This window comes from Motacilla alba, chromosome 11, assembly GCF_015832195.1.
Source record: "Motacilla alba alba isolate MOTALB_02 chromosome 11, Motacilla_alba_V1.0_pri, whole genome shotgun sequence".
NCBI lineage: Eukaryota > Metazoa > Chordata > Aves > Passeriformes > Motacillidae > Motacilla > Motacilla alba.
The window spans coordinates 8866571-8988466 of record NC_052026.1 but is presented as its reverse complement, the minus strand read 5'-3'; the positions used below and the strand labels follow the sequence as shown (position 1 = coordinate 8988466).

General features: G+C 40.8%; 1 protein-coding gene across 2 annotated transcripts; it reads right to left on the bottom strand.

Moving 5' to 3' along the window:
• Window positions 1–398: 398 nt before the first annotated feature.
• On the bottom strand, window positions 399–108604 carry NKD1 (NKD inhibitor of WNT signaling pathway 1). 2 transcript variants are annotated; one of them, XM_038148064.1, is made up of 10 exons: window positions 108044–108602; window positions 107871–107903; window positions 107430–107587; window positions 39318–39375; window positions 20904–21010; window positions 18305–18400; window positions 10827–10974; window positions 9716–9800; window positions 5873–6003; window positions 399–5138 (listed from the first exon to the last, which is right to left on the bottom strand). In XM_038148064.1, the coding sequence occupies exons 1-10, from the start codon at window positions 108066–108068 to the stop codon at window positions 4564–4566; spliced, it is 1416 nt and encodes a 471-aa protein (XP_038003992.1). In that variant the 5' UTR covers window positions 108069–108602; the 3' UTR covers window positions 399–4563. The 2 variants fall into 2 exon arrangements, with proteins under 2 accessions (XP_038003992.1, XP_038003993.1); XM_038148065.1 differs by lacking the exon at window positions 18305–18400 and having other exon boundaries at window positions 108044–108604.
• Between the last annotated feature and the right edge of the window lie 13292 nt (window positions 108605–121896).

Below are 121896 nucleotides of genomic sequence, written 5' to 3'. Positions count from 1 at the left end.
TTCCAAACATGAACATTCTTGCCTGTACTCCAGGCAAAATTATGGTGAATGTTTTTGCAAATTTTCTAGCATGATGAATTTTTCTCAAGTATAATCTAGGCCCAAAGGGGCCCAACTTTCCTGTTAATTGAAATACAAATGAAATCTGTCATTCAGTAATTGAGGTACACGATGACATATGGAGAACAGTATGCATTCATCAGAGCTCTGTGTTTATGTGGCAACTTGTGGACTGCTGAGCACACACAGTGCTCTTCCCTCTAGAAAAAAATCACCTCTGTCAGAATCCATCTTGTTCCACTCACTAACTCCTGCCAGAGGCCAGAGGACACACTCACACACACACAAACATTTTTTAAATATATATATATATATTTATATATATATATATATATACACACACACACACACCTACCTTTAAAGCACTTCTCCAGCTAAACACTGCTGTTCTATGCTCACGATAACCAGAGTAGAAAGACCATTAAGAGAGGTCATGTATTTGGTGATATATTTGGGGCTGGTCTGCCAATATGCCAGGAGAATCTGTACCTCATCATCCAAGGGCAGAACTGGGTCCCCATTTCTACCAATGACTATAAATGATATGTGGCTGTTTCAAAGACTTTTGGAAGTGCCTTGAGGGCCTCCAATGACACCAGCGTAAAGAGTATTTGCTGCTAATCTTAATTAATTTACCAGCTTGATCTCTTACAGCAAAACTTCATTTACGATTAGCAAACCCACCAGCAGTAAGATGCAGAACAAATAAATACTGGAGTTACTGGCTGCACATTATGTAGATTTCAAACCCACCTTCCTGGAATGAAATTATAGGCACCCTGCAGCCAGTGGGAACCTGGCAGCCTTGCCAGAGATTTCACTGGGACAGAGATTTTAGTTCACAGCTTTAGCTTAGGTGAATTTGTATTGTGGTCATGAAGTTGTGAGAAGATCTTGGCAACCCTTCTTTTCCAAACACTGCCCTCCCCAAAACTGCAGCTGGTAGAGAGGAGCAAAATTTTTCAATTTAATTTTTTCAGCAAATAGTGCAAACTTCAGGATTGACTTCATTTTGCTGAACTGCCTTATGTAAAAACAGAAGAAGGAAGTGAAAAGTCTGGAGTTTTCATCTGAAATTACTTAATGCCACTCCATTTTGCTTTTCAATATTAACAATATACTCAACTCTGGTATGTTTTTCTTTGGAAGTAAATGTTTTGATCAATCAGAAACTAAACTCTTTCAAATTTTGATTCAACTATGGTTTTGAACAACCTAAACCAATATTTTTATTTTTTTTTAAGGAAAAGTTTTCAGAATTAATAGCGAGATGAAATATCAGTTACTCAACACAGGTCCAACAGCAGGGGACAAGAAATTTAACTTTGAAACTTGATATTTTAAATGTTAGACCAAAGCATACCCAGCCCATACATAATTTCCTGATCCTGTTCCCAAAAATGTTAATGCAAGCTCTTTCATCAGTGGGATCTGCAAGCACTGACAGCAATTGCAACAGGCCCCTGAAATCCACAACAAGAAGAAAGAAATATACTTTCTGAACTAGTAAAACTTTAATTAACAGGGGGTTCTCTTGGCACAGTTTTTGCTGTTAAATAAATAAAGCATTTAGTCAAAACCATCTATATTTACTATACAAAATACTGAAAAGCAAACATATTTAAAAGGTACAGAAATTTAAGGTTTTGTGAAAAGAAACTGTGCTACATGTTATTCACACTTATAATGCACATAACACAATTGCAACACAGTATTTAGATACTGTATATTCATACATGGCTGGTGTAAGGTTTTCATAAGGGGATGCCATGTTATTAAAATGCATTTGTGTTTCACAGACTCTGAGCAAGGCAGAATTTGTCTTTTGAATGTCCAAATATAATAAACCAAACCAAACCAATGCCAGGCAGTAACAAATGGTCAGTCGTGTTCCACGTCAGAGTCCACCTGGCACAGCCAGCACTGCACATCTCTCAGTCAGATGGGATTTTGGGAGTGGTGCTGTTTTCTTTTCCAGCAAAGTATCTTTAGGTGAAGGAGCAGTTTTTTACCCCTTTGCTGCCCTTTTGTAGAAAACCCCACAATTCTGAAAGCACTCGAGTTTTCCAGAATGTTTTCTGGTTTTCAGTAATAATCTGCATTTTAAAAAGTTGACTAAGAACAATTTCCACCTCTCAGTCTTTGTGGCATATGCTCTACTGAAAAGAGAACAGCTTTAATTACTTCTTCACAACAAATAGCATGGCATCCCTTCTTAGATGGAATGTACACTGTGTGTGTTTGCATGCGGTATAATGTAAGTCACTTGAATACATCAGACTTTTTAAACACTATAATATAAATAAGCTTATTCCTTCTACTAGACATATAAATGCCTTTTTTTTTTTCTTTTTGCAGTCCATACTTATATATACATTGAAAAAGAATGATACACAAGCAGCAAAAAAGGCTTAGACTAGAACAACTCAGTGGTAACTAACCAAATTCGTGGCCTTTTCATATTCTCAACACAGAAAATTCTGCATATAAATATTTTTGGACTTTAGGAATTTTAAAATAAACAGAACAGTATAGTTGTCACACAGATCAAACACATTTTTAAAACATTTTGTTAGATTTTACAGAACACGCTGTTGACAGCTAAAAAAAGTAAAATAAAATAAACCAGATTTTTTTCAAGGGGACAATAAGTCTAAACATCTGCTGATCCAGGGAGACAAGAGACGGACCTAATTACCATGAAGCAGTGATTCTATTCCAATTCCATGAGAAGGCAAGGCTTCCCACTGTTCTTTACAAGGTGATGCCTCTGTGTTCTTAGAAAGGACAACAACCCCCTAAACCTGGTCAGCAGTAAGGTAAGACCCCATTTTGGACTGATCAAAACTCTAGTCAGAAAACAAAAAATACTCCAATCATAAAGGGCTTATAACAATGTCGGATAGTTACATTTCACAATATATACTATTGACAAAATACCACAACATTAAAAATAATTAAAACCAAAAGCAAATACATTTATAGAACAATTATGTCTTTATGTAGGAGTTCTCTATTTTAATGTTCCAAAAGAAATGTAGGTGTTTTCCAGTCACTTTCTACCTGCAAAATGGTGATCTGTACAAAACCCAACTGAATCTATTTTAAATTTGGGCTCCACAGAAAGCAAAACGTCAATGCGCTGACCCTTTTTTTAAAATTTTTTTCCACTTTTCCAATTTTCTTTTGACCTTCAAATTTCTCAGCAACCATTAAGGTCTTGTAAGTGTGGTCTGATTCTCCTTCATGGAATGGAAGCCCTTTGATATGGAAAAAGTAGAAGAACCCAGGAAGATTGTGAATGATACTTTTATACACGTCTCTAAAATGGGAGAAGCACAAATTGATAGGTGCTTGAGAAATTCAAACTGGAGGCACCAAGAAAATGCCATGGCATATGTTTCTAAAAAGTCACTGTTGTGGAAAAAACAAATATAATGTTAATATTCAAACCACAGATTTCTAAAACACAACAAAATGTACCTGAGAGTGTGCATATTTATATATATATATTTATATTTATATTTTATATATATTTGCCAACATTTAAAGTGAGAAAGTATATTTTCCTCAATTCTTTCTCAAAACAAAGAACTGTGGATTTAAACAAAACAAACCCCCCCAATCCACCCCTCTCCTTCTCAAAGCCCCATGAATGATACTTATGGCCCAAGCACTAAAGTCTAGTGCTGCTTTGGAAAACCCCATTTCACATCCTTCTCTTTTCAAATAGTACCCCAAACAGAGTGGAGAATAAGCAAGAGAAAAACCAAAAATAAAAGAAGTATATTTAAATATTACCCAGTATACAACAGACTGTACTTGTGTCAATGAAGAATCTCCAAGAAAATAAAGTGTAAGTCATACAAATGTAGCCCTCTTGACAAGTTTAGCTAATATTTCCTCGTAATTAAGATGATTTGAAAGGATGTGAACACAAACAGGCTACACGAACACAGTATATTAAAATTCCCCCCTGTAGCACATTACAATCAATAAAAAGAAAATAAAATCTGAATAATACTAGAGGTAGCAGCTGTTTGTATTTTCCATTATCTGAGTATCTCTGGAGTCCAACCCTTCGAACATTGCTCCCCTGATGAAAGGCTTGTGTGCGATCAGCCGACGTACAGCAGAGTGGAAAGCTAGATGTCTGCAAGAGTGTTTGAAGTATCTTTCCCAGTACAGTGGAAGTAGTACTTGTACAGAAGTGCGTTGACGACCTGTATTAAATCACAGCTCAAAAAGCAATGGCTGTTTGCTGTTTTACAAGCCACTTTAAAAAAAAAAAAAAATCCACAAGGTGTTTGAGTAAGCTATGCGGTTCCACAACATATAAATAGGGTGAGTTTCAAGAGTTCCATATAACCTCTAAAATATATGCTAGCTGAATATTAATGGAGTAATGATAATATTAATCATAGTAATGCCTTAGTTCTGGTATCACAAGAACGCATTTCCTTCATTTGGGATGATTCTTGGAGGATGTTGGTGGGATCTCTTCTATGTCTGGTAGAAGTGGTGGTAGTGGTGGTGGTGCTCGTGGTGGTGGTGGTGCTCATGTCTTTGTATCATCTGTCCCACTTGGCCTTCATATAAAATGACTGTGGGCAGGTCTCTCACGTGTTCCTTTTCCACAACTGTCCCTGGAGACTGGAAGGTTTTGCACATTTGGTGATTCTCCTTTGCCCTCTGCTTATGTTTCTTGTGGATCTGTTGGGATTGCAAGGGAAGGTACGGGAGGTTCTGGCCCACCCGTGCACTTGGGGAAGCCATGGGCAAGGGCACCCCTTGAAAAGGTTTATTTCTAACTGCTCTTCCAGGATGCACGGGGGCAACATTTTTGCCCTGGGCTTTGGGAGACCTCACAAAGTGCTTGTTGGAGTCCTGATTCCGGAGCCTCTGCTGGATTTCTGCAATCTTGGCATATGAGCTTTCAGCCAGATTGATGTGGTTTGGATCCACCACTTGAGATTTCCTATGGTGAGCATGGAAGGTCTCAGGCTCATGAGAACGAGATCTAGTTTGATTCACAATTCTGCCTGGTGGGTCATGTTTTTGAGCTGCTGGAGGAGATCCTAGGAAATAACAAGCTGAGTTAGTCATCTAGTATTTCAAAGTTCTAATTAGTAGCATGCAGTTGGCAGGGATAGCATTATCGGCAGAACAAATTTTTCCTAAGGAAGTGAATGCAATTATAGCTGTCTAGTTTAATTACATTTAATAATTCAGGCCAGTAAATAATACACAAATATGAATACCTATCTAGAGACGACTGAACACACACTGTGTTTGTGTGTGTGTGTATAAAACTCTTTATGTTACCAACTCTTGGTCATCAAATTAACTGTGAGGGGAATAGTAAAATCCTGGCAGAGGGCAGGGAAATGAAGGAAATCCAAATCTTTGATGTGGGGACTAGAGCCAAAATTCCAGGTACAAACACACATTCTCCTATTTTTGGGTCAGTAGTGAGTATAAAATATGTGCTGGTCTCATCTTGGGAACAAGCTCCAACATCCAAAAGTCAATCCTTACCTCACCCGTAGACTAAACTTAATAATTTAGATGTAAAGATTGTTCTCCTAGGCTCAGCTCCAAGTTTAGCTACACAAACAAGTACATCAAAGCAGCCTTGCAGCACATTAGCCACTCTGTTGTGATACCACCTGCACCAGTAATTATCCTGCAGTATTCACAGTCCTATTCCTGAGTCACTACAGACAAATCACACAGCTTCACAATTCACTGTCCCTGACACGGAACATGCAACTGAAGAAACAAAAGATTATGGAGTTACAACATAAATTACCTGGCCCAAACTTTGATGTGTAGTTTTCTATTCCTGCAAGATCCAAATAGTGGTTTCTCCTTTCAATGTTCTCATCAACACAATGGCGATAGCACCCACTTTGCTCTGGATTGTTCTCACTCTGGTGGTATCTGTCAGCAGGAAGCAAAACTACAGTTCAGCAGAACCTCTTTAAAGTTCTTATCACCATCTGCAAACCAACAACTAATGGACCCTTTGAAGTGACAGGAGCTGCTCACAAAGAAACAACAAACGCTTGAAATTGTGGATGACCAGACTTGCTATGATGATAGGCCTAAACTGACTGTTCCTTTCCCTCATATAAATCAACCCTGGTGTTGCAAAGCAAAGGAGGCTTTCCAATTGCATCACATGTGCAAAAGCAAATAAAACCACTCCTAGCATTTATTACTTTCGGTCTTAGGGCCAAATCTTTCAAACGATTCTCTAATTAGGACACGCCAAAGAAAATCTGCTGTTTGATTCATGACCATTCCCACTGCTGTGAGGAAGTGCTGGGGTAATTCAGATCAGCATCCATGTGCTCCTGCTTCAGAAAGACAGGCAACAGCACAGGTGTAGTAACTAGAGAGAGCCTGGGAAGAGAAGGTGTTGGTGGGACTCTCAGAGGTAACTGCTGCTTTCCAAAATATAATTAATAAGGTCAGATCAGACACTGGCTTTAGAACCTCAACTCCTTTTCCTGCTCAGCTTTGCAATTTTATTTATAGCAGAACTATTTCCTGAGAATGAATATCTGAAATACCATTCATTTATGAGGCAGAAAAAAATCAGGCAGAAGTTTACAGTATTGTAGCCGATAATGCCAAACAATTTTATTCAGCAATTTAAATGGGAAATCTGCAAATATGAACAATATTTTCAATATAACAAACAGTATAAGCAGAAAACTCTTGATTAAGTTGCTGCTTGTCATTCAGACAATTCAGTCTCCAAGACCGGGAGATTGGCTTTGCTATTTCTCTGTGCAAGTGCACTGATGTCAGCCTAACACCAGAATTTGGCCTTGTACCCTACACCAGCTGCTAAATATGGGCTCTGTACTGTATGGTGCCCAGTACTCTGCTTTTAGTCTATTAGCACATTTCTAAGTTTCCAGAGGCTGCTGATCCCCCTGAGCTTTGGCACAAATGGCTTTCCTGGGCTAGCTCGTACTGTTCAGGGACATTACAGAACTGAGGCCCCTCGTGTCTCTGTCAGACACAGGTCTGCAGTGGCTTTTATCAAAGTCACAAGACTTGACCTAACTGGAAGATCATTTTTGCTCTACTTTGATAGAGGTAGAGTCTCCTGAATGGAGGAGAGTCTGCCTGGAAAGCAGGTAAGGTTTAAAGATTCTAGTCAGCTTTGAAAAGTGACATGGGCTACTCTCAAAAAATAATAAAAAAAGGAATGTCCAGATATTCTCTACATTTTGGACCCCTAACCAACTCAATTCCTTTCCTGTATCAGACACAACTTTACAGGTTGTTACACTTCAGCAAGTCAACATAGAAGATCTCTGGGGCTAGAACTTGCCTAACTGCAGTTGCCAGGCATGAATCACCTACAGAAACTACTGAGACTTGAACACATGTGCTGAAGACAATTCACAGTTAACCCAGAAAAAAACATCATTGAGTTTGATCCAACACAATTAAGCAACATTGCATACAGCACTGCTCTTGGAAATGAAGCTAACAGGGAACCTGTTATTTTGTTACTGTAATAAATTAAATCTCTCATCAAGACAGAGAAAAAAAATTATGTCAGTACTGCCACAGCCCTACATGCTAATAACTTTCTTGCGTGCAAGATGATGTTCAACCATATTCATGCAAATATACACAGCAAAGCAATTATACACTGATGAGGGATGTGCCCCACTGGCAAAGGGAACTCCAAGTACTTCTGAGAACTGAAGTGTCTGGCATCCAGGCCCTCAATGCTGTCCTGCAAACACATGGGAGGACTTGGGCAGACACCAACCATGCATCGAGGACTGTGCAAAAACACAGCGTTGTTACTGGGCTTGGGCCTGGTATGGTTCTGGTTTTAATAAAAAATGGCATCTGCTGGAGTGTTTGTGGAGTGTATGGAAGTCCTTTCTAGAATTCCCACACTGATGTGTCATCCTGATGGCACGAAGCACACAACAACATAGGAAAGGGGAATAGAGCACAGGGCAGAAAATGCAGGGACATCCCCTGAGAGCCTCACTCACTGAGAACACAGAGTTTAAGTCAGGCAAGGAGAACCAGGCTATCTAGCCATGAATCTAGCTACTTATCTTGATACTCATATTAGCCCTACAGGTGTAAACTCCTGCCTGGAGCTTTCAGCAAATGAAAAATCCAACCCGTCTATCTCCCAACCTTCAGGATAAAAATATTTATATCCATTTTATCTTGAATATTAATCACATCTTGCCTGGAATTCCTAAGTGACTGAACATGTGAAATGTGTGCATTTCTCACAAGTTCTCATTGCTGCTTTCAAAGGGGAAGCAACTGCATTAATATTGTGAGATTCTGATCTGAGCCTCAGCAGCTTTCTTGAGGGTTGTCAGCTTGGCCAGATTGCACAAACATCCCTGAAACACACACGGTGTGAACAGCACACTCTTCATCCTGTCTGCATCAAGTGGGATGCAACAAAAACTGGCAGCTGCTGACCATTGTCTGATGCAGATCTACTCAGCTCAAGACACAGATTTGTTCTGTGACGAAGCCTCTCACCAAAGGAATGAGGACAAACATTTTGTCCCAACATTTGATGCTTCCATGACTGTGGATTTAATTGGAAATGCCTGCTGTTCATAAAAACCCTAAATTTGCAGAGCCAGGACTTCAAGGTGGATAAGAAGGGGACTTCAAACTGAAAGGGGATTTTTGCACTAGATTATCAAACAAAACCATCTATCGAATTCACACAGGGCAAAACTTTGCTAATGGGCAGAGGGAATCTGCACAGCACATCTAGGCCAGCAAGTAAAACCACAGAGTATTCTTCAGTTCATAGAAGATTCTGTGCAGAGTTGCTGACACAAGATTAATAGTAATTTTATTCTTCTTTTAATCTGAAATTTGATTGTACGGGGATTTGCTGACTGGGATAACTCACTAGCATTTTTTCTCCATCCAAAAAAGGGAGGTACTGTTCTCTTGTCAGTTTCAATAAGACTGAATGCTCCTTCTCCTGATAAACTTGCTGTGTATCCAGACAAATATCCCTAAATCTAAGGAAAGCCAAAAGTTTGGGGTTTTTTTAAATTTTTTTAAATTTGCAGCTGAAGAAACAAACATAACTAATGAGTCAATGTCATTACTGTAACATTTCAGCACACACTTCTCTCTGCCTTATGAGCAGTTTCTGTTATGAGGCATAAAATCCTAAAATATATCAAATATACACTAAGATGACCTGTTAGCATTCTGCTTGGGTTAAGAGCTGGTAACCAAGTTAGCCCATGCAAAGCTTGGCACTATTTGAGTTGATGAGTGAAAAAGATGGGCTGGAAGGAGGACAGAGAAAGGCAGGAGATGGCTGCTAAGGTTTTAAAGCTCTGCTATTAACCTCACTGATTTGCAGATGGCATCTAAAAAAAGACAATTTAGATCCTCCAAAGAGCTCATAGAAAAATAAAATTCCAGGATTTTTTTTTCTTAATTGTTTGTTTTAATGTATGTATCCAGCTATGGAATCTGCTCTTAAGTCCACAACGAAAACACCTGTATTTCCTCTATTTTAAAATAATTTTTAAAAATAAAACAAGCAAGCAAGGAATCAATGGTTGAGGTTTCCCCAGAGCACCTGTCAGGAGCCAGGGTTCATTCCCCTTACCTGAGGGAAGCCCTCTGCTTCTTCTCAGAGCTTCTTGCTTCTTCATTAGCTTTGTTTTCAGCTCTGTGCCTGGCACTCTGCAAATCTGCCAGCAGAAAGTACATTATTGTCACATTGCTGTCTTTGCTGATCAGCACAACCAACATTCTACATTGCAAACACCTCTGTTTGTGCCAGTAGATCAGATGTGATGCATCATTTCATGTAATGCTCAGCCCTGCTTTTGCCCAAGGGACAGATTTTATTCAGAGGTAACCTGGACTGCAGGATCTCAGTCAGGGCTAGGTTTACCCTGCCCTCCATGGGGCAGCCCAGGTGGAGCCACACTCACACTGATGGCTCAGTGCTGTCACACAGCTCCCCAGCAGGGAGAATTCGCCTGTGTCTGCTCTGGAGGGAGTGACTGTTTTATTAAAATTGAGGTGACCAGGCTCTTTAGAGATCTTTAGCCTTTAGATCTGATGACTACATTTTCTATAGAAGTATTATTTTAAATACTTTTAAGTATTTCAATTTAGCACCACTCCACCTACTGAAGTAATTATGCTGATACAATTATTATTACAGCGAAGATAAGTTAGATGAGCCATCATGGTACAAACATTTTTATAATGGCAGACTCTACCAGCACAGAAAATGTACAATTTTTATGCACAGATTACTTAAATTTACTTATGCTTATTGTTTATTTTTACCAAGCAGCACTGGTAGCTATGCACTGGCAAGAAACATTTTATACCCCTACACCTCCTCCCACACAAACCAAGTGCTGCCATATCAGCAGAGATAAAGAGATAAAGTGGTGCAAGTCAAGAAGGCCTTAGATCTGCCTTGCAGAGCACAAAGACAATTACACTACATATGGGTTACTGCAGCTTCCAAAAGAAGCAATCCATCAGAAGGGGGAACCCTCATTTGCTAATGAGACTCTGAAAGGAGGGCAGGTAATTTTACAGTAAAGATCATAAAGCAGGCTCATGGGGTTTAAAAGACCCACATAATTATTTGCCTTTAAGTATATATGTATTTGTATTAACAAAATATAGAGATGGATTTTCAAGGGGGACTGGAAGTTCTTGTATTTTTTCAATGGCTGACTGCACATCCTTACCAGCATGATTTAACAAGATACTCTTTTTCTTCTGGCTGCTGTCTGGTGCCACAGTAAGTTTCACTCTCAGAGTTTTGCTGGAACTAGGAGAATGGTTTACTGATGCATCAACTACCTCATAGATGGTATGAAGCAAGCTGGTAATGTCCTGGAGTAGGATTGAAACACAGAGGAACACAGCACTGTGAAAATGGCATGAAACCCACAGCTCCAATGCTTACAACTGTTTTGCATTTGGCACTATTAAATCCTGAGGTATCCTCAGAAATCACTGAATTTAGAAGACTTCAACTTGCACAGAGTGTTACAACCTTCATCAAATAAAATAAAAATTAAAATAAAAATTCAAAAGCTCTACAACTTTTCCTTTGCTCAGGAGTCACGCCTTAACAGCAGCTCAAAAGTTAGTATGCTCTAATGGAGCCCCCCACCACTTTAGAAGTCAGTATACCACACAGTCCTCATTATGGAACCAGCTTTAAAGATGACACAGAAATACTAATTTCTACTCACACAGAATTTAGGGAAATACTGACCTTATGGCCAGGACCAATGATATTACAGGAGATGATTTTCCAGCTCAATAGGAAGAATGAATAACTAAATCCTAGAGGGTCCAGACTTTGTCTTAACATGTAACCTCTCTAACTTTTCTGCACTCAGGAGAATTTCTCCAGACCTGTAAGTTCAAGACAATATTCATAAAAAGAGAGCAGAATTTGCAGTGTCTCGTTTATTCTTCCACTAATATTTTTTGTCTCATTGCTGTGAGTCTGTATAGGCTGTTACTACATGTCAGTAGCTGCTTTCCATGCTCTTGACAATCACTGTCTAGAGCTTGAGTGTTGGACAGAATGCTCTGTGTCAATCTGGTGGACAACTCACAGCTGTGTAACACATCTCCATTCTTGCACTTCCACCCCAATTTGATCTAGCCAGATCTCTAAATGTGGCCAGACAGAGGCACATCCAACAGCCAGCTTGAAGGGCTGAAATTTTATTTCATCTAAGAGGAAAACCCAGGCAAGCACATAAACAGCCAACAAGCCATATCTGTTATACATCCTCCATAAATCATGTTCCAGGAGCATTGTGTTATAATCCCACACTTTGATAAACCTTCTCCTTCAGCAAAACACTTAAGCACAGTATTTACTCTCAACTGGGCTCCATACACTCAGCACGTGGGTGAGTGGGGCTTTTCCCATACATTCCTGGACAAGTGTTGGTTAGCCAACATGTCATCTTTCCACACAAGGCTGCTATCAAGAGATTATTATCAACTCTTCCATTCACAATAATCACCCTTCTTCCTTTTTACAGCTATGCCAGATATTTGTAAAGCCAGATGTTTGTATGTCTAGGCTATTTTAGCTTCAATAACCAAAACAAAAAAAAAAACCAAAAAAATGCCCCACTGTCCTTTTACATTATTTTTTTCAGGGTTGAGGTCTAACTTGCTAACTGGCTGACAATCTGCCTCTTGTGTTCTGTGAGGGTCTTTCTCAAAAAGCTGCTTGACTCAGCAGTTTAAAAACTATTCCCAAAGGCTGTCAGGGAAGGCAGAATGTGGCATTTGTTCACACATACTTGGCAAATCAAAAATACGTGCACATGCATATCACGTCAGGACAAGTTGCACATCTCAGCCAAACAGGCCCAAATTAACCCAAATTAATGTCCAGGCTGTGAAATGACTGCACAGAGAACTCAGCACCCTTGTGGACTTACACACTGCTGCCTCTGTGTTTTGTTATGTGGTTAAGAGGCAGCCCTGAAGTTCCTGCATTCTGGCACTGCAGGAACGTGGTGGCCACACTGGATGCATCCCAAGATCGAGGTTAGGGACAGCCATGAGCAACCACTCAGTGCTTATGCTGATCTTCTAAATACTGACAACAACGTTTTGATTACAGGATTCCTTTACTTGTGGTCCTAATTTGGGGTTAGGAATTTCAGCAAATTGACAGTTCTGATTTGGTCCAACAAGGCTGCTTGGGTCATTCTGTCTCATGTACCACAGTCCTGGCTGAGCAGGTACCAGCTACAAGGCAGCTTGAGCCTCCTGTTGCTTCACAATTACTGCTTCACAACTATAACACGTGAATTTCTGAGGCACTGATCTACTGAGAACGGTCTTTGTCACTGAAATTTGAACTGTGACTAAAATTCCTTTCTCACAGCCCTGTTTTGGCAGCTAATGTGGTAATGGTTTCTTGTCAAATTAGTAGCAATAGACCATTAAGATATATGTTACACACTCTGTATTTTATAGTTACATATATATTTACCCCAAAAGTATTTTCATCTTCCAGTAGCCTGCCAGCAGACTTGTTTCCCTTGAAAGCTGTCCCACTGAACATTATCTGTATTTAAATTCATTAAAAACTGCCTAAATCCATTGAGACAGCTTTACCTTCTACACACCAGCTTGTGCAATTCACCATCCTCAAGAAATTCAGCATCAAAGATCAAGAATAAAACCTAGTTAAATGTTCCTCTTGTCTGATATATAAACTGGTGTGACTCGGAGCCCACCTACAAAGAAATCAAACTTTTATGCACAATGAACTATGGGTTTTATAAATCATGGTATTTTGCAACTGTTTTGCTTTAGACTGCTTGGCCCTTCCCCCACAAAAAGTGTATTTTTAGACTCCTATATTAAAGGGTAAGGAGAAACTAGAATGAACAAAAATATTTCTCTCCTTCATAGCAAATGGATTATATTTAGAGGGGAAGTATTCTGCATGACTCTGAGGGGCTTCTGGTATGCAGAATTTCTGCTGGGATCTCTAGGTTAATCAAGTACAAAAACTGAAACTATGATATTTTTCCACAGAGAGGAAAACAAATGCTCAGTGAGTAGTATCCAAACAGCCAGCACATGTCATAACCAGATTTGTCTTTTGCTTATTGAACACCATGGTTGGTTTTTCCAGAGTGAAAACCCCATCCTTTTTTATCAAGTAGCCAGTGCAACAAAATATATTAACAAGAGAAAATGTAATAGATTGTCTGAAATATTTCTATTTGTTCAGTCCACACACGTGTGCTGCACTCACACATCTATCTGCAAAATACTTTATGGAACTCCAGTAGGAGATTAACAGTAATTAATAACATTCAGAGAAACAAATGGGTCTGAAAAAAGAACCAGAGCATGGAAGTATTCCTCATTCCTTACAGAGCGTATGTGAGACTGAGAAAGCCTCTATTCCACATATTATTTTCTGTTTTCAAGGAATATTAGTAGTACAGGGATGACCTTATTTTTCCCATATTAACATAGACTGTCATCACAAAACTAGTTAGCAAATTAGAGATCTTTGTAGAAGACAAATAGATTTTTTTCCCATTAGAATTAATTTAACAGAATGAGGTATTTGTACCCAAAAAAAACCCGACCAACAAACAACCCCCAAAAAACCCTAAGCTACCAGCCTCCCCTCAGAAAAAAACCCAAAAAACCCAAATAACAAACAGACAAACAAAAAACCAAACCAGAGAACACCCGAAAACCAAAGAGTTTAATAAAACTGAAAGATTCAGTCTTTGAGTCTTTGTAGCTTGCCTGAGAGAGAATTCTTTGACTCCCCTTAAAACCAAAAGAGAAAGTTATATTTTTTCTTAATATTTCTGTCATGAAGCCATCATTTCTAATGACTGAAGTGATGGCCACAGATACAAACAGGCACTGCTGCTCTATCCATTGGTTTCATTGTTCCTTCTATATCCTGAGTTAGTACAAACACAGTGAAAACCAACACATTACAAGATAAGGGTCAGGCTGATAAATGGTTGCCCCAAAAAAGCCAATATCCTTCCCCAAGTCAATGACTTGGTGCTGAGTTCTGAATGCAGACACAACCTCAAACCTTTTTATTCATCAGAGTATAGCAGTAAAAGAATCTAAAAAGGGAAAGAACAAGCCACAAAGGAAACATAAGAGGAAAAATTGGGTATTTAATGTAAGATACAAAGAACAATTTTAGCATTAAAAATGCATGAAGAGAAACATCAATATCAGTTCATTACTTTTCCCTTGGAAAAACATAAATACAAATGTCTCATTTGTACTTTGTTTGTAGTCTGATTTCTACATACAGCAGGATGTTTTTATTGCAACATCAGCTCTGTTTGATCATATACATTTTTGAATCGTTCTTATTTGGAACGCAAAAGGAGCTTCACTTGCTATCTGCTCAGAAGCTGCTCTAGAAGAAATTTCTCTCTTTTTTTTTTGTCCTGACAAGCAACTTTCTTTTGTGCTTATTCCTGTGCAGTCGCTCACCAAAGAAACTCAAATTTACAAGGAAGAACTGGTTAAAAAAAAAAAAAAGCCAGTGTTTATGAAGCATAATTACATTCAGAGAGCTCAATATAAAACCTCATGGATCAAAACACATTAGTTCAATTATCCAAGTTTTAAGTCCGATTACAAATATTCATGTGAAGATAATTACAGCACAGCTGTCAGTTCTAAAAAGGCCTGCTGTACATAATGAATTGTCCTCTTATGGCTTATGGAATGAAGGGAAGTGTTACTAGCCAAGTTTTGTAATATACATATTACAGCAGGAAAAGTTCTCTCTCACTAAACCAAGAAGGACTGAGAACTGGTCATCTTTACGACAGAAAAGCAGAAGTTTAATAACACACAGCAATGTTAATTTACAATTTGCCATCCCAATAATTATGCTTTCATAACGGGTCTATCTCTTCAAGAAGCATGACTAGATGTGAATTTCTAATTATAAGGACTATAGAATAAGCCATACAGATTCTAGGAGGAAATCAAAGCAGCATTAAGTTCTGAAAATATTGTTAGATCCAGGAGAAACTTCACTAAAATGGAATTTGAATGCTCTAGCAGTGATCTGTCATTCTGCAGAACCCAAGGGAAGTTGTATCAACAAAATACACACCTTATTTACAATTTTTATACATTTGAATGAAAAAGCCAATTCAATCCATCAGTAAAATTGCTCCCCACCTATGTGTGTCTTACAAACTTAATTTATCACTGGATTCCTTTGGAAACTCTCTGGACATGAGGTACAATGTTTTAAACACAATGATTTGGAATCAAATGAAATGGATGTGGGTGGGCAAGCCACTTCCTTTCCACTGTCTCACTTTTACAACATGGTGAAAAGCAAGAATAATGCTACTGACTTCTTTTTGCAAAGCACATCCAGGTCTACAGGTAAAAAACTAACTGAAAAAAATCTCTGTTAAATCCAGATATAAATCCAGGAGACATGAAAGGGAAATTTTCCAAGAAGGAGAAAAGGTCCATATTAAGCTTTTCTCACCAGAACACTGGACCTTTGTTAAGAAAAGCTGACTGGTTCTGAATGCATTTTCATCAGCTCACTGAAGGGCACTGGTACAGATCTGCCTCTTCCTCAGACTGCCCATTTTGTACCTGCTCCAGCAATGTACTTCACATACTTTTAACTGAAAACATGTCTCTTATTAATTTTAATTGAAACTATTCAAATGTTTAATGTTCCCCCTCGTTAAGTCGTTTGCTGGAACAGGAGCAGAGCTGCTCAGCAAAGGACAGTATCAGGCACACTATGTCTGCCCATCTCCCAGGGGCCAAGAGAACAAGAAATTCTATGTCATATTAAGAGACTAAAATTCCTCTTTTGTGGCCAGGATTATCTACGAGCTGCTATTGTTGGTCATTCTTGCTCAAAAAATCCCCTCATAAATTGCACCTGGATTCAACAGAAGATAACCAAGAAGATGGCTTATACAAATGGCCCTGGAACAGTTTGCAAAAGAAGTGTGTGACATAAAGGGGAAGATTGGGAATGGTGCATACTACTTGTTTCTATCTTTGGTTATATGTAAAGAGCTGAAAATTATCAACCTAATTTGGTCCCTTGGTTGAAAGAATTTTTTTTGGCACAAGTTCAAGCCTGAATGTAGCAACCTCCAGACCTCAGAGAAGTATAATATTCAATCCCTGCACAGATTTGGTTTCTGTTAAACTGTAGTCTGCTCTTGTAGCAGGGAGAGGTAGAATTTGGCGGTAACATATTCTCAAAGTACAGTCAAATTAAGCCCTTTGGTGTACCACATAATCACAAGTAATTATTGTACACATACTTGAAAGCATATTCTCATTATGTTCAGCACATGGAACCCCCACTGACATTAATGGGAATTCCATGCCTGAATGTAAAAGACACCCATGTGTGTGGGTTTGGGTTTTGTGTGTTTTTCCCCTATTTTTGAGAGTCACAATAATCTTGTAATGAAGACTTAGCCTTGGGTCTTGAAAGACCTGGGTTCAATCTGCCACTATGTTCTTGTGAGACTTCAAGCAAGTTATTTCATTTTTCTAGTCTCTGTTCCACAAACATTAACAAATACAACACTACTTCCTCACCTCCCCTGTCCTTCTTGATCTCTATCTCATCTTCCTATTTGAAACTCTGGACTTAGCCTGCAACTTTTCATCTGCTTGTTCTTGTGCACGAGGGGCACATATTTCACTTGACTATTCAAAGCACTATCAGAGTAGAGACAATAAAAGTAGCCTTGTAATGATGTTCAAATTCATGTTAAAAACCCTGAACAACCACCACCTTTGGCAATGTCAAAAGAAATTAGCTTCAGACTTTTTGGTGTCTAAGGCCACTACACTTTCAGTATTTGCCCTATTGCTTTCAAACAGCTTTTAGTAATTGTCACAGGCACCAGCATCAGATCTAAGAGAGAAAAAAGCCTTTGATTTTCAGTTGATTATCTAAAGGCATGGGAGCCAGTAAACACACATCACAAAAATCAATGACAGCACACGGAATAAATCCCAAGTAAAAGACATTCTTCTAGAAGAAATATTATTCAATTTGGGCAGAAATAGTTCTCAAAAAGGACTATATCCTAATCTATACATCCTCTTATTTGGCTTGAAGACATCCTGATAATAAAAAATACACACAGGTATGCTTTGACAGCCATTCTTTATGGTCCTCCAGAGAACATCATCAGTGTTATTTATACTTGGAGGGAAAAGGCAGAGATCAGCCCAATATTCACAAAAACAATAGAAGAGTATAGTTAGTACTGTTGGAAAGAATGTCAGCAAGCAACTTTGCTATTTGGTTAGCTTAACTCTGAAAAGCAGGAGAGAAGCCAGAACAATATACATTTGCAGGGGTTTATTTTGACAATGTGTTTAGCTGTTCAGTTGTTTCAGATATTTTTCCTCCTAAAATGCCAGTACTACTTTTTGAAGGCTGATCTCAGGTATTAAACAACAACCAGCTTAAAAAACGGTACAGTAGATCTGAAAACAGCAAACTACTGGTGGGATTGTTTCTAGGAGGGAAGGGTCCATGGAAACTGCTGTTTAAGTTGGCAGGACACCTCTACTTCATAGAAAAAATGTTCCTGTTATAAAACACTTCTCTTGTTAGCAAGAGCTGCACATAAAGGGGCAGCTGTACTTTGCTTACCTCACGTGTGACTCTTCCGTTGTTATCAAAGTCATACAGTGTGAAGGTCCATTCTTGCCTGTTATCTTCCTCTACAGACACATCACATTGCAATTCCTAAGAAACATGCAAAGAGCAGCTGATTACCTAAAGCAAAAGGCCTGTTTGCAGAGGAGACTCTCTGTAAGACGCTGCTTGCTTTCTTCCTTCCTCCCTCCCTTGTGGGAGGAAGCTCTCAGGGTATGTCCTGGAGAGGTCTCTGTCCACCACAACAAAGAGGTCCCATCATAATCACACAACACTCCTAACTGTCTGGGCTACACCTCAGGGAATTCACAACTTGCTTTCTACTACACTGTAGAAAACAGGAAAAGGTACAAGAAGACTGTTCCCTGAAGCTCTTGAAACATGGTAAGATTCCCCACTAAAACGAGAGAAGGAACACTACACTTATCTCAGAAAGAGGAAGACAACAGAAGCAGACTGACAGAGCGAGGTGGCAAACCACAGGGCCAGGAGTAAGGATTAAGGCAGTGTGGACACAGATCCCCACCAGAGAGACCTGTCCTCAACACAGATACTTGACAGGCAAAGGTTGTCAGAGTTAGTGCAGTACAACATCACTGAAGCTCCTGAAACAGAGCCTGCCTTGGAACTGGCAAGAACAACCTGGAAGTAGAGCCTGCTCCTTGTTTTAACTATGCTTCTGTTAGTGAGAGTGTGATCTGTGGAAACCTGAAAGAATCAATTTGTTAAAGGGTAAAAAAATCCCCAAACCAAAACCAAGAACAAAGGATGCACTTTGACTGACTCCAGTCACCTGGGTGCAAATTGTTTGCTGTCTCTCAAGGCCTGTGCAATCACAATTATCCAGAGCCACAAAAAGGCAAAACAGAGAAGTTACAGTGCAATTAAAATGAAAGTCACTGTATGCAAGTAAAATAAACAGCCCCAAATAGCTTCAGCATGATAGACCTCAAAACACCTGGTTGATCTTCCGACTTGAAACCAATTCCCTACAGCAGTTATGGGTACCCCGTCCCCTGCCGAGTTCAAAGGCAGCCTCCTCTCAGTTGTAACAAGCCCGGCTGAGAGCTGCCAAGCGCCCCACGCTCCACTGTGGAAACACAGTTTCGTATTACATAAACATTCCTGGCACCTTTAAAAGCCAAATCACTTTCACCTCAGGTTTAGACCCCTTGTCGCAACACTCGCGTTTCTGATTCTTTTATACCTTTGAAGCATTTACCAGTCTCTTAGCTCCCAGCTTACATTGCTGGAAAACTTTCATTTGTAGAACAAGGGGAAAAAATATCAATACTTGGTTTCTTGCCACATATTAATTCTTCCCTGCTCCACACTGCCTAACATAACATCTTTATGTGAGGATGTGCTCTGCTTAGTTAAGAGCCATGGAAACCTTCCGTGCATTAGTCACGGTGCCTAGAACCAAGTGCTAACCTTTATGGCATGCCAAGAACTACTTGGGAACAAGCACAGACTTTGCTGGTACAGTGGAGCTCCAGCTACTCTGGCACCAACCATGTTGACAGGTGTCCTCCAACGTTCAAATGTCAAAGCACTGTTAATTGCAATTTATCATGCCTTTCCTGTCTGCAAATGTCTGCTACTCAAGGTAGAATATAAAATAGGCCTAGAAAAAGAGTTATAGCTGTGGGAAAAATAAAAAAAAAAAAAACTAGGAAAAAAGAAAATTCACCTCCCCAGAAGGCACAACAGCAACACCTGAACTACCCACAGGAAATCTACCCCCCCCTAATCTGCTTTGAAACAATAAAATATAAAATTGTACCAGACTGAGAAGGAAAAGAATGCTCCAGCCATGCTGCAAGGTGCCTGCATGGTCTTTGAAACATCAACTGAGGAAACACAAAGCTCATTACTTAGAGATGCTGACAGCACCAAACGGCTGGAGTGCAGAGATGAATATTTGTGCTGTTTTTTGCTGGTGCCAGAATATCTTCCTCCTCACCAAGACAGACAACTCACTAGCTGGGTGACTGCATGTTTCCATACTCATATTAATGAAAACACTCCCTACAGAAACAAAATCTGCCAACTGCACACAATGTCTGACAGTTATATCATGTTATACAGATGCAAGTCTATAAGGAAATAGCCCATAGGACTCATCACTCTCCTCCTCCTGCCATGTGACCAGATGGATTTCCCATGTAGTAGGTCAGGGTTATTTCACTTTGGAGACCTGGGCACTGAAGATCGATCATTGCAGAAGCTTCACAGGCATCTTTTACATTAGGCAGATTTAACCAAGTGCAATAGTCCATGAAAGTCAATCTAAAGATTTGATAATGTGGTAGCTGGCCTAATAAATAAAGGGTTAAACTGAAAGCTTCTTCTTACCATGCATTTCAGATCCTGCAGAGACATAACCATCATTTGATTCTCTCCAAACCTGGAAATGAGTGTCACTAATCACCTCATATGGAGCACTGACAGGAAGGCACTGCTGCCTCCTGTACCCACTACAAACACTGGGAGTAATAAACATGCATCAGATGACACTATTTGGTCCACAGGTTATTTTTCTACCATAATTATGTCAGTACAGTGAAACTTTAAAATACAAAGGACTTACTTCAAATTTCAGTTGCTTCTTGGAACTTGTGCGTGTGTCACTTTCTTTTTCTGCTTTCTTTTCATCTCCACTGCAAACTCCATCTGTCTTCTCTGGAGGCAAAGCCACTGCGAAAAGCATATTTAAGAAAAAATGCTTATAAGGAAATGTCAAAGCAGTCTCATATTTGCAAATCTGTCTTTATATTTAGGGTGAAATTGATATCAGCACACTTGTATGAGAGGATCATTATACTTGATTTGCTTTTGTGTTCATACACATCTGGGATAATTTCAGCAGACAATCTAGCAACAGCTTTTGGTACACAGCCTCTCCTACAAACATCACTAGAGTCACAGGAAGTTCAAACACAGTATTATGAGAATATAAAATAGCAGAACTGTTACTGCAAATAAGTTGAATAATTTGCAAAATATTGAAAGTTTCTGACATACTGCAAAAACCCATCACATTCACCAGCAGTGAGTGAAGTAATGAAGCTGAAATAAAGTGCTCATTCTGTTCCAGTTTCACTCTTCAAACACACACAAAGCTTAGTACCTTCCAAGAAGGCAACACTACCTGCCAAAAGGTTAAGCTGCATTTTTTCAATGCATGAAATAGCATATTTCACTCAAGTTTCAAGTTAAAACATCCGGCACTTGCATAAATCAATAGCTCTCATAAAGAGCATCAATATTAATATCTATCACAACATATATCAGATATATAACAGAAAGATATATGCTTCTCATGTAGATGAAAAGACAAAGGTCTAGAACTTAATAGCTGTTCCTTTGGCTTCTGCAGGGACGTTCAGCCCTGCACATGATGAAACCCTATATCTGAAGACAACTAATTCTATCTTCATTAGCATTATGAAAATATACACAAACTTTTTAACCCTACCCTCAGACTTTTAGACATGATTTTTTATACATTCACACACCTCTGCCAATGTTATGCCCACATTCCATTACATATAGCAGCAATCCTTCCAACTCCCCAAAACCAACAATGTTGCAAAAACATGGCTCCTAAAGTCAGCACTTTCTTCTCTTGCACTGCAGGATTTACATCTTCCCAAAGCCTTTATCCTAATGCCATCTTAGGAACTGTTTCTTGGGGATACCTTTGGCAGTAGCATCTCATTAAGTGCCAGTTCAATCAAGCCAGATTCCTTACAAAAAAGGTGACTTGATGACCCCCTCCAGTTCAGGATGACCCATTTCAGACTGGGTTTACTGGCTCTCCTGGTGTTCCACTGCTGAGATGCCTCCCAACCATTCTTCCAGGAAAGCAAGTCACTAACATGACTAGAAGTTAGGATACTCCATTAGCCATTTTCCAGGACTTTCTTTCATGTTTAAAATAGAAAAATTAGCTTCAAGAAACCAACCAACAAACAACACCAACAAAAAAACAAAACCAAACCACCAAAACACAAATCAAAATAAAACGCTTACAACTCCCATTACCATAGCTTCATACTCTCAGAAATTCCAGAAGATTTCTGCCCCAACATTCACATTGTCACACTGCACTACATTTGTTTGTTTAAATTTAACATTATTGTATTACTTTTGTTTGTTTGTTTTCAAAACTGGTATGCTATATAAGATGGATGTAAAGTAAAGAAAAGGGAGTAACTTTGAGATGCTGACCTTGGGAATTTCCTGTCTTGTGATACTTACTGGTGGTTTTGAGGTTATACAAACACCAGCTTCCCAATACACACATGTCATTTGCATTATACCAATTCGATGGTGTTTATTGTACACATACTGACATGTTAATATGCTTTGATTTCTACTCCAAGTCATGTTAGGATTCCTTACACCAAACATAAGCTAAGTAGGAAGGTCAGACAAAGGAAGACAAAGCTGCTTCACAGCAGTTTCTTCCCTAAGTCTTTTAAACTGGTGGTATTGGACGAGCAGGGGCTGTTTATTAGGAGCCTTTTGTATAGTGTTTATCACAGGTAAGACAGGTATTAAAATAGATATTATTTCCAATACATAACTTTGAAGTATTATCTGACAAAGTGCTGTTTGCACTTTGCCCTTTGAATACAACTCTACATTCCTAGCAGTTCAAAGCTAAGGTGACAAAAAGACCCCCATACAACAAAAGACAACATTTGTTTGTCTACTTCAGTCCAACTTTGTTGCTAGATTCTAAAATCAACAAGAAATGAAAAAGTAACCTGGGCCCTCATAACAAGGACAGTTACACTGATAGTGGTTCTTCATAACACACCCCTAGATTTTCAGTGCCTTATCTGCACCAGTGACTGGTTCTTCACAAGCACAGTTATAACCTGATAAAAACGTCTGTAAAAGAGGCTTTTGCAATCCCTTCCAGTCTTGCTCTAAGGAATGTGAAATAAATGAAAGCTGGGCTGGTATGACCCCTAGCTTCTTTGGGACAGTGAACAGCCATTTGGAAAAATATGCTCCACTCCTGCTATCACACATTCTTTTAAATGTTTATAAGTGCACGACGGCCAAAAGACTTCTACAGTTGTCTTTTATGTGTTGAGGGTCAGCATCCCTCATGACAATCCCAAACGACAATGGCATGGCAGACTGCACTAGGCATAGCACTGTGAGGCAGATCCTGCAGGAGGTGGCTATTCCCTGCTATAGTGCCCTTTGTTGGGTTTTCTATCAAAACAAAGTGTCTTACAGAGCATTCCTTCCTTCCCACCACCATGCTCCTGCACTGAGCTGAAACCCACTGGCAGTAGCACAGAGCACCAGAGCCCAGCAGGTGCTTCAGAGAGGAACAGCACAGAGTTACCTTCTGCTGAAGGAGCAGCCCTTCCCCTGGTATGGTTAACAGCCTTTCTGGATGTACAGTTTGTGTGTTCAGATAGGAAGAGTTCACTTTAATGTATAATTTATATAACAGGAAAAAATGTGCACTGACAAATTAGTCTTCTCAAAAAACAAGGGTTCAACTATTGGAGAAGGAGGGGATACATCTTGCAGTACACTCCTTGGGAGAGTTTAAATACTGTATGCCAGAAATTATCCTCTTTGAGCTTCGCTGACCTTTGATCTGAGGAACTTATTGGCCTTGCTGCTCCAGGGAATTATCCTTTGAAATCAGTTACTCATTTTGGAGCTCAAATGAAATGGGGAAATCTGGTGATCTCATCCTGATGTCAAGTTTCGTTCAGCAAAGAAAAATGAAATCTAACTGAAGAAACTTTAAAGGGCAATATATAGATACTAAAATGAGATTAATAAGTGATCAAATAATGTGTCTGTGCATATATCCCCATATGTCTTATCCAAACCCAATGAACATTTAAAAATACATACTGTTTTGTCTGAGAAGAGAAGGAGAAGTGTTTGGTATCTTGCTGCTATACTTAGTTTTGACTATTGACATGTGCTCAATTTCATGAGGGATACAAACACATGCAGAGCCTACTTATAAATAAAATGAGAATGTCTGCTTGGGACAGTTAAAACTGGCAGCCTGTAAACAGAGATCCACCAGTGAGCCGCATGCCAAGGTTTCAGATATATTCACAATGTGAACTTCCTTTCAGCTCTGCCAATGATATTAAACCAGACCAGACAAGATAGCTATCTCAAAGGACTGTGGAGAATTAATAGACTTGTGCTTCCAAAGTCTAGGCCATCAGAAATAGGTCTGCATACAATACATCATCTGTGCAAAAATACTTACTTACCTCCTTGCTCAGATAACAAGTCCTGCCTGACAAAAAGAACGTGCTACATAGACAAGTACACATAGAAACATACCCTTGTTGTGGGAATCCACAACTGGAGGGGAAAAAAAGTATATGTATTGCTTCTCATGGGAATAACCATATGCTCTCAAAAACAATGTTCCCTAACAGAATGTTTCATGAATTGAAATATTGCATATGTTTTCTTTATTATGTTCTTTTCTTGTTCATTATTAATGGTCTCGTATTCACTTCTATAACCTTAAGACACTATAAAAATGGGTCTGGACAATATTTGAAATTGGAAAGACAATAAAGGAAAATATTAACTTGGAAAAATTGTGAAATACCATTCTTTCACGAAAAACAAACTGACTGGCTTAAGTGTATTAGCAGATGTTTCTCTCTACAATTGTTAATTACTACCACCCAATTGCTCATAATTGAAGTGGGGGAGGAAAAGAGTAAGAGAATGAGCAGCAGTTTAAAGATACTAAGACTCATCCCAGAAGAATTAAGCCTTTTTTTCAGTGTTGTTTTGGTTTTTCTTTTCTTCATTCCTAAGGAAAGAGGGTAATAACTCAAAATGCTGCTTAGGAATCACCAAAATATCACAGAAATGAGGTAAACCAATTACTGTGCTCTGTGTATTGAATGAAGTTAGAATAGTAAGCTTCAGGGAAAAAAAAATCTTGCTCTTGCCTCTATCCTGCATCTGACAATAAGGGAGAAAATATAAAACACCAAAATATTGCTGCACTCATGTGGAAAAGTGAGCGTTTCAACTTTCACCCTCATTCAGGTGGCATGTCATTCCACGTTTCTCAAAGGCTCATTCCAGCAAGGGACCATGTGCTTTGTCAAATGATCTGCCTTCTCAAATAAGGACAGCTTCACTCTAGTTTTCAACCATGCTTTGCATTTTAGTCAGACAGATCAACAGGATCTCGACGCCAGAACCAAAGGGTGAAACTCAGATGAATGACCAACTCCAAATTTTGCACAGCAGTTAGGAGAACTCAGGCTAAATAGACAAACAACTTCAGAACCTCCTTAGAAGGACAGCCTTTCCAAAAGGTATGTGATTGTTGCATCATCTTAACTCAAAAAGCAGAGCTATGGGAGAAGCTGTGCAATTCCACAGTGGTGAATTATGACTGGACATTACCAGAGATGTCTTAACCCTATCACAATGTCAGGGTCATTACTGAGAGAAACCAGAGTGAAGGTAAAATTGGAGAATTGACAAAAATATCACCTATGAAAGTCAGCACCTGCCACACATGAAACCAAACCTTTGAAGTGTAATATTACTAGCCTTCCTCTCATTTTGGATAGAGTGGATTCCACAGCAATTCCTTAAAACTACTTCCAGAAGCAAAGGGACAGAATTATCTGTACGTGGGGAAAAGAACAACAAACCACACACTACAGCCTGAGACGTGTGGGGGAGTAGGACAAAGCTAAAATTGAAAAATTACCTATTAAGATAAGGAGGGGAAGTCATAAGCACTTCTAGAACAGTCAAACTGAACTTCGGCAGCAGTATTTGACCAGTGGGATTGAGCATCCAAGAGCTGGCCAAGCTCAATTGTGAAATTCCTATGGACATCAACAGGGTCAGGGTTTCCCTTCCAATTTACAGACCTAGCAGATGCAGCAGGACTTAGAGAATATGAGAACCAAAGGGATAGAAAGAGAATTCATTTCATTGTTTTATCTGAGGTCTCTGATGTCTAAGTTATCTGCCAACATTTTTCTCATTGCAAACATAATAAACATTCATTCATAACTGACATTCCTCCCTGACTGCACAACAACCAGAGCAATAACAACCATCTTTGAAAGTCTAAATTGAGGAGAAGTCCTTTAATTAGCAATTACATTCACATTCAGATTTCACTTTTAAGTTCTCCTGGAGGCCATGGATTAGGAAACATCACCCCCATTAAGCACACTTTGTTTTATTCCACTGATTTGATTGAAATATACCCCTGATGGAGATAACTTTGCTTGAGCAAAGGCCCTCTTCTCCAGTGGCAAATGAACACAGGGAGAACGGGATCAGGGCGGAACATTCCTGTTCCACAGCCACCACAACAAGCACATAGAAAAACAGGCTTGTCCTGGGTCAGTGCCAGAAGCATGTATTTAGCTTTCCCTGACTGAAAGCTGAAGCTGATGAATTAGACACACCCTCCAAAACAACAAAGATCAAGCTGCCTTCTCTGAAACTTACTGTAGGGAAATTAATTGTCCATTTTACATCCAGTGCGGCAAGTCAAAACCAATTCAGAGGAAGCAGTACTAGCAGAGCCTCCTACCAATGTGGGAGGGGTATTTCAACCTGAAAATATGGACAGAACCCATGTTCTATTTCATGGTTTCTTGTTGACAGTCAGAACACAAAGACTCAACTGCAAACCATAGGGGAAAAGAAGTCACAGTGCCACAAGACCTACAGCCAGCACCTAAACAGGAGGAGACAGAGCAGAGGGGTAGTGACTCAGACCTTGTGACAGCTTGCAAAAAAAAGAAAAAAAGAAAACCCAACCAAACCAAACCAAACCTCAACAAAAATAGACAACCAAAATATGTTTTAAATATTCAGGCATGGTTCTAACTGACAACAAGACACTACTAGGACAGTGAGGAATGGCTAACTGAGATTCAGTCAGAAATTCAGAGAACAGTTTCTCTCCCGAATAAAATGTAGTCAAACTCACAGGTCTGTGCAACATCACCTCCCTTAAAGGTTCAATTCTTTTTGCCAATCCCAATAAGTTGACATTTCTAAGTAGAAGTATTTCCAAACTTTGATGCAGATTTGCATGTTTCTATCCAGGTTTGGCTTTTTTGGTTTGGTGGTTTTGTTTTGTTTCTTTTGGTTTTTTTTTTTCCCTATTATGCTGGGGAGAGGGGAGTGCATTTTTTTGCTATTTTCTTCCAAAAAGGTTTTGTACTAAAGACGCAGATACAAAAGACAACATGGTTTCTCTCTGCTAGCCAGGGTGTAACTCATACATGCATAAACACTAAACCTAGATTTCCCATACTCTATCTGGAGCGAGTTTGCTAAAAGGAGGAAGTTTGCTGAATTTTGCCAGATTATGATTCCCTTTTCCAATTAGTTCCCCAACTGGCTGTATTTCATCAACAGAAACTGCCAGATTAAATGCCTTACTTGACCATCTTCACCCAAAACACTTTCATGTTCAGTTCTCAAGCTTCAAAATACCTTTTGGATGAAGATCAGACAGCACTAAACAGAATTACTAATTAATTAAGCAAAGTTAAATTTTAAACACTGTTTGTTGTGTTAGCCAAAAGCCTGAACAGAACAGTCCTTTTTTTTTTTCCCTTCCTCACTGGAGATCAAAGAAGATAATTTCTCATTCCCCACCCCTAGTTTAAAAAAAAAAGAAGATGAAAGCAGGGAAGAATCTCCATTAGCTTCGGTCAGAATAGCTCAGGATGATACCTGTAGAAGCAAGATTTTTGTTTGATCAGTGGACATATCAAAACCCACACAAACAGAATGCAATCTGTTGTATCATTTAACATGATAAGTGTTCCTTAAGTGAAAACTGTCAGTGTCATATGGACCATTCACCACTTTCTTACAGTGTTGTATGTCCCAGGGCTCTGAATGGGCCTGTGAAGTGTTGAATTCAGTTACTGAACATGAACAGATGGGGACATCAACTGACCACTTGTGTCTTAAAACAAAAGAAAAAAGACCTCTCTTCTCTAAAGCTGGTCCTACACTGATTTTAGTTAGGAACTGGTAAAAATTTTGCTTTTTAAAAATCCATTCTCAGTGTAAGTTGCAGACATGCACATTCATATAGAATTTTCTATCTTAAATTTCCTTTGCCTTTGTCTCTTTGGATTTTTTCCCCCTGAGATTCACAAGGAAAGGAAAAGAAGAAAAGAACGCAGCCCCTGCATAACCCTTTATTCAAATGAAGACTGAGTAGGTAATGTTATTAATAATGCAGTCTTTGATATTAAGTCGCTCCCATCTAACTTGGTTGTTCAATAAGAAAAATGTGTTTCCATCACCTTTGCTGTGCCAACAGGGCCTCTAAAGGTATCTGAACTGTAATTTTCAATTCATCAGAATTGCTTCCCATGAGGGTGAATGTCACTCTGACCCTCAAAGCACTAACCTGTTATAGAGAGCAATGTTGTCGACCTATGCTGTAACATTATTTTGGCTGTGATGAATCGTTACAGATCTGACAACTCTTTAATAGTTAATATTCAGGAGCAGGTTCAGTGTTCTCATCCTCACAGCCATTCCCATATTACTCTGGGGGGTGTGGGGAGGAGAATGGAGACTGATCCACAAACAAGAGGAAAGCATTATTGTGATTAATATTAGTAGTCCAGCATATACATGTGCACATAAGTCTCTTTTCCTTCTCAGATTTCTGCATGGGTGAGGAATAGTACTGAGATAATACATCACATACTGCTAAACATGCAGAGAAATATATTTTATCAAGGCTTGACCCAACCACCTGAAGTCTGAAGAGTACACAGGATCTCATCAGAGAAACAATTCCCACAGAGCGAAGGAGAGTATCTGCTCACCATTGGTAATTAGTACAGCCTAAGGACCTCAGCCAGAGATGGAAGCCCACATACTGCTAAACACAGAAAAGGACATGGTTTGGAGCATGATTTGGAACACCCTTTCAGGAGGAAGCAGCCCTTCCTGCTGCTCCAGAGAGCCCACATCTTTGCAACTCAAGATTCAGCTTCCCACTTTGAGCTATCCCTCTGGTGGAAGATCCTGTGATACTCTCCTAGACACTGTCACTGCGAATTTGCCTTCAGATGTAGCATCTTGGAATCTGGGCAGCAGTAAGCATGTGCTAGAGGGGCTGGGCAGCTGTCCCTGCAGGGCACAGGAGCCTGGGACAGGGCAGCTCCCAGAGGGTCCTGCAGGAGCACAGGGAACAGATTGGTCTGAATCCCACTCTGCCAACAATGTCCCACCACACCTGGATGGCTCCACTCTCTTCAAAGGCTCCTTGAAACAGCAAAACAAGAGTCTGCAGCACCACACTTCAGCTTTATACCTCCACATCCTTAGGATGGACTGTAACTCCCTCCTAAAAATATCTTTCATGCACAGAGTCCAGGGCTGCCTTGGCTTCCCTTAGCAATTCCCGTGCCAGCACGGAGCCCTGAGTGCAGCCCTGGCTGCCAGGCACAGAAATGCTCTCCACTCCAGAGCCCTCTGAAAATTCCTTGGGTAGCAGCTCTTTTACTTCTGGATATTTCAGTCTACAATTACTATTCCTTTCCTCTCTTTCTGTTACCTTTACAGTTTAAAATCCTTTTTGGTACAAAGTTGAGAACTCTGGATGAGATATTTTATTGGTAAAAGGACCTGGATTGCTGGATCAGATCTATAAAGCAAGAAAAAACTGATTGCTGGTAGTTTTGGGGTTTTGCTTTTTTTTTTTTTTTTTTTTTTTTTTTTGTAGACTGGGGGTTGGGACTTTCCATCTAACAAGAGCAGCTGGACTCCAAGCTCTTTCAAGAGCAGAAATGTTGCTTCAGGTTCATTTCCACAACCCCACAGTGCTGCATTTATTATTTGCTTTTACTCACAAACTAGTTGTGGTTACAAAAAAAAGCTTGTCTTCCAAACAAATGACATTTTATCTCTTTCTCCACAGGAGAATAAGGTTGACTGCTACTTGTGCTTTGAGGTTTGGATATGATTGAGATGAAACATCTGTTAAGAAAAAAGGTGTGGGGGGACTTTTTTCTGCTAAAAATATCATGCCTTTTTTTTTTTCCACCAAACTTGAAACATGTGATGAAATTCAACTTTTAAAATATAACCCTGGAGCTACTTGAAACTATAAAAGTCTCCTCAGTATCTGAGGCAAGTCAGAATTTCCACTGTTCAAGCTGGGCTTTTATGAAGAGCAGACTTTAGAAAAACCTGTAATCTGTCTAGGTAACAAAGGGCACTTGTTCTGCCTGGTGAGGTAAAACTTTGGGTTTCTGTAGCTACTGCAGCAGAAGTAGAGTTGAAACACACAAAAGCACCCTGATACACACTTTGAATTTGGAACAGCAACTGGCAAAGCAACATGCCTGTCATGGAAATTGCCTCCACAGCTCTGCATCTACACACCCCAGTGTCTGCAAGGTTCAGAGTGTTGTGGCTAAACGTACCCAGCTCAAGGCTCAGGCTTCTGTCTAACTTTACATCCATCAGGCAGGCCAAACGTATAAAACTGCTCCTAAACTCAGTCCCAGAAATGCAAGAACCATTCAATCCTGTCATGTGTGCCCACACATGAGACACTCCAAGACATGAAATCCCTACGGGCAGGAGAGAAGGGCTTTAACAGAATCATGCACAAAGCATCCAAACAAAAACCTTCTGCAGAAAGCTACCAAACCCCAGCAGCAAAGGCAGCACACCAAGCCTGGCTCTGCCACAGGTCAGAGAAACACAAGAAAACTTGCAACATCAGGAATATTTGGGAGTTGCAGCAGGACATATTGCCTATTAAATGCTGTGTTCAAGGTTTCTAAAAATGAGTGCAGTGTTTCACGTAAAGGCAAAGGATCTGAAACATATATGTTGTCTTCTGAAATATCAAAGGCCAAAACTTATTTCAATTATAAGGGCAAAAAACTGGAATAATTCTAGGAACACCAGCATGAGAGTGTTATCTAGTCCAAAATCTTTGACTGGAAATATGCACTAGCTTCACATGGATTAAAAAAAAAAAAAATAGAAAAAAAGAAAAGAGAGAGTCACAAGAGAGTCAGAGAAGAATGGCATTTTGAATCACTTTTCAAAAATATGTTTAATAAAACCTCCATGAACTGTGGTCAAAGCTACAAGAAAAATAACTGGTAATAATCGTTGCTGGGAAATTAAAAGTAGAAAAGGACCTTTGTTCAAGTAGAATAAATGAAACCACTGGTATTCATCATGTTTCCAGAGAGATTGTTTTCAAACTCCTGACTTGTTCCCATATTTCATTCTTTGTTCTTGGTGGTGGATGTCCTGAGGCAAAGCTGAAGTACACGATTACACTGCTGCCCATGTACAGTAATGCAGCTTTATCTGAGCCCACAGACAGGGGCTCCTCTCTCACAGGTGCACCCTCTCCCCAGGCACACCGAGCTCAATCCCAGCAGTGCCGAGGCAGGAGGGCAGGACAGCCCCGGGCAGGGCTGGGGAAGGGTTTGCCAGCTGTGCCCACAGCTGGGTGTGCCTCACCCTGCACTCCGTGTGACAGTGACCCAGCCCAGCCCAAACCAGCAGCCAGTGAGCCCACAGCACTGACCCAGCCCTTTCAAGCTGCATGGACCAAGCACAAGCCCCACAGCCCTGGCACCCATGGCCACAGGGTACCTGCCCTGGAGCTTCACCCACTGATGCACTCATGACAGCCTGCTGCCCAACATCCACCACGATGCCTCGCTCACCCCTGGGGTGCCAAAGGCAAACCCAAGAGCCTTCAATGAGATCTCCCTGAGCTACACCCATTTGGCCTTCCATTCTTTTGCTTCCCACATGCACCCTCATGGTCTGGCTCTCACATGCTATGAGAGAAGCAGCTTGAGAGATCTGTAGATGTAGATTTACCAACAGGCGACTTTTTTGCCTCCTAGCAAACTACTTCATGACTACCCCAGAGCTGAGAATAAAAGAATATTCTTATTGTTAATTGATTCTTTTTTAAATGACCACTCAGGAACAGCATTAGCTTCTGCACAAGCAGAAGGAAAAGTTGCCAGTCTTAAGTAGATGGAAAGACCATGGAAACCAATATTATTATAAAAACTATGCACATAATATTATTTTAAAGCTTTCCATATTTAAGATATTCATTAAGGATCAACTCTTTGCTTTTTGTGAGGTGCTTGTTCACTTCCCTATTAACATTTGGCTTTCTTCAGCTATCATAAAGAATATAGACCACTTGTAAGTTTGGAAGGCTTTCTTGAGCCCTGTACTTTGTAATTTTCTCTCAGTCATATTGTGAGGGACAGACATGGTTGCAGAAAATCCAAAGTTTCATTCTCAGCCTTGTTAGGCTGCTCCTGAACCAAATATGCAACTTGCTTGTGTTCAACGCAACAACTTTCCAGCTGTGTAGAATGAACTGAACACAGAGATCAATGTAAAACTATTACTTACAGCAGGTATGATCTTCCCAGCCCAATGCAGAGGATTCTAACCCAGAACACTCTCAAACCATAGACAAAACACATCATCTATCACAGCCTGTTGGGCAGCACCAGTAGGAGCTGGTGGGGTGTCAGCTAAAAAGAGCGACATGCCCCGTGCAGGGAACACGGGGAGGAGAGCACATGCTCTCCACACAGCAGCAGCTCAGTGTGAGGAGGAAAGCTCACCCTCTGAGGTGTCCTAACAGCCCACTTTTCACTGCCTTTCTGTGCTCTGCTTGCCAACATGGGTGGGAGCTGTTAGACACACTGTAAAGGTTCATTTGGAAACACCTGGAGACCACTAACTCATTACACACAGGCCATGGGCAACCGTTGGATGGCAACAGTCTTTCATCACTACTGACCTGGCTGCACTTGAAACAGCAGCTCCAGAAGTAAAACCTTCTGATCCAAAAACCAACCCCCCTCAACTGGAACAGCTAATGTTAAGAAACACTTGTACAATTTTATATTTTTTTAATTTTTTTTTTAAAGTGCCTCATGCCGTAAGATTTTCCTCCCACTCATGGCAAGCAGCCTACCTGCTTCTTATAATTTCCTGGATCTGTGCACAACCACAGGAAAACTTCTGCTAATCCTACCAGTCTCATGTTCTTTGGTGACTTTTATTCTAACTGCCAAACTAAGCAGTTTTCTCTTGGCACTCTCCCCTGCTCCTTCCTCCCCACACCCCCACGTCCTTCGCTGCTCCTTCCAAGCCACAGTAACCAGCTTATCAGCTGCCAGCCTCAGCAGGGACCTGCTGCTTGTCACATACTGCTGGCTGCTGCCAGTGGGTCACCCTGTGGCCAAAGACATTTTTCAGAGTTGTTCCATGTCATATTGAGTAGTAAGAAAGGATACAGCAGAAACCTCTTGGGAGCTGAAAAAAATACAGCCAGTGAGCAAGCGATCAGCAGTCTGAGGTGATCACATAGAACACACTCATGCACAGCAAAACTATGGTAAGTGCACAGGATTAGCAGCAAGTCCTTAAAATGCAGAGTTCCCACATAACATCCCAGAAGGCTGACCACAAGAGCACTTTTAAGGTAGAATTATTAACACTCTATTTGCAACGTCAGGGATAAATAGGTATTCTGTTTAAGAACCTGAGAGAGAAGGGACCATCATTTTCTGCAAAGCACCAAGGCTGCATCAATAGTACCATACAGGTAATAACAGTGGTGCCAACATAAAGAAAATTTGCCTGTGTGCAAGATGCAATCTATGCCTTTTCTGTAAATGAACTGGAATTTCGTGTATATAAAATACAAAAAATTATTTAAGCTTTAGAAAATTAATAACTATTATATCTGAAAGCATTAACTAGGGAGAGGAATGCCATTTGAAATAACTGCCTTTTATTACCTATTCACAGCTCAGCTTAGAACAATACGTTATTTTATTAGAGTTAAGAGATTAACAAAGTATGGTATCTCCCAGCAAGTAGAAAATCAGCTAAAACTAGCTAAAATGCTTGTTACAAGTTTTCATTTGCTGACAAGTTTATAAGAATTTGGGCCCAAGTACCATAACTTACCACCTTTCCTCTGAGCTGACTACCCAATAAGTATTCTTCCAATTTCTAATTTTAAAGAAAACTCCAGGAACTAAAGCCTTCACTGGAACTTTCCTGAGTGGACAGAGAGAAAAGGGAGTAACCTCACACAGCAGCAGCCCCACTGTAGGGTGCACTGGGCAAGGATGCTGCCTCCCCTGCTGCTGCAGCCCCAGCCAAGGGAAGCACGGCCCTGGAAGCCAGCGTGCTCTCATCACTGGGATGTCTGGGATCAGTGTGGAGGGGGAAGCACGTGCAGCTGGGGGGTCCAGGCAGGCTGTCAGAGCTGGGCATAAGATCAACAGCCTTAAACCACCAGTTCATCCATTGTTATTTGTTCCTTGCTTGCTTATCAGGCCTTATTAAAGTCAAAAATAACACAGCTCCTCATGCTGGAGCACTGCTAACCACACCTCAGCTCCCACTTGACCACAGATGCTGGGGAGGAAGATGTGAAGGACAGACTGCACATACTAGCAAAACATTGAAAAACATATAACGGTGTTAAAAATACAATGAATTACTTTTCTGCTTTGCTGAATACCGAATGCTTTAATTGCAGGTTTAAAAATTACATAATGGCTTGTAAATATGTGAAAAGTGCAACAAGTAGCTTTTTTACAGATCTGCTAGATTTTTTTTCCGGCAACAACATGTGCTTTGAACTCTGCTGGAGGCTTTCTAATATTAATGGGCAAGAAGATGACCTGAATAATTTGTCCTTTCTGGTACCAGAACAGGGAACATCTTACATCCTGGGATTTAGACACATCTGTCTTAGGAAACATATATAAAAAACTGGGTTTGTTGATTCAGGCCAAGCTCTGTCACTACTTTCAGCAGGGCTTTGGATATCATGTTCAGATAAGGCACCAGAAAAGCTTGGACCTTCTCCAGTCTTCTGTTGAGAGAATAATAATCAAGACATCACCCTTGGCTGACAAACGAAACAGGGAACAGAGTGCTATCAGTGTAAGAGGCAGCTCTTCTGACAGCTACAGGACAAGATTATCCCAAGAGATGCAAGATTTCTGATTAATAGAAATACTTAGGTCATACTTTTCAAGAGAACAGTGACATGAGAAATCACATTATTGCATAAATAATTGGGACAATAGGTTAGGCATCACGGTGAAGCTCAAGGCTTCACTATGAACTCCAAAAGGCAACTGCATCCCACAGGGCTCCAAAGAGCTTGTACTGGGACAAGAAGAAATCAATCCTTTATACAATCAGTCTGCATCAGAGGACTGCATCAGGACTTCCTTCCTGAGCTGAACTTTCTGAAGTTTTTAAATGCTCAAGTGATAAGATGGAGAAACCCAAGTTCATTTCAGAAAGACACGGAGTGGTCAAGATAAGAAGGTTCTCCTGGTCTACGAGTTCTAGCTGCAAAAATTTCTAAAAGGGTCCAGGGAAAGGAGGTGAAAAAAGTTCTGGAAAACAAGAGCAGGACTCTTGAACAATTCATGAGAAGCTTACTTACGCCTAGGAGAGCTGAGGGAGAATGGGATGTCATTATTGAGCACACAAATAGCAGATGTCTTTCTGAACCACCTGCTTGTCTCCACGGCAGTACAGTGACTTGCCATTTGATCCTGCACTCAATTCCTTCCTGCCATTTTAGCTTCTCCACCGACACAAAATGGAAAATATCTCCTAATGTCTGTGCTAGTTTTTGTGACTTCCAGAGCCATCCCCAGTCATTCAGCTCTGGTAACCCATTATTCTAGCTAGGGACCAGGAAGAGAAAATGGGAGCTCTTTTACCCTATATGTGAAAGGTGATGAAGCATGTCCCTCCTGTGCAGAAAATGGGGGACAAGGAAGTTTTAGCACAAGACATTCCTACACAGCCACAGCAGATTGCACAAGTACTCCAAGTGGAAGGCTCTGAAATGCACTGGGAAATCACCTGGAATGCAAGATGCAAACAAATCCACTGAAGAACCTATATCCCAGCATGCCCAATTGTTGTGTTATTAATGAAAGAGGAAGAAGGAAAACAGAGTAAGAGTAATATGAGACTGAGGTTTCCACTGGTGTCTCTTATCTAAGGAATCAGTCTCTCAACTGACCACATAAGAGAAAATCCAAAAATTTCAATTTAGCGACTTGCCCAGCAGCAGAATCAAAGGCAGGTGGTGGATATAATAGACAATGCTGGTCAAACCGTTTCTTTCTGCACAGCACTCAATAACAGAGTTGCTGCTATTGAGTTCTAACCTCTTGTCATGCAGCAACATTGAGTCAACAATCCGCTCTCATGGCTTAATGCTTTTGATGTTTACTTTGTTCTTTGTATAGTTCAAAAGAAAGCACTAATGCACCAGTCCTCTTACCAAATACAATCTTAATCCCAGAATCCCGAGCCTTTTGCTGTTGGCCAGTTAAGTCTGTTAAGACGAAAGGATTTGATCAAGCTTTACATAACAACACAGAAGTTAAATCCAGCAAAGAGAGTTCTTTTTATCTGTACTGCTCAGACAGCTAAGAGAGGGGAAAAAAAGAAAGGGAACGAAAAAAAAGGTAATGAACTTGGCTATGTAAAACAAAATAAGGAATTCAATTATTTCTCTTATTGCCACTTTGTCTTTTCAGTGAGAGTCTTCTAAAGAACTCAGATTTATTCTCCAGTAAAGTTCCTGAGAGAGAAGGCTCTAATGTTCCCCTAAACCAGAACGGTGGAACTGGCTGTGGTTTTTTTGCAGATCTGAGAAATGTTTCCTTTTCATCCCTACCACGTATTTATGAAGACAGAATACAGTTCACTGATGCACGGTATTTGGTAGAGTATGGTATTTGCCATTGTCCTCTCTGAGCTCAGCCTAACCAACCATTTCCTGGGTTACAGATCCCTGTCTCTGAAGCTGTTGATGATTTTGATGTTATCTCATGACACATGAGCATATATTCATGCAGCACATGTGTTATACCAGCACATATGTAAAGACCATGAAGCAGCAAAATAGAGGCAGAACAACTATTTTAGATGGAAAGATCAATCTATGTTCTGGAATGTTAATTAAATTTTCCCACAGAAAGATTTCTATGCAGAGGCACAACAGTTGCCATCTTGTACCTAAGAATTCAAGCTGTGCCCTATCAAAGATCTCAAATCCTGTTTCAGCTTCACTTTATCCAATACCACGATTCTGTGCTAGTACTAGCACAATTATTAAAGTATGATGCGAGTAAAAAGTTACACAAAAAGGATGCTTTAACACCATGATTGTTGTATTGTCTGATAATTATAAGATTTTTAATATGTGAATGAAATAGGAAGTGGTCAACACTGTCCCCAGCATGGAAAGCACAGCCTGGAGATCTGAGAGCAGAAGGAGCGAGCTTTGACAACGTGCATGCACTGCCTGAGCACAGGGAGGGAACAGTCATCTTCCTCTCAGCTGCAAGGATGCCACAGAACAGCTCTTCCATGGTGACAGCACACAAAGGATCGACCACTGCTGGTATCTAAATCTGGTCTTCACTACCCAGCTACCTCATAACAAGGGACACTCATCAGAAGCAATCATGTGAAACTGCTGAAAGACTGAAATTACAGTCACCTAAAAGGCTTTACATTCTAATAAAAGGAATCTTGCTGCTGACTAGTTCAAAAATATCACATATTGAACATTATGTTTGCTATGCAAGATAATGCTACACAACAAAGAAAAATAATTAGAGGCAAGGAAAGATAGAATGAGACAAAGAAAATGAAATTATTCACCTTGCTGACATTTAATATCCTGTCTGAAGTAGTTTCTCCTGTAATTCTAAAATTAAAATCCTACCCTGTGTCCTACTAAGGGGAGATTGGAAAACTGTGTTGAAGTTAAATACAAAACCACTCAACAAACACTGACTCCATCATGGCAAGTACAGTTTGCGTTTGTGATAAGCAGTAGCCTACAAGCACCAGCCAAAATTCCTATGTTATGGCACATATGAGCCATGCAGTCTTTGTAAACTACAGAGATGAGAGAAACTTATAATCCAAGACTCACAGTGCATTAACACATTGCACAGGTAAGGAACTGGAAGGCAGACATTCTTAACAGAGAATCTTTCATGCTCTGGTTATACAAAAGCTTCTAATACCAGATGATTGGATTATAAACAAATACAAATGATTGGATTATAAAAGTATAGAAATTTCCAGATTAAGCTTGACATAGTTCATAGTTCAAACTGGGCATATTGTTTCCACTAGTGTATAATATAAATCCAGCACACTGCCCATGCAACCTCTTGTTATATTAGAGAGTTTCTGAAGTCTCATTTCCTTGAAAGGAAATTCAATCTCCTGCATTCAGAACCCCCACTTGTCCCTGAAGCTCAAGGTACCTCGGATGTGCCATCTGGCAGAATGCAGCATCCATACTGACAGGCACCAATGTCCTCCCCACCACAACAGCGATTCCATCTCAACTGCCTGATCACAGGGGAAGAGATGAGATGGAAAGAGAAACTGTCTGAGGCAATAATGATTCCATTCATATTCAAGAAAAAAGTGTTGAGTAAGAGTCTCTAGTCCTTATTAGAAATTAACGTGGGAGTTTCTAAGGCTGGTTTGTGTAAGCCAGAAGGGAGTTCAGTGTCCCACACAACCCAGAGCTAACAATTTCACTCATCTGCCACCTCTGCCAGGGACAGTGACATCCATCACTCCTACCAATGTCAGGAGAAGAACCTGGAGAAAATGGTGAGACCCTGAATTAAAACACTTGGTCCCTGTGATTCAGTTGGGTGACTTTTTCCAACACAAGTAGTAGCAGATACAGAAATAATACCCTATTTCCATCTTAACAGTTTTTTCAGGCTAATGACACACCAGTAGATCAAGAACTGCGCTCTAAATATATGCATTCTCACACTTATTTATTCACTAACATATTCCAATACTCCTGTATATTAACCAAAAAATGTTGTTCTTTAAATACCTTCTAGATGAAAGTGTTCATCACCAATAGTGTCTCTGTAGCCTTCCCCAGATAAATCCTGTTTAAAACAAAACAAAACAAATTAACTACAAATATACTACATAGAAAGTTTTGAGCTGTTAACAATATGCATTTATTATTGCCAGAATTAATTTATAACATGAATGAGAACACAGAAACTGTTTTCCAGGAAAGAAGTCAATCACCTTATTAGTGGTAGTCAATGCATTTGCTGCTATTTTACAATGCTCTGGACATACTTCTGGACAAAAATTTGGTGAAGATGAATTGACTATACAGGGGAAACAAAAAAAAGAAGATCATATTTAAGTAATTTTATAATGTAATATTTAGTCTTTCAATGTTCTTTCAATCAAGCAAGATTACAAAACTCCAAATGGAAATGATAAAGGAGAAATAAGCCCTTCACTACCCACAGAGGAATGTCATCACTTGGTTCCACTAACAAACAGAAAACTTCCGTATGCCAGAGGTCACCCAAGAAAAGCAGATAACAGACTCTGACAAGCTGCCTGAGCCTTCAGTTCTGAAATTAATGAAATTCTGTCAACCCCAGTGTGTCTAGCGCAATACAGAAGCAGATGCCATAGATATGCAGACGAACTTATCTCAGACCCAAAAAACGTTTCTCCAGTGGTGCTGAAGTAGTTATAAAGGGCATCAGTGGGATGTGGAGCTAATCCCAGTTACAAACACTCTGAAGAGCATTCTTACTCTCTTACTAACAGACCCTTCCAGCTCCATCACCCTATCCCAGCTAAACCACAAGCAATGGCAGCCATGCCCATGTCCTGACTGCTCTCAGCCATTCCAAAACTTCAGCAGCATCACTGTCACCAGCCTCACACTGCAGCCCAGCTCCCTGGGTTCTCCCCAAACACTCTCTGCCTCCAATAAAGTTATGGTGACAAAGAAGGATATGGGCCTAAAAAACTGGCGTGCTGCACTCACAGCCATTCCAGCTGCATCTGCAAAAACAGACCAGCAGCACAGAGCCAGAATTCTCAGCATCAACCTGTGGGCTGGAAGTTGACATTGGAGAGCTTTTAGAAGATAAGGACAAGGGAGTAACCTGTGAAAATTAATGTCTAGTTGGATTCATTAGCTTTATGGTTAAGGAATTTGATCATGATAAAGGCAGTTCACCTCTTTTTCTTGAAAAAGCTGGCAGAGGTTCTTTACCTTCCACATGCCCAAATGTTATTCTTTGAGATTAGTTATAACAGAGTGACTAAGCCACAAAAGCATATCTTAGGAATTCTTCAGTATCAATTTCTGCAGCAGCATGTTAAAAATTAGATTTCACTAACAATACTGGATACCTAGCCCAGAAACCATGAAAATACTGCCTCTTCACAATCACATCCCCTGAAGTAAAGTTAGACCTTGCACGACAAATGTCTGAGAAATGCTGGCAAACAGGCCTGGAATGCTGGGATACAGCACAGCACAATGCTGCTATAAAAGCTGACATTCTCGATTTATCTCTCCAGGCAGAAAATCACAAAAAAACCCCTACTTTTGTTCCAGTAAAAAAAACACTCTTTTTCTGGGCATGTGCTGATTAATATCAATCATTACCTTAAAAATTATGGAAGGAACAAACAGAGAATGAAAAGAAGACACAAAATGTTGGCATGACACATCATATTGCTGCAAGAAGGCGATTTTTTAGGACCACCTAAAAGTTAGTACACATTTATTTGTTTGATCTAATTTCCCCATCTCACAATTTTCCATGAAGCTGTGAGAGCATACCTCTGCCTGCTCCAATAGATGATATATAGAAATGACTCTGCTCACCCACAATGTTAAGTATTGAATAGTCGTTTCATTTGGGGTTTTCTTGTGTTGGAATTCCCATTCTCCTTGGGAAAAAGCAAACTATTTTCTATATTCCTGATCAGTAAATATGCAATGGGTAGGGACTTGTGCTGTATCTCTGAGAATACTATCAGATGGTAGCTTTCACCTCCTAAAATTTTAGCTAGGCAAGCATTGCATCTGGGTATCAAACATTGCCTGTTAAAATGTCATTAATCTCATGCTCTACAAAACTCACAAGTCATTAATTGCTGTGATTTTTCATATGTCAAAAGACAACATTTAAAAACAAGCATACACTTATTGATGAAAAAGGCACTATCAAGCAACTCAACGGAAAACTGTGGAAGAAGACAGGGAGAGTAAAACAGCAGAGAGAAGCATTAATATTCATTACACTAGCTTCCTTATTTCCTCACTTTTAATCATTACATGGGTCTTAAGCAAATATGTTTTATATTCCAGTCTAGTTTCACTCCTTTTCTAGCTCCTAGTTATTTAAGTTAAAGTAGTAACTTAATGCAAGCAAATTTCCACTAAGTGTTTCTGCCTTAAACCAAATTATTATAAATTAACACATTCTAAAAAGTGTTTTTCATGCTGTTGAACCATAATATTACTGTTAGACAGCACATAAATTGACAATCCATCTTGAAACTGATGAGAGTATTGTTTGAACAGTTAGTGACACGTTCAAGCAGAGTTCCTCAGCTCCCATTCAAAGGTATTCCTCTGTGGAAGATTCTGACATGTATTATCTTTGATAGACAGACATGTATCTGAGAAGGTTGTGGGCAATTCTTAAGATTTTACAGGGAAAAAAATGCAGGAGAAAAGATATATACTCTCTCATTCATCTTATCATCATTAACTTTTCTGTCAAAAAAACTGCAAGAGAGTAACCCAAATATTTTTAGCACCACTGAGATAGATGTTGCAACCTGGATAAACACCAGAATGCACCTGCCTGAGAAAAGGTTTCTGGGCAGGGTATGTGAACTCACACAACAGAGAAGTATAAAAGCTGAGCAAGCATCAGAAAAAACAATTCTGACTGCAGCTCATCCTGCATAATACTCTCCCAGTAAGCCACACAAATTGCCTCAGAGTGGATAAAACAGTGCACCTACTCCCACCAACCCAAATTCGTAACGTGGGCTAGAGTGAAAGAAAAGGCTCAATGGGTAAAACAGAACTCATAGCTCAAGAAGTTCTAGTGGGAAGCAAACACTACAGCCAGGCAGGAATATTTGACACTGGGGACAAGTGTGTTCAAGCACAAAGAGGACACAAGCTCAAGGGGATGAAAAAGCCAGGAACAGCTCTGCATTCAGCCAGGCTCTGCCACAGGGCCCTCAGCACCCACCATGGCAGGAGCAGTGCTCAAACAGCAAAAACATTTGGGTCATAGGCAGCTGTATATCACTGTCCTGACACAATGCTTTGAATCACAGCACTGCCTCTTCAAACTGCAACACTGAGTCATGAAACAACCAAAACCAGATGTACCCTGTGAAATACTACATAAATGAGGTCAGCGAGCACTTGAAAGAATAAAGAAAAGAAACATTTACACTGAAGGATTATTCCAGCGTGCCATGGCTATGGGTTGCTGGACAGGAACCCATCTAGACTAAGTGTTTCTACCTCACCAGGAGTTTCCCAGATAAAGAAGTTGGCTGTTGCTGGCTACCGACACAGCTCACAGTGAATGACTAAGATTCAGGCTCAAACATGTGCTTCACAACCCAGAACAGCTGGCTGCCTGGCCTGGCTAGAAAGGACCTTGTGCCCCACACATCCCACTCTGATAGGTGCTGCTGTACTCAGCTCAGATTTAAGAGTGTGGGGGTGGAAAGAAGAGTTAATTAGTGCAACTCCCTCAGAAATGCTGCTGAGTATATACATATATGAGGAGAAAAACCACCTTTAAAAGCTCCCACACCCCAGGGCTTCTATTCAGTTGGGTACAAGTCCAGCAATCATCACTCACTTCCCACTTTTGCTGTGCAATCAGACATCAGTGAATTCTAACTCAACAGAAATTTTAATTTTTTTTAACCTCAACTTCAGCCCTAACCGCCCTGTGCAGTCTTCTTCCTGATACAAGTCTCTGAAGACAAAGGCCAGGCACTCACTTTGGGGCTTCCAGCTATCGACTTCCTTCTCACAAGCCCTCTGAAAATGCTGCAACCCAAATACTCACCCTTCATTCTGCCCACATCACCTGTGCTGGCTCCCTTTTTCCTTCCACCTTGAGGCTGAGCTCCTTGGCTGCACCTGCCAGGCTCTGCACAGGCGCATTTGTGCTCACATCCCCGGTCCTGCCTCCCAGTCCCTAGTCCTGCCTCCCGGTCCCTACAACCACTGGTTGCTCCAACCATACTCTGCAGTATTACCCCCTCCCTGTCCTGGCCCTGCCTTTCCCTGTCACCCCCATGACACTCAGCACATTTATGGCACACGACAGCCAAAGCTCCTGATAACAACCAGAGTGCGTATTTCAGCAGCCTGGGCCTGACCTAACACGCTGCTCAGTACAGTTCTGCTCCAGTGTTAAGTACAGACAGATACATCCACACATGTATTAGATATTTCAAAGGATAACCTTTGATTTAAGAGGGTTATCATGATAACAAGCACACTTTTAAAGCCTGGGCCCCCTACTCCTTGTATTACATCTCAAGTCAATATTGCATTAATTAACATTTTTCTAAAAGATGTTGCTCTTCTCAAGTAGAAACAAGTTGCTTTACCTCTCTCCCTCTTCAAACACCTCATTAAAATACCTTGATTTTGCCTTAAGATACTGAATTTTCCACATTTTTGGCAGAAAATATGCACATATTTCCTGCTTAATGAAGTTTTTGTCAAGGAATCATGTATACTTTTTTTTTTTTTCACAACACATGCAGAATGACAAATAATCAACCAAAAACCTTTCTATTTTTAACCATCTGACAGAAACATGGGGTTTTCTCTATTCTCATATTGATGCAATAAAATTTTGGAATGAGCGAAGTTGAAGAAATGCATTTCACAACAGGACTGCAAGGGACAAGTTTTGTGGTAATTCTAATGTGTTGTGTAAATTTTAAAAGGTTTTAAAGTCACTGCCAACAAGAATGCTGTGTCACCTATGCACAAACTTCAATTCTTGATGTAGAAAAAACAATCCCAAGAAATAGAGGCTCAAGAGAATGAGGATGTCCTTTGGCCTTTCAGCCAAACCACTGAGGGCCTGCCAGGTGCCAAGTGGCCATTCTGAATGTTTCAGTCTCACTAGCAGGAAGCAAGTTTCCAAAATAAGACTGATTTTCATACAGCAAGTCCTTAGCAGACCGAAAATGTGAAAATCTCATCTATTGTAGACGCTTCAGGAAACCTGTCCAAATCCCAAAGCAGTCATTACTGTTTTACTTTATTTTTAGTCTTGTACAGACTTGAAGAGAAAGAGGAAAAAGACTTCTGAAAAACAGTTGATGGAAGGAACCTTGTTCCCCTTTGGGTATCTGAAATGTCCCATGGACTAGAAACACAGCCATGTGTAACTGTGATCAGCTCAAGCCAGGCTTCAGCACTAGGAAGCCTACTGACACCTCAAATAATGGTGTAGTTTCTTTATTACTACTTTATTATTTATCTATCTTATTTATTTATCTTATGTAAGTGGAAGCAGATACTCAGTTATCCAGAGGTCATCGTTCTTTAAATACAGATTTATAGCCAGGCCTAAAACTTGAAAATGAAATAAATAAGGAAATAAATAAATAAGCTGCTCACAGTCAGACATATGTGGAGAGGATATTGTGCCAGGCCAGCAGCTTCCATGCACAGGTACCCATGCAGTCAAACGTCCATGAAAGTAGGTATTTATGCACACAATTTTGTGCAATCACTACTTACAGGCAGAAGAGAAGAATGTGCTTTGGGCATGCATGCATCTGGCTCTCCTGGCATTTGGAAATGAAGACTTCATCACAATATTCTCTTTCAAAAATGCTTGAAGCTCCTCCTCATAAGCTTTTTCAAATAAACCACACACTCCTGTATTACAGTATTCTATTTAGGACAAGAGCTTCCTTTCCTTCTCTGTTCATAAGTAATCTATAAACCCAGGGCCCTACACAGATAAAAGTGTAAATGCCAAGCCCCATTATAATGAAAATTGAAACCAGGTGAATACATGTAAGAATTAAGCATATGCCATACAGAAAAGCACTACAGAGCAACACATGCTTATGCCTTGTTTTAAGCCTAATATTATTCTTCTACAGCATATTTCCCTTTTTCTTCTGCAATCATGAGGTCTTACTTTTTTGAAGTTTGCCATTCTGGATAATTTATTAATAAAGATAATTCACTAGGATGCAACATTCTGTAGAGAATGCACAAACCAGCTCATACTTGAAGAAGTCAAGGTGTCTAATTTTTACACCCACACTGAAATACACACTTCAACTTCAATAATGTAGATTGTTCAGCAGAAGAAACAAGCTCAACTTCTATAATGTTTTCTTTCTCTGAAATAAGAACCTGTGCTCTGTCATTACCAAAAGGTTTTTCTTCCTCCACCATGCATTGAAGCTTCTCCCAGATAAAAATTTCTTCATCATATAATCACAGCAGGTAGAGTTCTTAAGAAAACAGACTTTTCCTCTAAGATCTGTGATAGATGACCTTGGATGGGTTTAACTGCTGTGGCTTGGGATTGTACTGCCTTTATCTGCTTTGTTGGCCTCTGTGCCTTAAGTTATGGTCCACCTAACAGAGAGAGCAGGACACAATGGGTCTTATACCACAGATACCAAAATTCATCCCTTGGGACATTAGCATAAAGATCTCACTAATCTACCAGCTCCAAAAATAAAATGGTGAAACAAAAATGCCTTCAGTTTGGCTGCCTCTGTTCTCTGGGAGCAGTAACTCCCAGCCATAATAACGTGGCAACACTATTTGAAATCACACATCTGTGTCCACCAATTTGACAGAACTGGCACTCCTGCAGTCTCATCTCACAGAAGTTCCCTGTAGAGCAATTCCAGCTGCTGGTAAAATACTGTGGTGACAAAGACAGGATGGCAAAAAAACCCCAAACAAACCAACCGCCCTTAAACTCCAGTCACAAAGGATCATGGACTATTAGAGGCTTATGAGGCAGAAAACATTCCCAATGCCTTTATATCCCTGTTACAGGCCCTCAAATAGGTACCAGGAGCAGTTCTAGTACGATACACTTTCAAGCATAGCCCATTCAGAGGAACACGAACATGAGCCTGCTGAGGAAGTGAACATGGACAGCTGATGGACACTTGCACAAAAGCCTTCATGGGGGCCACCTGAATGAGAAAGGAAACGTGGTACTTTTTGTTACAGGTTGCTAGCAACATGCAGCTCAACCTCTTTTGCCCAAGACAAACATGTGGACCAGGCTTTCCAACAGGATGAAACACAAATCCTTTCTTCATTTTTCTAACCTATTTCTTTTCACCAGCCTGTGGAAATCAGATAGTGACAGCAATGAAACATGCTCTTGCAAGTATCTTTGTCACCCCCACTGTAGTGTGCAAATGAGCATCCTCTTTCAGAGGTCAGTCACCGCAGCCTGCCCCCAGCAAAGGCTACCTGCCTGCTCATTTAACTCATTTAAATAAGTATATAAAAAAATATATATAGGAAAAAAAAATAAAAATAAAAAAGACCAGAAGTAATAGCTTAAAATACTAGGAACTTTTATCCAATGTATGTTAAGACCTGCAGACACTCAGAAGCTCAATTTAGGGTACACTTTTATTTATTTATTATTCTAGTTTCAAGACAGAACATTACTATTTTTATGATGTTTTAATCCTGGATTTTATGGATATTTATAAACCCTTGCTAGGTGTTTGCAAAGAGACATCTTCCATTAACACTATTATTGGAATTCTGTAACTATTAAGGCTTATAATTTTTAAGGTGATAGGATAAAACACAGTTTTTCAAGGACTTCTGCCAGATAAGAGACCATATAATTGAGAGCAACTGTTAGAACAGACGTACAGAATCAGCAGTTACTTTCCTACTGAAGAGTCCATCTTCAACTAAAAAAGAACATCAGTCTTTGAGATTAAATAGAGCTGAAACAAGAAATGACTGCTTTTTGCTATATTTAAATTCACTTTGAAGCTACTTCAGAAGAATAAATGAACTGACTCTACAGATTCAGCTATTTACCTTACTTCATTCTAACTATCACCTAATCTCCTTGCTGATTGGAAAATCAATTGAACTCAAGACCTCATCTTCACCATAGATTATACTGAGGAATATGTCTAAGGACATGAATGAAAGAAGACAAATCTTCATCCTCCTTCCAGCCTGGAGAAGCTCAATGGCTCCTCTGAATTGCTTATTTTGGGCTTCTTCACCACAGCAGACAGATGGGTGTAGCTATGCAATAAATCTGATTTTCTGTTCAACCTCCTTTCATGATAGATTTGGTTACCAAGAAACTCTTTAAGAGACAGGCTTAAGTGCACTGAGGTGATTGCATCCAGGCATGCACTGGGAAGCAAGCTTGTAGGAAATGGCTACAGAGCTTGAGGACAGAATAACTTGCTGGTTTTAAGATGGGATCCCCAAGTTCAGTGGTCATTACAGCTTTAACGTACTGCATTCTGAGCCTTTCTTGTGAGAATAGCCCGTGTCTTCCTATAAGGCTCAGGTTTTCATACAGCACAAGGGCTTAAAGCTCCCCTAGAATGATAATCAATGCTCCTCTATTATGTTTATAGCTCTAAGGCTTTTCCTGCTAATGGATGACGTGTATTTATGCAGCTGGAGGAAACCTGGATTCAATAACTGCTCCACCACAGACTCACTGTGTGGTGTAGGGTAAATCACTTAAATCTCTCTGTGCCTTCATTTTTCAACCGTAAAGCGGAATTCTTGATGCCCACCTTTGCAAAGAGCTCTGAATCCTCAGGATGAAAACATTCCCTGCTAAATAATATTACCTTGTTAGGAAGCACAGGTGTGTGACCCTGGACACATATGCTAATGTTGAGCCATAAATCTGTCAACAGGAGGTGCTGGCAAAACAGATGGTTCACATTCCTTTTTAAACCACCTCTTTGTCCCAAGAGCCCAGGTATGTCAACTAATCATTTTATAACTGGTTGGGGTTTTAATGGGCCAGAAGTCCCAGCAAAGCACAATGCCATCAACATTAAGGCTAAAAACAGAGCGAACAGGAGGAAAAGACAGACATGGAGGTTTCTTTTCTCCTCTGCAGCCTGGCATGTAGGACAAGCACTGTGAGGCTCTGGAGAAAAAGATAAAATAGAAAGCAGAACCTATCTCCACACATTCCTGTAAGCAGTCCAGCATCTACGACCATGCCTGACTGGTGACTGACGCTGAATACATGAAAACAGACACGTGTTTTTTAATTACAGGCAATAAAAAGCCACAGATGCACACCGTTTAAAAATCTGATTTAGACGAACAATTGCATGCTGATTCACAAAGATGTCAGGGGATTACAAGCAAATAAAAAGTTCCCTTCCAAACATTTTCTTTTTAACTCAAGAGTTGCCTCTATTATTAGAAATTCCAATTCCTATCTCATTTGCTAAAAACTGAGCATATGGCATTTACCTTGAAAATGTTACTGTAGCAACAAGGGCTGGGGCAGGATTTGGGCTGCAGGCTGGGCAAGTAGGTGACAGAGAGTGCTTGGGCTGGTGGGGCAGGGCAAGGCAGCAGGCAGGGCAGGGCAGGACATTAGGCAGAGCAGGGCAGCAGGCAGGGCAGGGCAGAGCAGGCAGAAAGAGAAGGCAGAAAGAGAAGGCAGAAAGAGAAGGCAGAAAGAGAAGGCAGAAAGAGAAGGCAGAAAGAGAAGGCAGAAAGAGAAGGCAGAAAGAGAAGGCAGAAAGAGAAGGCAGTGCCGGCAATAAGAGCAAGCAGGACAGAGCAGACAGGGCAGAGCAGGCAGAAAGAGCACGCAGAAAGAGCAGGCAGGCCAGGCAATAAGAGCAGGCAGGGCAAAGCAGGCAGGGCAGAGCAGGCAGTAATAGCAGGCAGCACAAAGCAGGCAGGGCAGGCAGCTGTGCAGGCCCGTCTGCCACGCACATTCCCATAAATGGAATGGCAGGGCCAGCGGCCCACATCAAAGCATGGAGTTTAGCAGATTTCCCCTTCCCCTCCCCCTGAGTCTTTGAGACGGAGACTTCATACTCCAGAATTTAATATCTTTTTCCTCCCTCCCCCCATCAGCCCCTTTGTCTGTGTCTCTGTTCTCTAAGAGCTAACAGATGTTGATGCCATATAGTTTCAAAGAAAACTTTTGATGCCCACATAACTCATTACAACTAATATATTCCAAGAATGCTTGTAGCTCAGGAAACACTGGGGTGAAAAAACAGAGGAGAGGGGGCAAATGGCTACACTGAGTAAGCCTTGAGAGAAAATAAATAGTTCACTTCAAAGTCATCAGGGAATTCTTTAACAAGCTCTTTCTTCCGCAAAACACAGAACAAATTCAGCTGAGCCTAGAATTCCCAAAGGAAAAAAATAAGCCCAAACCCCATACAAATGGCAAAGCAGGGAAGCATCTGAGAGGTCGCGCGGCTCACCCAGCAACAAAGTACAGCATTCTCAAGGTTCACTATTCCCAAGCAACCTGCACTGTGCCAGGGCACAAAAGCACCGCTGAAAAGCAGAAACTGTCAACAATAACAATACAGAGAGCCCTAGAAAAAACTAACCCCGTCCCTCTGCGCGAAATGAATGCAGATGGCAACGAGATTGCTCAGTTCATGGAGTGCCGTAAATCAGCCTTAAACACACAAGGAGGATGTGTCATGAATGTCACAATTAAAACAAGAAACATCCCCTCATTTAGCAAAAGCAGGTGATTGCATTTTTCAGGGCAGGCAGGTTCTTCGCTGTTTTCTAGGATTACATCTAGGATACAACACTCCATTAATTTTGCTAGCAGGTCTCCTCCTCTCCTCTGCTGCTTCAGCACACAGCTGCATCCTCCCCTCTGTTTGGTGAGAAGCCCCCCAGGAGTCACCAGGGGTTGGTAGGGAGAAGGGTTGAGAAAAGGGGGGAGGGCGAGAATGCGATTACATCAATTTCCACAGCAGGGGGATCAGATTGCATCATTGTACACAACTTGGGGCCCACTCTTTTATCCCTGATGCAGGAAAATTTCCCATTGAAATCAGTGGGAGACTCGTCTGCGCGGGGCCTGCAGAATCACGTGTTCTGTGATCACAGAATTAAAAAGCAGTAGGAAGCCACACCTGGCAGCACCTCTCTCAGTGGTTCTCTGCCCTCCATCGGGATGGATATCAAATCACAACAAACAAAAATATAACACCGATGTTAAATCCCTTCTCCCCTCATACACAAACTCCTAAAAATCCACCACTGCAGTTACTGTACAAAAGTCTGTATAAAGTTCCCTCCACTGTACTGCAGATTTCACACAAAGCAAGTAACAATGGGAAAGAAAATATTTGGGGGGAGGCATACGTTGACATCTCTCATCTAACAACTAGAAAGCAAAGAGTTTTAAAGGTTTTAGACAAGCAGGTGTATTCTACTGCTTGCTTTTCTTCCAGGGGTTTAGTTGGAAGAGGAGAAACAAAGACAGCCCTACTGCAGCAGCAACAACCTATGGTCTCTTTCTGAACTGTTCAAATACAAAAGCACAACATGTGAAACATTATTTTTTCACTGCTGCTCGCTTGCAAGCACCACACTGCATCCACTCACATCTGCATGAAAATTTTCCTTGCAGCAGCTCAACAGTCTCCCCAGTTTAGCTGCTGCTACTCCGGTTCACATCTTCTTTGCAAAATAATTATCCCTTAAACACACTGGCAAACAGCTTAGGAAAACCAGAACTAAAGTCCTTTATCAGATTTGTTAAGGATAAAATGTGGTTCCTCGTAAAATGATTCCTTATTATCTCTCCTGCCTCACTGTTTTGGGGATAGGTCATTTCCTCTAGGGAATCAGAAGGAAGGCATCCTCAAGCCTTGTGGCTTTGTAAGTTAAATACCATATTACTGAGGTCATCCACCACATTTCAGAGCATTAGGAAGCTCCAGCAGGAGAGCAGGGAGCAGAGCTGCTCAGGTGACTCAAATCTAGTCTGTGGCTGAGTTGGGTCAAGGTGGAAAATATCAGGAGAAGACGGGATGGTACAGAAATACCGAACACTACTGAGCCCTAAGGGAATCAGAAGATTTGGAATTCTATGTCATAAATTCAAACCCTTACCAAACTCTCACAATAACGCACCTTTAGGATCTGGGTTCTACCTTTGTTCAAAACTCCCCACCCTCTCTGGACTGAGGGACTGTTGGGCAGTGGGGAGGCTGGGAGCCCCACCAGGAGCACTCTCAGCTGTGGGGCTGCCTGGTGGCAGTGGCCCCATTGCCATCATGCCATGGGTACTCAGCCACCAGGGCAGCACTGGGCCAGGAACTCCCTTTGGACTCCACTGTGTGCATTGCCTGTGTCTTTCACCCCTGTCAAACAGTGTATTTCCAGTGTGGGCTCCTTCTGTCCCACGTGTACCACAACACAGTGAGGAAAAAAATCCCCAAGAATCATGAAATATACAATATAACATAAATGTTATGTTTTCATTTTCCTGGTTGGGCCTGATTTTAGTTTCAGCTCAGTCCTATCATGACTATTTTGTGACAGCAAAATAATTTGGCCTTTAGGATGAAAACATAATAAATAATAATTAGAAGGAAAACACCTCACCCAGACCAAAAACTTAGCATCTGTTACTTTTGGTGGCTATTGGCAGCAAGAGCTGGAGTTTCCCCCAAGTAAGATGAAGCACAACAGGAGCAGCACAGTGACTGATGTTCTGTAATAGAGATTGAACTCCTGTCAGGGGTTCCTCTAAAGCTGGTGATGCTTTGCCTTAGAAATCTGCACCTATAGCAATAGTCCTGACTCCATACCACGGTTCTACTTTACTCAAAACTTCAACCACAGAGCAACCATTACATCCAGCTTATCAGCAAGCCTGGACTCTCTCAGCTGTTTCTATGCATTGAAAATTTGTGTTCAATAGGTTAAGTTAACTTTGGGTAGGTTACCTTTGGGAGGGTCAAAACCCTCCCCCAATTTATAGACAATCCACAGCACAGAATCTGTCAAATGCATCTCCTTCAAATGGTCTCAGTAACAGGAGACTAGCAATATCTAATGTCTCAGAAATTTGTAATTCCTTTCCACTCTCAAGCAGACAAATTAAACAGAAATAAAATTATTTTTCATGAATTCTTCTTTAACTGTCAAAGATACCATCAATAGATTTTCAACTGTGTTGTCCTGAACAGTAAACGTGTGGACAGAAATCATGTAGATGTGCATATCTCCCTTAAACAGAACTTCTGGTGATACACGTGGGAATTGTGCTACAGGTAGGAGGAAAAACACCCTACTTCAGCCAGTCACTATAGAACAGATCCTCATTTTGATGCAGCTCTGACACTCTGGACATGCAAAACCCTAAACTTCGGGCTAATGCTATGGTCTTGTCATCTGAGCTAGGCAGAACGATGCCCAGAGACATCCAAAGACCTTGGAAGGGCATTTGAGGCTTTTTTCACCATTTCAGGGAAAATGTCTGGTTTTCTGATCTGACCTACACTGAAAAGTGTAGGTTTTGTTTGTTGCATTGTAACAGCAGAAAGGGTGAGGAATAAAGATGAATTTTGCCAAATACTAAGTTTTGTCTCAAGAAACAGTGATAAAAAAACATAATGGAGCCTCACAACTATGGACAGTTCTTGTCCTCAAACAAAGGAATTCAATTTGCAGTGACCCAGCCAAGCCTGGGTTGCTGAAGCACCGAGGGAGGTAATATTTACAGGACCTCTTTCAAAGGCTTTTTTTGCCTTGTTCCCCTATCTCCATTAACAAGAATTACTGTACTACTTAGCAGTACTGCATTGCTCAGCCATCAATCCTGTGCAGTACACCTGGCAAGGAGCACAGCTAGCTCCTCACGGTGCTACACAGACACACGAGGCCTCCCCAGCCCAGGGGAACACACTCAAAAGGGTACATAGGGGGTTATTTTTTACCACCTGCAGGTGCTTGCAGCAGAGCAGATCCCACCAAGCTACTTGCAGCAACCAAGACCAGAGAGCACAGGTCTTGGGCAGCAAAACTGTGCCATTCAGCCCAGGGCTCACGAGTGCACAGGTACTTCAAGATCAACCCCCAGTGACAGGGGTGTGACCCCAGGCACAATGTTATGTGTGATTTCAGACACAGTGAGGTTACCTGACAAAAGCTGCCCTTGGCCTCCGACTCTACACAAAATGGGAGAGGCCAAAGCCAGCGCCGTGAGGAGCCAGTCAAGGATATGGGATGTTGTCAAAAGCCATGTTCTGGGCACATCAGCAGGGCTAGCAAATCCTCAGTGAGGGCTAGCAAATCCTCACCATTTCCATGTTCTGAGCACATCAGCAGCGCTAGCAAATCCTCAGTGAGCTCCCCTTGCAAAGCTACAGCCTCCCTTTACACAGGTGGCACAAAACACTTGGACAAAAGTGGAGACTGGGATTACAACAGACATTTTCTCTTCCCATAGAGAGTGGGAGAAAGTTGAAAGAGAAACTCAGGGCACTTCAGTTTCATCACCGATCCACAAAGCCCTCAGCATGTGATTGTGACAGAGACTGGAGTTTAAACAGTCTCATCAGGTTACCATCCCACCCTTCTTTTTTAAACCAATTTAACTCCATCTTTGTGGCAAGGTTTTGTACTCATTTGCTGTAATTTATAACATCTTATTCAAACATAAAGGCCTGTGGAAATCCTTTACAATGTTTTTACAATTTTTAATGTTTTCCATGAGGACCAGACACATTTGGGAGGGGAGGGAGGAAGGAAGGATGACAACTCAATGCAGATTACATGAAGAGCAGCAGGCTTGACTGGCCCCATGCACCTAATAAAGGAACAGCAATGTTTTAAAATTCACATTTACCCAGGAAAGTTTCACCTAGTCTTATGTAAAGACCAGAAAGTCATTAAAGGAAGAAGAAAGTCTCAGCATTTCCAGACAGTCCATTTTGACTTTAGAAAGACTGTTTCAATTCAAGCCTGGTGGTGCTTTTAATATGCTCCAGTAAGAAAGGCACAAAAAGAGGAGAGGTGCAAATAATCATGAAAAGAAAGGAAAACAACAAGGAGACTTTACTACCCCAAGCTACCTTAATTTAAATTTTTAAATATAAATTAGGGGAAATACTCCATCACAGTCATTACTGGCATCTCTGTTGACTGGCATCTCTATTATTTTGTCATATGTCAAATGCTTTTTAATGCTGCTAATTTTTAATAGATTGGATTTAAGGAACGAAATATAATTAACACAAACAAATCTTTCTCACTAGGCACAACTCAGTCAGAAAAATCTGTCAGGCAGCCCAGATTGCATCAACAGCTTCATGAGCTCATGACACACCAGCAGCATAGCACAAACTGTTGTCCAAGCTGTCCTGGCAGGACAGGCAAACCTTGATTTTGATCCCAGTTTTGCCCTAATTTCACATTTCTGTAACTGCAGCAGAACAAAATCAGAGTGGCTGGAAATAAAATTGTGCCTTCACTGGACATTAAAGACCAGCTCATTTTCTAGTCAGTTATGGCATCAATATCGACATCAATGTAAATATTTTAACTTAAATTGAAAAGCAAAATATTAAGAACTCTGGCCTAGAGAAAGATAAAAGGAGCCAATCTCCCCTTTAAATTACCAGGCAAGCCTGGGCTTTGACTCCTTTTTCAATGGGAAGTCAAAACGTCTGACTCCAATCAGTTTGTATAAACCAGCTTTTGTTTTTCCTTTTACCCAAATGACTCCACTCTTAAGGATTTATTGTAACTGGATTGCTTTTCTACCCAGCAGGGAGCTGTAGCACTAGCAAAGCTGTTCCACACAGTAGGTTTTCCGCTGATTGAATTTCTAGACTTTCAGCTCTTCGGAAATGTTTGCTCTTGTACAAGCTGTCAGAGGGAAATTGTGTGCAGTCGATTTTGTCTCAGCTAAAGCCAGGCGGGGTTCCATATGCAGCCAGCCAATGTGAAATTGAAAGAAGGAGGATCAATCAAATTGCAAAGGAAAAAAGGTCTCAGCACAAACAAATAAAATGAAAAAAAAAAAAAGAAAAAGAAGAAAAACCAAAGAAACAAACCATACAACAAAAAAAGGAAGGAAAGCAGATGAGAATGAAAACCATTCCTGCAAATAGGTGCATTAAAAAGAACCAGCAACATCCTTTGTAAAAGGAAAGCTTTTATTTAAAAATCACTAAAATAAGGGCTAGGAGCCATAAGAAGTTGTTCCATTAACCATGCACAAAGCCAACACACTTACATTGCTCCCACTCCAAGCTGCTGTATAATCCCTCATCCCTGGAGCGGCCCACCCTACCAGCAGTGCCCCAGCTGTCAGCAGCACAGGCACAGCACAGACACAGATACTCTGCTGCATGGGCTGCTGGCTCTGTGTAAGCAGGAACACACACTGGGAAGATGCAGGAAGCCATTGGAAAGCACCTCAGCTGCCATGTGTGTCACAGACCATGGAGGGTGGTTTAACCAATAGGGTTTTTCAGGCATCACGTTCTCAGGACCTTACAAAGTCACCTCCACTCCAAGTGGATCATAGCCATGCTCTTGCCACACACAGGGTCTAGCGGTGCCAACTGCTGTCTGCACCTGAGGTTTTGTTCTGTGGAAATACAATAACTGACAGGGCCAGAAGTGCACTCGGGGGCCAACACAACCAAGTAAGTCAGAAGCAACAAGCAGAGATTAAGACATCTGTATTAAAGGTTTCAAAATCTGAGTATAAGCAGCCTGTGGTCTGGTCTGCAATAGCTTATATTTCTAACTCTACTGCAAGGACAAATTTTGGCAAGTTCTAACTGCAAGTTCTAACTGCATTGCAGGGAACAGAAATGCTTTCAGGCATAAGCCAATACTTCCAAATGATATAGTAACCCATGAATGTGACAGCATAGGTGAGCATTGGTCTGGGAGTCTCTGCCCTGCCAGCAGTGGGCAGATAAGCCTCACAATATTTAAGAACACCACAACAGAACCAGGAATGGTTGCATTGACACCAGGCACACCACCTTGCCTCTCTGCTGAGGTTTGTGTTGTGACAACCCTGTGTTAGAAAAGTTGTGTCACCTGTTTTATCATCCAAGAAATATTTACATCTAGTGGGTCACTCTCTTTTGACATACAGTGGAAATCAAAAAGCCATACCACAGGGGTTTGGTTACAAATTACTGAATTGACTATAAAATACTTTGAAGTCCTACTCCCTTGTACTGCTCTGGACTTACCCTCATGTCTAAGTTCAGTAAGTAGCCAGGCATTATCCCTACTGTCTGCAAGGACAGTCATTCTACCTTTTAAATATATAATGGAGAAAAGCACCTTGCAAAAGATCTTTCTTAGAGCATCCCAAGTGTCTGCAACAGTGACTGGTGAAGAGCCTCAGTGACGGTGCAAAAAGAACCTTCAGTTTACTGTGCACTGTCTTTCCTCAGAAGACACTACACAGTGAGAGAGGATGACATCTATCATAAAACAAATAATAATAATGAGGATTTTTGCAACAACTCTTCCCCAGTCAGCTGCCTTCCATTAACAGTGGTTTTCTCTCTCAGTTCCTCCCTTGTTTCACCTGTTAAGTGTAGCTCAGTGATTTTCCTGCTGGGAGTCTGTTCAGACATGCTTTCCCAACTCAGCACACTGACAACCTGACATTTGTGCTCCTAATCAACAGTGCACCTCGACAAAGCCCCGATGATGAAAAGAAATATTCTGGCTCCAAAGTCTTCCAAGGGGCCACGTGCCTGACGAAGGCATTTGCACCACTATTTACACCATATTTAATGAAGCTCATTACTGAAGCAGTTTTCTGCTCATGTTAGTCACTGAAGAGTTTCCTCATTTTTTCTTTACCTCTTGGGAGGCTACAGTTCCTCCTCAACCATAAAGAAAAGTATTGCAAACAGAAAAGAAAGAGGGCAGTGAGCAAGAAATTCCTGATACACAAGAAGGAAGCACAAGGCTGCAAATGACCTGAAACTTTGATCAGTCTGTCCTCCTGATACTATTAAAATTTACTCCAGATGTCCCAGGCACTGCTGCTAACAGTGCCCCAGCCCAGAGCTGTAACCATGCACAATAGCTGAATAAAGTATTGCCTTAAGATAAAATTCACTCATAAATCCCAACAACGGTTATAGAAAGGTTATTGTTCTCCAGTTAGGATACACTGCCATTTTCAACTAAATGCAGATTTGACTCTGACTGACACAGAATTTAAGATTCAATACTGCAAACGCACAACCTTCAGTGTTCTATGGCAAACCAGAACAAGGACTGGTTAATTCTTCCCATACAGTCTGAGGCTGCTCTGACTGCACGACAGACTTTTTATTTCATTATCAATTTCTATCAAGCACAATTTGGTTTGAGGGCACATGGCTGCACAACATGTGACAAATTGTTCTGGAGCTCACAGACATAACTGAAGCAAGGCAGATCAAGAACTGTCCCTAACCAACTTCTTAGTTCCTTAGATCTATCCCACTTCCAGGTCCTAAAAACCAGAAAACAATATCTAAACTGTCTATCAAAGCTAGTGTTCTTCACTACAACCAGCTTTAAGCATTCTACAGACTTTGCTCTATTTACCTGCTTTGTATAACAAGACTGCCTTGGTCTTTTGCTTCTAAAAGAAAAAGTTATGAGAGAGAAAAAGAGAAATGACTGAGCGGAGTAAGAGGGCAACTGGAGACTTTGGAAAAGGAAGAGCAGAGGTTGGACCTCACAGCTCACCTCCATGTTCTCCGAGATGAGATACCAACAATCCATCCACACTAACTCACCTGGGCATTGCACTGGAAAACACAAAATTCCTCAAAATGTCAGAACAGAAGTTTGAGTGTATGAGTCACTCTGATGTGTGCAAACATACAAAATACACTTTGTGGATTTGCAACGTCTCCCATTTAAGTAAATGGAAGCTTTGTCATTGATTTTCATGGAAGGAGACCTTATTTCCAATGCTTTGCATAGGCCAGCTGCAGGTTAATGCCTCAGACCGTATGTCATGCCTTGCAGATCTCACTTTAGAGTACAGCTGTCTTTCATCCCAAACAAACTGCTGTCAATTTGCCTTTATTTGCTTCACTATCACCTTACAGTTACTACTGGAAACTACCAACTGACGGCTTTTGAAGGAGCAAGGCAGTTCCACACAGACTCAGGATAATGACAACAGAAGAAGACAAAGTAAGAAATCTAGAAGTTAAATGTTTTTTTCAAAAAATATTGCTATTTTTAAAAACACAAAAGACATTGAGGATGGAAGAAGTTAAGAGGCCAGGCTTAAAGACACATGAAGACTGGAAAACAGATGCAGAGAAGAAATTAAATGCACCTACTAATGGAAACCTTTGCACAGGCACTAAAGCTTACTCAAATGAATAATTCTTTTGAAACCAACTTGATTCCTTAAAAGAGTAAATTTAAATTTGCTGGATCAGTCATCCAAAATGAATGCTTAAAATAAATGAAAGAGAGATACAAGATATCAGAATACCAGAACTGCATCACACTAATACACTAATGTTAATCATCCCTCATTAGAAACAAACTTCAAAGTGGTACAAGAAGCCTAAGTGGTAATATAGGCAAGATTTAAAAGTGATGATAGAAACAAGGCTAAGGTATAGAATAGCACATGCAGTGAAAAGAGAATAATCAGAAAGACTAAAGGGAAAAGGAAAACCAACAAGGACTACAGCAGGAAGGAAAATGGGATGTATGTACATGAAGAACAAGCCTAGATGTTTTATTCCTGATTTATTCAGGGCCACAACATGCAAACATTTGTCACCTGATGAAAAGACTAAAGCCACTGTGAATTACTGTGAATTTCAACAACCTGGGTCTTACTCTTAAGGATATTCCTAGATTTGGAATTGTAGGGGCAATGAGCATCTGCAGGGTTTGATCATTAGCTCACAGCCATTTCTGAGTTCCAAATTTCTTACAATATGGTTCCAACAGCCACAGCCTTATCCAAGTGAGAATGAACTGCTGGGAGTGTGACAAAATGTGGTGCAATGCAGAGACAGATATCCAGTGGAGACTAATATTTCCAAGAAATTACGAACAAATTCTGCTGCTCATCTGACAGAACTGAGATGGGCTTCAGGCTGACACCAGCAAGCACTGAGAACACTGCCCTAGTGAGAAAAATTTCTGTGGCATGTAAATGGCATTTCCTCAGATCACATATATAGAAAATATAGGTTAGGTATCAACACCTAGTACATACATGGAACTGCTTTAAACAAAAACAAAACCAAAACAAATTAGCAAGAATTTAAAAAAAAAAATTTGAAGAAAATAATTCCACGGATGATGTCTTTCAGTAAAGCTCTTCTACAACCTTATATTATGGAAAGAGGCAGAAGAATTCTCTGTCAAGTTTCTCTGAACAAATTTCTGCCCACGGTGTCACCCTGCTGAGGCAGCGTGGGCAGCTGACTGTGCAGCTCCTCACCCAGCACCAGCTCCCCCAGGCTGCCCTGCACTGCCAGCAGTACCTGAGCACCCACGTCCAAGCAATCCCCAAAGATCCTCAATGAGCTGTTCTTCCATCAGTGTTTCCAGCACAGACCTCACCCCTGAATGTGGTGTATGGGGCAGAAAGCAGTAACTGTCTCCAGAGACATAGCTCAAATCTAATAATCCATAACAGGGATGCTAGAAAACAAAAAAGAACTGAGAAGTGGGAAAAGCTCAGAAAGACAGGCTAGAAAAGCACATATCATAGAAGTAAAGGCCCTGAAAGTCACATCAAGCTGATGGAAAAATAAACTGCTCTGATGTTTACCCCCAGTATTTCCAGGCTCTCCAGGGCCAGAGGAGAAACCCCAGCAGCTTCAGTTGGAGGAGTGTCCCTAAAATTTCACCTGTTGCAGGCTCTGCAAACAAGATACAGAGGGTTTGTAGTGCACAGGAACAGAACTTTACACAATTTTCTTGTCCATTTGAATTGATGGACACTGAAGACTCAAATGCTGCTGAGAAGTCCTTGTGGGAGACTGTTAATATGTGACAAGCTTTTGACTTGGGGAAACCTGAACATAACCTGTCTTAGATCACAAAACACAGTCTGTGGGATAGTTCTGGCACACTAGTTTAAAAATTCTCTGCCCTAGGATGGGCTGAGGTGTTCCACATAGGCTGGCAGTATATGGATTTCACACTGAAATCAAAACTACTAAACCCAGAGCATTTTAGCTCGAGTTCACCTGCTTTTATGGCAAATAACTCTGCATAGCCAGTACTGATCCATTGCAATGTGGCACCAGAATCCCTGTTAACAGCTGAATTTTGTGAATCTCTTACACAACGCCTGCAAAGAAAACTTTGCAGCTGCTGAGCCTGTTATGGGTTGGGTACTCCTTTGCATCCTGACTGAATCCTGAATGTACCCAATAAAGCTCCATTTATTTTAGCTGGGGATATTTCCATAGGCCTGTTTTGACAGGCAGAGCTCCTTCCCCTCTGCTTTAGTGTCTTTTCCATTAAAGAGTAACAAAATTAAAAGTTTAAAAATAAATAAATAAATGGAGCAGGAAACTATCATAGCTTCAAAATCTCACTTTCTGGATAGAATCTGGGACAAGGGACAATACCAACAAATACGATTTACACCAGACTTTAAAGCCCACATGCCATTGATCACATACATACACAAATTCATGCTGTGAATTCTCTTACAAATTTGCTGGAGGTAACACACAAAAGCTTGTTTAGAGACCTCTGGTCTTTTTTTTTTTGGGGGGGGGTTCTTTTTGTGGGGTTTTTGGGTTTTGTTTTTTGTTTTGTTTTGTTTTTGTGTTTATTTTTGTTATGCCCTTGCACACAGAGCCTGAGCTCTCCCCTTGCAGTGTGCATTCTGCTCATCTCATGGAAGCAGGAGGGGAATTTGAGGAGAACAAGTTTCCTAACTGCACACAGAGCATGTCACCACACCAGGACACCCTTCTGTGGCCAGAGCTGCATTTAAGCCTTGGGCTAACAGCCCAGGGCAGGCAGGTCTGTCACTTGGACATGTGAAACTGTACTGCCAGCACACTGCAGCTCCTTTGAACAGTTTGTGTGCAGGGTAACCAGGCTGGCTCCACGCTTCAGCACAGGCAGCTGTCACAGCCCTCCCTGCCTGCTCGACCCAGGCAAGAGTGAAACACAGCCAAGGAAAGAACACAGTTCAAAGGCCTGAGCCTGAGAGCAAATGCTAAAAAAAAAAAAAGGAAAAGGAAAAATAAGAACAAAGAAATCTTAAGCTGGTTTGTCTGTTTTTCAATTTACACAACTGTAAACAAATTCAGAGGTTTATTAGTTTATAATGCTTTTTGTGGTCATGTAATTCAAATGTGAGCTTTGATTTAAGAAATGGAATTTGGCAAGAAAGGAGTTTCAAGGCAGCCTACTCACTTTCCCATTAAGAAGATTAAAAAAGAATTCAAAATATTTAACTTTGGGTAATAAGGTCTATATTTGTGTAGCAACTAATCTTGTGCTCATGCACATCCCAATTTGGTACTGCACTTGCTTAACTTTAAGCAAGTAAGTAATCTCACTGACTTCCCACATGCTTCAGGAAACACTAAGTGCTTTGCTGAAATGGGGCCATGATCAGATTTAAACAGTGTCCTTTAATGAGGATTTGCTCATTAGAAAAAACAAGTATCCAGAAAAGCCACTCAGCCTGTTAAAAGCCAGCCATTCACCTTAACCAGCAACTTTTTATCTAATTTTGCTCTTAAATAAAGCTATCCTACATTCGAGGGTGGAATCCACAGAGAGTTATTTTAAACAAAACATTTCAAGTTCAGCTAAATCTGGGAAAAATCAGAGCCTGGACTCTTAGCTCTATCCAGACTCGCTGTGCCTATATGTAGAAGGCAGCAGCACATAATCCCTTGGTATACCACAGCCACTTAGGCATTCAGCCTTAACTCTGAATGTGCTGCCTTGCTTCTGTAATCCAACAGGCAACATCCGCATTTTCTGGCCAAGTTCTTTTCAGTTATGATTTTTCCCAGATTTCAGTTGTTACTTGCATGCAAAAGGAATTGAATTCAAACCTTAATGCTACAATAGGTTCTAGTTGTATATACCACACACTTTTAACACTAATCCTTCTCAAGAGCAGCAACTGAGAAATAGCCTCACTTGGCCTTGAAAATACAGAATGTTGCCAGGAATAAGGGAAAAATTTACGGAAGAAATACGATGTACTTCCCCATCTCCAACTCAAAGATAAGGCCTTTGTTTTACACTGTGAACACCCATGATTTCATTTAAAAGCAGGTTTAGGTCTTTATCACAATTACTATTATTCTGCTATTGCTTCAGCAGTGCCTTCTTGCAGGTGTTACTGCAAAATATCTTTATTTCACAGAAAGTTACCTGAAGAAGAAATTACATTATCCCACATGCACACATAGCAATGACCATCCATTTAGCTGTTTAGAAAAACATTAGCAAAGCCACAGAAGCTGCAGTTTTTATAGCCAGTACAGATTTAATGTTCCCAGTGGGAAGAGGGGGAAGTTTTTCCTGAGCAGGTACATCTGCACACTCCAGAGAGGCTGCCTGGCCTTACTCCCACAGCACTACTGTGGATGGGCTTGTCTGCAAAAGGAAGCTCTGCTGGATTTAAACAGGAGGCTTAGTTTTAAACAGAGTTCAAGTGCAAAAAAGCTACATGGACATTTATTTCATGTGGTTTATTTTTATTTGGCTTAATTGATTCTGAATCATTTAAAGCCAAATAAAAAAGATAGCCAGAGTCCTTAATGCCCACAATAGAGTCTTCACCATTCAATCCAAATTAAAGCAGCAGTTTATTTAAACTAAAGTTGTTGTGTATGGACAAGGCCAAAGCTAATCAAGTGTTGTCTCATCACAATCTCAGCAAACAGTCTGAGCAGAGATAATGGCAACCTCTGCTTCCTGCCACAGCAGCTAGCAGTGAGGGAGGAAGGGTCTTCAGAGGAAGACCAGTTTGGACTATACAGGGAAGAGGGAGAGGGGCTTCCTGCTAGATGGGGCTGGCAAATCTATTTCTGTGCCAAAGAAACAATCCCTTCAACGTCCCTCCAGTGTGTTGTCGAGCCTGACCTGTGTGAAATTTGAGAATGGATATAAATCAAAGGGAGAAAAAGTAATAAAAAGCTCCCGGCAGACTTGATGACATGTTGATAATGTTCTCGTCCTGGAGTCAGGGTGACACCAGCCCAGAGATGATATATAGAACTAAGCCCACATACCGACGATTTACTGGCCTAACGACAGTTTTCATTGATCAGAGGCCAACAATTACTGGATTCCTTCCCACTGCCTATTTCAGTATCAGGCTCTGGCGTACAATCAAAACACTAGCCCTGCTTCTCCACAGTTCATGTGCCAACTTTGCAGTGGATGCTCAAGCCAAGCAAGAATGATATGCAAATCTGGCAGGTGTTTGGGGCATACCAGTGCTGCTCAAAAACCCAGCCATAAAAAAGGAAACGGCAGACAGGCCAGGGAGTCCCGATCTGCTCCAGAAGGGCTGCAGGCTCTGCACAGTACACAGTAAACAGGTCCCAGAAACTGGAGACATGGCTTTCAGGCAGCAACAGAAAAGCTCAATTATTTTATCTCAGTATAAACAAAGCACATTCTTTATATCCCCTCCAGATTGTCTAAAGGCCTCTCTTGCCACTGCAGCTTATTTCAAAAAGAACAAGAACTTACAAACAAATAGAGCATCCGGTGCTGGTACCAATCACACAACATTCCTTTGTATTTTGTTTTGCTTTGTGTCTTGAAGTAGGGAACCAGTAGAAAGAGATTTCCTTCCCAAGTGTATGGAAAATAGATGTGTCAAACTGAATTAATATCTGCAATAGCACATTCAAATGGCCATGATTAAGCTGCTGGAACGAGATGAATCAAAGCAGGAAAGGTGCTGGCAAAGAAATACTTTTCCAGTATATTACTGTCTCTTACAGACAGGCAAGTGCATGTAATTTGTCTTGGTCTATCAGGATTTACCTATCTGTCCCACAGTTAGCAAAGGGGAATGCTGTGAATTTCCAAAAACTTCCATACACCTTCTTTGGGACCCAAAGAAAAGTTGGGAAAGGCTCCAAAGAAACAACTTCTGCTAAAAGATGTAATTTCCTTACCGTAAAACTCATGAAACACACACATTTAGAAACTGCACAGGAACTCAGACTGATACTACAGTATCTTTGTACAACACTTCATACAACACTTTCTTTAAAAGCATGCCACTAAATACTTTCCATCTCTCTTGATCTTCTATCCTCTTTCTCTTTTCCTTAAATCTGATTTGGCCAAGTTTTTCAACAGAAGCAAAAGGAGCTCAAGAGTTCAGAAAGGGAATTACTGTTTTAGGAACACAGACAATGGAAAAAAATATCTTCTTAAGAACAAACGTCTTTTGAAAAAAGTTACTTTCAGCAATTTCATGAGACATCAGAGTTGACTACTTTTAAGGGAAATACAGGCAAAAAGACAATGTGAGTTTGCGGAAACTCAGAAGATTTGAGGTTTTCTATGTTTCAGTAATACTTGTTTAAAATGAAGCTACCATCAGAAATACTGTCAACATCTCAGGAGAATAACAACCATCACCCAGGTCAACCTGAAATTAGCATAGTTTCAACCATATGTTCTTTTTCTTGTGATATAAAACACTTAAAATATTTAATCCTCTTCTGCAAAAGGGAAAAGGGTGTAACTACAAAGAAAAATTTAAGCTGCTGGGTATTCAGAAGATGTTACCAGCACATACTCTGAAAAGAAAGGGAGTTTTCCTCTATTCAATCTTCCCAAAAGTAAAACTTTCAAGAGAGTTTGGGAGGTTTCAACATTAGTAGACTTTTATAGAGAGAATTAACTTCTGTATGAATGTTTTGCACAAAGGAAGACCCCCTCAAAGTAGATGAGCCTGACAGCCTTTATGTGCTGCCCTCCTCAACAGCGGCCACAAAGCTCTTCCTTGCTGCCTCCATATAACTTCACTTAATATGGCATTTTATCCCCCTTGTCTATTCACTCCTGAAATGTGACAGGCCGGTAACCACAACTATTGGCATTGCAGCCACACCTACACAGGGGGCCCTGGGGAGGAGCTGGAGCCCCTCACTCTGAGCACTGAACTGAGCCTGTGAGTGCTGGCCAGGCTCCTGGCGGTCCCTGTGCAAGGACTCCTTGTCATCCCACAGGAAAAGCTTTTCCCCAGGAGTCAGCACCACCCTGCCTCAACTGCACCAGATTATCACGGGGGGAATACACCAGGCTCTCGAAAGACAAGCCAGAGCAGCACAAGTTCTAAAAATACTTTTTCTTTTTTTTTTTGCCCAATGCAGACAGGTTGTTGGAAAGAGCTTCTCTATCTTTTGCATTCTAAAAGACTAAATAGAGAATGAACAAAATAGAAGCAGAGCTGAGGAACATGGTTTTGTTTTCCTTCTTATGAAAGGGGCAAGAATTTACTTGAAGGTCCCCATGGAATACATACTTATTTCAGCCTCATTTCCATTCAGTTGCAGTACTCATCTGGATCCCAAGGCTCTCCTGCAACTGCTGAAACCAACCACCTTTAGTAGTTCCCTATCTCTATTGCCTTTATTTTTTCATTTCTGGACAGGGATTATTTCAACAGCATATTTCAGTGTGGAATGAGAAGGTGACACTGGTAAACACTTTCTATCAGAAACTGATATTCATTAATTTGAACCCAAAAATTTAAGGAAAGCCCCACCTGAAATGTTGGATCTGCCTGCATCATGCATCTCTTGGGAGGAAATGCAGGACACAGCTCACTGAGACGAGTACCCCCATTGTGTTATGGGTGTTTCAATTAATTCTCAGCGTATTTTAACCATCTACCCAGAGGCCATAGTAAGTTTGTTGAAGAATATTTTCCCCTACCCTTTCATATGACTGTTCTTTCCTTCTCTCACTAGTATTTAGACAGTCTGGTGTTCATCAGCATGCCCTGCTGGTCAGGCAGGCATCTGTTTCAGCTTCAAGTGGTCTGTGGGGAAAATGAAAGCTTTTAGGTTCAAGAGGCCAAATTATCACCTGAAGAGGGTCCCCAGATCAGAACATCTGTACACAGTAAGTAGGTGTGCTTCTAAATATCAGATTTTTGGAGACGAAATAATCTACAAATGCAAAGGTGAAAGACTTGTTCACATCACTTACTTCAAATAGTAACCCTACAATCAAGGTTAAAACTTTCTTTTCAGGTAAAGCTCTTTTTTATGTACGTGTCACCCCTATGCTGTTCACTATACACCAAATGCAATGACAGGGCCAAATGTCATTATATCAACTTATTTTTATATCTGTACAGCGATAATATTATGCTAAATAATCACCCTTCTCTTTCTCAGTTGCTCAAGATGCCATACTCACAGAAGGGCACTGTTTCTGACAGTTTTTCAAGGCCTCCTATGTTGGATTTGTTTGCTGCATTTGATTGATCTTTGATGAATCTGGGTTATGACAGCAAACTATTGTAATGCATTGTGTGTTGAAATCAGGCCAACAATGAGTTTGTTTTACACCTTTCATGACATATGAATGATTTACAATTTTTTTCCTAAGCAGCAGGAGATTGTTTGATGCTGTTCCAAACTGCCCTGGACAGTAACTACTCACACTTCTGAAATGTAGGAATGCTGTAGAAGCTACCAGAAGCTCTGGCATTGCCTACAGACAAAGGCAGGTGTGAGGACATCCTGCTCAGCAGCACTCTGTCCAGAAGTGGAAGGTTATAAGTGTACAGTCAGGCAAAGGAACTTCATATTGATCACAGAGATCAAAACTTCCTCAATAGGACTCTCCCACCCCTTCACTCAGGGCTTCTTGTTGGCTGGTGGAAGGTAAATTTTTTCAGCCTGAATTCAAAGGATGGGTTACCTAGTGAAAACTCCAAAACTTCAGAGTTTGTTCCTACATCTTTATGATAGCTAATCTTTCCCATTTCTGCTCTTGCCCACTGTTTGTATCTCTCATTTCAAATCTCAGCCTTCTGACCACATTAGTTTTTCTTTTTCTGGACAGTTGGAGGTTTGTGTTCACGTACAGGAGTCAATGCACATCAAAACATTCCTAAATGCCAAACCTCACAGACATAAAATAGGTGCCTAAACTGAGAAGCATAAGAAATAAATTTGCAGAATTAAAGTTTAAGTAATTTGCCAGACTAGTTGCTCTAACTTCATCTTCATCATCCCTCCCTTTCAGCTGATACCAATAGTTAGCAATAACACAAGTGAAATGAAAAATAGGTCTCTGTGAAACGGTAGCAAAAATAAAACTAAAATGAAAGAAAGATGAAACATGGTGCACTGTGTAATTAGGATCATTTAATTTTCTATTTCACTAAGTGAAGGTTGCACAGGGCTGATCTCTGCAAGTGGCTGTGAAGTAAAAAAGCAATTTTCAAGTATTTCTGCTCTGTCCAAGTAATAACTGATAAAAGGGATATAAACCCCTTCTTGTTCACAATTTGACAACATCTGACAGAACAAGTTTCTCTACACTGCTATATTGAAAAAATAAAAATCAAAGCAATTCTCCTCGTAACTAAGAGCCCACACCACCAGCCAGCGCAGCTGGGAGATCTGGATCTGCTGCACCCTACCTGCCCAAGTGGAATTTCTTCCCTTTATTAATCTCTCTGGCAAGTGCTGGCGCTGCCACTATATTTAGCCAGCTCATGCAGGACTGGCTCCTGCTGTCTTCAAAAGGCATATCAGGTGCTGATGCCTATTTTTAAACAGGACATCTAAACTTCCCAAGTGTGGCGACCCATGAGTTTGGACATTCTGCTTTTAATCAAGTGAGTTAATTAACTACAGGGCTCTAAAGGAAAAAAAGGCATCAAAGAGGAAGAGCAGGCTACAATAAAGCAACTCAAGATCCGAGTGATAGGAGCTCCTCCTACTTCAAGCACAACTAATCAGGGAAGGAATTCTTTTCCCCTCCCCTTATCTCTGCCACTGAAATACAGGCAAGGCTTCTTCCTTCCTGCAAGAGGCTGACATCATCTTTTGTTCAAGAAAGTCTCTAGCACTGGTATTACTTACTCTCAAATGGAAAGTTATTCAACAGACAGAATTTTGTCCCTAAATACCTTGCCACCGGGAGGATACTAAGATAGTATTGAGATCCATGATTGACAGTAACTACAAACTGCTTTACACACATTGGGAGAACCTTGTAAAACAAGCATGAGAAGTAGCTATGGTATGAGCAGTGATGGCAACATGATAGGTTGGAACAGGATGCAAGGGGGGTTGAATAAACTTTAAGGTATTTTCAAGAGAGATAAAGTATGTCATGCAGAAGTTAAAGAATTTGAGAGAACCAATCACAGAACCCAGGATTACTTATAACCTCACCTACAAAGTGACAGGGTTATTACTTCTTCCTTATGCTAATTATACATATAGTGAAAAAGATATCAAATAGTTTCAACCATTCTGAGAACTAAAAAAAAAAAAAAAAACCACAACAAAAAACCCTAAACAAAAAACCACAAACCAAAACAGCTTATCATTATTATTATTATTTACACAGATAAACTCTAACACAGTGGAGCTGTTGTTTTGAGCTGTGCTGCTGGGGAAAATGCAAGGATTTCTGTCTGTTCAATGTAAAAGGCAGATACAAAGAGATATGGGATAAGTCAGAGTTTAGCACAAAGTTGAGAAGTACTGCAAGTGCTTATCCTCTTCTGTGACACAGAGGCAAACACTGAAAACATAGAGAACATGATGATCAATGGACAAAACCCCCCTATCTGCAGAAGAGATGTACCCGCTGTTGATAGTGGGTGTCATGTTTTGCTTCTGCAGAGATAAGTCCTTGGTCCTCTGTTTTCTCTCCCTCTGACATGTGTACACACAAACACACTCTCCCTTAAACACCACACTTAACAAAGTGCAACAGAGGCCAAGCTTCACAGGCAGAGGTTCCTAAATCTACCCCTTTTCAGATAGATGAGATTAATGTTTTCGTGTCAGCCTGCTGACATTCCAATTTGCTCTCCAGCTTAAAGGCCTTCCTTAAAGCAATGAATAAAGAAAGGACAGTCAGCAGCTTTCCTTTCTCCTTTTTTTCTCATCTCCTCTTCTCGATTCATACATATACATGTCCTCCCCCAGATTTTTACCCCAGCATTTCTTTTGTTAAGTTTTCTCCCTTCTCAGCCATTGGACATGGTTGGGTTTCCTTTTCTCCTGAGAGACAGAGACAGTTTTGGACACAGTGACTTGCAAGACACAGAGTGGACATGAGTCTGCCCATGGAAACCTGATATATCTCCTCTGGTTAAAATAGCACAACTAACTGTAAAATTTCAAAGCAGCTAGACACTGAGCAGCTAATCCTACCTTACTTACCTCCTGCTATGTATTCAAAAATAACAGCGTTCTCCCTGCTCTAAGAAAATTCTCACCCCAGGCCTATAAATACCAGCAGCACCAGAGGAGCAGCCGGAGCGGAGGTCCCGCTCTGCCGCAGGACCACAGACGGCAGATCACACACCCCTGCTCACGTGGCTTCCCAGAAACAGCCCCAGCCTTAAAACTGACCTCACTGCAGTTTCTGCTTCTTTCCACTGATGAAAGGAGACAGCATGGCTGGCTCAGATGTCAACATTTACCTTGTAGACATCTAAAGTTAGCTGAGCTGAACGGAGCTCCAGACATGACAAGGAGCACAGGGCACTGCACAGCGCCTCAGCAGCTGTGACAAGGGGTGCTGGTAAAGACGAAGGGTAACCAGAAATTAAACACAGGTTCTGCATGGAAGCACTATAAAATCTGGACATCTTCCTGTGCCCACTTTATTTAAATAAGATGACAAAACTGTTGTCAAATTAGAAATGGAGACCCTATTTGTAGAAGCTGAAAGTCTTAGAATAAAGAAAACTATGGCAATTTATCTGATTGGATACTGCAGATTTTGACTGCAGCTTCACTGAGTTGAGATTTGAAACTTTTCCAGCTTAGTTGTAAGTCACAAAACTCTTCATAGCTCAAGTCAGTAACAAATCCAGAACACTTTTCTGTATTGTGTCATACGCAGCACATTTGTTTCTCTCATTTGTTGTTACAGACAACATTCATGCCTTCAGTATCCTCTTTCTTTGCTCTGTTTCTCCCACTTATTTTCATTCCTAACCTTTAATGGCAATTTTGAAAGCAAATCACAGCATTATTTCATTACTGCTTGATTCAATATGCTTATTTGCTTAAAAAATGCTCATAACATCCCCATTGCTATAAGGGCTGATTCCCCCAGACAGCTCTTGCTGATATTATTGTATGCTTATTTTGTTTAATTACTAGTCCTCAGATACAAGTCATTGAGTCATTTCAGTCAGCCCCATTTCAGAGCAATCAAGTCAGCTGTTTAAATAATGTGCTTCCACTTCTCATCTTCAAGGTGAATTACTTCATTGGGAAGCAGAGTACTGTTAGCAGCATCTGCTGTGGTTAAATTAAAGGCAAGAGTCAAACTCTCTCACTGTTTCACAAACACTGAGCAAATTTTTGAACTAACTAGATTATTGAAAATTTGTTATATAATTTAGGAAGAAAAAAAGTAATAGAAGCAAAAACAAATAAAATAACTCTCACACCTATCTGGTAAGAGACATGATCAGACACTACATGTTTTCTGCCACATGCTGGGCTTGCAGTAGGATAACAGACTTTAGAGGCTTCCCCACCATTCATCAGGTCCTATAAAAACTAAAACTAAACAGGCTTTCCCATCCATCCCTCAAACTGATCTGAGCAGTCATTTACACCGGTCCCAGGGAAAGGATTAAAAACTGTGAATTTTCAAAGGAGGGTGAACTCACACACATCTGGTAACCTATAGAACTCTTTCAACCCAATTTTCTTCTGGCTGACATCTCTCCTTAATGATACTCATTCATGGATCTGATTTAAAAGAGAACAGTTTCCTCTGACAAATTTGGTCATGGAAGAAGGCTGTAACAGGCAAATCTACACCTCTATTTGGCAGAAGTTCTTCCTAACTGAAATTCATAAAAAACCAATTTTTTAAATCGATTTGTGTGTGCTTTTGAAGTTGAGAGTTTTTCTTTCTTTGTGTCAATCATTCAAGCCGTCAGATGACCTCTTTTAAAAATGAATAAGGAGAGCAACATATATGTCAAAGGCAAATTCTGAAAAACGCCATAGAAAATATTTTTCTTATGTATTTATAAAATGTGGGGCAACTTTGTATACAAGTATCAAATTTAAGGGAAACTGAAGTAGGCACAATCCTGAGCTCTCAGCTCAGGTGTCATTTAGGAGATGGACTCTTGGAAAACTTTGCCCTTTGGATAAATGTGTGGCCTCTTGCACTGGTAGTTGTGATTCTTTCATGTGATATCGAATGGTACATGAGCAGGTTTGGACAGTCAGCCCCAGTTAAACCTCAGGAAAGTGAGAATGGGTTTTTAAGCAAGGGCCAGCTTGTATTTGGCTAGCAGGTTTTTAAAAGCATGTCTGTAAAAGGATACTGCTGCAAAGGAAGTAATCCAGCTTCAACTCCCATTAACCCTTGACAGGTATGACTTAGCTGAAATCTCACACCTTCCCTGGTTTAGCTCTAAGTGCTCAGATATGTACATAGATAATTCTCAAATTCCCAGGGTTTATAGTTCCCAGCTCCATCTAATGAAGAAACATCCTCAGAGTGTTTATTTTTTGAATGCACTAGCAAGCCTCCCTGCTCTCAAGTCTCTGAATGCCCATTTCAGCCAGCTACCAATTCATGTCACACTGTAATGAGCATGAAATTGAACTGTAAACCACACTTGGCCAAATTAGTATTAACAGAGGCAGGGGAAGTAAAACAGGAATAAGGGAAACCCAGTTCACAGCTGTGCAGATCATAACTAAAGTGCCACATGCAAGAACAAGATTACATTTTCTAACAAATTCCATAGAGATTAAGTCATCAAAATAATTCTGGTAGGGAGGATGGTTAATTCCACTAAACAAATCTGATATATACAAAAGGAAGTCTACTTCCTCTACAATGGAACCTATAATAGATTTGAGAATAGCTGTAATGGCTAAAACCAGAGAACTTTATGACCATAGTAATGCAGTTGATTACACAATTAGGCAAACTTCGAAATTATCAGTTGCATTTTGGAAATGTCTAAAAATCCAAGTATTCCCACTCATAAACACAAGTGGAAGATAGATTCTGCCATACGCAGTCTTAGGAGGTGAGGGATATTAAAGTAAACATAGTCCTGGAGAAAAAGATCCAAAGGAAATGAAACTACTTATTTCCAGTCACAGAAGGATTCAATAGAGAATTGAAAATAGTGTGGAAGTCCTTCCATCCCATCTCCTGAATGATGGCCCCGAGGCTGTACATAATTACAGAAGTATAATAAAATGTTCCATGTAATACTTGCTTTGTCATCCTTGAATAGACACAGACACAATGCCAGGCAGTTTTAGCAGTATGCAAAGAAAAGTTAATTTTTGATTCTTTCCCACATCTCTATATTGGATATTTCATACCTCTAAGGAAGAGGGAGAAAAGGCAGACTCAGGTGCAGCTTTGGAGTGCTGCAGCAAAAACCTCTTATGGTATAATTTCGCCCTAGGACACAGAAGAAATTTTGCTGTTTTTCAGAGACGAAGATACGGAGAGAAATAACAGGCATGGAAGAGGAAGAGAAAAGGGAATGTCCAAGACAAGCTGAGGTTAGAGGCTGAGTTGGAAAAAAGAATTAGAAAGTTACAAGAGATGGAAAACAAAAATATTGGTTAAAAGATCTAATATGGCTAAGCAAAAACAAAATATTAGTCCATGCTTTAGGAGAGCTCTTCTCAATACTGGGCTCTCAAGAGAACCTCAGGGAAGCGTCTCTTTGGCACATTGATCAGTGACATGCCAATTACCAGGCTGCTGTAAGAAGCAGCTCTGCACTGAGCAGTCAGGAATGAGGAGGCTCTCAGAAACTGAGCAGGTTGGGAGACCAGGACACACTGCTGGAGACAGTGTCTCACTGCAGTGCAGGGAAGGAACAAGAGCATGAAAAGCCTGGGGAAGCAGGCCCAGCTCCAGTTCATTCTCTCTCCATGGAAGTGGCAGTTCCCCTCAGTCTAGATGGTGTACACTGACCTGTTCTGAGCACAATTATAACCGTTCAAAGAATATCTTCTTTGCCAGACAGTACAGTTCCAATCATCCACACCGCTCAGTTTCATGTCAAATAACACTTAGACACAATTATTATTACTAGTAATAATCTCACCACCAAATTAATGTGAGGTTTTGCCTCAACATGAACATCATACCCCTTAGGATCAACAATTAGAGAAAGTAAAGCATTCAATAACCAGATTTTGCTTTTCCTGTCCATCAGGTGCTAGTCTTTGACAGGACATGAGGAGTGGTTTATTGCCTCCAAGACCTGCATTCTCATCCCAAGGCAACGTCCAATAAATACACCAATACCTCTGTTAGGCAAACATCTTTGTGGGAGAATGAGTGCTGTCCTTGTGCTTGGTCTCACATCAACCAAGTTCTATTCATCCTTAAAACTTGCTTGTCCCCAAAAAAGTATCACATATTATTAACAGCAAAGATGTAAGATCAGACTTACTACACAACAAATTAAACCCACAAGACATTATCTTCTTTTTGATGTTTAACTTGGGGTATGTGAAGAGAAAAAACAATGCAAGGTGAAATAGATAAACCCTACATGCAATATTGTTTCTCACTTTAGATCAAGCAAACATGCAAAACCAGACAATCAGCTCACAGGATGAGAGTTGAGCTCTCTTTCTGCAGTCTCAGAAGCAACAACTCTTCCCTGACACATAATTAATGAAAGGGTTCAAAATTTGGGCAGTAACAGGAGCCTCAAAGAGCTTCAGACTGCTAACTCCCTGTGGGAGTCTGCCAAGCCAGCTGAGGGAGTGGTGTGGTTTCTCCTTGGTAAAAAAGAAAACCAAAATTTGAGTAGAACATGTCACAGTCCTGACAAGTGCTGTCAGAGAAACAACACGAAGAGCTGGAATCTGAAATGCTGCTGGTGCTTGGGCTGAATTCTTGCCTCGGGAAGGCGAGTCCTGGTAGGATTGTGACTCACATGGAGGGAAGTTAACAGGACAGGTCCATGAGGCAGGTGTAAGGGCAAATATCATCACTGGACATGACCAAAGGTTCTCCAAGAGCTGAGCAGTCTGAGTTGCCACTCGTCAGATAAAACAAGGCCATGGCTATGGTTTCCTAGGACAGCAGCTTCTAAAGTTCATTTCCCCCCAGTCCAGGGACTCCAAGTCAAACTCAACGTTCGAGAGAAAGCTCACTTTCATCACACACACAGAAATGCAGGTGAACACCCCAGGACAGGGCAATGGCCTGTCAGCATCCCCCAGGGTAGGATCACCACGCAGAGCTGCTGAGCACCATTTGCTGCCAAGTGTTCACACGTGGCAAACCAACTGTGGTTCTGCTCTTCCCTCTCCACTTCCCATCTGGAAGCCTGCCTCCAGCTCCCTGCACGTGGTGAAGCACTCATGACCAGCAGCTGCAGGCCTAGCAAAGCCACCCAGTCCCTATGCTGCCACCCCAGCAGCTTCTTGCTCTACAAGCAAACAGAAAGATGACAAATGAAAAATGAGAAGTAGAGGGAAAAAGAATGATCTGGGGAAAGGCAGATACAGAGGGAACAAAAATAATAATCAGGAATAAGACATACTGCACAACAGCAAGGAAAGAAAAGTTCAGAAGGCACGGAGTGGGATAAAAACCTTAGAGTACACAAGAGCTGAAAAGGAAGGCAAACAGCAGCAACAAGTATCTTTTGCTACACAGGGCTCTCCATAGAGGAAAAAAGGGGGAAATTTTGTCTCTAATTGGAATTAACTACTTCCCTTCACCTCTACAGCGCATCAGCTTCCAGGTTTGTGTGTCAGTTTTCTCTCTCCCCGTCTGTGTGGGGTGCAGCCACCTGCAGCCCCGGGTGCTGCAGGGACCGGCTGCCAGCCGGTGGGAATGGCCAGGGGCTGGCCCTTGCAGAGGGGTTTTCACCTGGTATCACAGCAGGAACTGTCACAGCCCATTACCCAGACCTCACATACAACAAAACAGTGTATTCATTTCTATTCTAAAGAAATTGCCGTGTTCATTTGGACATGCTTATTAAGGCATAGAAAAAATAAATTTGAGCAACTGCCAAATTTAAAGCCTCATGTTTGATAATTTTTTTTTCCCCCAAGTAGAATAATGGGCCTAATCCATATTGTGAGCAAGTATCCTGTAAAATTTAATTAAAAGCCCAAAGCTGGTAAACAAAGTGATATTATGACAGCAGAAATATAACAGTTTTGTGAAGTTTCAATAAGTCACAGGTGGTTCACAGTCCATGAACCCCTCTGCAGTAACTACCTACTGTACTTTTTTGTATATGTTACACACTGGAGCTTAGTGCCCCTAAATGTTTCCTGGAAGAGGAGATGAAATAATTATCTTGGTATACTTAGCCTTCACTAAACAAAAAAATATTTCCATTTCCACCCTTTGGGATTTCAAACGCCCTGAAGTTTGATGGTTAAAAGTGCTGTACTAAGTACTAAGACAGATCATAAAAAAGGTTCAGGCTTTTCTCCAGGGAAATGTTATGCTGTGATCTCACTGTTTTCCCAGATAAATTTCATTGCATTGTTTCTTTTGCAGCAGTTTTAGACCCATGTGAATGCCATAGCCAATACCAGATGTGCCTCCACGCACTTGCAAGAGAGCTCTGAACAAAGAAAATCCAGGAGAGCTGGAGTTCTGCTTAATGAGAACAGCCCTGGGACAAAGCTTTAATAGTTTAACTAAAATTACATTCAAAACTTAATTAGCAGAAGCTCTGAACTCACAAGCCGTGGCCCATGAGTTCTAATACACTAATTAGCTAAGACACCCTTTAAAGCCAAGTACAGCTAAACCTTCTTGAAGAGCTGTCACGTGAGCCCTTGGATCTGAGGCAACATTTGTGCTGCACATGGGAAGTTCAGCATTGTTCCACAACAGTGCTGCTGCACATTCAGTGACTGCGGGCCCCAATTACTCTGGGTAACAAACAAACTATAAAATGTTCATAGCACACAGCCCTATACACAAGGAAAGATCAAAGCAAACTTCAAACATGGGCTGTGAGCAACCTGGTCTAGTGCAAGGTGTCCTGCCTGTGGTAGAGGGGTTGGAACTGGACTGTGATTAAAGACACTTCAAGCCCAAACCATTCTGTGATGATCCTACAACTTACCTACAGTAATGTCAGCCAAAAAACTTGGACAGCTAGACAAGGATTTTCAAAACTTCAGAAAAAGTACATCTTAAAGAAGGATAAAAACAATAGCAGTAAAGAGTAATTTCAAGCATGCAAAAATCTGACATTTCAGCAATTTTGAACAAATTGTCACTTTTTTGAAAGTAACTTTGGTGACACAGTCTGTCTATTTTGACAGATTATGCTGTCTAGGAAATAAAATTCACCATAGGATCCCAAATCAGTTCTGGGTTATCCCACTCTCTTTAGTGACATTATTTAAGCAAGATTGCTGATTTCAGTAGAAAATTTGGTTAAGTCCAGATTTTGGGATATGAAGAAGGACTGCAGGTATTGCAGAACCTCACAAGGAATAGATACAGTGGTTTTTTTACTGTAAATTTTTCCCTTTGAAACTAACCCTGAAAAAGGCTAAAATACCTTTCTGTTATGTTGTGTTTCACGTAAACATCTATATTTCAGCTGTTACCATTTCCACATCATGGAAGTTTTCAACATGCATTACACAGTGGAGAATGGGAAAGAGAAAATTTAATTTAGGGACATCTAGGCAATTTGTATTTATCAAGGAGACTATCCTACAGTCTTAAAGAAAAAGAACAAAAGGAAATTTTACACTCCTGTGACAGATTTCCAGCCAGTGAAATCCACAGTGATTAATTTATTTACCTTTGAAGGACAAACAGAGACATTGCCAGGATTTGGTTCTCTTGTGCCAGGGCATTTCAGTGGCTGAAACCTGATGCTTCTAACAACCAGTCATTAGTTTTCTTTCTCTGAGGCCTTATTTTTCCTGCTAAAAAGGTGTGTTTCTACCTTTCAAGATAACTAACTTAGGCTAAAATTAGACATAATTTGCTACCCTTTCCAACAGGAAAACTGGGAAATCTCCTCTTTCTCTGCCCCCCAAAGCAATCAAAACCCCTGCAGCATTATTGGGTTATTTTATTTTAATGAATCTTGGTCAGTTTATAAATGTGCTTATATGGCTGGCTGTAACCACAGGGGATAACCTTGAGAACCTAGAGGATTACTCCAGCCCTTTGCCTCATTTTTTTCTAATGCACATGTGACACTCAAGATAGAGACAGAAGTTTTTTAAATATACAGCAAACCAGACAGAGCCACCCCCTGGCTGGTGCTGACCTTGTGTGCCAACCCCCAGGCACAGCTGAAGCACCTTGTACAGCACCTTGTCTTGGCTGTGCTCCCACCCTGAGACAGCACACCACTCAGACCTCTGAGTTTTAAAAATATACTTCTGCTGGAGTGATGTCCAGTGCCAACATGCAGATTTGACAGATAATACAAACTAGCAAACTTTGACTAGGGACAAAGCACAGCGTGCTGTAGGAATCCCACACATGTCTGAAAACTGGGCCCTGGTACGGAATCTGACCAGAGACCCTTTGAGTCTACTCAACACATGGAACAACATCTCACCCACCTCGGTGGGTGGGCACTGGGCACCCATTCTGCTTCCACCAAACGCTGCCCAGAGTGGCAGGCAAACATCAGATATTACACATTGCAACAGTCCTGTCACGTGGTGACTACTGTTTTACATGTGGGACTGCATAAAACTCACACTGACACAAATCCATAGCTAATAGCTATTAGGGTGCTTACTATCTACATGAAGTGTCCTTCTTTTCGGCTTTATATAATGTACATGAGATCCACAAAACATCAAGGGAAATCTTAACCAGGAGTGCAGAAAAACTTACTCCCAACAGGTTGAAACCAATAACAAAATAAAAAAAGAGAGAGGAGTACATCAAAGTACAGTATTTAGTTCTGCTTGTATGTGTAAAGCACTAAGTCTTCCCTTGAGGATACAGAGTTGTGATGTTTGCTCCTGCACTGTGCTGCCTTCTTTAAACCCATAGAAAGAGTTCAGGCCTCATGATAACTTTGCAACTGCTGATCCAGTAAGCTGCTTAAAAAGACTCTTGATCTCTCAAAGCAAATTTTTTACTTCCAGTTTCAAGTTACATTCCCTAGTTCAAGTGACTAAAAAAAGAAGAATCAAGGGGAAAAAAAATTAAAATGAAGAAAAATTAAAATGAGACACGCAAGCTTTCCATAGAAATCAGCCAGCAAGAATACAGCCACAGCCACTGTTCAGATTTCAGTTCAGACTGTTCAAGGTAATAGGTTGGCAAGGAAATGAGGTTAATCTTCCCCCTTTCTCCTGTAAGTAAATGTAGAGAGGAGTCTAGCTGGATCTGCAACACAAAAATGAGTTTCTGCCACAGCCACAGCAGTGACTGCTGCTCTGCAGTTGTAAGGAAATGCTTCATGTCACAGGGCTGGGAAGAGAAACTCGTGGAGGAAGAAAACTCATGAGGTTCATCATCCTGCCTCCCTTCCAAATCTTCTTTAGTCCCCAAGGAGAGATAATGCAATCTCAAATTGGGTTAGATTTTCCACTGACTGTCAAGACAGCCTGTCCCAGCCAAGAGGGCATTCTGCAGAGCAGAGCTCTCAGGAGCCCAAGCTGGGGCAGCATCCAAGCACCTCTCTGGCTGCAAATGTACCCTGGCTTCCTTCTGTTTCAGAAAATAATTCACAGAAATGAAGAAGTTCACCAGAAAGACACCTAAGATAGTTTTCCTCTTTCCATGTTACGTTTGCAATGAATTTCCCACAGATGGAGAAAACCTGATCTTGTGACCTAAATCTTCAGTTTGCAGAACTGTTTGCTCTGTAGACTGTCATGAACAAATTAAATGCAAAATGACTTTATCAGAGGCTTTTATTTCTAGTAAGCACCTGGGGAAAAAAATAAACAAGCAAACAAAAAACAAACCAACAAACTCTTAGAGGATCATTAAAACACTAGAAATGCATATCTAAACACACAGAACAGTCACTGTGCTTTTTTCCTACTTGTGAAACAAGACAGGTTGCATTATAGAATCCTCTCAAATTCAAGTATTCCTGTCCATCCCAGATGAACAATGAATGAGCTGGTCTGTAACAATGGTGCCCCAAAGGCCCTGTAGCAGTTTTATTTATTCAATTTAGACTTCACTTTCGTTATTTTCAATGAGACAGGGTTCAAACAATAGCAGTTCTTATTGCCAATCATCTTATTCCTGCACATTATTTGACTAGCAGCACTGCTTCCTAATAACCATATTTGCTTTGTAATTAATGCAGCTAGAGTTTGCAAAAATTGCACAAGTTGTATGAACAAGGATGAGGCATAAAGGCCTCAGGCCCATTGAAACAAATCTCTCCTTTTCACACATTCACTCTCAAAGTGTAAACATGAAAAATATTTGGCTCGTTTTCACTTTTTTTAGGCCACACAAGACCAGGAGGTGGCAACATTTGGATACTACTCTCATCCTGAAATCTTGAGCATCTGGGAGAAAAAAAAATACTGTAAATAAAATATAGAGATGATTGAAGTAAATGGGGCCTGCACATATGAATCCAAGAACTTTATTTGGCCCATAGAATGGAAAACCAGCATCAGCTAAAACCACAACAGAAATGGATATAATTTGTCAGGTCCAAATGCAAGAATACAAATGGAAATGACAGAGACAGAACACTAAAACCTCAAAGAGGATCTGCAATAGACATCAAAATACTTACAGAAATTACAGAGAAACACACTTGAAAATAAATGAGGACAAGCCTGTTAATATAATTCATTCCTCCAGTGCAGGAAAGGTAAAATAGAGTATGGAAGTCAGGATGTGGGGGGAAAAAAAGGAGATTTATCATAAGTAGCATGCCTCTGTTTACAAAAAAAAAAAAAAAAAACACAAACAAAAAAACCCAAAAAAAACCCAAAAAACCAAAAAAAAAAAAAAAACCAAAACAAAAAACAAACAAATAAAAAAAAAAAAAACCCAAACCACCAGTTAATAGTAACTTTCTACTGCCACCTCTTGCCTCTCAAACCAGCACATGCCCTCACCAGGAGCAGTTTATTTATGCTGTGCACAAATCCAGGAGGTTTTCATGCCAGGTAGTTTAAATACTGATGCCCCTGTGATTGTGACAGCCGAGTGCTTTTATGCAAAATATGACTTAAAAATCACACAGCATGTGGAATGAATCAATAAGTGAGCAAATCTGCTCTCTCATGAACAGTTTTCAGATTCCTGTGTGAGGCAAAGCATAAGCAGAGTCCTTGGGCAATCAGACAATACACCACTGAACTTTATGCAGCAAGGCTTGCTCTTGGATTACATTTCTGAAAGCAGTGGTTGGCAGAAACAAACATATCTGTCTTCTTGCCAGAGCTTGATGAGCTCCTTTTGGAGAAAAGGATGCCCCTGCAAAAACCAGGCAGAATTAGGCTTTTCTGAGAACTGGAGGTATAGGGAGTGACCACTTTAGAGTTTGTGTTTTCAAGTGCCTTGCCAACACTAAAGTCTCAAGACAAGTACTATTTTACTTCAGTAATGTCTAGCAATTATTCTCCTCCATCTGGATCTCAGAATATCTCTAGATACAACATGACAGTGTCTGCCCACCCCTCTGCCAGTCTGTCAAAGAGCTAAGCCTTTCTATTACATGACTCTCAACTCTGATGCACACACTACATCGGGCTCAGCCCCTCTTTCAAGAAGACATTCTTACAGGTATCAGGGCTCTCCATTTTCTTCTGTAAGGGCCTCTGATCTAGAAAGAAAGAAATTTGCTGGGATTTATATTCCCTTTCTGTTTTTCTGAAGCTTTTGGCATTCTGTCTTTATCCTTCATGTCTGATATTTGAATCTCAGTGTTCTGACAGACATCATTTCCCTCCTTACAAGTGTTTCTATTACTCTTTCAACTCCGAACTGATCATTGTTCTGATTTAAATGCAACAGTTCGGTTAACAAGTTGTCTAAAAAGATAATCAAGACTCCTTTTCCTACATTTCCTTGTCACTTGCTAGCCTATAATACTCAAGGGCTTCTATTCCAAAATCTCTTTGAATTACAGCTCCTCATTCACTTCTGGAAGACTGAAGGTTGGATTAAACTTCTTATATTGCTCCTGTTACAGCCTTGAAAGGACTCTTTTTGTGTCTTGCGTTACTTTCTTTCCATTCTTCATGTACTTCTTTGTCATTTGCACTTCAGTAGCACTCGGAGGTCCTGACGAAACTGTCAAAAGAGGTTTGCACATTACAGCTCTGGAATAGAGGGGCTCTGCCCCAGGAGTTTGAGATGGAAAGAAACAAAGAAAGGATCGTTATCTTTGTGGGAAGGATGAACAAGCAAAATACAGAAACAAGACTTGCCCAAGCTTACAAGGAAGTCTCTGAAAGATACAGAAAGAGAGGCCAGATCACCTAGAGCTGAAGGGCTCCCCATCTCCTCTCTCTGATTTTCTCTTTCCCAGGGCACTTGTGCCTATCTGAACTCAATTACTGAGTTGCATTCAATTATGCAAGACCAACATATAAATGGCTGTCATCTGACTTTTGTAGCCTCCAAAATCTGTTTTTCCAACTGCCACAGACGGAGTTACAGCAGACCAAAAGGAATTGATTTTGAAAAATGAGTGAAAGGAGTAAACTGGAATGGATGATCCCCATTTCCATTCAGCAGCACCTCAAGGTATTGAAAGGACTAAAATGACAGTCCAAGAAATTTGATATTAAATGAAGCAAACACACGCTTTGAAGAACAGAACATAACATCACTTCTAAGCAAAGATGAGATGATAATTTTTCACAAAAATACATTTATTGCTGAATGCCTTATAAAAAAAAAAAAATTAAAAAATAAAATTCTACAAGAACCCCAGCCTGGAGCATATAATGGTTTATGCAACAAATACTTGTGAAATGCCTACTTAAAAAGTTAAACCCCCTGGAGGGCTTGTGAATCTTTTAGCTGTAATATACCCCTGGAGGATTTTATTTTGTATCCGCCTAGCCTAAAGTTAAAGAGCACTTTTTGAACATGTTTGCTTTACTTGAAGCTAAAATCTGGGTTACTTGGGGGAGGGCAATGGAGAGTCTAATAAATCTTACAATATACTTCTTGGCAAGAAAACTACTTACTGGTGTCATGAAGAAACAACTTTACTGCTCTCTGAAGAAATATTGGTTTCAGAAGTTACTATTGTATTCAAGACACATGGAAGCTACATTAAATCAAGTTGTGAAACATACTTTGGAATATGTGTTTAAAAAAAAAAAAAGTTAAATCTTAAAACAGATTCTGACATATTAAAAACAGGAGGAAAAAAAAAAGAAAAAAAAAAAAAAGGAAAGTTTCTAATGCTTCCATAAATTTTGAAGGAGGAAGTTTAAAACTTGGGTGTTCCTCTCCATAAGTCACATTCCACAAAGAAACAGCTTGATTTTATGTATATAGTTTTACCATTCAAACTTCAGTGAGGTTTTTTTTAAGCTTCTATTTTCACCATTAAAAATTTCTAAGCAGAGGAAACGTGAAGAGGGAGCCCACTTGCTCTGAGAATACAAGCTAGAATATGTTTTCTTACTCATATTTGAGAAAGTGCCATAACTCTTGGCTCACAATGCTCCCAGTTACTTTCTTCCGCAAACACTGCATCCACAAATGGATCAGCTAATTAATCTAGACATAATTAATTAAGGCCACCAGCAGCAGAACAAAATTGCTTTGCCAGTTGCCCATGCATCTGGATGTCCTCCCATATGCTGCCCAGAGGAAAAAATTGAGAAACCTAATCTTTACAGAAAATCAACTGTAAAAACAATAAAGTGAATTCAGACCCTTTGAAAGAAAGCAGATTGAGTAGTCAATTTATCCTCTGAACAGGCTCAGCTCAGACAAGAGCAAGGTGCCATGTTCAATTCCGTACTTGAGGGACCATTACTACAAAGGAAACAAGTTGAATTCAAAGTCCCTCAATTTCTGTGCTTTCTGTTTGAAGATGACTACAGGAATTTGAAATGAGAGCAGGTGCCACAATTGTCCTCCTGTGGCATAGTTGGTAGACTGTTAACAAAAAATGTTTTCTTGGAAGTATTTGCAGCCAGGACTAGCTTCTAGTTCTCCTTCCTCACATGATTTGCTCTAGGCTAAAGAAGCTAAGTCAATAAAATCAAGGCAATGATTAAAAAAAAAAAAATCTGCATATAAGTTAGACAGATCCTTGCAGTCTGTATTTTTTAATTCCAAACTGCACTTCCTTTCCCAAGCCTGGATATAGCAGATATGGCCTAAGCCACATCATACAACTTTTGTCTTGTTAATCCTCTGTTGAATGCAGAGTGTAATTGTGAAATTATGGTCAGTTAGACCAAGTTTGTTGGATTTTGTTTGTTTTTTTAAGAATGTGATGCTAATGATACAGAGAATTACTTCTCCAGCTGCTAAAATGAATCCACTTGTAGGCCAGAACTGGAACCAATAGCTCCTAAAAAGTGCAGAACAATATTGCAAGTGAGCATCCTTTTCCTAAATGTGACTGGATTCAAAATTCTATAGGACATTTTCAATGTGTACTTTTCATATGGCAAAGACTCTTTAAGGTGGAAACTTATTTTCCAATTTAGCATTATCTTTTGCTTCCTCCCTCACCATTCCCATGGCACTGCAGGCAACAAAAAGAAGAGGGTTAAAAGGAAAAAAATACAAAAAAAAAACCTTCAACACCTCAATGTATGCCTTTCAAAACATCTCAATTCTGATGCATCTGAGAATTAAACTCCATCACTGGCTACTTGTAATTGAAATTAAGAAAGTAGCATCTTTTGAAAGCTCCAAATTCCAAAGTAAACTTTATTGGGAACCTCAGAATAATTGTCTCAACTCTGCAAATTAGAATGAATATTAATGTTACACTGCTACCACTACAAAAGGCCTACATCTTTTGATAAAGACACTGATGTATCTCAAAGCGTCCTGGGAGGTTGAAGCTGAAATATTGCAAGAGAAGCTGGCTTGGATCTAGGTTTCAAAAATGACAAAAAAATTATCAACCTTCAGTTCTTAACTGCCTAACATTAGTCTTCAAAGTTAAAAGGAGGATTAAAAACATCACTAAGTAAAGCAAAAAAATACCAGACATGCTAGATTTCCAGCACAGTCCAATTTTATCTCCTAATTATTTAAAATGCAAGCTGCCAAGTGCACCAACCATTATGACAACAAAAATCTGATCCAACTTTGCAACAACAAAAAAATGTTTATCGGAGAGGTCTAAACCACAGACTCATTTTGTAAACTTGGAAGCAATTCCAGAGCTAGTGCCATACATCTCAAAGGAAAAGATAAACCTTCACTCACATTTTTATGTAACAACAAATGGATCGGCAGTCTCCATGCAAAAAAAAATATTCAAATCCTTCACAGTTGAAGCCACAAGACTTCAACAACAACTCCTTCTTATCAGGGATATTTCCACTAACATAAGTGCAAGTAAAACTCTTGGCAGAAGTGTCCTGAATCGTGCGTGTCAAGAGCAGGGAGCGAGGAACAAAGCTGGCTCTCTGAACACGCACTTGCTCCTTACAAGAAAGGAAACATTTTGCCTGCTTCAGGAAGGGTCTTCCAGGGCTTCGTCCCCTTCCAAATCATCTCTGATTTCCAAAAACTTTATACAGAAATTGAAGCCAAATGGCACCTGAGAGCTATAGAACAGTGAACTGAATACTTTAGCAGCTTGTGTGAGAATGAATTGCAGGCAAACGCATTTTAAGTGGGAGGAAAATTTCACGTTCTTACCCACCCCTCACATATTCTCAAATGCTTCTGGAGGACGAGCTGGCTCAGCAGATCAGAAAGGAAAATGGTGTCTTTCAATAACGGGCTGCTGTTCCAAATTCAGCCCAGTCTAGTGGTGGCTGAAAGCTATTATCCAACAGGTGGCCAATGTTGAATGAAATAGGAATTTCCCTTCCAGTTTCTGTTAAATGCCTGCAACACACTGGCAGTTTGAGCAGACAGGTCAAGCTCTGGCTTTCCAAGCTGTGACTGAGGTGTGCTGTCAGGGCAGGACAGCGGCTTACACCTGTTTCGTGGCAAAGGACTTCATTTAACCAGTGCTGTTAAACCGGAACCAGGAGTGAGCTTATGTTTTTAAAAGAAAGATGAAGAGGAGAATTTTACTTAAAAAACTTTTGCCTGATTAATCCCAGCAACGGGAGATATGTCTAGTGTGTTTACACTATATAAATTATTATTGCATCAAATTAAACTCAAAACAACTCTTAAATTTTGTTTGAAGCTAGTAGCTGTAGGACCTTGCCATCTGATACAGCTCTGCTATCGTGGTTTATGAAGCAAATGACTAAGCTATGAAATTTTACTGGATGAACCTCAGCAAAGTGCTTCAGGCTAGTTTCTCAACATTAGGACATCTGAGAGTATGGCTACATGGCAGGCATTCCACAGTAATAGCTCGTGTCAACACTTCTGCTGGGGTAAATAAAGGCATAAGCTGCCTCAAATTACCTTGTATTTACTGTGGGGTATAGGGGATTGCAGACAGAACTCCATGGAGCAGCCAGTTGTTGGTGTGTCCACCACCTCACTCACCATCAGAGACCATCTGCATGAGACCCAAAACTGCAACCAAACTCCCAGAGCAGCCTCCAAAGCACTTGGTCCTGAGATCTCCCCCCTAACCAGGCACAGTTTTCTACACGGATAAGAGGGGATGAGGGGCCTTTACCTCTCCTAGCACCGCCATTCCATTCTTTGCCTGGTTGCCAAACATCTTCAGTGCAGACAACCTATTTTAAGCTCCCTCTGACACTGGATGTCCCTATAGGCTTAAAAGGCATGGCAAACCACCATCCAAAAGAACAGCCTCTAGGAGAAACCAAATAATTAGCAACATGTGTTTTGGTACAGAAAGGTGCAGAGAACATGGCCTTCCCTTTCAAGGCGCACAAAGGAAAAACCTTGGAAAAGCAGGGAACTAGATACTGTTTTCTCAACAATATTTAGTCTAACTCAGCCTCCACCTACATTCACTTCTGCACTGAAAGAAATACACTGTGTAAACTTTTTAACATTTTCTTTCCTTTATATCCTGCCCAGTGTCTTCTCTCAAGAGTATTCAAAAAAGCTGGAAAAGGGCAGCATCTCCTCAGGTGACTCTACAGTAGGAAGTGTCTTCTGCACCACAAGACTAAATATCACTATTCCCAAAGCTGTGTTTTCAGTTGTGTGTTATTGGTGACAATGTCATTGATGACCCAGTAACAAAGAGAATAATCCCCACATTGTCAAGACTGTGGCTACATATATACGCACACATTCAGGAAAAAGAAGGCAAATTTAAAACAAGTATTTCAACAATAACCAAGTGTTAAAAAATGGTATTTTTCCTCCTAAATGCATGGATAAAGGACCTTTTGCTAGTCTCTGAATTTGCCTTTCAGACCTACATCATCCAGCAATGTCCTACCCAATAAAAATATTTCTGCAGAATTTAATAACTACATCTATAGCACCTTGTCTGAGATTCAAAAGCCTTGGAAATTAAAATATGGCAAGAGCAGAATTTATGACAACTCTGTGAAGTAATGTCTATGCATGCACTCCCCCTTCATGTCATGATTAATTTACTGTTAGGACTATATTGTAACTAACTTATTTTTAAGTTACTGGTTCTTCCCCAAAACAATGCCTACCCACAAAAGCCAAGCTGTTGGTCCCTGCGCCTGCTGAGCCGTTTTCTGCCCACTGAATGATGGCAACCAGAATAAAAGTCAACAATTTTCAGATGTGTTAAAAGCTTCAAGCTCTTTGCAGCACTCCCCATAAGCCATAAGCAAATGTGATACTGCAAAATGGCTTGTCATCACCCTCTTCCTGCCCTTCCCAACACATTTATTCCTCATGAAGGGATCTTTTCTCTCCAACAGCACCTTTGAGATACTGAAACCTTACTGCTCTAGTATAGGAAATAGCAGGCGAAGATGTCTGCTCTTACACAAACAATTCTATTTATGAACTGAAAACAACTTCCAGGGTTGGCATTTTCAATATATTTATTATTTCAAGGATCATTAATCTTTATAAAGGACAGAGCTCTGAGTTATAACTAACTGCTGTCAGCATAAACTGCTAAAGCCATGCCTAAAGTAACAACACTTCTACATCGAACGGTATCATGTAAAATATATTCATTGAAAGGGAGAAAAATCCCATACATCTCAATTTTGCTGGCATAGATACACTCAATTATTCTGTATTTTCAGTAGAAGAAAGAGAAATGGACAGAGTTCAATAAACTGAATTTTGAAGACCCTTTTCCATTACATACTTGAGAAAGTTAAGAGATGTAAACTGCAGCTTTAACAATTCTGAGTGGAACTAAAACCTGCACTACTTTCCAATAACTATTACACCTTCAAACAGACTGCTACTGCCATGTCTTTACACACAATTTTTCCCAAGTCCCACTGTTAGTCGTCCTCATTCTCTTTCACAGATCTGAGTAACCTTTTTTTCAGGAGTCAAACAATATAGACTAAATTCTCATTTAGTCTCTACTTCAGTATTTACTGGCATGGTTACATATGGAAACAGATTGCAATAGGTATTCCAGAAAAGCTGCTCTGTAAACACGCTGTATCACAATAAAAGTCTGCACAAGTAAGCACATTCATTACTGAAAAATAAAAGCACTTTTCATTCTTTCATTCTATGTCTGTAACAAAGGGTCTTATCAGCTTCCCTACATAAACAAGCAGTAAATAATTTGCCCTTTCAGTCTTCCTGGTTCAACCACCCTTAGCTCTTCTGTGAACTTCTTCAAGCTTGCCCATTATCTTTTTGGTTTTGGTTTTTTTTTCTGGGAACAAAAAGATATTGCAATGGTGGCACACAATCACATATTGCACACTGCCTGTGCACGCTACCAGCCTTGGATTGCCTCAGCATCCCCACTGAAGTACACCAAAGTGTGCAACCCCACACACACTTGTACCCACAGATCTTATAGGGCCAAGATGAGCATTTGCAAACTCCACAAGGAACGAGGGGGAGGGCAGAGTAACAATACTTTAGATCCATGCTAGTTTCTGAAGAAGGGATGTCCCCTGCAATACTCCAAAAGAACAGCAAGTAACAACTCAGCCAGGGTTGTAGCCTGCACTCATTGAAATTTCCTACTGACTTTCAATAATTCCCTAATGAGGAGTACAAAAAGTCCAAAAGGAAAATGATTTCTCTAAAGGTCACATTCAAATGCTTCTGAATGAGTGACTACTTTCAATTCTGACCTCTTTGGTATCAATTGGAACTTGGCCTGAGAAAATGGTTTCAGGACTCTGCCCACTGGTTTGTTTGTACAGTGGCACAGGAAATATGTAAATAGATTAAATTTACAACAAAGTGCCAAGCATTTGAGATTGCTGGTTCTGTAATATTCTGCGCTACATGATTATAGCAGCCAGAGCCTGACTCTAGGAAGTCAGCACTAAACCCCCTCTGAAAGCAGACACCCTGCAGTGGCCCATGGACTCTCTTTCCACCATCCCAGCACCATCACACGTGTTCACACATTATCAGCCTCTGCTCAGAGCAAGGCCAGTCTGAAATTACATTAAATGTCACACACCAGGCTACAGATACAATGGGTGACAGCCCAGGGGAAAGCATCTTCTGTGCCCAGCTGATTTGTCCTGTTCACTTTTGGGTCAGTGATTCTCACTACCATTCATAAATCATGTCTTCTGAAGAGAATTCAGATTTAGAGCCCTAACCTGCCCCTCTAGAAACACATCACTGAGTCAGACCCAGCCTAACAGATCTGAGCAGGCAGCTTAGAGAGTTTCTTAGTGTTCCTCTTCCCTGTTTGAAGTCCTCCAAAACCAAGGATATTCATGTTTATTAAACTAAACTATGTTTAGTTTAACCCTTTACCATCTAACAAATTATTTCAATTACGTGACTAATGAAATGTATCGAACTATCAAACTGAAACAAAGAAAGAAAAGCTTTCCTGAGAAGACAGCATGACAGGACATTTACTTTCTTCTCTGTAAGAACATACATGTTTTCACTTCAAGGGAATATATGAGAGAAGCATTATTTTTAATAGACAATTACTGGTACATTTTCAGCTCTACTAGACCTAGTCAAGTTCTTTGCCTGAATATTCAGAATTTGCCTAGTAAAAGAAATTATCTGACTGCAACAGAAAGAAATCTTTTCTAAAACAAAGATATAATGAAAAAGTGAGACTAGCACTACGAGCACAGAACATCTCTCAAGCCACATGGGTGAATTTTAACATTTATATCCCTGCTAACTAGACACAGGCTCAAACCAAAAACCACAAATATGGTGAAAGTCTGAACGCAGATCTGAATTTCATAACTCGCACCCCAACTCTTCTCTTAACAATGGCTGGAAAATGCTTTTTGAAACTCCTACAATATTTGTTCCATACACAGGAAATTAGTTTAATAGTACATCTTTGGGGATTAGCTTTGTTTAGCTGTCCAAACCTTTGATTCAAGGTCTGTAGACAGTATTGCTTTAGTTGCTACACAGTAATAGACATATTTCCTGATGGGATGCCTCCCTTGCTCACATGGTCATTCACCTTAATCCCTGTTAACTTTATAGGATGCTACAGTGCACATATCACTGGCTGTAAAGGAAGTCCTTTATACAAGTTTCTTGGCCTTCCTCTATTCACAGCATGAAAACGGTGAAGATAAATATACTGCTGAAGCACGGGAATTGGGAAGTTGGATAAAAAGTATTTCATTCTTACAGAGGAATGCCTCATTTCTAGACAACATAAAGCAGCTCCTGAGGATGAATTTACTGCTTTTCTGCTTCAGCATAGTGGACTGTATTATGACCCTGTAATCCGCTGTGAGCAAGGCAGCAGCAGAGAGCTGCACTGCCCTGGAGCTGTCTGAGAGATGACTGTGATTCACTGAATCAGAGTTTCCTTTCCAATTTCCACTCTGCCTAAAGTAACACAGCCAGCACTGCCTCTGCACTGTCCTCTTCCCTAAATGATTCTGCTCATGAGCTGGGCTATGCTCCACTGCCTTTCCACTCACAACCAAGCAAGGAAGTAGGAGATTTGAGGAGAAATTCTTTAAGCTCCAGAAATATGTACATGCTACACATGTTTTATGTTAGTCATCTGTACAGCCGAGCAAGGTGTGGTTATTCAGTAGATGTGGTGTGTACTTGCCTCAAGTCTTAGTTTGGTGTGCTAGACAACACATGATTGCAAAGGATTCTTGGTGTTCCACACCAAATGCACACCCTGCTAGTTAGACCACCACGTGGCTTTGTTTCTCCCCCTAGACTTAGTTTCTGAAGAATGCAGCATTTAAATCAAGCTAGAGGAAAAGGCAACAGCTGTTAAAATAGAAGTATCTAACACATTTTGAGGCCTGAGGAACTGGGAGGGAAAGGAAGCACAGGGCAAGTACTGAGAAAGTGTGATCTGTGGGCCACAGGTGGCAAAGAAAGCTTTCAGTGTCCAAAGGGAGAGGGGAAAAACCCCGAAAACAACAATAAATGCCCATATCCAACACACAGACTAAGAACCCTAATGCCAGCCAGACTGACCAAATTCTCCAAAACCACAGAGCTGCTAGATTAAAACCATCCTTCTTTACAATTCAATATTCAGAGAAATCATCCTTAAATACATAATAATAGGGTTTGATATGCCATAAAATCCTCTTTAGACAGGCAGAATATTCCTGAATTCTACCCATATTGACAAGGAGTGAGGAGCAGGGAAGCTACAGACTGGGATGTGCCTGGCTGCAACATGCAGCTCTGGGGGTGTGCTCATGCTGCCAGGCTGGCAGGACAATAAGTGCCTCTTCAGCACCATATATTTAGCTGTGCTCTCTATTGTTTAAAAGAACAAATTACATTCGCAGCAGAGAATTCAGCCAGACCAACTAAAAAGCTTGGGAATACCCATCACTAACCATCAGTCACTAACCATCAGTCACCATCAGACCTTTTAAACATGACCGTGGGTGATGCATCACAGACAGCACCAAAGGAGGAGGGAAGAGGTGTTAATTAACCTGTAAACCTGCCCCACTTTATGCTCCAGATAGCACAAAGGCCCGGCGGATCGGAGGCATAGTTCACCCTCATTATAAGGCTCTCCATTACAAAGCCAGTGCAAAGAAAAGCCTACTGCTTTGACTCACCACCCCACTTCAGTTCTTTGTAAACATTTTGACATGCATTTCACTCATGTACAAACTCTGCTGCTCCAGAGAATAACCTTCAGGAGAGGGTAATTTCATTATTCAAGCAAACACCAGAAAAACTTCATCTCCTTGCAAAGCTTCCAGTCTAACTGGTGCATCAGAGCTTGTCTTCAGTCGAATTTGAACACACTTTTTCCTTCCCAATTTAGTTATGTCTGTGTAGTCTGTTTCATTTGGTAACAGTGGTGAAGTCTGGCATTCTCCTCATGCTGTATTTTATCCCTATTCTATTTACACACATGCCATACACTCTGTCCCTACATTCCTATTAATCTTGCCCTGAGTTTATATGCATCACCAAGGCAAGGAAGAGGAAAGAGCAAGAAGTCCCCATCACTTGAATGCCCAAATCCTTGCCTCCATAAGAATGGAGATTCACCTCACACACGAAAGACACGTCCCTCTCACCACCTTCTACACCCTTGTACAAAGTCTCCTCAGCATGACTGAGAAGTAAAATATCTTTTCTCTGTATATGTCAGAACTGCTTTGATTAAGAAAAACTTTTTAGAATTAGACTTCTTGAACCACTGGATTGGAACAAGAGCTGGACAGCTCAGAAAGGTCCCTTTCTGAAACATTTTAGGAAGATTACTGAAGATCAAAAGAAACAATGTAAGAGGTCGGGCTATTTTGCAAGGGGAGATTATATAAACTTCAAGGAGAATTCAAACATTCTTTTTCATTCTTACTTTGCTCAGGAAAGTAGGTGATAAATACCTGGCTTGTTCATAAAAACATAGCAATGAATTTACAGTTCAGTTGACATTGGGGTTCTTAATGAATTATAAATATTTCTCCGATGGGGAAGGTGGGAAAAAGTGGATAAAACCAGTAGGTTCTAAGAGAAGACAAATGAGACTAAATGAGTGGCAAGTGTTTAGCTATTTTGTGACTCTGTGAAGATATGAACAACTTTAGAAAAGATAGACACTTGAAGCTAGGATCTGGACTAGAATGCATGGCTCCTGGATCTCACTCTTAAACCATAAATTCAGAGTTTCAGAGAACCAGGTGGCACCACAGCAGTGGCTATCCATCCCTGGCCACCCACATCACAAACATCTCCCAGCTCCACATCCCAGCCCAGACCAGACTGCTAATCTCAGATGACTTCAAAGCCTACCTACCTTGCAATCCAGAGAGCTTAAGAAAGCTGTGTTTAACCTATCACCCCACCTCCTAAAGTACCACAGGGCTGACATCCTACCCATGAAAATCCCAACCACTAAGCAGAGACCCAAGGGGAAACACCAGCAGCCCAGTTAGGAGAGGCCCATCCTGTTACCAGAGCCTGTGTCTGAACCACGGACAGCTTTAACCTTGAGGGATCTTTCTGCCACACACACCTGAATATAAAATATGGTCCAGCACCATATGCAAATGGGTAACTCTAAGAAGTGCTGCACTAGAACATGCAGTTCCCAACAGACTGAGCTACTAGAAATTTCAGTCCCAAGAAAATACAAAAAATTATTTTATGATTGGAACAAAAAGGGATTAAGGGCACAGTCCAGATATCCCATCTGTACTGGCTGTACTTGTGATGTGCCCATTCTCACCTCTTCCCCTTAACAACCAAGTCAATGATTTTGTCATATTGTATGCATGCAAACTGAACTAATTTCTTGACTGTGTCCCCACTACCCTAATTTTGCCCTTTCCATCCTTTACCAAGCCTGTTTATATAAGCTGAAGATGCACTCCCTCCGCTGTCCACTTGCTTCTTTCAGGCCTCCTTTCAGAGAAGAGGTCAAGCCTTTCCTCTCACCAGTCCTTTCTTGTTTTCTTTCTTAGGAGAACATTTTCACCCAGTCTGAGGGGATTGCATTTTGCTCATTCCTGTTTGATGCATTTCTTGTGAGATGGGATCAAATGAGATTGAAGGCCCAGAAAGCCCCATGCTGTGTACCGTGCATAAAATGTACTTTCTCTTACACTAGAAAAAGGCTTACATGACATATATTTTTTATAAATATATATCTTGAAATTTTGAAAGTAGGCAAAAAACATTATAATATCATAAGGTGGCAAGGAATACAAAAGAAGAAAAAAAACCACAATGAATAGAATCCTTTTTTATAAAAAAGAAAACTATGCTTAACACAAACTCCTTCATGAATTCTCTTTATACTTCCAGCAACACAAATTCACCATTCTGCTGACACTGTTGCTGACGCTACTGAAAAAGTCACCCAAGATGGCTCATTTTAAAATAAAATTTTACAAGGAGACAAAATGGGGATTTGTAAAGGAACATTTCTTTCTATTTAATCACAGCATCATTACTGTGATGGTATAAAGTCCATTTGGTCTTTTAATTGATTTAATGATAAACATATAATATTTTGGGGATAACTCCCACAAAGACATCAGTTAAAGGAGAAAAATCTTAAATTATAGTTGCCCAAAATAGTCCTCCCCTAATTTACTTAATGCCAACAAACAAGAGATCCCTGCAGTAATTCTGTGTTTCTAATAGTGCTAGCAATTTTAATACTACCTCCACTCATTTCAAGTCACTGAGCATTTCTTAAGTATTTACAATCATCAGTCAAACAAGGAACCATTTCAGCTCTTTGACCTTACAATCATGAGGTATAAACTTTCAACTTCCATAGGGAAGATATTTTTAAAACGAAGAGTGCATTTCCCAGAATAATGATGCTCTAATACTAAACAGCAGCTCAGTTATTTTGTGTTAAGAAACCAAAGCCCTTCTTACACAATTTCAAAGCAGCAGCTGTGACTTTGAAACTAGGAACTCATTCTGGCCACCTGCTTTAAAACCAGCCAAAATAAACGTGGTGGGATGGTTCCTGTTGATAGCCATGGGATGGCAGGGCAGCACAGGTTATTTGCTGCTAGGGCTTAGGTCCCAGGCATCACTAACTTCTCCAGGATTTCATCTGGATGAAGACCTTGGGATCAAGCTGCATCTGAAAGCTGGATTAATTATTAAGTGCTAGTTTGCAGTACGGTTACTCAAGAGGAGCAAACCTTCATTGCACAGCTGAGATATATTGTTCACGGCATGCCATTCACAGTGTGATGTTTTACTCCCACAGCTGATGAGACTTCCTAATCCCTTGCCAAACAGAAAGTATTATGGTCTGGCTTACAAGGTATTGGTTTCTTTGAAGAAAGTGTTTGTTTTGCTGCTGTGTTTTCTGTTGTTTTGGGGTTTTTTAATAATTCAAACCCATCTATAATAGCAGTAACAGTACACTAAGAATTATTACTTTGAAACCTCAAACTAGCCTACTTCTTCTAGCCTTACTAAATGCAAAATACATTGCAAAAAATAGTGTCCACCAGTGCAACTTAAGTGAACACTAACTAAACCTTCCCAGATCCACAACCACAGCTAATGTAGCACAGGGTACCTCAGAAGATTTTCAGGGCCTAATCCTGCTCTCAGCAGAATTAACAGAGTTACTGAATTTCAACAGCAAAAGGATTTGGCCTACAAAATCTCAGCCATTTCTAATTCTCACTGCTAAGAAGCAAATGTAGTCCCCCTCAAAAAACTCCACTACAAAGTATTACAGAAGGAAAAGAAATCTTAAATATTTAAAAACATACAAACATGTTCCTAAAAGTTTCATTTAATATAACATTGTTAAAGAAGAAGAGAAGAAAAAAAAAATCAGGTCATTCATAAGTGTCCTAAGTTCTTTCTGCTTTCTACTCCTCTGTGCCTTGCTTTCCCCCTTGCACTCTCCTTGTGCAGAGGCACATTTCAGACAAAGCAGCCACTGTAACGCTCACAGTGCCCAGGTGGGAACACGCTCTTCTTGTGGCCAGCAAAGGACACACACTTTGATCTTCCAGGAAAAGACTCTGGATGGTGCAACTCAAAAGGCCTTTATACAAGTTTATTTCTTTATTTTTTTCCTATAAATTATCCCTCCTTTTGATATCTATTCTTGCTCTTGAAAAAAAAAAAATAAATACACACATCAAGTTAAGATGAAAACTGCCCACACGACAAGTTTGTGTTTACAAGCTTAAGAGCAAGTTTCACTTGAACACAGGTCAATGCCTCTTTAAGAAAACATCACATACCAAAAAAATCACACATGGTTAGAACACATCATGAGCAGAGAGGAATTGTGGACTCAGTCTGTGAGGCACCGAGCCAGCCTGAGAAGCCCTTTGAAGTTAGAAAAACATCCTCTGGTCAGAGCACATTTGTGAAACCGTGGGACAGGCGCTTTAAACAACATTCACTCCGAGATCACCTGCGGTGTGCCAGCGGATTGGCGCCTGGGCAACTTCAACAACGTAACCCTTTCTGTTCCACCAAGATCACTCACTCCAAAATCTCTCCTGTCAACAGCACAGTCACAAAACTGTGTGGCAAAGCGTGTACCTTTCCCTCCCTGTACAGCACAGGCAGGCAGTTCCAGCATGTGAAGTTTGGGGAAACCCAGCCACTAGCAGACCTTGGTCAGCAGAAGATAGGCCACTGTCCCTGGCCACAGCAGTGCTGACACAGAGGGAAGGCATCACCCTGCAAGAAGGGCCACTGCAAAGCTGCGCAAGGCACAACAGAGTTAGGAATGCAGCCAGGCATGACACAGAATGCTGCTCATCGCCCTTGGCAGGAGAAGGAAGATCCTTGGCTGTGGAAGGCTAAGTCCAGGTAACACAAGGGGTTTTTTCCTCTCCCACCTACACACAGATAAGACTGAACATCAGAAGACTTTTCTAGCAAAGGCAGTTCCCTCTGCCGAACTCTGCTATCAGCTATTAGCATCCAGCCTGCTAGCACCAGCGAGCTGTGCCAGCCCAATTTAAAGCACATCCACCCCCTGATCTGGCACTCTCAGGCTGGAGTGCCTCTCAGCAGAGTCTCTAACTGAAGGCAGCAGTGGCTGCCCAGTCTTCACACTGCTGGATACTGGAATTGATGTGCAGTAGCAGATGAGCTTGACTGGAGCCCATGTCAGCTGAGCCTGTGGAAGGAGAAAGCCTCACCCTGCCCATGGACAGGGTTCCTGCTGATATTAGGAGACACTCAGACTGCACACGAGGCCAGGACTCTTTCCTTTCTTAAATCATACCCCATAAAGGCACATCATTAGCATTTTTCTCATCTAACCATTCTGCTCGTCTGTGTTTGACAAGCTTTCCTACTTTCCCCAGTGGTGGTGAAATTCCCCTCATTTTTGAGGAGACAGGACTGCCAGTGTTGCCATCAGAAACACATGAGGAGGGTCAGATTACTCTTGCAGAGCTAATAAGGGACCTCACAGCCTTTTTGCTTCTCCCACAGGACATTACCCATTGTCTGTCATTCAATTACTGACAAATCTAGGGGGCTTCCCACTGCAATGCCTTTGGTTTGTCTTTCCAAAATGGGGAAAAACAGAAGTGGCCATGGATTAGCGGCCGATTGTTTTAGCAGAGGTTTGCTCTGTATTTGAACATACGAATGTTTAATGAACAAGCACAAACACCTGCATGCTGCAGTCTAGCTGGTTCCTCCTGGATAGCAGCAAATGTCCAAGGACACAGAGCTACTTCGATGTGCTTTACTTTTGAATTTCAGTACAGAGTTCTCATAACTTTTTTTTTCCTAAATGGCATTTAAACAAAAAAGAAATCAAACACTCATCTGGAAAAGAGTACCATGGTAAGGCTGATGACCGAATTCCAGTGAAGTCTGTGCAGCATCAATGAATACAATACTTCCTTTCCAAATGCTAGGGGTTTTTTTCTTTCTTTTCTGTCACACATCACCATGTTGCAGTCTGAGAGCAACTGTCTTTCAAAGTAAAGCCCTGTAAAATAGCTTACAGAGGAAGAGATCTCATTTACTTCTTTATGCTGTGCATTAGTCCAGAGTTAAAGATTTGTGTGCTTCCTATTAGTCATAAATAAATGATTGAAAACACCCTTAGAGTAGAAGAAAAAAAAAAAGAGAAAAAGAGACTGTGGTTCAATACTTTAACAAACCAACCTAATTAGATAGAAAAACACCTTCATACAATAAAAATGTGGCATTTTAATGGGTATTAAGCAGTGCTGTGGGAATAGCCTCTTTCAAAACATGCTTTTTAAACCTATCTGGAAAATTACATTGCTAATTACAAATGGGAATTTAAGTGGCAGTACAGCTGGGAAAAACTTTTGTGAACCTGTCACAAAATGATCAGATAAACTGCATCTGCAGGGGAAAATACACTGCCATTATACCAGCAATGTAGCTGCCAGATTAAAAGAATATTAGTCTCTTGAACCTTCCCTCGTCTTCCACTGATGTGGCAGAGAACCCAATACAAAACCACTAAAACCAATGAGAAGCTTCCCCTCTATTACAGCAGGACTTTTGCATCAAAGCATCACAGAAATAATGCAGAGTTTATATAAAAATTATAGAAACAGTCTTACCTAACTGCACTGAGTTAGTTAAAAATATACATTTAAATGTAATTTATTTACGGTATTTGAAAAAACTCCTTTTACATATATCCACATCAGGAACAAGCACATAGGCTTTGCATAAATAAGAGTGGCTTTAACTGAGATAACCTATGAAGTTTATCCTCAAAATAAAATTAAATATTCAGGATGGCTAAATGAGGCACAGTTTTTCCATGGGAAAAAATATCAAAGTATTATTTATTTTCCTGTAGGTACTTGTTTTGAAAAGCCTTTCCTCCCCACCTGGCCTTCTGCTAAAAGCCACAATCTACATTTAAACAGTGTGTACGCTTTAGAAAATTATCAACCATCTTTTTTTACAGCAGGAGCTTATGAAATTATTTGATCCACTTTTCATATAGAAAGTCTATGGCTGACCATAAATAGGCAGGCTCCCAGTATAAACTTACCAGGAGTACATCAAAGACCTTCCTCTAGGATCAGACGATTGATTTCTTCAATGCTTTTTAGAATTTCTTCCAGGATATTTTGGGTTATTGCCTTAGACCTTTGCTCAGCTGGAATGACAGATATTCTGTTTGCTAGACTGTGATGTTCTCTCTTTACAGGGGAATGAGTGTCCGTAGTGTATACACACGTACACGACACGAACAGAGAGAGACTTGGAGAGTTCACAGGCAAAATTATTATTTATTGTTTCAAAAAGAGGAGGTTATTACAGAAACACTGATACAGGCTTAACCGCAGCATCTTACGCAATACAGAGACTGCTTGTTATTCTGTGAGCTCAGGGCTGGGACACTCTGCTCAGAGAAAATCCCCACTCCCCCAAACAGGCATTTGTTCTTCCTATTCACACAACGCACAAGGCTTAGCCTTACAGCTGCTACCCTCTTTACCTAACTCTCTTGAAACTAACTGTCCTGGAAGTATGAAAGATTTCTAAGATAGGACAAGAAGCAGCTTAGTCCTTACCTACCACTATCAAATCTTCGGGGAATCAGACAGCAAACTATCTCCGAGGGCAATGTGACACACTACCCACCGTTCTCCTTCCTCCCCCAAGACAAATCTGTCACCTCCATACCACTCATCATTCGCATCAGAGTGTGGATCAAAAGATCCGAGGCTGCTCCCAAATCCCATTTCTCCTGCAAGACGGTACTTTGTTCTGTCACTTCCCTACTGAGTCTATCCCCTTATTTTATGCCTCACAGCATGTGTGGCTGCACCCCAAGATCAAACACCCATGCATGATTTTCTTTCACAGATCTTGAATCACAATGTTATACTTTAATAGGAACCTCAATATACTTAATCCCTTTAAAGCTGCCACAGTAATGCCCCCAAATGCATTAAATTCCACCCTAATCGCAAAATACAAAGTATTTCTCTGGATGGACAGTGCACAGACTGTTCTGACCACATGCCAATCCACCTCTGAGCTAAAGTAACATACACCGCCTGCATTTGTTAGTCAGAAGTCCAAGGATACATGGCTGAAAATTCCAGGCACCTTAAATGTCCTATGCTGCAAATTTTGCTCAAAACATAACTGAACATTTAAGGGAGGATCTCACATTCTCAAGGCATTCTCATTGCAAATGACAAAAGGAAATGAGAGCCTTTATTTAAATCCTGCATTTAAATCCAAACCCACTCAAACTGAAAGCAAAGCTGGAAGATGTCCCCTTTCAAGGTGTAATCGAGACATCCACACCCCATAAGTCAACTCAATGAATTTCGGAGTCCACTGAATTCTCAGACTAAGGAGGGTTATTGGACAAAATTACCAAATTATTGGAGCATCGACAAAAAGCAGAAAAACTGCTTGCCTGATAAGTCTTGTTCCCAAGTATTAAACTTTATTAACAATAGCCCTAGGTTTAAGGAACAACTACCTTCTATGTAGGTTTGGCAGAGCCCCTGGTTTGAACCAAGGAACCACAGGGTCTTCTGCTCCCCCTGCTGAGGGGTTGGTGCCTGCTGGGACCCTTTAGGTGTATTTTTACAGGGCCATTGAGAAGCTTCTCAGGCACTGATGCATTTCAGTCTCCTGTGGCCACTGTCTGGTCATCACAGACCAAAACAATAGGATCATTTATTGCCCTATAATATACAATAGGCAAAAAATCACAGAATTGCAGAGTGGTTCAGGTTGGAAGGGACCACATCATCCGGGTCATCTGGTCCAAGCTCCCTGCTCCAGCAGGACCATCCCAGGGTACAGGCCACAGGACTGTGTCCAGAAGGTTCTTGAATCTCTCCAGTGAAGGGAGACTCCACAGCGTCTTAGACAATCTGTTTCAGGGCTTGGTCACTGCACAAGAAGGAAGTTCTTCCTCATGTTCAGGTGGAAATGTCTGTGCATCAGTTTCTTCCATTTGTTTCTTCTCCTGTTACTCAGCACTACCAAGCAGAGCCTGGCTCCAGCCTCTTGACACCTTCCCTCCAGATACTGATAGACATTGATGAGGTCTCCTCCCAGCCACCTTTTCTGAAAGTGCTATAGGACCTCCCCAAAAGACACTGCAGCACTCCGCTCCTTAAACAATTACATTCTGTATGGCTAAGCCACAGGGATTCCTGACATACGATGGGCACCTACCAGGTGATGGGAGACACAAACAAAGGGATTAAGGAATCCAGCTGAACACTTGCTTGTTGACAAGCCAAGTCCCGTGGCAAGCCAGTGGATCACCTTATTAAACAGTGGACATCAGGTTACATGGCAACAGAAAGCGTGCCATATTGCTCTGATGACAATAAACCCAGAAGCCCACAGAAAGTGAATGCCCTGTACAACAGTACCCCTTGCAGAGACACCAGGGGAGCAGCGGTTGAAGGCACACAAATCATTTCCCCTTTCTCTTGGCTTACATTAAAAGCCAGCACAGCCCTTTCACCACAGCTAACACCACTGCAATGAGAAATGTCATGAGATACTGCAATACAAACACGCTTTGCTGGCTCAAAAATCAGACACAATGAAGATTTTGCATTTGGAACTTTGTTAATAATTCTTGAATGCAATGCAGTCCAACTCAGTCTCCCATAGCTGTAGTTACTCTGTAGGAGTAAATACAGGCTTAGTTTTGCTGCCAATGTTGGCAGATGTGACTAAATAAATTCACAGAGAAAGTATATTTGACCCTTCCTTCACATTAATTTTTTAACTAAAACTTTACCTCATTTTCCATTAAAAGATTTCAAACTATGTGATATTTATAGATAACTCACAAGTATTCAAAGTAACTGGTATATGAAGAAAAAGTAGTTCCATTAAAAAAATACAAAAAAAAAACCCAAACCAACTTCAAGTACTTTGTATGTCTGAACACCTACCATTTGCTTTCCAAACAGGGTTTGATGCTGACATTCACGAAGCAAAATCCATCTGCAAGGATTTCTATAAAGGCCAACATCTGCAGCACTGGGAGCAATGTTCCATTCTGATTTAAATATCATCACCGAACAATTATTTCCCCAACTTGGAAAAACTAACTCCTACAAAGTTTCAGTACTCAAGAGACTTCTCTTTCCTCTGTTCATAACTCAACTCAAAAGAAACCATAAAAGTCAACTGAGATCTTCTTCTGAAGGGTGCATACAAATAGCTACTAACTGAGCTCCTCCTGGGTCTTATTACAGATCCCAAAACCTACAGAAAACCCTTCTGTTAATAAATGCTGCTGTAAAGAACATTCCTGTATGTCGACAATCATGTTCTATAAACGTCCCATTTTTGTTATAACTAAAGTGTTAGTGCGAAGTCTGGACTGCATTATTTACATTTAAGACATTAAAGAATATAACGTATTGTTGTTACTTTTCATCCCGGATTACAGAAGAAAACACACTCCATAACCAAGGCCTTCTCATTCAGAAGAATTAAGGTTTCAGTAAAGCCAACAGGGACTATCAGGAGCCCAAGAGACATAGATGAGGACTTGACCCAGCTACTACAGAGAATATGTTTTCTTCTTAAAAACACCAACCTAAGTAACTCCACTTTGGTGGGGGTGGGAGAAAGGGTTGTTAGAGATCAAAAAAAAGAGTTCCTTTAATGAGATTGTTTGCAGAAACTTCATGGGCCATTCGGCTTTCCAATCAACATGCCAAATTAAAAGTGCACCACATTAAATCTGAAACACCTATAAAACAAGCCCTGATGAAATACAGACAGTCTTCCATCTACCTCCTCCATATGGCTCAGGCAAAGTCAACTTTTAATTTCATAACACAAAATATTTAATTTATGCTTTTCTTCATATGTCAATTTAACCTCTGGCACATAGCTTTGAAACCATATAAGGATGCCTAACACTTTCCATATGGCAACTGAATTGTGGCTTTTAATTGCACCAACTGGTATCATTCAAGGATAATTCCCTTGGAATCCAGCTTTCTGCTACAGTATTGGCCAATTCACTAATCTCATCACCATGGCACTAATACTTTCAGAGACTCTTTGATTGTTAATATTCATATTATAATTTTCCCAAACCAGAGCCGTCGAGATATACTATGTACACCACTAATTAAATTATCTTAGTTTGTTGGCACCAAATTTCAACACTAAATAAGATTCTGTTTTTCTCTCTCTCAATGCAAAGTTTGGTAATTTTATTTTAAATGCCATGGACAATTTTTTTGTGTACTAAAATACTTTTCAATCATACCAATATCGAGAACTGTTGGGTCTGTTGTTTATTTTATTCTTGAGAGTCGATGAAAAATAATTATTTATAGAGTATTGACATTAATGGACTTGAAAATATTTCAGTTAAAAAGATCACTTCAAGCAATCACACAAGATAACAGCCAAGAAAACTTTCATTGCTCTTGTCACCATACCAGTAAGAAGGCAGTCTTTGAAATGTCACTTTACCCATTAAATGACCCCAAAGTATTGCTACAATTAAATCTTGCATTTCAACAGCCTTTAAGCCATACTATGTACATAACACTAAAAAAGTCTCATTTCTGTTTATTACTTTCATTTTGGATTAATGACCTACCCAGCTCTGTCTTCTGTACGGTGATGTATTTTTAATATGCACACACACACTATTTAACAGTGGGGGACTGGGAAGGGCTTCTTTTTTAATTTAAGATTGATCATGCTAGAGGAGCAGTGAAGTTGACACTGGTGTTGTCTCCTCTCAGCCATGCAAGGAATGCCCATTAATGTCACTGGCAGTTACAGGCACAGAACAAATGGAGAACAAGCCCCACCTCTGAAGGACTGATGCGCCTCAGAATTTCATACTGTGTTAGTCCCAAACCAGATACTCAACTCTAATTAATATCAATTAGGGTTGAACATGAGGATCACTAGTACCAACGAGCCCAGTGGAAGCAGTAAGTTAAAATCATTTCTATTTTACCTAAAATGATCACCTACAATGTGGCTTACTGAGAGTTGGTTTGAAATCTAATTAAAAATAGGATATTTTTTCCATTCCCAAGCACAGATGTCAATGAGAACACACAAGAACCTAGTAAAATTTCTTATGGCTTTGAAGATAAAAGTAAATGGAACTAAGCAAATGTTATATTTAATATTCCCCCCTCTAGCACAGAACCATTTCTCAGTTAAATAAATAAATACATGAATATTTGCAAACAATGTTGATTTCCAAAAATAGTTTGTAAAAGTAAACACACTGAATAAATTTAACCTTAAGAATTATACAGGATAATCCACAGTATCAGAAAAACCTTTCTGGATACAAGTTAACTCATTCATAAAGCAGCCAAAGAAGTGCATTCAGTTGCTAGCAGATTTACAGCCTCAGTGGTTTCAATTAGCTTTGAAACCAGAAGATGACTCTGGACCTCATACTTTTCATGGATGCAACAGAATTCCTTTTCTCTTTAATCCTTCATGATGTGGAAGCTGCAGCCAGCCCCCGGCCTGCGGAGTCATTAAAACCCTTAGAGCAGAGCAGCCCCTGCTGGGCGGGTGGCAATGGTTTAATGAGCCCGGAGCTCTCCCCAGCACAGCCAGCTGCACACCCACCACAGCCGCTCACTGCGACACGCTCCCTGCCCGGCCATGCCTTCACCCAGCATCCACCAGCAGAGCCTTCTCAGAAGGCTTCTGGCAACAGCTGGACACTAATTGCTGTTCTTCCAGTGAATTGGAGGGGAGAGACAGATGGACAGGACACTATAGGGACAACACATGAGCTGAGGGAAGTCTTCTCTGAGAAACTCTCAAACCTCCGCTCAGGAGAAGGAAAGGTGTCGTATATGGAACTCCCCTTGAGTGGAGTGATGTAAAGACCTCCCCTCCACAACAATTGTAAATTCAATCATTCTAGAAAGGACTACAAATGAAACTTTCTGCTTTTCTGTATTAGTCACTCATTCCTCTTGTAAAACACTGCATGAATTGCCTGAACTTCAGTGTCATCTCCCCTGGATGACTAACTTTAGCAGAACAATTCACTGTCTGTTCTTGAGAGAAACAGCCTTCCAACTACAACCAAGACAGGATTTTTGGCTTCTAGACAGTAAAATAAATCAAATTGTACTATCACATCCAAGATTCGATTAAAATTATTCAAATTTTGAATTTTCAGTCTTAGGAGTCCTTCAGGCTAGGTGCTCTCCTCTCCCATCAACAGGTCTTTGGAAGTAAACAGAATTTCACCAAGTAGACCCTACATACTAACAAAACCATCATCCACAAAGCTCTGGTTAAGGATTCCTACTAGGAAAATTATTTCTAGGACCATTATTTTTTTAACACAGCCATATGTTTCTGTGAATGCAGATATTTTCATCAGTGTCTGATGTAGCTCTTTCTGCCGTAAGTCACAAACACAGTAACTTGAGATCTAGTTTGGGGGGAAAAAACTATGTTTTACTGAGAAGTCACAGTTTCAGCTGTGACACAATAAAACTGTACCATTCCACAGAGCCTTGTAATCTTACTGAACATTTTAGGATGAATTTTGAAGCAGTAAGGAGAAGATTCAAGTGCAGTAAGGTAAATTCAAGCACAACACTAGTACACTGTTGGGGACTACATCACTGTCCCACACAGCCCCATGACTAACCATTAGCAGAAGAAACTACTATTTCTACATCTTGAGGAGACCAAAGAAGCAAGAGGTTAGGCTACAATTCCCTTTGTATCTTGGTGTAACTATACAAGAGATCAAAGGGATCTCAGAAGAGAAGCAGTCATACAGTCTCAGTTATGGAGTCAATAGCTGTGACTCCGTAATCCTTGTCAAAATGACTGTACATATGGCACATCTGGTTCCAATGTAGGATTAGAAATGCATCCTTCCATGTTCCAAAAGTTCGTATTTTAAAGGAACTTTAATGTAGCTGTCACAGTGTGCCTGTGACAGGATGACAATTACACTAAATCAACAAGCAGGCTATACATGCACACAGATACTACCAAATACACTAGGCAATAAATGGCAAATATTTTTGAACATTCAGAAACATCTCTATAAGGATGACAGTAAAAGGCCCCATGGGAACAGTGCTTTTAAACACTTAAACCTATTTACAGTTTTATAATGTACTAAAACTGTAGACTAATATTTAGTTAATGGCTTGCTAATTGCTGAGCCATCAAGAGGGGGACTTCCTCTTGAGTAAGAGGGGAAACATAGTTCTACTGTCATTCCAGCTGAGCAGACCTCACAAAACTGCCAACTGAAGAGGGTTGTGAATAGAAAGGACCCGTGACAAAAGATATTTTCTTCTTTTCAGAAAGCAAATCATCTTTGTGGAAGAAAATACATTTCACAAACTAAAGTGAGAGTTTTCACCTTTAACTCTTGTACATTAAATCTACATTTAGTTTGGCGAGTTGAGCTTCTTTTCTAGAAAACATACATGTGAAAGGTAGAACAGAGGCAAAAACCACGACTTACAAAAACTGGGATAATTAGAAAATAATTAAAAACAGGTGTTACTCTTTGCATCTGTATCATAGTATGTACTGTTGTTAATGAGGACTTCTTTCTTTGCATATATTGTTTCCTAGTGAAACACAATAAAGATCACTTCAACCAATCATACCAGCAAGTTGAAGGTGATTATGCTCTTAGGTTACAACAAATCAATATCTTACCCCCTTTGTCTTTACTTCTAGTGACTGTCACACAATTTACCTCCTCAAAATACAATACTGGTGGAATATGAAATGTCATCATTAGCTTTTCCCATACTACACATCTTCTACTCACACATCCCACCTAAAATGAAGCATTCTCGACTTGCAAGTGAATTTTTCCTGAGACACAAGAAGTCCAGGCTTCTGACAATACCACTGGTAGCTGACAAAGCAAAGAGCCTGCAGGAGGTTTGGTGGCCCTGGCTCTGCTTGTGCTTTCAAAGCCACACTGCTTGCTGGGAAGCACAGATTCCAATCTCCCCATCTCTCAGGTTACCTTTCCAGTGATGAAACTTTCAGGGCTTGATCCAAAGTCAATGGGAGTCTTTCAGTAAACATCAATAAGCTCTGGATCACACCCTGAAACACTATGAGGACCATATCTAAGTAATGTTAAGTCTGTTTACCTCCCATCATGCCTCTTTGTTTAAAGAGACAACATTAAAATAAATAAAAGAAAACGGCAACTGAAACGTTTCCACCAGCCCAGCTTTACATGGAGGACTGAAGGGAAGAGAAGGGGTTTGAAAGTGACCAGTGAAACAGCCAGGACAAGTAACTGGCACAGTAACTCTCGTGGAGAAAGTCAGCCTCATGTTATTAGCAAAGAGCAAATAAATAACAGTAACTCTTCGGGGACTTCTCCTTGACTGCCAAAATGTCACAGGCAAACTTGTGCACTAATCAGGGCTCACAAGCTATCGCACACTGGCTGGGTGCTGGGCTTTCCCCAGAGATTGTTTGTTCCTGTTTGTGAAAGGTTTTGTTCTAATCGTACTGCCCAGACACCAGCAGTCAGGTTCCTTTACTTCTCTGGCTTTTGTACCCTCACCAAGTTTGCTCTGCAGCTTCTAACTTCATCAAAGGACTGAAGGAAACCACCCACGGGGCAGCGCCTCGGAGCAACATTAGGGCAAAGAAAACCTTCCTTTGCACAACCGCCCCTTGGGAGGGAAAGAGGGATGTAGAAAGAGCTTTTGCTTTTCCACTATTTCAAAGGGAAGGGGCGGGGGGGCAGCGAGGAAGCTGACATACCCTGGCGCTGGAGAGCCTGCACACGGCGCGGTGCTGGCAGCCGTGCTGGAGTCCCGAGCTGCTGCCGCCGCTGCTGCTGCCCCCGGAGTATTTCTGCTTCACCATCCAGTCCTCCAGCCCTCTGCGAGCCAGAGAGGCGTTCACCGCAAAACTATCACCTAGAAAAGAGGAGACAATGCCGCCGCTGAGCCGCCCGCAGAGCCCGCCCGATCCCCGCGGCCATCCCCGCGCCCGGCCGGGCTGGGGCTGGAGCCGGGACTGCGGCCGGGACTGGCACCGGGGCTGGGGCTGCAGCCGGGACTGGCACCGGGGCTGGGAGCGGGGCGGCCGCGCAGAGCAAAGCGCGGCGGAAAGTTGAGGGGAGAGGGCAGGGGGCCGGGGGCAGCCAGCCGGACCGGGGGAAGGCGCTCGAAGTTACTAACAGTGAGGAGCCATCCCTACCTTCTGGACTTTCTCTGGGTTTACAAACGGCAGCTAGGCAGATCCGGAGGAAAGTGTGTGAGGGAAATAATAAAGGAAGATCGTTAGACACCAGAATAAAATCACAGCAACAAACCGAGTAAAATCCGAATAAAGGGAAGGGGCTAAGGAAGTAGCAAGTGAAAGGGACTAACCATGTTTCGAATGAAGTTTCCCCATCTCTCTGCATTGATCTGCAATTACGATTCATTTGACTGTTTTCAGTAGGGTCAGGTTCGCTTGTTGTTATTTTTTGTCGATATATAAAATCCCAGCGTGTTTAGAAATCCATGTGCTCCGCTTCTCCCTGCTAACACGCAAGCGAGCTCAAATCTCAGCTCCTCTCCTGCAGCACGGTCCGGCGTCCCCCTCTCCGCTCCAGCCTTCCTCCTCTCTCCTCTCTTTCCCAAAGACAGAGGCGGTTACAAAAGACCTTACTTCACCCACCGGGGAACATGATTGACACCTCATTGAGATTAGACCACTTGCAGGCAGCCTCCGCCTTCCCATTGGGCCGCGGCGGCAGATGAAAGGGGCGAGTGAGCCTTTTGGAAGCTCAAAAAGGAAAAAGGAAAAAAAAAAAAAAAAAAAAAAAAAAAAAAAAAAGAAGAAGAAGAAAAAAGAAAAAGGAGCAGCCGGGGCGCGTTTCACTTCCAGGCTTCCAGGCAGGCACGGGCGGCGGGGCCGGCCCCGCTCCGCGCAGCCCCGGGGGCGCCGGGCGGACGAGGCGCCCGCTGCCCCCCGGCCCGGCCCGGCCCCGCCGCCAGCGCCGCCCTCCGCAGCCTGCGCGGAGCCCCGCGGGCCGCGCCCCGCAGCGCCCGCGTCCCTGCCCGGCCGCGTCGCCGCCCTCGGGGCCGCCGGCGGTCCGGCACCCCGCACGCTGCCTCCCGGCACCCCTGTACCCGGGTGCGCTGCTGAGCCCCTGCTGTGCCCGCTCCGCGGTGTCTGGATCGCGGAGAAAGCCGGCGTGTCTGGAAAAAGCAGTTGTTCTGCTGACTTAGTAGTGCAAATTGTTTTTCACGGGCATCCCTTCGCACACAAGTGGTCCTAATGAAGTCACTGTTAATGCCAAAATACAGTTCTCAGGGTCGGGTCCGGAACCCTTCCTCAGTGATTCAAAATGTTGGCAGCAGAAGGACAAAGTCTCTCTCAGCTTTTCTTCATTATTAGTTAAGTAGATGAGATTTACAAAGAATCTCCCCTACTTCTCCAAATTATGAATGGTTTATTTTTTACATAGAGCATAAACTAATAGGAAACTTGCTGTTTCGTAAAGATAGTTCTCACAGTCATTAAAAATTTGCTTTCTTCCTCTGGCTGGTCATTATATTTCTGTTTATGAAAATGACATCTCCCTTGAGATCCTTGTAGTTCAACTAGGAGAGATAAAAGGGAGTATGTAGTAGATTCAGAACAAGAAAAAATGAAGACTTCTGAGAATTTCACTGAAGAAACTACTAGTCAAACTATGTAGGGTTTGACCCAGATGGGCCTGGTCCAAAAAACTTCAAGGCCACATCTGTGCTTTCAAATCCATATGTTTCAAGCACAGGGAGGAAGGAGTTAGACTTGGGAGCTCATCTGAAAAAAAGATTCAAAGCATATGTAGTAACACTTCTGCAGGGAATTGGGACCGGGAGAGGAGGGTCAGGCTTGGAGCTCATTTTTAGAAGGAATTCCAAAGCACATGGATGTGGTGAAGGTCTGGTATGAAACAACTGCACAGCACAGCCAATGCAATGCCATTAAATGAACTGTTTCAACCCAAATTGTTCTTTGGATGATTGCAAAGTCATTTCTCACATTATTCCAACTATTTATCTGTCTAGCGAAGAAAGCCCTTGAATTGTGAAATGCAGCCATTGCAACAGCATCAGTTGCTGGTCAAATAGCTAATAACATGCATCTTTTGTGAATTTCTTTTTTATGTATTTTAATAATTTGTTTGGCCGATTTTTTATATTGTGCATTTAAGGTGACATATTTGTTCCTTTGAAGATTGTCTCTTGTTTTGGGGAGGTCAAAGAGGGGAAGAAAATGATTTAGATGAAGCAGGTTCATTAGGGCATGAGCTTCACTTCGACCGTGAAAACTTGTAAAAATTTTCTGATCCATATGAAGAAATTCTAAATCCTAATACCTCAGATTGGCATATACACAAGTACCTTTAAAACTTTATCAGCAAATATTTTATTTGGAATATCACTTATCTTCACTGTTTATGAGAAATAGAGAACAGCTTAGCATAAGTGACCCCAAATGGGATGGGCCTATCCATTCATGTTGTGAGATGTTGCTCACATTCAGCTCTTGGTAATAAAACAAGGCTTAGAAATGTCTCAAGTTCAGCAGGTCTGCTGAAGTGGCCAGGGGAAGAAGCCCTGGCTTTCACAGCAGATTACAGAGGTCCACTTGTGTTGAGGAACTTGCATTCAGAACACAGCCACTCTTGTGCACAACTGCTTTCACATACACAACATTTGTTAGAGTTTAAAGCAAGCCCTTTCTCATTACAGTCGATGACATACCCTGCAGAACCAAGGTTTCCACAGGAGAGCAAATCTGACAAAAGAATGCCAAATGTCAGTAACTGACTCCATGTACAATGGGATTCATGAATGTTGCTTGGGCACAGGAGTAGCGCAATGACAAGCTGGTGACATTACTCTGAGTATGAATCACAACTGCAGCTAATTCTTCCTCCACCTGGGAGAAAGTTTTAGCTACTCTCAAAGTGAAAAGTCCTGTGATTCTTAGCATGTTTTGCTCAGACATCAAATTCCAGTTATTTCAGGAGATTTTAGCATGGTATAACAATTTAACAGGAACCTCAAGATTTGATTCAGTATATAATAATCCTCAAACTACAGGGACCTCAAGGCGTACAAAGATTTTTGGTTTTCTTTCCATGGGGCCAGAAGTGTGTTAAGTAGTGACGTCTATTAAAATACGAGAGTAAAGCACACCATTCACAGAACAGTACTAATGATTAAAGGATCTCCAACCCAGTGACCTCGGTGGAATTCTTAAAGTTCGAAAGCTATGACGTAGAGTATTATTCATTGCCCTTTCATTAGGGCTGACTACACTCCACTTCTTCAGAAGATGGAAAACCCTTTTGAACCTTGCTGTACTATAAAGCAGTTGACGATATGAAATGCTTTTTAGCTAAGGAGCAAGTGAATAAGACCATTCTAGGAATTCATTGTCAATATTCAATAGCGTAGCAAAATTAATGGCAATAGTTGCAATGGCAAGAGTTACCTGATAGATGAAAGCACCACACTGATTTTCCTGTCTGGGTAGTGGTAAGATACTGCTTTCCAGTTCTTCTGCTTTATCTCCTTCCTTTTCTTCCACTCTCCTGCCATGTTCCCTCCAGCTGGAGATGAAAGAAGGCTGGTATTGGCCTCCCACAGTCTCAGGTGGGTGCCGTTCTCTTCCACCTGGAAGTGGCATGCTGGTCATGCTACACCACCTCCAGAATAAGTGAGGGTTGATACATGTTTTTGAAGTTGAAAAGCCTCATGTAATTCTTAAAAAAAAAAAAAAAAAAAAAAAAGGCATACAGAAGCAGTAAAGTGCAAACTGCTGTGTGGTTCCTCCTCTGCATTAAACAATCTAAGTCCATATTGAACAGAAGTGTTTTAAGAAAATGTTGCTCAGTTGTGAAGGAAAAACATATATGTGCTCTCAGCAGCATTGACAGGGACAATGGATCAAAAGTAAGCTCTTAATATTTACAGGATCCAGCTGATACAGAATTTTTAACCTCATCACTCTCAGAACCACAGATGGTCACAAACCACACTCAGTCTCCATTTCGACCACGTTCCAACCAAACCCCTTTTACTCCATCAACAAATAATTGCCCACAGCAATCATACCTCTTCAACAGTTGCCTCAATCACTACCCTGCTTATGCATTTAGGGCCACAAACCCTTTTATGAACATTTAAATTTTGGTTTGGTGACCACATGAGTGCTTTGACTGCTCATTCCCAACACATAAATGGGATCCTGTCACAAGACTCTGTTTTAGCTTTTGGGCCTTTGTCCTTGTCCCTCTGGTCTTGGCAGTTTTTTCAGCACTTTTGCCTTAGGCATTTTTGCAATCAGGCATGTTAGCACCTCCTGGCTTTAGCAACTTTGCAGCCTTACCTTATTGCCTCAAAGCTTTGGCATGAGTCTGCACTGTGGCATCCTTTCAACTCCAAACATACTTGCTTCACAGGTTTTCCTTGGGTTTTTCTTGGATGTCAGCAACTGCCCTGACCCTAGAGGGGGAAGAAAGACTGATCAGCAAGTTCAAACAGTGTCTGTGCAGCAGAAAGATGTCTATCGCAAATGAGCACATTCACTACATCACCTGCCAAATATTGCACATGCTCAGGTGCCATGAGAAATTTTTCCAGGCCTTCTTAAAGATTAGTCCTGTAAATCTTCTGAGAGCCTGTGAAGATTGTCTGGAGAAAACTCTGGCAAACTTCATAGTCCCAGATTGTACGACCACTGTGTCTCCATACTCCAGTGGATATAGTTTCCATGATTAAAGTATTTTCTCTTTCACTTCTCTTCTGAGCCAAGAAAACCCATCAGATAGAGATGGATGTTGAGTTTAAGGGCTGGTAGTTCAGGGTGACACGTGCTGATTCAGTAGGTGAGCTGTTTTCCACAATCACCGGTAGACACCCACTTGTCCTTTGTACTGCCCCTACTAAAATACTCCTTTTTTAGGTGGTATCACATCTTCTTTCCATTGTATTGAGGAAAATGAGTTTTACAAGTCCTAAACCAGAAGAATCCATGATGTTGAGTGTGAAGGTTCTTGCCAGGTTAATCTTTGTTTTCTCCATCTATTACTCTGAAAGTCCTCATCAGCAACTGCCTTCAGTGAAGGCCCGAGTTTAGAAATGCTTTGATTTGTGAATTCATAATTGTCACCTGTTATGTCCTGAAAGTTCTCTCTCAAAGACCTTTGCATAGCTAACTCAGTAATCCAGATTTCAGCTCACCAGAAAAGTGGAAAGGTGAAAAAATCAGTTGATGCTGCCTAAAACTATGAGACTCCTTCCTCTATAGCTGAGGAAGCCGGGCTAGGGCTTTCCTAGCAATTTAGAAGCAATTGGCTTTTCCAGTATATTTTAGTGGGTGTTGGACCTAGAATCTGTTTGCTTGGAATATGATTGCAGATTCTCCAGAAGAAATTCATACAAAGAAATCATACAAAATTAGCAGGAATTTTCCTGTCATTGTTTGCCCAAGGAAAATGCTGTTCCTATCCAAATAAAATGAGCTTGCGGTTTATTTACTAATCAAAAAAACTATGGATGTCCTCCATAGAAAAGAATCCTTGAGATATTTTAAAGTGTGATTTTTCTGAGTTTTCCTTTTCCAGTGGATATTTTGCTGAGATGAAATTTGCTAACAATTGTAACAATATGCAGAGAAAGAGGGAAAAAAACTTTTTTCCACATCATGTGTAGTGTACTACACATAAAAAGAAAAAAAAGGCAAAGTAGAAAGTACTGCCATGACTTCAATAATCAGAATCTTTCCTTTAGCATCTAAGAAATGACAAGTAAGAAAGTTTTAATATAGGAGAGGATTTTTATTTGCATTTCTTAACAATAAGGGTGGTTTATACTCCACCTGGTGTCTTTTCTCACATCATCTTTTATGGGCTTCTCTCAGTGACAAGTACCTTTGTACAAAGGTTTCCTCCCCCCCTCTCCCCCTTCTCTGGTTCTAACTCTCTAGCAGGCTTCAGCATACAAACACAATGGGAGCATTGAAAGGAAGACAGTGGGACACCTCCTTTGATCTTGTGTTCTAATAACTTGTGTATGTTTGTGTCCAAAAACAATGTTCCAAGGCTGTGAGGACTGCTGCTGCCGAAAAGAATACTCATCACAGGGGCGGTGGAATAGTTAAACTGTATTCAGGAGAGTAAAGTACTGGCCAATAACGTAAACAACAGACTGTAAACTCCACTAAAATGCTTTGATGACTGAAGAGAGCCCCACTCCACAGCTGACAACACAGACATCATAGGTCTGTTCAAAGCATGGCACCGAGGGTCACCATTAAATCATACAATTCCCTATTACTTTTCATATCCATTCTAGAGGATACTCACTGCACATGGACAAAAGAAACATGTCTTGCATTAAAGCAAATGGCTACTGTCAGATAAGCCAGCTGAGCTCCTCCACTCTGCTGCTACTTGCTCAAAGTTGTTGGGGTTTTTTAAACTGTAAGAAGCTGGATTTCTGTTTTCATTTTTCATTTTGTAACTCACTGGTGCTTTTCTTTCTGAAAAAAGGAAAAATTATTGCTGGAAAAACAATTGGCATGGGAACAAAGTAGGACCAGTCAGACCTTACACACAGAGCACACTGCTTGTGTAGAAGTCACTTCTGACAAAGTGGCAACTCACAGCAAGGGGTGGAGGAAGGAGAAAGTTGCTTGATCACTGTCTCATTATTTACAGCTATGTTGACAAATCCATGATCTTTGCGAAGATAATGTAAGAATCAGAGTCTGCACTTATATTTTGTATTTAGGTTCCCTCTCTGCAGTATTTTCAGCATATTTGAAACTACAGACTTTGACAGTCACCCAGGCCTGATTTCCAATATGATAGCATTTGCAAAACTCTCATGAAACGTGAAAGGCTTGAATTCAATGTATGGTGGTTCAGCGCAGCACTTCTATGTTAGTTTTGCTGGGTTTTTTAAAAATAAACACAAAGTTTATTGAAGTTCTGTTTCTATAGTAAACAGGGTTGGTGCTGTGCTTACAAATAAGTGTAAGAAGTGTTAACTTAATAAATACCTGAAAAGTATGAAAATGTTAATAAAACTACCTTTTAAGCTCTGCATGAACTAGAACAATTCCAAAGTGTTTTGGCAAACACTTATAACTATATCATACTGGGAAAGAAAACTTTACTCTAAAAACTCTGCCTGGACCACCATGTCACTGTACAAATCTGGCTCCAGTAGCTTGCCACAAGTATTTTGTCATTCTAAAAGAAACTTGGCTATAAAAGAATGCCTTCTTTGGAACATTAAGATTCAGCAGAATAAGCGAGCAGGTTTTTCACACGTTGTTTAAACGCTGAGTCATTTGTTGCTACTGTTTTTCCCCACAGGTATCCTGTGCACACCAAGGAGTGGTGTTGGTACAAAGCCTGTGATGCAGCAGGAATACAGAGGCTGACACAGGTGAGGGGCTGAGGCACAGAAACTGCCCTTCTCCACTTCCCTGTGTGTGTTTCTGCTCTGCAGTACCCAGCAGAGCCCAGCTGCCTGTAGCCCTTAGACAGTCTTGGGGATAAATTACCCAGAGTACAACAGAAAGCTCCAAACTGTGAACTGTTGAGCGTGGTCCTGGCTCAGTGCTCAGCCTTTGTGCAGCTCACCAAAGTTGTTGAATCAGAAGCAGACTCGTTTCAGGCCCAGACCCGGGCAGATGCAGGCACACAGCAGGAGCACGGAGCGTGTCAGCACTGCCCAGCACAGCACACGCACACTCCGGGTGATGAGACACAGACAGGACCCCGTGTGCAAGGAATTCCTTGCGAGGAAAACAGAAATCAGTTCAACTATATTGAGGCCACCAGCACAGCACACACAGCTTGATCTAAATTATCCTTGCTGTTTACATTCTCTAAACTTTGCTGTGGAAATTAACTCTGTTTTCAACATTTACTTAGTTTTTTCTTACAATGTGCATCCGAAGGAACCACAAAACTGACTCATATAGATAAGACACTATCTTAAATAAGCTTAAAATCAGTCTTCTTCACTTATACTTGGAAACTTCTGAAGGACTGGCAGATGGACAGATACAAAATGACCAAGTAAACTCTGAACATTTAATTTATACTTCTCTGCTTTTCTTTTACCATTAACTATCAGTGCTACAAGACTCTGCTTCTACCAAACACACTGCACATTGATTTAATTTGTGTTCTCAATACATGACCTCTGCAACATTTTGTTATGGCATTAATGACCAAATTATTGCATTCAGATAGGCTGCATTAGTTTGAATGAAGATAACCCATGGAGATCCACTTTGCTGCTCTGTTCTACTTTCTGTGTCCTTTTACATTGTGCATTTTCAAATACATGACAGAAGCTACAGGAATTCCGGTATTTGCATAAAACTAACAAGCCCTCAATTCTTCTGCTGGCATTCATAATTTTGCCATGGTGGTTTTGAACTAGTGCCAGACCACGTCTAACCAAGGCAGCATTTCTGCCAGCGTCCTGCAAAGGCAGGGCACATCATAGCAGACTTTCCCTTTTGCCTCTCTTCTGGCAGCCAAAGGGCAGACAAGTGAAAGAACTCAGGCACATAAACCACACACCCTGTACTTCCTCACAGCCTCCCTTGTAGAAGGCTCTTGCAATATCTTAAGAAAATCTTTCCCTATAAGACTCCTTCAGTATCATGAGGCAGGCATAGGACTGTGGCTGGGTCACTGCTGCTGATACCACATTCACACAGTAAGAGAACAGTGTCTTATTTATTAATCCAAATTTAGATTTTAAAAAATACAAATTCCTGAACATATACTAGGTAGAATTTATCTTCCTCTACAGTCAATGGAGAGAAATGGGTGATTCATGTGACCTATTTTATATGTCTCTATGAAGTTGAAATGAATCATCTTCTAAAACTACCTATTAGGACATGATTTGTCTCATCTTAATATAGACATTTTAAATAGGTCAGATGAACAGGTTATTCCCCCTCTCTTGGCTATAAGGGGAGACCAGGTGACCAGATCCAGTGAAGATATTGTAGATAGCTGAAGTTGGGTGAGATGCATTCCACTTTGCGCACATGGAGCAAGACTTTAACGTTCTTTTTCTCCCTGGTCTTGAAGGGAGAGGTGACTTCCCTTTTTTTAAACACAAAAAGAATACTCCTGCACGCTATGCACTGTAAAACACTCAGGAGATCAGAGGGAACAAAATGCTACTGTGCTGGACAAGGTTCAATTAGGATGTACAAAAGCACGAGAGATCTCAGCTCTGTCACCGTACAGAAGACAGTCGATGTGTAGGTTACAGGTGTGTTAAGGCCATTCTTGTATGTGTAGCTGTGGGTCTGTGAAATGTTTCAAGGAGTGTTTTCTGTTTCTGCAAGGAGTTAGAATGTCACCACAAAAAGCTTCTTGCTGCTCCGGTCCTAGGGCTTGCTCTGATCAGCCCTCTTGTGCAGAAAGATACTGTCCAGAAAAATACTGTGACCAGGTGAGCCATTCCCATCAAGCTCAAGCAGACAAACACATGCAAGAACAGCTATGCAATCTCTGCTCCTCTGGTACTCCTAGCCAATCAAATAGTGGGAGTACTGTAGCTTGCCTGGGCTCAAGGAAGGCTTGGGCAAACCAACATAAGGGAAATCCAGTGACAGTTTCTAAATAAAGAGAAGTCATTTCAGACTCAAGAATTCCCTGAACAACAAGTTGTGAGGGACTGAGAGATGATGGAGTCAAAGCGTCATGATATGTTAACCCTATTGTATTCTTCCCCAGGCATCTGCTTTTGGTCACTGTTAGAGACCAGTGCCCTATTCAGCAGTTCTTGATCTACCTACCACAAAAAAATAAAGGGGATCATGAGTGTTTCAGACCAACTGAAGAAGTTCAATTAGTGTAGTCCCCATAGAAGAGAGGAAGAAAATTCTTGCACTGAGTTCAACTAAGCAACTGAGCTGGTCTGGAGGCTCCATACTGATTTCAAGAGACTCATGAGGTACTATTCAGTCTCTTCATGTCTGAGTAGCTGTACAATAATATCCACATTATTAAAATAAAATCTTGTTTCATAAGACAGTTTCCTCATATGTTCTGAGTATTTCCTACTGAGAGTGGGAAGGCATTAATAAAACTGGATTTAAAATTCTACAAATCAGCATAAATCTCTATGGAAAAAGAATATACTTCAGCTCTTCCCTGCTGTTGGATTATTGTTGAATACCCTATGGTTCTCCACAAATTCTTTTCTGTAGCACAAACCAGTGAGACGGATAATAGAACTTTTGTTTGTAAATTCTATATTCTCTTTACTATAACGTCTAATATTTTAATAGCTCATCTTTCACACAATGGAATCATACTCAGAATTATGGCACCCTGGCAAATATTTAAGGAGTTTAAATGTATCAGTCTTAAATCAGGCCAAACAGGACTAACAAGCTAAAGCTGACATAGGCCCCCCTCGGTCATGAACGAAGAGGTTTAGCAGTGTTTGGCTGCCGTTTGGTTCCTTGGTGCCACCTCCAACTGATCACAAGGCTCCAAGCCCAGGGTTCAGCCCACCTGCCTGTGCCTTCATCCAGACCGTCCTCCATCCCTCTGTCAGCAAGGATGGTACTGTGTTAGACACTGTCAGAAGTTTTACTGAAGTCAAGATGAACGACATCCTCTGCAACATCCACCTTTTTTACAGAAAGATTTGCCAGGGATTATTTCCCCCCTTCATAATCAATGCTGAGCGCTCCCAGTCACCTTGTGTCCTAAGTAGGCTTGGAAATGGGTTCCAAGGTGTTTGTCCCCTTGCCTTCCCTGGGATCGGGGTGAAGCTGGCTGGTCTGTAACTCTCAGATTCTCCTTTTTGTCCTCCTTGAAGATATGTGTCACATTTCCTTTATTTCCGAAAGCCTTTCCCAATAGTGGTGACCTTTCAATGATAGGTGAGAGCGGCCTCACAGAGATACCAGCCAGCTCTCCCATGAGTGCATGCCATCAGTTCCCATGGACCTGTTACATCCAGCTTCTTGGAGCACCCCCTAGCCTGACAGTTTTTCACTGAGGGTGAGTCTTCATTGCTTCAGACTTTCTCACTGGCCCCACGAACCTGGGCTGGCTGAAGGCTGGTCCTAGCAGGAGAGAAGCAGCTGAAGAGTTCTCTGAGCGCCTTGGCCTTCTCTGACTCCTTTGTCACCGAGCCCCCCCTCATTCAGCAGCAGACCCACATTTTGCCTGTGATACACTTGCAGAAGCCCTGTCTGTTGCCCTTCCCAGGCCTGGCCTAATCAGACACCAGCTGGGCTCTGCCTTTTCCAGCCCCAACCCCACATTTGCCTGGGTTGCTGGAGTCTACAGTGTGGAACACGCCTGAAGTTTGTGTCTAGAGCCAATCTCAAATTCAATGTACCAGCCTCAGAAGTAAACATGGAATGGTCTTTTGTGTACAAACTGGCAGGAGACTGATTTTGCAAGGACCACAAACTATCCCAGCCATCCATAATTTTTACTTCAGCAATTAAAAGAATCCAGATGTGATTCTCTGCATTGGTTTAAAGAAAATTAGACAAAAGTAAATATTACAAGCAAATAAAAGAGTTTCAAACTGCTACAATGGTCCAAGCCTTTGTCGTGCTCACAGCTGGGATCAGAGATGTGCACAAAGTAGGTTTTCTGCTATGTTGGAAATTCCACAATTTCTTTCTCCATTCTAAATGAGGAAAAAACTCTTTTATTTATTTTCATAAATTTTTAAAAGTTCTTTTTAGGTTTAAACTGATGGTTCTGATTTTTAGGCTTTTCTTATTACAAAAGAGTTTGTCTTCTTAATTTTAAACAAGGGCTAAAAATCTACTTTACAAGGTCACAATGTTCTATTCCAAAAATAAAAAGAACTTCTGTTTCAAGTCTATTCAAATATTCCACTCCAATATTTTAATACATAGAGCACTGTCAAAAGTGAAACATTTATATGGATTGCCATTTTGCAACGAAGAGCAGGTCCACAATAAATTTTCTGACCAGTTGCAATTTGAAATGTGAGAGAATACGGAGATTATGTTTACAAGCTGCTTTGTATTTTCAATGGTATTACTTATCCCTTTCATCTCCTAAGAGCAAGGATGATTCAGAAAAACATGATCAAAAAATTCAGGTCCTAGATATAACAAATACAGTATTTTTAAATCTTATTTTAAAGGTTTAAGATATCATCTGAAAAAAACCAGTTTCTAATTCTGATTAATCTGACTCTTTATCGACCTAGGTTCATCTTCCCAGAGATTTTAGTGAGGAAGGTACACTTTCATTTCAGAAGAAATTCCATGTCTCTATTTCAGTTTTGCTGTAAAGGAAGAACATTTATTTCTGTCAGTTTCCTTTACAGCCATACTGCAGGGTGCCTCTGATTATGCTAAACATTTGGGCCAGTTAAAGCCAGTTAGCTTTATTTTATGTGTTTTTATACTGCAGATTTTTACATTTCCTTTGTTAGGACACCAGGGCTTTTTCACCACATGAGATGCAAAAATTAATAATACTTTGTTTTGCTAATCCTGAGTTAGCAGTCACAACATACAGCGTCCAGCCTGACCCTGAACAAGAACTCTGGGCCCATCAGATATTCCAAATAGTACAGACATAATTCTATTTAAAAGATAAAATAATATAAGAGAAAACAAAGCAAAAGGAATCTTAAGCATGTATATTCCTCTTTAGGCTTCACAACTGAGCAGTCCCTCTGAAGCCATCACATTTCATTACAGTGGAGCTTTCTGGTCCAACCCTGTACGTAGAAAAGGCAGCTGCATATCCTTGAGTTCTTTCCAGCCTGCATTCGGCACAGATTTTGAGTGTAGGATGAGCATCTGACCTTTAAAAAAATCTTAAATTCAGAATATATAAAACAGGCTGCTTAGCCATTCTTCTTATTTCTAAAGGAGATTAAATGCAGTTGAAGAAACTACACTGCATTCAGAAACTGGACCCTTTGGAAGAAAGGGTGACATTTTCTCAGAAAGAAAAAGTCCACAGACTAGGACTTTTCAACTGTTTCAGTATAAAAGAGCCAAATATAAAGAACAGGAAACCATTCTGTACTTTCAGAATAATGTGAAAAAGACAACCCAAGAGAGCTTTAATACCTGAAATGCTCTTAAATCCTAAAGAAAGACTTTTTGTAATACTATATCAAAAGGGGAAAGGGAAATAGCCCAACACAGTGCTTTCCTTTTTTCAGCATGATATGGATGTGGAAAGTATGTTAATTCCCGTATTCTCAAAGGAAAACAAATAGCATAAACAGACAGACAGGAGAGGAAGAGAGCAGTATGTTTAAAATAATAGAGAAACCCACCACTCATTTAAGCTGTTAGCTCTGGGAAGGCTCAGGCTGTGTGTCCAATCACAGGACCTACAGTTTATGTCAAGGCTTGTTTCAGATGCATTCTGCACCAACTCCACCAAACACAAACACAATTAGAGCATTCAGCATCAGACAGTAGGAGATCCCCTTTGATGTTGGGATAAAATGAGGATATGCATGGTTTTGTCCAAAATGACAACCATCCCAGGTTTACTAATGGGTATCTAATAGAAAAAGAGAACTTTATGATGCTCATTAATTACCAAACTGTCATGTGCTTCTGGCAGAAAGAAAGTAATCCTCTTCTCCAGATTAGACAGCCACCACAAAGGACTTCAAAGAACTTTCAGTCCCCTCCCCTGAGAGCTGCCTTGCATAAACCTCACAGCACTAACCGTGCAAATTAAAAGAAGGGAGCAGTTGACAAACCCTTCCTGATACATGCGCAGTCTATTGCTGTTGGCAGTTCAGACACGAGCCCTTATTCTGCTGGCAGATGTGCACATTCTCTATACAGAAAACGTGCTCTAAAATTCACACAAAACTTTACAAATTGTCAGTAAACAATGCTCTCCATTCTTGCTTTCAAACCCGGAGATATTTGCGCTGAAGATCCTTTGGCGGCAATAAAAATTCTTTTTCAAGAACATGAAAATGTAGAAGAAATACAGCTGAAAGTCTAGTTCTCAGAAATTTTCCTCAGATGCTGTTCTTAATAAGGAGCAGCTAAAATATGCCTTTTTCTGGCAATTTGCCACAATGGGTATAAAGGGCTACAGAAATCATCCAATATGAGAATGGATGTGTGAGGGAGCATGAAGCACTTACAGTGATTCTCCTCATTTAAATGGTCAGGCATTTATGGAGTTGGAGAT

Coding starts and splice junctions, on each gene's coding strand:
- NKD1 (XM_038148064.1), bottom strand. CDS start 108,068: ATGGGGAAACTTCATTCGAAACATG. Junction 39,376..107,429: donor GCAGGCTCTCCAGCGCCAGG/GTATGTCAGCTT, acceptor TGTTTTAAACAG/GATTTATCTGGGGAAGGCTA. Junction 6,004..9,715: donor AAGCAGAGGGCTTCCCTCAG/GTAAGGGGAATG, acceptor TCCTGCTGACAG/ATACCACCAGAGTGAGAACA.